This window comes from Gymnogyps californianus, chromosome 2, assembly GCF_018139145.2.
Source record: "Gymnogyps californianus isolate 813 chromosome 2, ASM1813914v2, whole genome shotgun sequence".
NCBI classification, from domain to species: domain Eukaryota; kingdom Metazoa; phylum Chordata; class Aves; order Accipitriformes; family Cathartidae; genus Gymnogyps; species Gymnogyps californianus.
The window spans coordinates 95,934,862-96,079,040 of NC_059472.1; the positions used below are offsets into that span (position 1 = coordinate 95,934,862).

Genomic DNA, 144,179 nt, shown 5'->3' on the forward strand with positions numbered 1-144,179 from the left:
GTATGTACAACTTTGAAGACTGTTAGTCATGCAGTATTTTACGATAAATACATTTTATGGGATTTTGTTTTTAAAGAGGATTTTGTAAAATAACCTAGCCCAATAAATGATTTACCAGCTGCAATAAAAGATCAAGGAAATTGCTCAGATTGCATCTTGGAGCATCTAAAACTCTGAAGTTTATAGAGATCTAAGCTGCCCCCAGATCTACAGTCCTATTAAAAATTTTTGTAGTAGCTAATTATCTTGCATTGCATTTTTTAAAAGGTAGCAATCCTAGCAGAGAGGAAGGTCTGGAAACAGACAAAGAGGAGTTGATGCCCTTTGATGGAGAAAGTAAGAGAGAAGGAAAGGAGAAGAGACAGACAGAAGTGAGTAACAACTGAAACATCATGCTGGTATGGTAACAAATGGAACTAATAACTCATAAGGTATCGGATACTCCTTCAATCACACAGGGAAACTGAATTAACTCAAAGTTTAAAAAAAAAAATATTACTAACAACACATTCTTTACACGGCATGCTAAGTGTAATATCTATATTACTTGACCAAGAGTGGAGTAATTTGTTTTCCTATTTTTTTCTTTCTGATAAAGATGACTTTTTACCATAAGCAAAGCAGAAAGCAAAGAAATGCTCTCTAAATTCTGTTTTGTTCTAACCTCATGGGACTTTCACACAATAAATAAGTAAACAAAGCAAGTGCTGGTCCTTATTTCAAACAGGATGACAGAGACAGTAAATAGAATAGCATATTGAAATAGTAAAATACTAGCCTCAGCTGTCTTCACAGAAGGCCAGACAGCACAGTCACCACGAAGTATGCCTTGTAGCCTTTGTTTCGTACCAGGAATATACAGTTCATGCCCTGTAACTTACTGTGCTCAGACATACCTCTGCCCTCCCCCGGGAACCCTAGCAAAACCAGTGTCCCTGCAGGCATGGGGCTCCAAAGTCAACTGGGCTTCCTAAGAAAGGACAAGGAAAAGCAAAAGGAAGAAAGAACCATCATTTTTTTCTTGGTCCCCAAATCGGACAGCAAGGTGCATTCCAACTTAGGCAAATGCCTGTTCCTTCTGCTCCTCTTGGCACCTCGTGTAATCGCAGAGGCCATGGGTTTCAAAGCCTGGGGCCAGGCTGCTGCAGGGACAGTGACCAGAAACCAGTACGTGCTCCAGGAGTGCTTCAGTGCTAAGGAAGGATGGACTTGGGCCCCTTTCCAACACTTTCAAGCTGAACAACTTTGAAAAGAATAAAGGATCAATGCTGCTGACTTTAAACGTTAATTGTATCACTGTAAGTCTGCAAGACATGGAAGAGAGACAGTGAAGTTCACCACCACAGAAAGCTAGCACCTTGAGATAGAAAGGGTTGATGATAATTTGGTTAATTTAATTTGAAAGTTGAGGTAGGTAAAATAAAACAGTGGGAGCCAGGAAGGATATTTGGATGAGCACTACTACTCTAAAAATCTATTCTTAAATTATAGCCGGGAGGGGGGAGTCCTTAATTGTCCAAAATAACCACGATTAATTCAGCAGAATTATGGCAGTCTAATTATATGATTGTGTGTTATTTTTCCACGTGATTGATGCCTCCTGCAATACCCAGGGCTGACCACCTCTAGGGTTGAGTTCAGATTTCTATAGTGAGAATGCACTTTGTGTCTGTAGGGTCTTTACCTAACTTTCTGCCAAACGTTAAAGGCACCGAGTGAATGTGGCAAGTGAGAGCAGGGAATGACAGGACTAGTGATGCTGAAGGCTGCTTGGCTTGCCTGATTAGATAATCCCGCTTTCAAATGTTTTGATAGGGAAGTCATTTAAAACTAAATTTTCACAGACATCCACCCTATTCTGATGCTACTTTTCTGGATGCTTTATGTGGAATTCTAGGGGCTGATTTGCAGAAGACCATAGGTGCCAGAGATGTACATAACAGCTGGGTTTTAAACATTCAAAACACAGTACAGAGCTATGTGAAAGACTACCAGATCATTTCATTTAGTGAAGGATTGGGTCTTCATTGTTTTCTACTAATTACAAATAACTGTCCAACTTTTGCAATTACCTAGAAGATGAAATCCCAGGAAAAATAATTATAAGTAAATGAAAAGATTTCATTTTGATGCAGTCTTTTTAATTTCGCTTTACTTTATCTTTTCATTTTAAGTCATTCCCCATATGTGTATTTTATAACAGAGAAAAGTAATAATATTTAAAGTAACATCCAAGAAAGGTAGTGTATTGCTCTGAAAATGCTGAAAAGATTTTGCTAGAAATCCTCTTTCATTTCTTCCCCTGACACAGCTTCTCAAAGCAATGCAGCAATGTCAAAATTGCATTCTCAGACAAAAAATGCTTCCAAATCTTTTCTAATCAACTTCAATCATAAATAATACTACGGAGTCAAAGAAAATCCAAGTATTTGGTTACTTATAAGTGCTAGAAATATCTTACCTCATATCCCTATCTGTGAAGGTCAAATAACACCTCTTCCTTACTTCACAATGATTTTGCAAAGAAAAAGTAACTCTTATTTGTAAAGTTCTATTGGGAAGGAAAGTACAAGGAAATCAGTAATTCTGAATTCCAGGCAGGTTCTGCATGTTGTAAGTAAGGCCAGGGGCCACAGTGGCCAAAAAGCAGAAAATAAAATCCTTAATATTTACACAAATAAATAGCACACACACAGAAAAATGAGCTCTGTGGAACAATAGCATATGATGTCATAATCATAACATGCATGCACAAAGGTGACAAACTGACATTGTTTAGGTAATTGTCAGCCTATGTGTTGGATTTTGCAGCCTAACAACATTCATCTGAATGTAGATACCTCTATAATACAAGAATAACAAGGCATATTTTTGGGTTGTGAAACTATCTGATGCTGAGATTACTTACCACACAGAAAAAGTATATTTCTCTAACTCCTCCAAGTAAAAATTGCTCTCTGCAGATGTTTTCCCTTCTTCTGGGCTTGCATTGTTCCCAGGACCAGATTTTTCTTGATAACATTGGTCAGGTGAGTTATTCCAGTTGATCTTTAAATGAAAAGAAAAAACAAGTTAGAATAGCAAGGCGGGCACAGCTAGCAAAGTAAGAGCTGCCAGTTTCACCCTGTTTTGAACTTCTAGCTCTGTTTTACTCCTCATTCTGTAACAAATCTGGAGAACAGCAGCGGCAAAGCTGGCTCAAAATGTTTACAAATAGAATAGACTATTTCTGTTGGAAGGGACCTACAATGATCATCTAGTCCAGCTGCCTGACCAATTCAGGGCTGACCAAGTTAAAGCATGTTGTTAAGGGCATTGTCCAAATGTCTTTTAAAAACTGACAGGCTTAGGGCATCGACCACCTCTCCAGGAAGCCTGTTCCAAGGTTTGACCACCCTCTCGGTAAAGAAACGCTTCCTAATGTCCAGTCTAAACCTTCCCTGGTGCAGCTTTGAACCATTCCCACGCATCCTGGGACTGGATCCCAGGGAGAAGAGCTCAGCACCTCCCTCTCCACTTCCCCTCCTCAGGAAGCTGTAGAGAGCAATGAGGTCACCCCTCAGCCTCCTTTTCTCTGGACTAGACAAGCCCAAAGTCCTGAGCTGCTCCTCATAGGACATGCCTTCCAGCCCTGTCACCAGCTTTGTTGCCCTCCTCTGGACACATTCAAGGACCTTCACATCCTCCTTAAATTGTGGGGCCCAGAACCGCACGCAGAGTATTGTTCAGTGAATTGATTTATGTTCCTAGAAGGCTGTGGTTTGACAAATCCTCTCAAGAAGATGTAAGCTCATGCTGACACCAGAAGCAGTCATCCAGCCTTCCTCTACCTGCTCACTTTTTCCTGTGTTGCACACCGCACTCCGTCAGCACAAAAATTTGGACATCCACATAGTAAAACATATGGAGGGAACTGATCTGGGAAGGGAAGTAATGCTGTTTGGCCTCTTTCTTTTCTTTTCCTTTTATTAACTGGGTTAGCTCTCAGCTGGACCCAGTCTGATCCAGGCCACCCTGCACTGGTGCCAGCACAAGGGAGGAGAGGGACAGTACTGCATCTTTCAGTGCTGGTGCCAGTTTATGCTGATTTAAACTACTCCTTGAGCTACAAAATACAGAATCCTAATCTGTGCTCATCTCTGCAATAACATTTTTGCACAGACGGGGCCTGATTTGGCACTGGCATCGCCTCTCTCTGGAGTGACCAGGAGGTTCCTCGCACGCTCGGCATTATCGCCCCTGGACAGAGCACCAAACGTCACTTCCACCAAGAGACACAATGAGGTCATAACTTACCAAACAGACATCCGCAGATGACTTCGTGGAACTACCTATTAATACCTGCCTAGGCACTATACCAAACTCTGTAAAGGGTTTGTTAACATTTAGTGAACAAGTCCAGAGAGAACAAAGGGACGGAAGTTAAAACCTGTTATGTTCAAACTAGAAACAGGACTCCATTTTTGTTCTTTCTTTTAGACAGGGAGATGGAAAGTATGCTGTTTAGAGGTAACCACAAAGGGAAATTTTGGTTCTCCATCCCTTGATGCTGATTTTATGGAGCAAGTGGTTGAAATTTTCTAGCCTATACTAGAAGCTAACCTAAATGATTTAAGGTCTTTTTTGACTTTGCATTTATGAAATCTGTAACAAACAAAACATCCAAGTTTACTCTATAGATCTCAAAAAAATCTCAGAGTTTCCAGGGAACACAGCATTGGCATTAGATGTAGTCACATCACTGTATACTTTGCTAATTATGGAAACTACAAAGATTTTTTTTTTTTTTAACTCTGTAAACCATTTTGCTCTAAAAGGCAAATTTGTATTCTGAAGCTTGGATTACATAGAACTCATTCACATTTTGAATTTTAATTTAAGGCTCATTGACATAACAGACAGAGGTTCATATCCATACCTACATAATGTTAAATATGGTTATCAGTAAACATGATACAATTATCATATTTTCAGCAGTCATTGGAAAAGCTGCCACAAGCAATGGAATATATTGTCAAAAAGCAATTCTATGTAAACACGAATAGTTAAGGCAGAGTAGAAGTGGGTAGTGTGCTCAAAGCTGTTTTCAAATACTAAGACCAGGCAGCTACAGATAGCATTGCATTTCACCTAGCCACGTGACTGTCCTACTTAATTCCCTAGAAAAAGTCAAGCTTTCAGAGTAGGTAGTGTGTGCAAAGTACCTTGTTTGCACTGACATTGTCTCCATGAAACTATCCCTGTGCAAAGTAGATATAAAAACTTTATTTAAGACATAAATCCCAAAGGTGTTAAAGAGTGTTATGAGTGAATTTCTCTGAGACTGTGTTTGATCTTGTCTGAAGTACGAAAGCAGAAGCTCGGTCATCTGCATGAGGATGGGATTATGGCCACAGGACATATTTTACTTCTTTCAGAAGTCACTGACCAGGAACATTGTGTCCTTCATAGCCATCATTCAATATCTTGAATACATGCAACTGTGTGCACACTCATTGCAACAAAAACTAAGTTGTCACTAATGCCCATCACTCAGAAGATACTCAGTGGGACACTATTTGCAACTCCTTAGCATAGATTAATTTGGGGGTGGGGGGCCAAAGCAATAACACCTTTGGTTTTGCTGATATATCCTATATTCCCCAAAAAGGTGAGGTCAGACCCAAAGATCTTTCTGTTTGCTTTTGTTACCAAAAAAAAAAAAAAAAAAAAAAATCTATTTACAAAAAGAAAAGGGACACCTGAGGAGAATAATCCACCACATGAACTGTGTTCTGCCTTAAGTCTGTTCTTTACATTAGTTTGTAATTGTTTCCAATATATGATTGTTGGGTAAAATTATTTTAGAAGATGGTTTCAGTTCCAGAGATACAAATAAGCCCAAATGACATAATTCAGACCAAGTGTCTAAATCTTGAACATGCTAAAACAAGGATCTCTCTGAACATTAGGGTTCACTCATCGCATTAAAAAAAGAGGGGCTCTTACAACCTTTGAAAGGAGATGTCATGTGCTCACATTTCTTTTGTGCAGAAGTATTCTCATAAGAGGCTCAGTTCAGAAATCTATTTAAACATGTCAATAACTGTAAGCTTGTGAGTCATTTCACTGAGTCCAAAGGGACTAGACAGTGCTGAATTACCCATGGGCTTATGCACCTTACTGAAACCAGGTCACTTTAATGTGGCTTTGAGAGCCACCCACAACTGACGTTCCTATAAGAGCGTGGCATTTTGTTCAAAGGCAATGTGCTATTATGGGATTGTAGGAAATGAATTTCACTCTGCCACTCCCATGGGTTGGGTTGCTTTGCCCATTACACCCACGCCATCAGTCCTTAAATCGGTCTTCCTACAGATATAAGGCTACACACACACGCACGCACCCATCAGTCTGCAGTTATGTTTATATATAACTCTGGTTTCTCCAAGTTATCCTTACTTCCCTAAAGAAATAAGTCACTTGAAAACTTAGTCATTTAAAATTGAGGGAATTTCCAGTTGGCCAGTCTCTTTTTGCTCATAGATATTTATATGTAGATCATCACACTACTAAAGTCAAAGTTGCGATAATAATTCCCAGCTATTGAAAATTTGTGCCACAGTACATGTACAGGTATAAACACATAGTACACAAGTTTGTGAGTACTCTGAGTACCGTGATGACTTTTTTCCATGGGCAATTAAAAGCATTAAAAATGTTTCAAAGTACATCTAGAACAGGGTGAGACAAATTGCCAGAACGATTAATTTGAATATTCATGTTTGTAGTTACAGTTCGCTGCAGCCATGCTGATCTAAGGAGGGAAATGGAGCAACACATACAGAGAAAAACTGCATCCTTCATTGAAAAATATCTGATTTAGAACAGATAATGCAGGTAGAAGCAATTCTGAGGAATACAGTCTTCTTTGTGTATTACTTCTCAGGATTTACATTAAATTGGAAAGTTCCAGTAGTATTTCACCCAGAAAGTGTTGTCATGATACAGATGTGATTTCATGTAACTTGCACTGATGACACAATATTTGTTCACAAATTAATTATGTCCTTGACCAAGATACTACAAATAAGGATACTAAAAGTATCTGATGGTAGGGGTCTTCCGCACAAGGACATGAGAGCTTGAAGGTTACAGATGCATAGGAAATCTTTCTTGTGTTTAAACATTACTGAAATAACATCATCCTGCAGCGCAGCCTTGATCAAGCTACTGTTGTCTGATTACTGGATGGTCTTGCCTGCTACTCCTTTGAAATTCCTTTGCTGGAGAGACTAGCTTCCTATAGATCTATGCAGGAGACAGCAATACTCCTGGCCATGTGAAGCCTTATGGTAGCTGTAACAAAATTCACAGTGATAGACTAAATAAACACAACAACAACAACAAGGAGCAAGCCCACAAGTCATTCCTAAATGGCACAGGTAGAAGCTCCAGTGGCTTCATTGTGTGCTTTAAGGGAGATAGTGACGTTCAGACCAAGGCCAGTACCTTGTGATGTCCTCCTTGGCCTTCCTTTGGCCAAAACGAGAGACAGTGCTCATCTGCACTGCTACGGCGAACCCGGTAAAAATCATCCTCTGTAAGAAGAAGGGAAAAAAAAAAAAGTATTTTTATATCAGTGCATAAGCTAAAGCTCTGGAAAACAGCGAGCTGGATTTTCTTCCCTCTCCCACCAAGATCTTGCTTAACTCCAGGCAGGTCATTTTTTGCCCTCCGTCCTAGTTATAAATAGGTGGTTAGTTCTCTCCTACCTTCCAGAAGTCTTAGGATGATAAATGCAGAGAAGACTTCAGATATTGTTGTGCTGGAAATAACAACTGTATAGATAGAAAGTGGAGGAAAAAATTAGAAATAAAGAAACAACAGACACAAGAAGAACAACAGTGAAGGGTATTTTAAACACCCCAGGATGTGTTCTTCGGAAAAGAGAAGGAAGTTCATTTTCTTGCATGGGCATGGTTGTGGATCGAGAATGAGGCACAGGGATCCAAAGTATTTGTGTTTTCTAAGCAATGTTTACTCAAGTAGTGTGTCCCTCAGACTCCTGAAAAGCAGTGGCTTGTGGAGTGAACAAAAATGTACTCCCTCATCATAGGAAGCAGTGGTGCGATGGAAATAAAGGTCTGTATTACGCTTCTTAATGTACGGCACCATGGAGGATAAGCCAAAAATACACTTAATGATTATTTCACCTTTTTTTTTTTTCCAGTTACTTCCACTTCCCCTCAGTAAAAGACAGTCAAGTGTACTTAAAATCACAGTACAGGCAGGATCTGCTATTAGGTGTTGTAGTTGTAGATATACAATATACTCATATACCATGTCACGGCGTTGAGCCTGTGTGTTTGTGTATATACGTATGGATATCTTCCTATTTTTTACTTTCTATATATACACACATATAGGTGTATATATATTCTGAGCATTCATAGTGGATAAGGTATTTACAGGTATTTATGTCATCTGGGGTGAAAGAAGAGGTCTACTGAAATCAGTGAAACTGCATAAAATACAGCTGCTGGGTATGTCACGTGTGCACACACGCAGTATAAACAGTTCAAATTGTCTCCACATATTGCATATATGTGATACATGTATGAACCCATAAACACATATTAAAATATAAACATACGTTTGTAAAGATGGTTACTGTGGTTGTCTTTGTTGTTCAATTTATTTTTAATTTTGGCTCACTGAAATGGGTTTCCAAATAGCTTTGCTGAAATAAGACTTTGACAATGTTTTTGGAGGCATATGACTAAAGCAGTAATTACCTTGGCCAAAAAAAATAACACAATAAAAAGAATAAAGAAAACAATACTATTCTACATTTAAGAAATGGGAGGGAGAAGAAACTCAAGTTTGTTATTTAATCATGACATGCTCTTTTTATATTTTATTTGTAAGGCTCTGAATGCTCTTTTCTTTCTATACCAGTGAGCTCATTACTTTAATTCTTCATAGATTTCTCTGAACAATTTTTGCTAAGTAAAAACACAATGTAATTCTTCAAGGGCTGTAATGCTAAGAAGCTGCTCAAATTAAAGATCAATAAAAAGTACAGAAAAAATCTCTATGAAAATAAATAAATAAAGGAGAAGATAGCAAATGCTTGCAATTAGACAGGATGAAAAATCTAAAAAGAAATTAAATTTAGTTGTAATACATTTCCCATTCTTTTCTTCATGAAAATTACTACTGAAGTGGGTTTTTTTCTGTAATTTAAATGTTAAGCTGCCAGATGTGTGTCTCATGCTTGAAGAGTTGAAGCTTTGCATTATTTAGCATATTAAGATTCACAGAATTTAAAAAAGGGCTCCTTTATTGCCTGGAGGTTCTAATTAAGTAAACCTTAGCCTGGTACATTTAAAACTTGCAATACAAGAGATTTTGCTTCCTTTTTTCCCTCTGCAGTCAAGTCTCATCAATATAATAAATATGGAAAATACTTAAGATGATATAATTTTCTTTGGCTTGAGGAATTAAACCTATCTATTATTTTAAGAAGTTTTTAATAGAGGCCAGCAATCAGAAAGACATTTAAAGACTCTGGTCTACTTTTTAATCATAGGAGTTGCTCTTAGTTAGCGGGGGGAAACCTGTCTTATAAAACTGAGCTATGTAGAAATTGTTTCTTCCACATGCACAAAACAAAGCAGTTCTGAGAAAGAAACAAGAATCACACAGTTCTTTATTATTAAATTGCATTTTACTTTTTTATAACTTGTTATAATTGACCACAGAAAAGTAATAAAGCATTAATTAGCTGCGCTATCAGCAATTTGTTCATCGAAGGAGTTGGGATGGCTGCATCAGAAACTGTAATAACATAGAAATTCCTTTGACATACAGCACCCATAAATCATACCTTAAATACAGTTATTTTTGCCATTTTAGAGTATGTCAAAGGTGTCAACTTTGTCCAGATATAGCACTTAGCGGTGACTATTTTAGTAAATTGACTCAAAATACATTTTGTTCCCTGACAGGGGAACATAATACCATTCATGATAAAAATGAACAATTTGAGGAGGAGAAAATAGCACCAAGTAAGAATGATCAAAGACAGGTATCATAGCTATGGTAAGGGTACAATGGCAGGTGTAAACTCTCTGTTAATAGGTTTATTTGGAAGTCAACAAACGTATGCATAAGAGCAGGAAAATGTGATTACACCAGGGCCTGGAAAAGACAATAAAATTCTTAATCCGATGCTATAAATCTGTGATCAGATATTAATAAGAAGTCCAGCCAAATAGTTTTAATGCTGTACATTTGTATAAGACAAATAGGAAAAAAATGAGTGGCATTTTTTCCCACCATTGTGGAATGGGTGTAACAACAGTAATGCCTGGATTTGGGAAAGTATGGTGAGATGAGGTTTGTTTCCAGACCTTGACAATGCTGAGAGCAGTCTTATTTCTTGGTGATATTAAGTCCCAACAAAACAGTTTAGATGCTACACAGCTCACACCTGATATGGGATACAAAGAAAGTGTCACCTGTACCAAGTCTCTGAGTTCAGCTGGGACCTACATTTTTAAAACAGGATGGAAAGAGGTTGGAAACTAAAATGTTAGTGCTACTCCGTTACCTTTCTCAGCATCAGCCTTCTTGGGGCAATAGCTGAGAGCAGTAGCATGACCTTTAATAATGGAGGGTGTCTTACAGTTTCTTAACCCTCGTAGAGTATAATGTAATCTTTTTTATCCTCTACATTCAGTCTGGAAGTTATCCTCTTTGGTTATGTCTTCTGTAACAAGTACTGTGGTGCAACAGGAGTGGATCTGTAGAATGAAACCAGCGATTCGGAGGACACCACTAAACACTGGGGACCCTGCTGTGTGTTGAAGAGTTTATGTCAGACTAGCTCTAGTCTAGTCCTGGGAACTGATGGCCCATTAATAGCCGATACACACACCTAAAGTGCATCCCATTGCTTAGCTTCACCCTAAAGGAGTCCAGTGCTTGTCCTCTGAGATCACTCTGCAATGCGAACCAGAGAACAGCAACTGGGGCAGGGCACGCACTTCAAAAGTGCCCTAAAAAACTAAACGCTAATGTAGATACACCCTTTGTGAACTAGGATTAGAGAGGGGTGCGAATCAGATGCTCCATGATGTGAAACTTTCAAAGGCTGCATATAGGGCTGATACTGTGAAATTTTGATGTATCAGGGGGGCAGGGGATAGGAAGAGAAATTTTAAAAGATTTTTTTAAAATATGGACAAAAAGAAACAACACAGCTAGGAAATTACTTTACATTGGTTTGGTGGAAAATATTTCTGACTTATATGGAGGCAAAGTAGAGAAGGATGAAGTGCACTCCCTTCTGACGGCTGCAACCTCTCTTTCAGTCAGGAGGAAAGGATTTTAGAGTGGTGCCATCCAGGAGTGGGGCAGCAGCCAAAGAAATCACCAGCTTGGTTAAATTACAGCAGGGAAACCGAAAATAACATGAAAACCCTATCTGGACTCCCTCCCTAGTAATACCCCAGCCTGTGGGAAATCAAACAGCATGGTAAGAGTCGGAAAAGGGAAGAGTTTGAATCACGTGGATTGCACAACTGTAAGCAGGAGTTGAATATGATCCTATCTGCAAGAATCAACCCAATACTTTACACAGTCCTGCTCAGAGGAGGAAAAGACCAGCAGAGAAAGAGAAGGTCTGAGGCTCTGCCTGTAGAAAAAATGAAGGGCAAGCAATCTTCATTTTAAAACATCACTTTGTTCTCTTTAAAGTGGCACCCATGAGGAACTACCAATAAGAATAGCTTTGGGTTTTTTGGTTTAGGTAATCATTTATGCATCTGCATATGACTTACGTAGAAGCAAACAGCATGTCAGAAGGAGAAGAACCTTGTTGCAGTATAATGAGAAATATTGCAAGGAAGGCTCACCGGTTTTCATGAAATTGTTTCAGAAGTGGCATAAATATAATCCTCTCAACAAAACCATTTCTCACCTACACAAGCATGTTTTAACAAATGAAAAACTTTCTCTCCAAAGGTAATGATAAAATTAGAATGAAGCTGTCTCTGTGTTTGGTATTTTGATATGGAGGGGACATCTTAATATGTTCTGAATCAATTGCTGAGTGTTATCTGCTAGTGTACTAACTCCTCGGTTAGCCTGATGCCATCTTTGCTTAGGTGTTATTCTGAAGCTTTGTTCAGACAAAAATGTTTTTGATGTCACGAAAGGACACAATTCACTTCCAAACATTTTTCCACAGATGTGGAGAGGGTTTTGAATTGAAGATCTTAAATATGATCAATATTTAATATCTAATTTTCAATATTCATTTTATTTTAGAAGACAGACATTGAGCAAAAGAATCCTTCTGAGCTGGAAGATTTGAAAATCAGGCTAAAAATTTGCCCTGGGTGTGCCATAGAAAGGTGATAGAGCACAGAGTTGAAGGAACAACAGAAGTGGTGTCAAACCCCCAAAATGGGCAGAATGCAAGCTGCTTGTAACAGGCTGACTAACAACATCTATGAGAAATATTTTACGTGTTTCCAGGGTTTTTACTGTGGTACATGCATAACTGGGGGCTTTGAAAAAAGAAATCAGGCTTCATATGAGAGGAAGGCTGGGGAACAGCTGCCTGCTGGGATGAGCGTTGGTGGGGAGGAAAATGCAGGCACTGTTGAAGCTCCAAATTAAACATCAGTTACAGTATAAATCCTAGTTTATAAGTGGTTCTGCAGAAATTATCTGGGGATTTCAAAATTAAACTTTTTTCCCTCCCTAGTTCTGAGTGCAGATATTGAGTTTAGTTGTTACATTACTGACAATGTTCCATCACAGAAAATCTGTGCTTTAGTGACGTGCCTTTTGAAACCAAAGTTTTGCATTAAATTAACATGTAATGGATTTAGCAGGTACCAGAAATTGAGCTCATCAAGAAAAACGTCTGTTGTCTTGTGAATAAAGATAAGTAAAAATATTTTTCACCTAATTCAAATCCACAGATGCTTTTGGAGATCTGCTTGTAGTTCAGGTAGACTCCCTATTATACAAGATCTGTTTTTAAAATCCTCAGTAGATTATAGTATTATCTCTTAGAGTATACTGAGTCAGATCCTCTGATGATGCAAAACAATGCCCTTTGAATCTTGCTTTGATAAAAGTTGTAGTAATTCAGTACCTTTCAAAATCAGGCCACTTCTATAACTGCGTTGTTTCAAGGTATTTGTAAGAGACCCTCTTGAATTGAAAATGTGGGCTCTAAAATGCTTTGTCTGGCATTGGATGTCTGCCAAATTCCACATAACTAATTTGAATAAAAATTCAACGTGGTAGTTTTAGACCTAGATAAGCATCAGTAATGGAGGTAAGAGGAAGAGGGGAGAAGGAATAGCTGTCTACCTGCACAACTAATAATTGGGTTTTAAGACATGCATTCTAAAGCTGGAAACATCCAAATGTTGGCAAGGAAAAGAAATCAGCAAAAAATTTAAAAAGCAGCCAAAAGCAAATATCAAATACCATTAAATGTTATTTAAAACAACTTTCATTCATGCAGGTTACTCATGTTTTAAATACTGTGAGTATTCTAAGCCGCTTTGCACAACTAATGTTGGGCAAATTAATTAAATGAACTTCAAAGTAGATTCCACTAACGTAAAAGTTGGAAAAAAATTTCTAAGCTAGGGCTGTGATTACATTCTTGGAAGGACCAACATCTAGAAAAGACATGTTAATGAAGTATTGGTCTTACGAGGAGGTGTATTGAGAACCCTTGAAAGACTGGAAATTTTTATTACTTTTTTCTATAATGTGCTTAACCTTTTGTCACCAACACTGTTCAACAAAAATTGACACCAGTTCTGTATTCTACTACTTACGCATCTATGATGGTCAACAACAATACTCAGCATTTATGAATCCTGACTAAGCAATGCCACACTAGCTCCTACCTCTATTTATGCCCGCTTAACATGAGATATTCAACAAATGTACCTATAGTAGCAGATGCATAGTCCTAGCCTTCTTGGGCAGTCAACAGAGAAGGACAGCTCCAAAGAAACGGTTTTTGAACTACATTTCATGGGTTGCTGTAAAAGGAAAGCTGGCATGTCAGTTGGCTTCAAATCAGCATCCAAAACTCCACTGCATAATTTTGGGGAGCCCACAGACTTGAAGACGATTACAAACTACTGTTTACACAGATAAGAGGTAGCTATCAGACCTCAGGTAGCTATCTCTTACCTAATATTTTTCAGTTCAATGTCTAAACATGACCTGTTATAGCCTCCTGGTACAGAGGGAGAGTCACTCTTTCCCTTCAAAAGGAGGGATTAATTTATTTTCACTTGCAATGGGTACAACTGAAGATCTCAGGTCGGCACCCGATACCCTCTCCGCTGCCTCAGCTACTCAATTTGCCTATTCATCCTAAAAGTCTGGACCGTGACCAGGAGGGCTGGCTGGCACCTGGGGCACGTGCACGGGTCTGAGCATGAACGGGAGCGCAGGCAGCAGTGGTTTCTGTGCCTGCACAGCCATTTTCCTATGGTGGGACAGAGAGCACAATTCACTGCCCAGGTTATGAAGTGGGGGTGGCTGTCTATAACCTTCAGATCCCTGTCCCATGGTAAATCTGCCTCTGGCCATCACGGTGGTATCTGAGTTTAGGACAGGACCTAGGGGTTGTGTTACCCAATTCTCAGACACCTGCATTTTACCTGGGATTTAAAAACAAACAAACAAACAAACAAAACCACCAAAACAAAACACTGCAACTTGCAAGGCTTTGCCTTCAAAAGAAACCCCACATCGCAGAAGCAAATGCTACCTGATGTTAATACAGACAGGCACTCTTACTTAATTTAGCTCAGCACAATTAACAAAGGATATTGCTATTAACATGTTGCAGGAAAAAAAATATTTCCCAAGCACCTAACAGCAACATGTTGTGATCCACAGATATAAATGACCAAATAAAATGAAGGGATGTAAAAATGTCACGGAAACACCAGCCGTAATCTCATGTTGTCAGTGCACTCCACACACACCTTGTAATTACTAACACATTTGGCCTACAAATACTTTTTAGACAGGGGAGCCCACCACTTCTGTACCTTTTCGCCTAAGCTGCTTTTGATCCCTCACAACAGATTTAAACTCTTCCATCGCTTCCTTTGCCTAGTGAAATAATGATGAGATGATATCGCAGGGCGAGGGGGAAGGGAGACAGGGGTATTTACACACATGCCAAGTAAATCTATTTGCAAACTTTCAGTAAATTAAATAATGCAATAAAAGTCCTAACCTGCTGGAAGCATTTTAAGTTCTTCTCTTTTCCTTCCAGTTTTTTCTGACACACACGCTTCTCCTCCTTTCGCAGCATTAAACTGCTTTTCCACTTCCTTTACAACAGTGGGAATACTTCCCTTATGGGTGTCAGGATCTTTCGGGGAGGTCAGAGGTTGCCCTGCAGAGGAAATGACAAGCTGTGAAATGTAAAAGAACAATTCCTTCCACATGTTTCCTTGCTCCAGGAGCAGTAAGGGGTTGTCGGCTAGCATCACGACGGGATGGGCCAGGCCTTTGCCTAGCAGTCCTGTCAAACCTAATTTACAATTAAAGACCTGCGCAACTGTTTAAAGCTTTACAACCCCGGCGAGTTTCAAGGACTGCCGAAGCCAAGTGGTACAAACCAACCTTATTTTTAACAGCCAGGCAGGCAGACAGAAGGAAGACAGACTGAAAAATGCTCTAAATTGTACAGTAACCAGATAAATTATATACCTGAAAATGATCCTTCTGTATAGTATTTACTTCTGTTATAAGCTCATAGCTTGGGAACTGAAAAAATTTCAGCTGCTCTAAATTTTTTTCTGGTTGATGCATGGGCCACATGAGCCACATATGTTGCTGTTAGACAGTAAACCTTGTAGGGGGAGGGAAAAATAAAGTTTAGGAAAAAAATGAGCTATTTGTTCATTTTAAGAAAATAAGTGCCCTTAAAGCCATACTCAGACAGCTGAGTTGCTTTTTCTTTACACTCCCAAAGTATAGTAGAGCAGGGGGCAATGAGGGACAAGCAAACTTTCTGGAAAGAAAATGTTACAGACGCAGAGAAAATCTGCATGTAGGTGTTTAGTCCAAAGACAGCTGAGGTAGTGGCAGTCTTTCTACGTGACAAATCTACCCAGCAAAGCAGTAGCAACAAACCTCTCTGCTAGCCCAGATACTGGGAGCAGTGTAGTCATATTAACACAACACTGTACCGAGGCTAATATAGCCTGTGTCACAGCTCTACTATGGCAAGATCATCCTGCTGTGGGACCAAATTAGCCCGGCTACCTTTGAACACTTTCCTTGAAAATCTTGGCTGATAACACCTCTCCTCCAACACGGCCAGGCTAAGCAAAACTCCCATCTTGATTTCACGCTGTAGTGTTTGGGCTAACTTCTGCTTAAAAAGATGTACAATTGGTCATGACTATTTAGGTACAGGTAGCAATTTCTGCTGTAATTTGACCAAAAACTGCACATAACTTGCACTAAAAAAAATTATTGTTTCAGTATCTTAATCCTCCTCAGCCACTCTTCCACCTTCTCCCTTGTAAGCACCCTTTTAGGTCTTGAGTGCACATCTTTACATGCTAGAACAGTGCTGACCATAACTTCAGGACTTCAAACTGGCCAATATTAAAGAGGTGTAAGTTACTGGAATGAAAAAGGTTTTCCTTTGGTTCTACAAACTAGAGAGGATAAAATCATCCCTGGTTTTCTACTTGCCTGTTGTATTTGATCACCATTTCTGATGGGCGCAAATAGGTGTTTGCATGTCAAGTCAGAGGAACATCACAGACAGAAAGAGCAAGCATTTGGAAGAATGTTCCCAACAAGTGCAGAGTAACACTTCCCAAATGAGCCTGAGTCTGACCTAAAAGTGTTTGAACTGGAGAACAAATATACGAGTGCTGTCCAGCTACTTTTCTGAGGATGAAGGAGCTGCCACTTTCAAAAAAGACTGAGTTACCCTGACATTTTGCACATGTGAGTCCCCTCTTCTATGGACGCTAAAGTCAAAGGGGATCTTGCTGTGGATTTCAGTGAGAAAGAGTGCTCTCTTGAAGAATTTGTATATTTAGTGTTTTATATGGAGATTCACATTTCTGAAGTTTTCATGCATTTAGAAGACTGGGTTACTTAGATCCCAGGCTATCAAGGCAATGTTTCTGGTAGTTGCATCAAATTTTCCTACCTATGCTACTTCTATTAGACTTGTTACTACCTTCCACACAACAATGGCTAATGAATTCCACGGAGAAATTGTCATTTATTTATTGACAGGGACTTTTGATCCTTTAATGGGGCAACAGATCAACAACAGAGGCTTTTCGTGAAAAAAGCAAAGGATGGCGGTCGTGAAAGGAGCTGTCTTCTTCCATGAACCTCTCATGGAATACCACTTCAAAAGAATGAAGAGAAGATATGGTTTGGACTAAGAGGCACACTAGATCTGATAATGTGCATCTGTGATCTACAAAGGAGGTAGAATGGGAGGTATTAGGTTGCATTCCCCTGCATTGTACTCTGGAAGAGAGATCCTGTGCAGCAGGGAAGAGCCATACCTAGCCCAACACAGAGCTGTGGTTTAAAAGAATAATGTAGCCTGGAGTTAATGGAAATAATATGAAGGTTCTGTCTTAAACTTCTAAAACCAAAACAAATTTGAAGTGAAGGTTAAAACACCATCTCCTAACCTGCTGTATTTTGCTTCTATGTTGCAGCACCACATATGGTATCGATATGTAAGATCACTCACTATTTAGACTACTGGAGTAGAGTGAGTTACAGAGCACCGGTCTTCATTTAGACTGTTCTTGCTTTCTCTGGTTTGTGTCTCAACCTTAATGTCACTTTAACAGAGGTTTTTTTTCTCCCTGCTTTTGGTGGTTTAACAGATATTATATAGTATTTATAGAGCATATCAATGTGCGACAGCTTGCCACAGATCATAAACACATTTTTCTGTTGGAAATGTTGAAGTCGTGATTTTCACCACGTGATCTCCAGTTCCCTAAGGTTTGCTCCTTTAATTGTAAATAGCCAGAAAGTCATCAAGCTAGCGTTTAATAAACTTTTAATTTGAAATGGATTACCACATGTTGTGTTTGTTTACCCATTATTAAATCTCTTAGCAACATATCACCAGCAGAAACAGCATACTGTAGCACTGCATAGATACATTAAAAAACAAACCCATGGGGGATATTAGCAGCTAATAATATCTTTAAAGAAGGCTCCAAGAAAAATAAATAAACAATATAAAAAATTACTCCTAGAAATTTTGTTAGTGCAAATCTGTTTGGCATGGAAGTTGCCAAATCTTCCATGATCAGCTTGTCAGCATATTTCAGAGGTCCGCACGCAAAATAGGACATACACTAACAATCTTTCTCAGTTCTTATAAATACATCTTTCTGGACTTCTCAAACTGAGTATCAGGAGTTTTTTCCGTGTGTTTCCAGAAGTGTGACCTATTTAGTTGCAGCCTCTATGTGTACGTGTGTGTCCGTGTGCACGTGAAGACTGATGGTAGGACCAAACAACGGTAAGGACAAGTTTGATTTATTAAGAGCTTGTCCATAACTCTTCATTGTTGAGAAAAATTGGCTGCAACTCCACCTTTTGGATCTGCTGTATCTAGAAGCACCTTAGCAGATATGTAGAAGATATATGGCAACAAAAAGGACCTTACTCCTCAGTACAATGTACGTTTACGCCTCTGTGCTTCTGGTATCAGGGTGGTTATATAAAAGCCTTTTGATCACAGTGCAGTTGCTGCTTAGCCTAAAAGCGTCACAGGGCAAACCTCATTTTCCTTATCTCCTAAACCATCACTCACTGTCTGAAAAATACTTCTACTGTCCTCTTTTCATGTTAAACTTCCAACCTGATCTGCCCATTTGCCGTGCTAAATGATTATTGCTTATCTGCTCTCTTTCTTTCCTTCCACTATCTTCCTCTTTCTCCTCCCATGTCTTCTACTGTGCATCACTGCTGCTGTTCTCAAATGCCCAAAGAACCTCTGTCCTGAAGAACTAAATATCTGTTTCAGATCTGCACATAATATTCACACAGACACTACAACCTGTAGATTGGCTGCATCCTTCAGTTCATTAAACAAGAGGGAATATAGGAATGTCTGTATGTCAAAAAAGAATTATTTTTGTCCGTGGCAGTCAGATACCACATGCTGAAAAAGAAAAACCAATGGCAGTGTCCTGCCATTCTTCTTATTCCTGGATTTCTAACAGAAGAGGAGCAATTTCTGAGTCCATTGCAACATGGTCAATTATGTCTTCAATGTAGCTATACCAGGAGACTCACAGAGGCCAGGGAGGATGCTCAGTCTAAAAGTAACATTCAGCTATTTTTTAAGAAAGCTTCTGGGGAGGTCTGCTGCACATAAGCAAATGATAATTTGTCTTTCCTATGGGTTACCACTTGGTTGAAGCTTAATGGAATTTCATAGGAGTAGCATAAGGTATGCTTCTGACGCCAGAACTATCTATCTCCCTGACAAATTTGAAGTCCCTGTTCTAGCCCAGGGAGGTGCTAGAGTTCTTCCAGAAAGAATTAGACAAAAAAGTGTCTTTTCTTTTTTATTTCTTCCTGTAAGCTTGGTGTCATAAGCAGCTGAACTGTTATTGCTGCGACTTTCCAAGCATTATTCAGCCTCAAGCAGAGGCCAGCACGGAAAGTTTCATCCTGGTTTAAATTGCTCACAACTGAAAACAAAATTAAGCAATATTAATAAAAAGAATCACAATATTCCTGCTATAACACACGTTCGACCAATATCTGAATGAGGAAAATCTAGCTTAACAGAACAATAATGACTAGCCAACATTGAGATGAAACTATGGGTTGCTCCAACGAAAGCCTGAATATAAACATGAAAGTTTGAATCCATCACCTTGTGGTCCAGACTGTTCAACCTTCTCTGAAACACCATTCCTTTCAGCAACACTTGAATACATGAGAAGTTCAGGTGGGAGATGAAAGTGCATATCACATTTATTTTGCTTATCTGAATCCTGTGGTAGTTTAATCACCTGTTAAGAAAAAAAAAAAAATACATGAACATAAGCAGTTCGGTATTCCACAAAGCCAGAACATACTTGTTTGTACACTATTTGTGAACTCTAGAAGTCCTAGATGCTGCTGTGAGGATTTTAGGAAGTTCTTGTTTCTCTGTACTCCATTTACTACAGTTTTCTCTCATGTCAGTTTCCCATGTACATCTTCCCCATGCTTACAGACTAAAGCAGACATCCCAATAAATGGGGGTGACTCACAATCCAAATTCAGAATAATCTGGGAAAATATAGATTCCCTGGATCATTAAATCATCCCAAGCTTATACACTGAGTTGAAAGACTAATTTTGCAGCTTTGGGTTCTTCCCCCGCCTATTTCAACCAATTTTGACTCTTCTGTTATTTTTTTTTACCATAGCTCTACTAATGTTGTTTCTGACATTCTCGTTCCTAGCATATGTTAGGTATATTTTTGGTATAAATTCTTATATCTCTACATGATTCTGAAGTTACTTTCACTTTCTTTTACTCTTGGTAGACTCCAAAAAAATTGCCTGAAAAACATCACTACAAGAAAATTAATAACTATACTTTCTATTAAGTAAACTCACATGTTAAAATTAAGATGCTTTCAGAATTCATCTCTTTTAGTAAGTGTTTTTTCCTGAGCCAGACATGACTATAAATGACGTATAAGTTTGAGGTCTTGTTAAGATTCTGAATGAGGGAACGTATCTCACTTACAGTAACACCCTTAATTTGCAAGTCCAGAAACAAAGCTTCCACTGAAGAGGAGTTCTTAATTCAGGCCCATTTTCACCAAAGACATACAAAAAATGCCACATCTGAATTGTGTCCAAAAACTATTCAAAAGTAAGGTTCCTACCACAACAGAGCCTTGCTTGCTAGCTGGGGATCCCAGACATACAAAGGCAACTATATCATAAACAACATTATTTTATCTTGTAGCCATGTGAAAGCAGCTCTGAGATTCACTAAAACTGTGGAGGAAATTAACATGTACTGGTGGTGGGCTCAAACTCAGAAATTCAACTTTTGATCCAATTACTCAGCACCCGAAACAATATTTTGATATTTGAAATAATCCTAAAATTTGGCTGTAAAAACCCCACTAATTTCACATAAAAGTTGGAGATGCATATGATTTTCATTTTCTTTATATGCCTACTGGGTAGGTTGATAAACTGCTATTTGGAAAGATGGTATTTATTTTAAGGCTGACAGAAGGAAAGTGGAATCTGTTCTGAGGAACAGTGACTAAATCAACAGGCCTAATTTTTTTAAATACAAACCTGAAAGTAGAGATTGCATAACCAATGATCCAAGTCTTGAGAAATAAAACTTTCAATTTTTTTGAATCGGTCAACTTTAGAGTCATAATGGCCTCTGAGGAAGGGACATTTAAATTTTCCCTCCAAAGCATTAAAATTGTTGTCACACAAGGGAAAAGCTCCCCATCCCACTTCTTGATCAATCCAAGTATGGGTCCCACGAAGAAGGAAGAGTTCAAAGAGGAGGACCATGCCTGGCTTCACAGCTTTTCTAGGTGGTAGAACCTAGCAAAGGAGGAAGAGAGAAGATTTATTAGTTATAAAAACATCACAAGGGAACGAGCTTTCTTTTATCATATAAAGCTCTACAAACTTCATACCTTTGAACCAATTTTGCACGCTAAAACAATTAACAACACCAAATCATATATTTGAACAATTTTCCACTCCGACAGAAAATGCTGTGCTTTTTTTTCATGCTAATTTTGTGATTTCTTTTTTTCCCCTTGGCTTTCTGAAAGTGTTCATTTTCTGTCTTTATTTACCAGTGGTGGAAAAACATTGCCATTAGAAAACTTTAAGACAGAGTAACAAACCAGCCTGGGAAGCTGAGGTGTCCCTGTGAAGGCTTACTGAGATTCACCACTGGGTTCTTCTTGCAGCAACTTTGGAGAGTTCATCCGAATACCCAATGAGAACATTTGCAGGCTTGCTCCTCACTGAGACATAAAGTCTTCTCCACCCAGTTCTGGGAATGGTATTGGTACACAATAGCCTTCCTCCTTCAAATTAAAGCAGGGAAATTCTTCTTGCAAAGTATGTGAACCTCAGGGTAGGGTCAAAAAGGATTTTGAGGTAGTAAACTCTCAGCATACCAAAGACTAGCAAATACTGTTTACACTTTTCATAAGACAGCTAGAGATATTCTTCTGAGCGGCTTGGAGCTGTGGAAGAGGGTTACCAATGCCTTAGGGCCCTGGAGCAATTGTGTTCCCATGGAAAAGACTTGAAAATCAGAGGTGAAGAAACACCCTGAAGTAATGAATTTATGTAAATCCCTCTGTAAGGTTTGCTGTGTGAAGCAACACAAGGTCATGGAGAAGAAGGTAGAGAAGGAAGCAGGGCAAAGACAAAGAAAAAGAAATCTGGTCCTATGCCACAATTTTAACTGTTTTCTTTAATTAATGTGGGGGTTGGTTGAACAGCGCTAATACATTCAAAAGGACAAATAAAACAAAAACCATACAAAAGCTAGAACATGGGTGGCTAACAGCTTTGAAGGGTAGTCACGTGGGGACAAGGGGAGCAAATACATCAGCTACACCTCTCACACAGCAAAACATCTGCTTCACCACTGCTCCTACACATTTTCCTGGATTACAGAGAACTGGGACTGCCTAATCTTGGATGCTTCTCTAATAGAGACATTGTTCTGTTATTTGAATGTTTTCCGCCTTTTATTGTTCCTACTTCAGTCCTCAAAGTTCATAACAGCAAATGCCTTGGTACATTTGCCTTGCAGAGACTCCTGCTCAACCTTACCTTGCCTTCCAGCCAAGCTAGAGAAAGAGGAGCCTTTTCGCCTTCTCTCCTCCCTGTGAATTGGCATGTACTTGTAGAAGGCCACAATATTCAAGCGTATCCTCTGACTCTGAGTGTCCTGTAGAATATACCCTCAGTACTTTTTGATACACAGAATAAGACCTCCAAATAGAAGACATCTATCCAAACTGATCACCCACTGTTAAAAGCCTAAAATGCCAAAGTCTTCTTAAATTAGCAGGGATTTCCTCAATCAGATGACATTCTGCAGCTGATAACCAGCCACAAATCTTTACTGCTTCAAATATTTCTGCACATAAGTACACACCTCAACGCAGCTCTTTCTTGACTGATATTTTTAAATACAAGCATCACTTTTTTATACTCCTGATTGAGCAGTAGGCAAGACAATAAGCACAACTCAGGTACAGCCAAGCTTTTTCTCTCTCTTTTTCTGAAGCAGCTAAGGGATTTACCCATGCCAATAACTGCTATGTTAGGAGATGATACATGTTCATAGTTGTGCTGCATTCTATAATTTTTCTGAAGAGGTGAATATAAATTATTATTTTAATAATATGCCTTCCTGTTTCAAGTTATATATTGTGATTAGATAATGGCAAGAGAGAGGAAGTCATTTACGGAAATCTTTTAAAACTATAAATATTGTCATTATTATGTAGGTGTACTTTATATTAATTATGTAAATATATTCTAAGACTTAGTGTAGGCTTAAAATGAAACAGAAGCATCTGTTGAAAAATGCCATAACCCTGTGGCAGCTGCTATTAAACCATTAACAGTATCAGGTTTCATTTAAACCAGATTTACCATTTTCTATAACAGCCCGTGGGAAAGCTAAAAACATTAGGCACAAATTACTGACAAAAGAGATCCTTAATCAAGCCATACATTTCATTTGGCTAGCTGGGTGCTAGATAGTAACCTCTGTGCTACAAATTAAAGGTGGTGGTTACAAGACTATGATCAAAGACAATTACCTGCATTACTGAACAATCCCAAAGCATAAGCAGCTGAAATCACTGCTGTATCACAACATCCCTTTTGGTTTCTCCCTTGTTTCCCAGACTTACTCTTTTCTTTAGAATAACTTCACAGTACACTCTCTTCTGCCAGCCTGCCTACAAACAGACAGTGGTCAAGCAGTTGGTGTAAGGGTAACTGAGACTATTAAAAATTCATTTCTTTGTTTCCTGCTCGCAGTTATTCTTCATTTGCTGTAACTTCCCATCCTGGACCTAGACTGCAAACTCACTTTTGGGGACTGGAAGCATCCCTTTGCTTACAGGTACAGGAGCTGGATGTTTAAGCCATGCCATGATCCAAACACATAACAACAAAAGACATAATAAAAAAAATAAGGATTTTGTCACACATCTGCATGCTACAAAGCCTGAGGCTGTAAGATTCATTCTGGGAGTCTCATGCATGAACGCTGGGTGTCTGACCAAGGTAGGACAGTGTCACACTTCTCAGCATACATGGTCGAATAAAACATACCTACCAAGTAAGAAATTTCTTTCTGTTTAATCCATACAAAAATCTTGGCCAAGTCTCTGTTACTCTATGCCGGTGTGCCAAGCATTCACGCATGCACCTGTGAGCTTTCGTTTCCATTCTGATGGCTGCTGGGAGTGTGATTTATACAGGGGAACTGCTGGTTAGGAAGGGACAGCCAGGCTGACGCAGCAGAGTTTCAAAAAGGAGGCGGGTCCCCTCAACAGCCCCACGCTAAGCCCGTTCCCATCGCCACAGTGAACGCGCATCTCCGTCACAGCCCGCTGTTGCACGGCCGCAGGGTCAGACAGCCCTGGGAGGAGCTCGGTGTTGTGCCACCTGCCCTTCATTAGCCTCCTCCTAGGCGGTGAGCCCAAGAGCAGGGATCTGGGGCACAGCCAGCATGACCTGTAGGCATAGATACACAAAGGCATTAAGGCACATAGCTCCGATTGAAATCCACAGTCCTTGAGTGCCTGTGTGCCTCTGTGGGTTTGGGCTGTCATGCTCAGGTACAGGGCAGGGAACAGCTCAGGTGGTTAGAGGAGGAGGAAGGGAATCAGTAATTGCTCTCTTTCATAAGAGACTCGGGGCAGTGCCTGGGATGGGGAAGGCACAGGCAGCTCAAACTGACTAGTTTGTTTTGATGGACTGGTTTTTTTCTGAAGAAAAAAAAAAATCAGCAGTTATATTTTCCCTGCTGGCGGCAACCTCTTTTAAGGCACTATTTGGTAAGTTAGTCCACAAGCCTGCACCAATACTGTTGATGTTCAAAGAGAGCATACTACCTAAATACAGCTTCCTGGGTTTTAATGGGTCTACTCTCTAACACCTTAGCTCACTCTTTCTCCTTGCTCAGGTAAAATTTCCATTGAGGTCTGTGAGGTATATAGCCTTTTACAGTGCTACAAAAACATCCAGCGCCCACCTTTTACTGGTGTAATTTCTTCTGCAAAGAGAGATGCAGCAGAGAATAAATAATGTTTGTGTGTGCCTGCACAGGCACAAGTAATTCTTCTTAGTCTGCAGTTAACAGTGTTGCATTTAATTGAATTAAATCATAGTGAACTAAAATTATCTCTTGCCACTATTTGTGAATTCAACTGTTTTATATCAGTTTTATTGTAATATATCTTACTTCCCCATATGCCACCATAATTTCAGCAAAGAAATCATTTACTCTAGAGAGAGAATGAATTCTATTTGAATATTTCAATAAACAGATCCAGTGTGAGGTTTTGGGGGTTTTTGTCTGATTTACTCTTGGGCTTTAACCTTGTCAGAGAAGAAATAAACCTTTGCTTCTCTCCTCTGCACCTTCAAATGCTTTCAATTTAGAAGAAAAAGGACAAAAGTTACATTACTTAATTCACATCACACAAAAATTTGACCACTAAACATGTACAACTCAAATGGATTAAAGTGAGTTAGAATATGCAAAAGCAATTCAATGTTTACTTATTATATAGAAGAATCCTGCAAAACACCACATAAATTAACAGCTCATCATTTCTGATAATGAAAACTGTGGCAAATGGACCTCACTGGTGTAAAACATGGGTAGAAAACCTTCTAAATAGGAAGCAGTTCCCATCAAACTATTTCATTAACAAATAAAAAATTACTTCACTATGTGAAATGAATAGTGCTGGAGACAAGGCTGTTATTGCCAAAATAAGGTGGAGCTTTCACAACCAGATTTCAAGCCCTCCCTGTTTATGTGCAAGGCCAGCATACAGGCAGAGGGAAGGGCATTCTTGACAAGTGTTTGTGTAACTGTGAAATTTATAAAAGGCCAGAGGGGAGGGAATAGAAACAGAGACAGAGGTAAAAATAAAATATCATGTTATTAGGGTTTTCCAAAAGTCCTATCTATCATCAGAATGTCCTGGAGTATCTGGAAACTTACTTCCCCGGCTTTCCATCGCTGCCTGTCTTTGAACAGGTATCTGAATACAAAATAACACGCATATCAAAGGAGGACCGTGCAGTGCACTATCATTCATTTCCCCGTATATATATATATATTTTTTTATTTTCTGAAAGAGAACAGACCTTTCAAGCCTGACATAGGTCAAACGACTCCCTGACTCCTCTCCCTGCAGCTTGCAGATCTCCTTAAACCTTTATGCAGTACCACCATCTTTCCTGTGATCCAGTATCCCAGCCTTCCTGATGGTGGGGGAGTATGGACCAGAAGTGGTTGCAGTACAGCATGCAAGCTCAGGATCACGGATGAGCCGCACAGAGCGCAGGGCAGCAGTATCTGTAAGCAGGCAATTTATTCGCTACTCTCAGTCCTGCAGCAGTGGCAGCAAGCAGGATTTCTCCTGACACACTGTGCCAAAGCACCCCGGCACCTTCCCAGAGCCACACCGAATGCCCTGATGGAAACACCTCCTGCCCTCTCCTATGCTACCAGAGCAGCGACAATTCCCCACTGCCTCTCTTTCCTCTAGGAGAGATAACTCAGGGTGTAGTTAACTCCAGCAGCATCATATGTGACATGACTACCTTACACCAGAGGACCAGAATCTGGCCTTTTATCTTCCCAAATACAGGGGAATAATGTTTGCATTCTGTGAGCTTTAGCCTCTGCATCTGTTGTTAATTGTCCTGGCACATCTGCTGCTAATTCTTTTCTGTTCTTTGACCAGCAGGGAGTAGTAATGTATGGTACAGCCAGCTCTAGCCTCCCCGAGTGTTTCTGGTGATGTACCACTGGCCTGGGTGGATTCTGACCTCATCTTGCAAGGGGAGAAGTAGTATTTGTAAGAGGAAGGCAGGAACCCCAGTTCCTTCTCCTGCCACTCCTGTCTCATTTATTCCTGAGATTGATTCCAGCACGGTCAGAGCATGAGTTTCCTGGGATAACGTAGGCCACCAACATGAAACAGCAGAGTGTATTTCTTTTGTGTCAAGAGGACACGTACTTTGCCCAGAAACTACTCGGAGCCAAGGAGTCTCACGAAGACGTGGCTCGTTCGGCATGCAGGGCTGTCACACAGCAGTGGCACTCTGCCGGCCCTGGGCTCTGGTGCAGGAGCAGGCAGCTTTCCTCTCTTTTTCGCTCCATCTGCTGCTCCATCTCAGGTCTCTTTCCTGATGCTGTTCTGGATTCCCCATCATGCCTCATGTAGCACAGTATACCCTTCCTCCATAAGCTTAGGTCCAGCCGGGGACGCAGCAACGCTGCCTTCACCAGGGAAGATGTGCCAATGCGGAGTTCACGCTCCTGCAGTATTTCCTGGATGGTCCAGACCTGGTCAGGCTCTGCTCTCTTTCCAGGGGCTCAGCTATCACCCATCCAGTGAAGAAATGGGAAGACCAGCTCCTGATAACAAACCCCCTTTTTCCTTGTGTGCTCTGCTTAAAAATGGCATGTTTAAACATGATCACTTTTTGTTCTTTTGTGGCATAAAGTACTCTTCCCATTTCTGTAGTACAGCTTTACAACTAACCTGCTCATCCTGAGTTCACAGATAACTATGTAAAATGTGAAATGCTTCAAAACCAGTTATTTTAAGAAAAAAAAAAAACCAGTGTCTTCTGAGGGTGTTTTGCTGGCTCCCACAACTTGCAAATACGGACCAAAACACAGCTTAAGCCCCTTTTCGCAGTTCCAGACTGTTAGCTCTGGTGAGTCATGGAATTGCTCCGTTTTTCCACTCACAGCATTTTTTGTTGCGGTGGGCATTTATTTTGTTCTTGGTGTCCTCTGTTGTTTGGAGTTTACTTGGAGCTAATGATACAGGCAGGGGCTGCTGCATTCTGCCTTCCCGCTGATCTGCCCCAGATAATATATAACTTTTGTACAACTATTGTGACCTATGGCTCTCTTACAGATATAATTTCCCACTAGGTAGGGAATAGGCCATGGAGTTGTCCAAAATAAAAGCCTGTCCCTAGATGCTCCTAATTTTTAACATATGTCTGCTAGATTTTCCAATGCAGACCACATACCTTACCTTCTAACCCTAGTTAGATATGATGCATTATAATGTAGACCACCTTTCTGAGGTCTTTGGGCAGTATGTGTCGGTCTAAGCTGAAGGAGCATGCACGGTACAGTCCAGTGGGTGTTTCCAAGAACTCCTCCACTGGAGCACAATAATTACACAACATGTGAAAAGTAACTCCAATTAATTATCGAAAACAAAACCTGGGATAAGTAGTAACCTTTTGCATAAGTAAATCAATTGCATAATGCTAAATAAGGTAGATGCAATAGATTCTAATATGCAATGGCTTTGTAATATCAGCACACTAGACTTAATGAATCCCTTCAAGTCTTCACACAGTGCTGGAAATTGAGATTTCCATGTTGGGAAAGTCCATCTATGGGCAGCAAAGGGGTCTCCAGAGAAACTACCTGGCTGCAGCTCGTGGATGGAACAGGATCTGTGCACAGCAGAGAACTGGGCCAAAGGAGGTCCCCATGACACTTTCTGCTGGGCCCACAGCAAGGAGAAAGACTCATGGACATTTGGGGACAAGAGCACTATTGAAGGGCTAGCAGACAGCCCGAGCAGCATGAGACCCTTGGCCCCGTGGTGTAAGCAGCGCCCAGTCCGAGGACTGCTCGCAGCACGCCGCAGAGGTCTGTCACCAGGATGGCACAGCGGCACAGGGGTGTGACACAGCCAGAACAGAATTGCTCTGAAAACAGGCGTTTTGAGGAGCTGTTGCAAAAAGACATTTAGCAAATAGCAATCAAAGACCAAAACCTCAGACAAACTCAGACAAACAAAATAGAAGCAGTAATAAGTATGTGTTCCTGCTGCGTGAAAAAAACATCAAACTTGCAGTCTTCAAATAAATACAGGCATCTGTCTAAGCTTAGTTCTTGCATTTATCAAAAGGTTCACGTAGCACCTTATCATCCCAACTACAAATAATTGCATCCAGGGAAAATTTAAGTGGCTGTCATTTTGAAAGTCCTCTGGCACTGCCAAGCATTATTACTTCCTATCTTTTTTCCCATAGTGTATCAAACTCTTATGTTATGTCCTATAAAGCGTCCTAGAGCTAAATGTTCTTCATCTGTGCCAGCGTTTCGCTCAAGAATAAAATGGGGGGGGGAGAAAAAAAGTTTGTGCTCTACTTTTCCTAATGATACCTTGTTTTGTAATTACTAAAAGCATCACAGTCCTTAGCTGCTGACATACAGAAAATAAGGTCCTTGAAACTGTTTGTTTCATCATATTTTAAAAATTAATACCTTAGGTGATGTTAATCAGTTTCTGATATATGTAGTTTTCAAACTGCACTTCAGGGAAGAAAATGCTGGAAATGACTAATAACAACAAAGGTATTAACTATATTCGTTATATACCTAACTCCAAATATGAACATTACCAAAGTACTTTGCCATCTTAAGTATTTAGGAAGCCTTAAATAAAAAATAAATCCACCTCATTCAGTGAAATAGAACATCCTCTTTTTCCAAGCAAAAGAGTTCAAATTTATTAATTTTGTAGCTATATTTTAAAATGAGTGTCAGCCCCTGCTAGATGACTGCATGATAAGTGTCCTGAAACTTCAGGAAAAGGCACTAAATTTTTCACAGCATTTGTGTTTCATTTTCAGTGTAATAAAAATATGGTGCCCTTTTAATAATGAATAATAGATCTCCTGGTATGATTTACATGCGTGGATTAAATGTCATGTTTGAAAAGTTGCTGTTTTATTCATATTGAATTTCCCTCAAGTAAAACAAAATGGTACCCAGCTACTGTTATAATATTGCTAGTACCTTGCCACACTGATACATAAATATTAACCAGTTGATATACTCTTTAAAAATCTACAGATCTGTGAACTGTTCTGTCAGCAATAGTGGCTTTATATGCATATGAACTGATTTAGTGCTATCCCGAGTTCCAAGTACGTTGGGGAAAATGTGTGGCACCAGCGCTCATGTACTTCTGGAGCTCATATTTTTTTTTGCTGAAGTGCCGATTTTGGAAGATTGGCACAGAAGAAGGACCAATGCCAAACAGGTGTAGCAGGATTGGGGTTAAAAAGCAGCTTGGGGAACCCAACAGTGACATGATTGTCCCTACTTCTCCTCAGCAGTGCTGGACTGACATCCCAGGTGACTGGACAACTTAAAGAATGTTTTTTAAATGTCACTTGCAGGCAGTCTCATTGGCTTATAGTGCTCTTCGCAACAGCTGAAAATTTCCTATCTGAACTTTCCTTTCTGAACAAAAACTTGCTTCCTAACAGGCAATATTTTTTCTGGAAAAGCATTCCAGAAATATTTATAATTTATTGCAAATACTGGAAATAGGAACATCTTCCTTAAAGGTTGCTTGTCTCAGTAGGTGAAACTTGCAATGTACAACAAAATATTTTGGTCCTGATAATTGAAATTATAGCTGAAAACATTTTTTTTTTGAAAGAAAAGAAGCATTTTTGCCACACTCCAATTTTTATTCCATTGAAGCCAATGAATATTTTGACTCTGAAAAGTGAGGATTTGTTCTTCTTGTTGTAATTGTTTCATACAACTATTTTAATGTTTACTGAACTAACTTAAGAAAAGCTGACCAAAAAAAACCCCACCACTTTTTCTTTTTCTGAGCAAAATTAAACTTTCGCATACCGCAACTCATTTGTGCTCTTCAAGTCATCATTAAGCTGAAAAATGTAATCTGGACTTGCTAACACTGGGACATGGATCCTATGGAGTAATAAGACACTGCTTTAAATACACGGTGAATGAAAAATGTTTACTGACTTTTTAGGTCTTATCTATAGTAGGACCTTAGCTACCATGAGACAGCAATAAAGAAATTATACTAGTAAAATCCTTAAGTCTAGTGTAAAGATGATGCAGTCACATCTGTGCAGGTGCTGCTGAGGACAATCTAATTGTGTAACTGCCTCACTAGATGCGCAGTAAACATCTCATCTCCTTTCCTATCCTGTCCTTACTCAACTTTCATTCCAGACCTGAGAAAAATCAGGCAGTGCAAGAGTATATTGAAAGTTTAAGAACAAAGCTTCTTTACTGCCAGAGTTAACCTACTGCATTTTTTGAATCTCAGCTTGAGTTCACGTTCAGTTTGTGTTATAATGTAGGTGAAGCTTCAAAATAGCTCTTGCTTCACCTAAAACAGACAACATTAACCCATGTAAGTCTAAAGTCCCCTTGCATAAAATATATGAAAACATCCTTGAAATGCTGGGTCTAAAACAAGTCCCCTTCAGATCATGCTGTTGTTTGCTATTCCTGATGTTGTAGAGTCATTTGAAACAGCAATTGCATTTTATTGCAATCCAAAGCATTCATACATGTTTTGTCCAGCATAAGGATTTTTTAAGGAAAAAAAGTGACTCGTGACTTTCTGACTTTACTGAAAGCCAAATAAAATTCAGCTGGAGCTATTGGGAGCCACTGTCTAATATGTAGTCAGAGGTTATTGGGGGAGGTAGGTTGACAAACTAAAAAGGAGGACAGTGAAGGAGGGGAAAGAAGGCAAGCTGGCAAGCCAGAGCAAAGAACATTGATTAATGAACAAAAAACATTTTTGAAAGGTCGGGTGCGCAAGTCAGACTAGCCCTGAGGCAGATCTAACTTACATGACCAGCACTTTCTGTACGCAGCAGGTAACCCATGCTGACACCAACTTTGCCAACATGACAGGGTTATTATTTTTGGAAGGATGTAGTGTTCTGGAACAATTTCTCTAATATATTAGTTAAAACTGAGCTTTCCCTCAATATCAAGCATGCATGTCTTCATTTTCACTGTGTTTACACTGAACTCCTATCATTATTCTGGCCAATGAAAACAAAAGCTTATTCTTCATTTGTGAGCACTTGTATTTTCCCCCCTGTAATATATCCCAGGGCAGCAGTGCTGTACATAAGGTTGTGTTCAAACCCAGATGCTCATCTGGAGCTCACCACTAAGACCCCATTACTTACACTAAGTTTTGCAGTGGATGCTAACCATCTGAAGCCTAAAATTTGCCTCATCTCAGCACAGATCCTAAGGGTTTCTTTTGAAACATACCTTAAGGTTATGGGCCAATACCAAGGTGGAAGAACAGAAAGGTAGAATCATTCAGGATACAACACCTACGTCTTCAAAATGAGCTGGTGGAGGAGGTTCTCTAAAATTATGACATTAAGCTTTTGCTGTCCATTATACAGTGATGAAGACAGGAAATCATCAGAAGGTCATTTAATCCAACTTCTCCTCCTGGTCCTGCATTTTAAGTGGACTTGCCCGAGACCTGCACCCTGGTTCACTAGACTAAAAATGAAGTTTGGTGAAGATGCTAATTAAATGTCCACTGCGAGACTCAGAGGACTTTAAAGCAAACTCTGGAAAAGTGGTAAAACTACCAAGCATTTCTCTCAGACCTTTGGATGAAGCATAATAGCCACTTCTAAGCAATTACTGCGGTGTCTGCACAACCCAGTAGAGACTAACAGAAAGACAAGTACGTGGACTTCGCACATACTCCTCACAAATCCATGTCAGGAGTTCCTTTGCATTGAGGAGCAGCTGGCAAAAGACGGGTCAATCTGAACTAGTTCTTATTTAGTACTGAGAACAGAGATATGCAGTTTTGAACAGGGAACATTCACCAGGTAGGAGCAAAAGCAACAGGCAAGACCCAGGAGAAACACGGTGCTGAAAGCAAGAGCCAGGGCATGCCAGAGTCGTTCAGTCGTACTGCCCATAGTCTTCTCCTTTCAACGAAGCCTGAGAAGACAGTACTTTGTCTTCAAGGCAGTAAGCAGTATGCATGTGTCCTGCCTAGGGAGGAATCCTAGCTCAGTGATTTCTCTGACAGATACATGTATTTGTTTTAACATCATCTGACAGTCATATTCACAATTTCCCTCTCTCTATACATGATTCTTTTCATACCAACAGCTGTATTTACACACACTGTTCATTATCCATTGCAGAAGATAAACAATTAAAAAGCAGAAAATGTGACTTAGCAGCACTTTGTATATCACAAACCTAATAGCTGAAATGACCTATCTGCAAGTAACTGAAAGCATCAGTGCCATACATAAAAGTTGCTATCTGAAAGCTCTTTGAGATAGGGACTGCCTGTCTGTTCTGTATCTACACAACACTTTGCACAATGGAAGGGGTGGAGGAGGAAATCTACCATTCAGGTCATACTGCAAAATAAATAATTGAAAACAGAAAAGACTCTCCTTTCATTCTACTAATGCCTCATAACACACAAAAAACGCACACAGAGAGATGGGGGTTGTTTTTCAAACCGTAAAGAAGCTTTCATGTGCCAGAGAGTTTATCTGAGACCAATGTTTCAACCAGCACTAGGCATTAGCTACAACAGTGAGCAACTGACACACAACAATCCTGCCATGCACAGCATGCTTAGGCAGGAAAATATGTGTGCCTCAGTCGCAAAAGACAGAATAGAGCCTCAAGTGTTTGGGCTCCTTCCAAAATAATCCAAATGCTGCTTTTTTGGCAAATGGGGGTCAATGGAGCTAAAAACTCACAGAAGGATTTGGGCATTCATGTGTTTATATACACCCACTCGTTCATTTATTATTCTAAAGCTACTTCACAGAAATCAAATTACATAGCTGACAAGCTGCATAGATAAGAGAGAATAAAAGTAAAATTTAAAATTAGCTGACAACACTATATGATGTAGTGTATATTTGGCACTTTTAGAGTGAGTGATGAGGGTTAACCTAGGGGGAAAAAAATTGCACCTTCCTAAATTGCACCTTAAATTATTAAATAAATTATGAACATGATGGAATGCATTAAATATATAAGCCTGAAGGAGAAAGAGCGGATGTGTTTTAACTCTCAAAGCAAAGATAGCATATTTAAGAAGTGTTGCTTACTGTCTGGATACTTTGTCCGAAGTAGATTTCAATGTTGTAGAAGTTTCCATCGTGACTAACAGGCAGTGTTGTCCTGGCCTGAGGCTGCTCCTTCAGTTTGGGCCACTGCAGCAAGCCACCACCTAAGCGGCTGAGAACAGAAACTTTGAGGGTGTAGTGGCCTTTAGGGACCTTATCTTTGACTCCCCTCAGGCATTTGATGTGAATTTCTATCAGCTGCGGTGTCTTGGAGCAGTCAACCTAGGGAGAAGGCTCCGAGTTACTGACCTGGGTTGAGCTGACTTTAACCATACAATTAGCAAGAACAAATTTCTTCAAGAAAATAGCTACCGAAAAGCAGACAACATGCTTCTTGTTCAACCTGCAATTACCTATTGCTAACTGAGGATCTGCAATTAGGGAGGTCAAAAGTCATAGAGATGACAGATAAAAAAATAATACAAATGCTACTAATAAAATGTTTGGCATCCTTGGGGGAAGGTGGAGCTGTTGAAGTATGACACCAGAAGCCATTAGTCTGCAATAATAAGGCAGAATTAACTGGAAAACAACACCTTCAAAAATACAGTGTGCTTTGCAAGACAGACACAATACTTGATGTGATGAACAGGCTGCAGGCACAGAGTGAAAGACAGGGCAGACCATGTTTTTATACTAATTATTAGCCTTGCCAAAGCTATTAGTGCTGTGTAATATGCAGACTATCCTTTCACCTTCTGATTATCATATAATCAGATTCTCTTAAAAATAGTAATCAAAGTGCAACACGTGTAGAGTTTAATAACAACTCCCTACAGGCACCTTTATTCCAAGTCCAGACAAAAGGAAACATCTGCTGCTTGCTGTTGACAAGATGTTGTCTGATTTACAGAATGTTTAGTATGGAATAAATGCTGTGCTGTGTATCAGAAATGCCTTTCTAGTGCTTTCCTTGTACGCTCAGCTTACAGCGCGGAAGTTGGCAGAGGGGAACAGACACAGCGGTACGATCCTTACAAACCTTGCCTGAGTAAAGGCATAGGGTCTGTCCCACCACACCAGCAGATACTTCAGTGCTGCCCAAATGCAATCTGCAGGGTCAGGCACATAACAGGGAGTCCCAGTTTGGCTCCAGTGTTGACTTCAATGGATAAAATTGCTTCTGCAATAACTAATTATTTAGTGTTTCAAATCAGCAATGATATTTTTTTTTCTCCAAGGAATCAATTTCTTCTATTATTTTGAGAAAACACTAGTGCTAGGTCTTCTTTTCATGTAATGTCATACAAGAACCCATGCCACAATTCAGAATCAAATGGCTACCTTGACTACTAGGTTTAGTAGTCTCACAGTTTAAGCCTACAGTAGCTAATAATCTCTTCTTTAATCCTGTCTTGGATTTATTTTGGAAAAGATAGCATATTTCCATATAGATAGAAAGCTTCTGGAATTAAATTAAGCAGTTAAATAAACAGTTGAATTTGTTAAACTTCTTTTGTTTCTCAACACAAACCATACTTAACAACTAATCTGAATGACAATTATTTTCAGCTTAATTAGAAAATCTTAATTAACAATGAAGATTTAACCTTAATATTTTTGGTTTCTGAATCATATATAAAAAAATTAACATTATGTGAATAAATAAGACAATCTTTTTAAACCTCAAGGCAGGATTACTGATGCAGGCAGACTTCGTTATTAAACACATTCTAAATTAAACGCCTCTATGAATTTTATACTGAAATATATTGTGATAGTTTTGCATGCCAAATGTGACATTTTGTATTTTAGATTCATCTTCTGTAGTAATTTTGGAAATGTCATACAAACAAAGATTTTGTCATTTACCAATGGAATTACTATGCATGGCCGGTTAGCCATCTCTTTTCTGGCTCTTCTGGTTGTTTCAAGTCAGCAAGCCATAAAAAATCTTTATCTCTCTGAAACACAGCAATTTGGAAGATAATCGAATAGTGACTGGGGGGCAGAAACGCCAGTCTGAGGAATTATACCACAATCTCTCTTGCATTTACAACCTTCCTCAAAGCGAGTGTCAGTCGAGTAGGAAAAGGAGATAGAAGATTCATCATATTTCAAGCCTGTCTCATTTGCATGGTGGCATAGCTGTCTCATCTCCTGCTGAAAGACTTTGCTTGGCCAGCGCTGACACACTGTTTTGAAGAACTCTTGCCATGCCCAAATGATTCATCATTAATAGCTTTAGACATTCTCTTTAAGCGTCTGGTTACTTCTGCTGGAAAGCATATTTTGAAACCTGCTAAATTCTATCCTCTTAAACTATGAAAAGAAAAAAAGAAGAAATAACAATGCAATGCAATTGATCTAGTCACTTAGCAGTTTGCATCAGGGAAGAGAGCACTCATGGAGAACCTCACCTTCCCACAAGGTCCTGCTGCTCCATTTAATCCAGTATTCACACCTGCAAAGTTACCAAAGCTGGCTACCATTTCTTCTTCACAGCCATTCTCCTCCGCTTTCAATGGCTGACTTCCCACTCTGCAGCCGTTAGAAAAAGAAGAGGGAAGAAGAACTGAAAAGAAACGAACTACAATGCAGACACAGAAAGCCCTTGCTGTTGGAAATACATCACAGTTTGATGTTTTCCTTGAATATATCATAAGCCTTGCAGGGCACCCAAGAGAAACAACAGTGTGCTAAAGCAGAGAAATGGCTAGGCTTCAAAAAGCAGCATATGAAAAATGCAGTCACAGCCCCAGTAACATGACCAATATTTGTCAGTCTGCGCCACAGGTCAACATAAGGAACCTAAAGTTTCACTGCCCGTGTATAATCAGCTCTGTCTAGCATTGGGGCTCAGGTTCTAGGTTAAGAATATTAAAGTAGGAAGCCATTGCGTCTGTCTACACTTTGAGGACCTATTGACAGCTTCAGTAAACTGGAACAGGTTTTTGGAAACCATTGGTTCCTTGGGGATTGGGTTCCTTTAAACCACTGAAAAAAAAATCTTATTATATATAAGTCTTACCACTTTTTTTTCCAAAAAATATTATAAATTTATATATAAATCTTATATAATTTATAAATCTTCTAAAAGATCTTATTATATCTATATTTAAAAACTATATATATATTATATAAGTCAAATATAGGTATATACACACACACACACAAATTTTCAGCTGTATGTGAACCATTAAACCTTCCTTAGCATTCATATGTTACCTTCTTGTGTAGTTAAAGTAATTTTGGAGGTAATTATATCAACTCAAAGGTTTTTTTATTTTTAAAGAGAGGTCCCTGTAGCAACATAGAACATCAGCAAATAGTGTAAGAACAGCCCTACACTGGATAATCCAATGCTGCCCTGCTTAGTGCACAGGCTACACAAGAGGCACTGTACCCTACGGAGAAAGCCTTGTTCCTAGAGCACAGCAGGAGCAAATGCAAAACTAAGTGATTTACAATAAGCACTATAATGCTGTATGCTTTGGCAATCCCATCCCATCTTTCAACAGACGCAGAACCATGAGCAATTCCTCTGTCCCTACTTGGCACCAGCATCTAAATAGAAATGGCCCTAAGTAAAAACATCTGTAGATGCTCTGCTGGCTTCAGAACGCTTCAGCTCTTGCTTCCAAAACCCACTTTAAAAGGCTGGGGAGGGTCGGTCAGCCACACCAGCACTGGTGATGCTCCAGCCACACTTGCAAGTGGAGCTGGGGCAGGCAGCAGAGCACAGAGAAAGGCACGGTGGCTTTCAGGAGCGAGCTGTTCATGGCTGAGGGCCAGCCGTGCGCCACCCTGGAGGTCGAGGGAGCTGCCTGCAGCGTACTGAGAGGAGAGTCATATGGAGCCAAGGAGAAATCACTGCATCAGGTACAGCTGCAATTCAGGATTAGCTTAGACATCTACAACACAGGCGATCAGAGGACAGGCTCTCTTAGGTTGCCAAGCCATGTATTCAGTTAAGTTTTTAGCCACAAAAGAAAATGCTAAAATTTGGTGTTCATTTAAAACAAAAACAAAACCAAAAAAAAACCCCAAGAAAAAAAAGAAGAATCAAGAATCAAAACCAACAACAATTCCCTGGACTGCACTTCTGAAGCATTCCTTCAGTATTTTCTGACTTGCTTTTGGAAAATTCAACTCCAGTGTCTTCATTCTTGTTTCCTCCTTTGCATGCTAGGTGATAATATGAGAAGCCTCCACATTTGTAAAATTAACATGGTTCTTTATCAAGAAAATTACAGGGACTCTGCAATCATGCTAAACATCCCAGACTCATGCACATGCCCTAGCTAGGTAACACAGTTCGAATTCCCCTCTTCTGAAACAGATGCTCCCATCTCCAAGTTCTTGGCACATTGCTACAAATCAGTTTCTACTCAGACCTTGCCTATGCCTTTTTTTTTTTTAGAAACATATATATACACATTTACATCAGTAAAATTACCACTGGTGCATAGCTAAACTGTTATCCAGATTCCTCTACCAGTAGAATTGTATCATGTAAAAGCCCAGGCAATAGCTGAATCAGTTGGAAGGTCTGTGTAGATGCTAATCCCAATGACGTACATGGGAATTTTGCCCAAGCCAGGACCGATGAGAACTAAAGACAAGATTCCAGTGCCAAGGACTGAATACAAGAAGCACAGGGTCAACCACCTTTGAATTTTTATCCTTGAGCTGCAGTCAAGTCAACTTGGGTCCAGCTGTCCTAAATGGAAGTAACAGAAGATGGTTCTTAAATGGCACTAGCTAATTCGTAGAGCTGAAACATCTGAGAAGTTAACTTCTCTCCTTGAGAAGAATGGTCTGTTTGGAACTTTGTACTTATTTAGTTTCTCATGATGGAAATTATTTCACTTAATTTGGTTAGAGCTGCATTGACACAGGGGTTCATTAGGACACCCATTTGCTTGCAATTCAATTTAAAATTAAATACACTTTGTTGTTGATTTTATTACTTTTAAACTACTGTATCTATTGCCTTTATTAGCTGCTAATACACAATTATGAAGGTAAACAGTTTTCATTACTGAACATCAAACATTTAAATAACCGCATTTGATCTCTTTTCGGGTTGCACCATTTTTCTCCTTTCCCTCCTTTTGCTGGGTATTGGATTCAAGAGAATAATTTATTCAGTGAAGTTAGGCCTCTTTTGTGCTCACCAGTGTGCTCATCAGCTGTCACAGCAGAACATAGCTTCCTTGGCTGTATCCACGAGAGTTATTTACTTCCTCCATTCATTTCTTTACAGGTAATTTGATGCATGTATTTATCTGAAGGTCACATATAGCTTGATCACAAGAACATTGTTCCAATTCATATTTCCCTCACTCTCTAAGGGTAATTCAGAGGCAGGGATGAAGGGTGCTGGGAGAAGCCATTTGGTCACCTTTTGAAGTGCACTGTGTGTAGCACTTAAAAATTACAGCCCAAGCTGGGTATCTGAAAATGGAGGTATCCAAAACAGAGACCTCTTTCAAAAGCACAGGCTTAATTTTTGTAGGCCTGAGGTCCTTTGTTTGGGAGAAGTTCCATTCATTAATATCTGTAAAGCACTGAAAGATCTTTGGAAGGAAAGCACATTAGATAGAAGTACAAAGTAGCCCTTATCTGACATACCTTTGAAAGAGTTCATGAATCCTGGCTCGCAACTTTTGTTTCTTGTGGTGAGAGACTTCCTTGTGGTGCTTTGAGTCCCACATGCCAAAAAGAAAAAAAAGAAAAAGAAAAAACTTACAGTTTGTTTCCAAATGTACAGAAAGAACATGGAAATAAAAGCCATAAATGTGCAATTTTCCAAGGTTTGCCTTAGGGTCTTCTGGTAGAAGGTTTTCAGAAGCAATTAGGAATTTCAGCCACCATTACTTTATTCCATTATTTTTTCCATAACTTTTTTCCATATATTTTTCCATGTTTACTCTATTATTTCCAAGGGAAGCTGAGCTCTAATCTTGTTTTAAAAGCTTGATCAGTACAATATATATTTGTGCATGGTAGTGCCCTACAGTCCTTATTTTTACAACATCTAACACAGTCATATATATGCATACATATGTATACACATGTATAAGTGTGTTTGTACACACACAACAAAATATAACACACAGAACAGTTAGGCGTAGACCACCAGAAAGCCCACAACTTGCCCTGCTGTAAATCTGCTCCAAATCTTGATGCCTTGTCCCACCACAACTGTTTTTAAATGTTCGGTAAGAGGGACTGGCGTTTTTGGAGGTTGCAACGCATAGGAGGCTAACTCACATGAGCAGTCATCTCCCCCCATGGTTCTGCAGCTCTCCAGCATGAAGCTGGAGGGCCTGAAGTTATTTTACTCTTGCACAGCAAGCTGAAAAAGTCATTCCATCGAGAAGTCAGCATCCACATCTTTTGGACTGTGTACTCTGTGCGAAACCTGAAAACAATAACCCTGCTGAAGGTTGTAGACTCAGGAAAACAAAATTCTTCTCCCTGACCTGCACTGTTCAGAGATCTTGCTGAATATTCAAGGGCATTTCTCATGCCTGGATCTTCTACTGGTGTCTCTGAGACCGACACAGAATGTGCATGCAACACTATTAATATACAAGAAGGCTTCCTACTGTACGCCCTATACTGTCGTCTAAGTGTAAAATTATGCTCCACTTCCACTCCACTGGGTCCACCCTCAAAGCCAAAAAACATTTTGGTAGGGAGACAATGTAATAGTCAATGGAGAAAAATTCCCTCTCAGAGTCTCTATATCTGGCTATTGAAGTCTCTCTTTTCTTCCAAATCTCTAAATTTTTTGACAAATGTCTGGCTGTTTTCAAGGAAGCTTAGGAATCTCTGTTGAAGACTAAGGCAAAACATCCTGCTTATTTCCAAAATGAATATTGTCAGAGTATAAAAACAGACTACAAAAACATATTACAAAAGCCTGTGCAAGTAGCTTTTAACATAACTTTTTTAACCCTATAGAATTAAAGCAGAGACAACACGGTTGCCTTAAAATACAGTACGATTTGTTGGTAGTCCCAGCAGAGAGCCTCAGATGGATGCAATAAATCCTCCAGGCCCTGGTCAAGCATCACACATACACAATTAAAAAGGCGACATGACCAAACTAGTTCAAAGTGAGACCTCCCAGCTCTCCACATGGTAGTTGTGTCATGGGCAACGCTCCCTTCACCACTGCTCCTCCGTTAGTGGGAACCAAGCCCTCCTGCTCCTAGACAGCTTTTGGCTGAAGTTCACTAGGAGTCCCTGGAGCAGGGACTAGGACCCATTTCTCTCTTGCCCCCACAAATGCTGGCACCGATTTTCTTTCCCCAGCCCGGTGAATCACCACCTATGCCGCTTCCCCAGGAAGGGCTGGGAGCTGGCTCCGGTCCCGACTCTGCTCCAGCAGAGCTGGTAGCTGTCTGGTTAGGGTGATCGGACCCCCCTTGTGCCACTTCCCACAGTCCAGTGGGGGCTGCAGCCACGGGGGAATGTGCCAAGAAAAAGGGCAGGTTGTTCCTCCCCAGCTGCCCCGCGAGGACGTGCTCTCACAGGCGCAGGGGACCCGTCCCAGCAGCAGCAAGGACCAAGCAGCGACATCCATCGCCCCTGCGAAGCGCAGGCACCAGGCTGCCATGGCTGGGGCATTTGGGAGGGTGCCCAGCAACAGAGCTCAAAGTCTCTGAGAAGGTTTAATGACAAAAAAACTACCGACCAAAAGAGGTCAGGTGTTTCCAGAGTTTTGTGGCAGATGGGAAGGTGTTTAAAGTTTTGGGCTGAGGCAGTTAAAGCTGAAGTTCAGAAAGCAGGAGGAGGGCTTGGTTCATAATTTGTCTCCTGGATGCAGCTCTTGGTGATGTCTGGGATAGCAATTTTTGAGGTGGGCACTTCGATTAAGAAGTAAGATGAAATAAAAAACTCATTTCATGTAAAATATCAAGTAGCCATAACATTACAACAACATTCAGACATTACCAGTCCAGGCTTACACTGAGCCAGAAGTAGAGAAGTTGTTGTTTTTTTTTTTTTTTAAATTGATTATATTACCAGACTCCCATAGCTGTCCAATCCCCTTGTTTATCTTCCTAATCTTAATTAAATAATGAATATTCAAAAGAAAATATGAATCGGGGTTCTCTGTATGAACTGCGCTGTTTTCCATCTCTCTGCCTCTGAAGTGGCAATGGGAATATGATTTTAAACTATTTCTTCTGGATCCTAGTAAAATATTTGTCACAATGTGTCATGATAATTTTTAAAAAGCTCTATCATCTACCTAATAAATTTGTTAAGTTTATTCAAATCTTATTGAACAGGAAAAGTGCAATGAGTCATGGTTAATATTTCTTTACCTACACTAAGAAATAAAACATATCAAAAATTCAATGTTTAGGGTCCTATTCAGAAAACCTCTATGAGTCTGTAATACATCTTTCTACATGATTTAAAAAAAAAACAGGAAACTTGCTTTAAAATGAATTATTCACCACCTTGAATAAATTTCCATCTTTCCTATTTGCAAAACCCCAAAGTCAGTTATGTAAATTTTAACCTACACTAATTACCTCAGGGGTGTGCAAGCTAAAGGAAAGTAGATGCAGTAGAAAAAAAATCCCAGACATTTCCATCACCAGGAAGCAATTTAATAGAGGAAAAAAAAATGTGTAAGTTTTCAAAAACAGAGCAGCCCATATAATTTTTTTTTTTAAATGTGGAATAATCATTGCTGCAATACCCCTTGAATCACAGATTTACTGGAATAAACCCAAGTGCTTTTTCTCCATGGCATATACCATCGTACACATAGCTAAGCGCTTGTTTCTCATGATGACACTGGCATTGTCTAGACTGTAAAAACGACCCATTGTTGAAAACGGGTGTTCCCAACAAGGAGGCATGAAATGTGGTTTAGCTTCAAGTTGATATAGACGTTGAGAAAAAAAGTTACTAAAATCTGGGAACCACTGGATAACCTCCATAGTTCGCCTGGGATGTACTGGAGAAAGCAGGGCATTGTTTGAAGGCAGAAGGGCTCAATCACAGCACCACTTTGTCCTATTCCCTGTTCCTGATACCAGGTGCTGCTTTTGCTGTGAGCCAGCTCCTTCACACATCTTTCTCAGTTTGTTCATTGGCTGTCTTGAAGTCTAATTACACAAATGGCCCATCCACTGATTTCAGAGAGCATGATCAAGACCAGTATTTGCAAAAGGTCTTTCCGTTTGGGCTCAGCCTAGAGACACACAATGGTAAATATTGTTTCTACTGCAGACAAAAACAAGAACCTGACTCAATACTATTAATCAGTGCTGACTGGCTATTTTCACTGTGAAACTACTTCACAAATAGTAGGACTTGATTCCTATAGCAATTTCAATTTGGAAAAAAAATTAAACAAAACCCCGCCCAAACACATCCTTTCCTCTCAGGAGAAAGCCCACAAAATTCAGCAAAGCTTTGAAGCAAAATGGAATTGGTTTTCTATCATTTAGCAAAAATGGAGCATTTCGGGAAAATATTTACCCTCCTCTTTTTGGTGAGTCCTAGCACTGGTATTACAACCTTCTGGTGAGGTACTCACCCCATTGCGATTTGAAACAGCCAGTCAAGCCCTAGCCCTGATGAAATTGTACTCCCTGCGAGGAGTGCTGTGAGAGTCCACCTTCCCACAAGTCCTCCTCACCAGGTCAGGGTGCAGCAGAGGCAGTGTGGAGACACCACCAGTTGGGTCTCCAGTAGTGTCCCACGCCCACAGGGATCCCACATGCAGAGGATCCCGGTGCTTCCCCTTTGTTCCACTCCTTGAGAAACCACATTGGTACATCACAGTGCAGGTAGTGCTGTCTTTCCAGCCTTAAACAAATGCCCAAATTTTGTTCTACCTAAGATTTCCATCTCTGCATCCCAAAAAGTTTTGCAGTGATGAAAATGCTGTCCACTCCATTTTTACAGATGGGAGAAGTGAGATACCAGTGGGAAGTGACTTGCCTGAGCTCACCGAGCAAAGTGTCAGCAGGACTAGAAACAAAACCCATGTCTCTTAGTCCCACTGCCACCTAGTCCTCCTCCTTCACAGTCTGGCTGCTGCATGGAGGTTCACTCCCAGTGACTTTCAACATCTAGTGTACTGTATACCACAAAACAAGTAAAAAAAGAAGAACCTTTTGACATGAAGAGAAAAAAATATTGCAAGAAAAGTTAACATTCCTTTCAGGCAAAGTGACATTTTGAGAGGCCTATCCTCTCCGTGTTAACTACAGAGAGATCACAGGGAAGTGAGGCATTGAGAGATAAGTGGGATGAGTGTCCTTCATTGAAAGCAAAGACTCTAGTAGCTGGATAAGCCCTGCTCTCAAAGTTGCACTGCCCGTTGCCTGTTGGAATTTGGGTGACCTTGTCTCGGAGATGGCCACAAACCAGGAGGTAAAGTTGTGTCAAAATCCTGGACACAAGGCAGTACTATTCACGGTGCACTCTGCCAAAAACGTGCCACAAACTCTCAGACACGTTTTTAAAAGGGAAAGAGAAAAAGCAACAAAGCAACCCCCCCCATGACTTACTTTCCAAATAGAAAATTAAACCAATTTACTGTTCATGAGCATAAAATTAAAAATTTAGACAATTGAGCCATTTGTAACAACTAGGAAAAAAACCCCAAACTACTCATACTCTCTTTTAAAATTGATACTGCAGAACACAAAGTGAGATTTACTTGCTACATGTCACGCTACAACCATATTACACTGAGCAATACAGATACATTTAGTGACAATATTATAGGCTGAGCATTTCGATAAATCTGTAAAGCATTGCATTGTCTCTAACAATGCAGTGAAGACCGAGCTACCAGTATCCTGCTACCGAGGTAGGTGCTTTTATAAGACATATATATTAAAGACACTAATTTTGAACAGTTATGGAAACTAGATCTAGCTGTAAAGTAGGTGTGATAAACAAGGACCTGAACTTCCCCAAAACTCAGAGATGTTTTCATTCAGGATTTTGATCCAAAATGATAGTACTAACAAATTAAAAGAACTTGAATCACTTTGCTTAAGATGCACTGAGGAAACTCCGGAGGGTTGTGTGTTACAGATCTACCCGGGTTCTGCAAAATAAAGATTTTGCCTCTCCAGCCTCAAAACAGAGGACTTTTTCTTCTCATTTCTGTCTTGCTGTTCACAGAGAGATCACCTGTGGTTTCTTCAGAACCACCAGGTGCTCCTTCAGATGCTTCTTATTTCACAGTTGAGAAGATGTAGCTTCAAGGTCATAAAGCTTTGATGTCCTCATCAAAATCTACGGAGTATTGTAAGTGTATGCAAGGCCATTCGTCAGAGTGTCTGACAACCATAGCCGAGCACTGAAAATATACAACACTGAAATGGCATTTACCATTGATAAAGAGACTTCAAGTAGAAATGTGCTAGCCTGTCAAAGCTCCACAAGTTCAGATGTCTCCAGATTAGCCTAGAAATCACCAGTTACTAAGAAGCTTCAGGTAATTTTAGCCTAAATAGTAAGATATAATGGCAGATGCTAACCACATTTTATTAGGGAACACAAGCAATGTTAGTGGAAACCAAGTGAACTATGCCAATCTATGGATCTAAAATGAATAGTTTACAGTAAAAGTGAAAAATAAAAAGTGTTCATAAGCTATGTAATGAACTTCAAGGTTTTACAATCTTTTCTACTTTCTGGATACTGACAGCAAATCACGGCATGAACAACTGAAGAGAAACTGAAAGGAAATACCAATCGGAAATACTGAGACTTTTTTTGTGGTTTTTCCCCATTCTTCCTCAATTTAAAAATGTTTGTTAATTTCAGCACAGAATGTTTTTATTATTTCTATAGCCTTTTCAAAGTCCCTCATGAAACTTTACTCCTTTAATCCTCTTACTCTTTCCCAAAGCAGGTATCTAATTTTAGGTCTGTTTTGCAGATAGGGAAAACAGAGTCATAACAACGAATTTGCTTGTTACAGCCCCAAAAAACTGATGTTTACGTCTGAGGTTACAGTCTATCCCATCTTTCTGAGTCCCCATTCTTTTTTCTGAGTGTCAATAAAGCATTGCCTCACAAATTTGTCTCCATAATTGTAATCTAAAAACACAGGCTTTAACTTTATCCAATAACTTCCATTTGTACTGGCTTTCACATCATCTTCTGTTTCAAGTGCACAGACATGCACTTGAACACTTTATAATTAAAAAAGACCTTCACTAACAATTATTATATGAAAATTACAGAGGGAAACCATGCTTTAAGTAAAGTTTACTATATGATTGTCTTAAATACAACAGTGGAAATGTTGCCTAATGATTTTTCTCTGTAGAGAACAGATCTCCTCCTGCAAGCCCACATCCTGCTCCATCTTTCTGCTGAAAGTTATAGGTGGAAATCTTTTCACATTTTCAGCTGAAATGTAAGCCCTCTTTCTCTGATTTGAATGCTGACATGAGCAATTGTATCATAACATCATACTCTGCTGACACATCTTTGGGTGAACATATGCACTTTAGTATATGTTCTCATTTTAACCACCTAGTCCTGAAAGCTGCATCTTGTCTAAGGGTCTAGTACAGTCGTGAGAGAAGCCAACTGTGCTAACAGATTGCCAGCAGGTTGAGCAACAGTGATGATTTCCCACCTTTGTACTAAGTAAGCATGTATGTAATGCAACTGGACTGTCTTTCCCAGTATTTCTACACCTCTCAACTTACAGAGGACCCGGTTATGTTTCACACTAGCAAACCGGTGTGAACAACTCCAAAGCCCTTAAAAACTCAGATTACACATGGAAAGCCTCAAAGTTAGCCCTGCGTTGAGCAGGAGGTTGGACTAGACAGCCTCCAGAGGTCCGGTCCTTCCCTGCCTGAATTAATCTGTTCTAAGAAGTAGAGGTCAAAAGTACCATCCAGCATAGGTTCCACTCGACATATTCAGCTCTGCTGTAAGACTGTAGAAGGAAAAAAGTTACAATATTTAGAGCAATTCATTTATCTGTAGCTTATAAAAATCTGTGTAGTCTATTAATGCTGCTAAGGAGTCTCCTGTCATAAAAGCTAACCAACAGCAGACTTAGCTACACTTGACCACAGTTTGGCTCCAAATGTATTAAAAATACAAATAAAACCTCCTTGGGAAAAAAAAAATAAAAGCAATTCTGGAGAATACACGAGCAACTAAAAATTTGTTTTCATTGTATTTATTTTTGCAGGTTCGTGCCTCTACACTTCAGTAATGCTCACTCTTTCCTTACAATCTGAGTTCTGCTCTTTTAACAGGTGGTCAGTACTTGATGAAGTCACTTAAACTTCAACAGGACTTGGCAATCACTGATTCTCTTTGAAGAATCTTCCAATTGCCTCTGTTTATTGAACCATAGAAATAGACTTCCTCACTGGAGTTTATATTAGGATAATGAGCCAGAGAGCTGACCAGTCACATTACCTTAAGCAGCAGCATATGCAGTATCATCATTTACAGTAGCTGTAGGACTCATTGTTCCAGCTCAATAGAATATCAAGAATTACTTTAGTTGTTTAATTGCCCCTCCGATCTTAAAGAAAGAACACAGTAAAAACTAAGTGAACTCCTTTTCAGTGAAAAACATAAGAAATATAGAAGATTTTCATTACTTCCATCTAAATATTTACTTAACTAAAAATCCACATAACTCCTGAACAAAGCGATCAAAAGAGAATTACAATTAAAAAGAGCAGCTATAGCAATATTATGGGTATTTTGACAGCACAGTGACAGGCCCTTTACAAACATATAAAACATTTTTTCCACAGTTCTGCTTATGTTGACATTCATTTCCATGCTCCTCCTTCCAACCTCCCCACTTCTTAAAAAACAAAACAAAACAAAAATGTGTATATCTGAGTGTCCAGAAGCAATGGGGGAGGAACTTTAGAAATTTGGAGGGTTCCCAGGCTTCGCACTGAGGAAGCAAGAGCAAGCCTGATTGATAGAATAAAGATACTTAGAAATCTCAGGTTGCCAGGCTACGGGGTAGAGAAGTCCCCTAGCTACATAGATCAGCATCTTGGTCAGGCTTTGGGTCCGCTGGGTGGGTGCTGACACACTTCTGAGGGCCACGGACACTCACTAGGCAGGACATCAGAAGTCTAAGCCCAATATCCCAAGCTTTAAGAAGTTCACCTTGTGTTTTTTCCCCCTCAAACATAGGTCTCAGTGAAGTGCTTTTTCACCAGTCCAAGAGCAGTCTACCTGGCAGGGCTATAAGGAATTCGATGAGCTTGGCCTAATGACAGATTTCAAAAGGAAATTAGGTGGTAAGCACTTCTGATGGGTGTAGATTTCAGTCTATCTGTGCCCTTGTTCTTTCTCTGTAAAATGGGGATACCCATAATTCCTACTATATCACATAAATGAAATGGAAACCATACTAACAGACTGTAGAGATGCTTTGACACTCAAATAATGAGTGTAGTATATAAGTAGCTTACCTAAAATGAAGTCACCCACTTTTAAGACATGGTGTAAATGAAACATTGCCAGCTTTTGTATTCTTGAGCTACGTTTCTCAGTAAAACAAAAAAATTACTCATTTGAACATGACAGTCATTTAAAATCTTGGCAAATGTCAAAAAGAAGTAGCCAGGTTTTGGCTGAGGAAAAGTCACCTTCAATTCTGCATTGCTCTTAGGTACACATATTCACACAAGTATATTCATGAAGAATGATCACAAAGGATTGTGTAATGCTTAGTAGGCTACGGCTTTGATGAGGGGAGGTCTGCAGGTACCATCAGGATATAAACGACAATATTATCCAACTGGGTAGAACATGCAAGCAAATGTGCATTAGTGTTTTATACGACCAAGGCCTGATCCCACTGATTAAATTCCTGATTGGAGGGTAGATTTGTCATCATCTTACATAGTACCGAATATTACCCACATACTATCCACCATTAACCAAAGCAAAACTCATCACTCCGTCATCATATAAATTGATCTCGCTGTGACTTGGCAAGGAGTCAGAGCAATGATGATATTGACCCTGTAAGAATATTAGGTCTAATGCCCAGCGACATTAACCTTTGTTTAACCAAAAGGTAAATCTCTTGATGAAAGGCAACATTTTATTACTATCCACCTGCAACAAATAGCTCATTTCTTACTGCTATAACTCAACTGCTGGTACTGAAGAGCAAAACTTGCACTTTACTTTCAGAGGCGCTTGAGTAATTCACATTGAGGTCATGGATCAAAACTGATTATATAGTTGTAATGATCAAGTCCTGCAAGGTGTTATACCCAGCACAGAGGGCTAAACGTAGCAGCTGAATCCTGTAGAGAGAAACAGAGGTTGTGAACAAATTGCCTTTAGTTAAGAATACTGACCAAGTTGCAGGAAGAGGATGGCCATGCAGGAATGATGTTCTTGACTTCTGGGGCTGTATGGATCCTTCCAATTGCCCCATTCTTAACTTTTGCTGAGAGAACCTACATAAAACTGAGTAGTCACTTTTATTGTCTCAGTTCAGAAACAGCTGAAAATCCTAGAGCTGGTATTTTTCCACAGCATTTGAATTAATGACTGGCAAGATTATGTCGCCAAACGCCCATCAAGCGCAACCTCATCCCAAACACCAGTGTTTGCTTCATCCTCGGCAGTCTCTTATGTTTTGAGAGCATCTTGCCTTTAATCAAAAATGTTAAGCCCACATTACGTCAGGTCTTTCCTTGCATATTTCTCTGCTCTGTAAGATCAAGTTCTGCCCATAAGTGTGTATCCCTACATTGTCTCATGGCAGATGGTTTTCTGCGGCATTCTGCATACCCAGCCTTGGTTGTACCTGCTCAGCTTCTACCACAACACAGTCCCAAAGTTATGATTTTCTCTCAATAGAGTTTGGTGGGGTTTTTTTATTAAAAGCAAATGTCATTGGGGCTTTTGAAATCTGTAGGCCTACATGGTAGGCTGCAGGAAACAGTACTGCTTTCCAAATTTAGTATTCTTTATTGTGTTTGTTAACAGAACATTGACATCTGCTTAATGCTTTCTTTACAAGAATCTATCAGATCTCCCCTTATGTATTTCTTGCCAATCTCAACTATCAGCTTTTGCATTTACAAAACAGAACACAAAGTAAGTAACAACGCAGCTTAAAGTTCCAGAGCTAAAATCTTGCATAAACCTTTTTTATTATTATTATTTTGGAAAGCGCATCTGCTCTTTCAAAAACTTTTAATCATGGTGATCTCATGCACTGAGCTGCTGTTTAAACAAAAGCCACCCATTTACTGTAAAGCTACAAAGCAGAGAAGAAAAACAATGAACTAAGGGATAGATAGTTAATACATAGCTGTCATCTTCGTGCCAACACTGCCAGCAAAACTCTAGTGCAAATCAGATGCCTCATTGGAGAGAATTTTTGGCAGCCTAAAAAGAAACAGCAGCAACTCAAGTGTGTTTCTGAACCTTGCTTGTAAAACCAGTCTCATGTACTGTAAACTTTCACTTGCTATTTTTAACCCTTGGGCTCCCGTGTTTTGTTTTCATTTTGTCAAAGCAAAGGAATGTGAGAAATGTCTATTAGACTCCTTTACTCAGCCTGAGGGTTAATTACTCAATTTGGTAGATATTTGAAAATATTATGTTACCTCTAACAGCAAAATTGATAGAAGCTTGTTTCAGGCTCACTTTATGTCATTATGGCAGATTAAATTAACTAATCATAAATTACACTGGCTAAAATACATCTGCTACTCACTAAACCTGCAGAAGGGAGGGAAGGGTTTTTTTCTGAATAAGAAGTAAATGCCACATGGCAAATTAAAGACTTTTTCAAACCAATAAACATACATTTAAGCAACAAAATCTGGAAGCATCCCAAAGATGGCAGCGACAGATTGTGAAGACCATGGCAGCAGTCTAACACCGAACCTGTAGCTGCTGCGGAAAGCTATCAACGCTACAGGGGTATATCCACAGATCAAAGAGTAAAGATGGTCTATTGAAGAATAAAGAAGGTCAATTAAAGAAGAATAAACATGCTCACATTATTGTTAGATGTCTTTGAATACCAATATGACATGAGGTGCGTGTTTGCAGCCTCTACTTCCAATGTCACCTTCCATTTTCTGTTCTAAGGTGCTGAATGCACCATTTCTATGTGCTTCCAAGAAAAGGATGGATGTATACATCACTGACCTAGAAGACAACATAGATTTTACAGTGATCTTCTTGTTATCCTCTGCATTGCAGGATGCAGATGTGACAGCTGATACAATGTCAGTATGACTGAATTCCTAAACAGGGCATGGACAACTGAAGTTAGAGATATGTGGGGGGAATGGACAGAAAACACAGGCATTCAAGACTTCTTCTGCACAGTATAAAATATTGAGTCCCTATCTGTAATCTCATGATAGACCAGATCAATCAATCACATTAAATGAGGATTTTCTTTCTTTTGGAAGAAAATAGAGAAGAAAAGCAGTATTATATTGTATTACACGTGGATTCACATATACGGCTGTCAGTTAAAAAGCAGAACATTGTTTTGGGATGACAAGAGAGCTTGCTCCTGTCTAGGAAACAAACTTTGCTGAACACCTCCAAAAAGAGTCCAAGTAAGATGATCAGCCTCCCAGTGACCATGTTTAGAGGGAGGGTAAACAAAGGATTGACAAATCTATTGTGTTCCTTCAGGTGTCACAGAGCTTCACGAAGATTTGTGGGCATCTGAATAGCCCAAACACTTTGAGTGTGAACTCTCAACATATTATAAAGTCTTCTGGAAAGGTGCAGCACTCTCCCTTCACCTGTTCCCAGGTTCCTACTCCATCAGTCCCTTGAGGCAGATGACACTTTTAGTACCATCTGCATCCTTTTCCCTCATGTTTCCCTCCCATTTCATGTTCTCTGAACAATACCCCCCAAACCACCTTCTATGTATGATGCATACAGCTACAAAAAAGTCAGAAGGAATGAAATACAGCTACACAAGGATTTAGAGGAAAGCAGCAAGGAAGGGAATTGTGTCCCTCAGCAACACGCAGAAGGCAACGATGAAGTTTAGTCCTGCAGTGAAAAAATTCTAAAAACTTCCTCTGAAAATAAAAGAAAGCTTAGATCACCATCAGTCACTGGATAACCTATTTTAAGCCCATCGGAGCCAGTGCACTGTTCTCATGTTGCTAATTAAAAATGATAGATTCATCAATTAATCTCTCTTCCTGTCCCCTAGTCTTGGTGTGAGATTTTTCAAAGGGACAAATGGTAGTTAAGTGCCCACAAGTATCACTTCAGCCCTGAAAACTTGTGCCTTTGTCAACATGAACCCGACCTTGTCTCTTTACTCTACGAAATGACAAAAAGAAAACCGTAGGAAGCTTTGCCATCCTGAAAAACACAACAGATCGATAATTTGGGAATAATCTTATCCTCTGTACAACGAATATTGCTACATAAATCCTTCCTGGGCTCCAATCCGAACTTGCTCATTGATAGATGAACAAGCCCCTGTTAAATTTGGCAGAGAGAGATGTCCTAAGCTTAGGCTCTTGATTGAAACTCAATTGCAATACTTACTATGGAGCAGTCAGAGATACTCCACTATTTAGGAAAGAAGCAATGAAGGTAATCTATTTTTATTTGCATTGAAATGGAGACAAAGATAAAGGTCCTGCTGTTAGCTTAGCAAAGTGCCAGTCACATAAAGCAAGCCAACGAAACGGGTTATCTTTTCCCCTTTCAATATATGTATCGCCAGGCAGTGAAATAGAATTGGGGTGTACAAGGTTAACAAGCCAGCATCATGTTATGAAGCAAGCGATAAAATTGTCTTATAGTTCTTAACTCTGACCTGTTCCAGTGAAAAGCTGCCAAGCAGAATTATGTCATCCTGAACATCTCTCTCAAACTGTTCGATATATGAAGGAATCTCTTCATCTTCAAGCTCCCTGTGAAGGTCACGTGCCTTACTGGAGCTGACAGGCATCACGGAGTCTGGAAAATCTTCACTGGCGACACAGGCTGCTTGAAACAAAAGTGGCAGATTATCTCTTAGCAAATGGGAGTTCATTCACTGGTTAGTACCTTCTCAGTTAACATGTTTGGCCCACCAACATTTTAAGACAACGATTCATGCCATAAAGTGAACAGTAATAAATAACATCAGTAGAACAACTGGCAGGTTCCAAGTGCCATTACCAGGAAAACTCTCCTCAGGAGCAGCATCTGCATACAGGTACAAATTTAGCACGTGCAGCTTGTTCCTTAAATAATTTTTAAAAGGGGTGCTCTGCATTTCCATGGTCACTTCACTCCCCTGCAAATCTTAAAGGAATTGGGATTTGGAACGACTTTGGTTTTCACTCCTGAGGAAGAGGAGGAATAACTGCAATTGAAAGGGAGTTTTAGGCGGAGCCACACCAAGCATTTCATCTTCCTCCCACTCACCCCAGAGGATCGGATTCCTCCCCTAGGTGTGTGCGCGCAGCTCCTACCTAATTAATTGGGTCTGGTTCTACTCTCACCCACATCATTCCCCTGATTTCACTGCAGTGACATATGCAGAACCAAAGGATACGTGCTGCACAAATAAAAATAAATCCCATTCATAGTGTCAACCTTAAAGAGAAGCTGTGTCCTTTTTTCAGTTTAATTCATCATGCTACATAAAAAAATAGATCTCATTGATATCTGCTACAGTACTGATACTAGTTTGGGTCATAAATAATAAAGACAACTATTTTTGTTCATGTCTCCATGTTAGGATCACTAAGAAATGACAGGTATCAGGTTATTCACATCTGACTATCTTTCTTGCCTCATATTTCTGTGTGTAAGTTTTTATAGTTCTCTGAGCCTTTCTCTGCAAGAAACTGCCATATCTAGTTATTTGCTTTTCTATTTGTCCATCCTAAGACATGAAAGCAGTTAAAAGATTTTTTTTTTTTTCCTCACTCCCCTTTGAAGTCTTTCATTCTCTAATGAAGACCAGAAAAGGAAAGATAAAACTAAGGCTGTTAACATTTTCAGGTTTGCTCACTACTCATTGTTTAATGACTTTAATTGTTGAGCCTCCCGAGTACTTAAATCACCTCGGTGCCACCAACACACAGGAAGTAGGGTGGGTTTTTTATTTAATTACGACAGGATACAATTCATAATCATGTTGGGGGAAGTGTACAGTAGATATAAACAACCCAAACCATTACCTTAGGGTACACAATCTCTTCATGTAGCATCTTACAAACCTAATGAAAAGTGATTTGACCTACAACTATTAACTGCAAAAACAAAACAGTATTTACATTTAAATTTACTGTAACATTAAGGGTTTGGCTAGGAGAGAGAAAATCCAGGAAGTGCTGGAAAAGGAAACAATGCCAACAGCAGAAGATGCAGCATCGCTTGTTCCCCTCGATGCTGTATTGTACACAACAGGCCATATGCTCAGCTGGTATAAATCAGCTGCTTTACTGCTTTCACAGGAACAGTGAAAGTTTACATCCTGGGAAGACTGTACATTCCTATCTCAGGATCCTCTGGGTGCAGAGAGATAGTCCTTATATATCAAAAAAGGAATAAAAACATTCGGTTCACAAAGACGACCATACAGTAATTCATCAAAATATCCTTTTTCTTTTTTGCATTTATTATTTTTGTGAGGAATTGTATCAAGTGAACTCATTTTTGGTGGAAGATACTGGGCTCATTAGCACACCTTTTGTGGAAAAACAGCAAAAGAAGAGAGAGAACATTTTCAAAAGCCTTTGAAGGAAGTAACTGCTAAAAATACAGAGATAAATTATGATTCAGATTTTAAAAATATTTGATGAAAAGATTCATATGCTTATTTAAGCACAGCTGGAAAAACTGTTCATTTGCCTGAGCTGGAGACAGGGAGAGAACAGGGTTGTTCAGCTGGTCTATTCCTTCCATGCTGGCTTTGCAAAGAAACCTCTGAAACTCGGTCACCATCAGGTTGCTCCTTGCCTGAACTGACCCACAGGTGAGAGGCTTGAGCTGCCACCCCAGAGCAACGCTTGACCAATACAAAACCTCCACCTCCTTGCTGTACAAAAGTAGCCGCGGTGTTAATGTTACTACTTTGTACACATAGGATGAAATGGCTGAAAATTTACAAGGAAATTCATTGATAGATTGGTAAAATAATTAAAAACTGGCTGCTTCAAGTAGTTAGCATCTGTGTCAAACTTTTCCTTGCCTCAGCTGTACTTAACACTGCGAGTCATACTTTCCACATAGTTTAAATCACTTCTTCTCCTTAGCACAGGCTGTATTTGCAGATGCTGTGCTGTAATTAAAGCAATCTCTGCTGTATTAGCTTGGCTGCTTTTAACTTCATTTACTCCTGCATTTGTCCATCAGATAGCAGTGGTTTATATACTGAGATGAGAATTTAAAGGGTAGGTTCGCCAGCAGGCTACACCTCAGCGTGGCTTTGAATGTATAAAGCAGCTATAAACTCCACATGGAAAATGTATTTTGGCTGCCTGGTTCTAGGATACTCTGTGTATAAATTGTAGCTAAAAAAGTACATCACCAAAGGCTCACGCATCAGTTTCAAACAACTAAAATGCTGCAAAACTTCGCACTTCAATTTTTCATTGTTGCCAAAGAATAATATAATAGAAAATATTTTTTATGGTATTCACCTAGCATCATTTTAGATGTGTATGGATCACGATCTTACATTGTTTGAGAGATTTTATCCCTAGGTAAAAAATACACAGTCTACATCTTTCCCTAAAAAAACCAAACAAACAATGTTGCCTTTTAAGTTGCCTTGTAATATGAACTAACACGTACCACAAGAGCAACCAACAGGTTACTCAGCGACAAAATGCTTTAAATATACAATTATATAAATTCTGAGCCATGTTCTTTCCTTTCCTTTGGGGACCATCTATTAATTAGGACTGTATGACTACGTGATTTTTCAGCTCAGTGGTCAAATGAAAAAAAGAAGCAGTTCTGTAAGAGTGGAACCAAATGAATCCTAGTTTTCTACGGATTTTCTGATGTCTAATAAGGGTCAAACTCCCATATTAGCTTTTCCCTCAGTGGAGATATTAATGATGCTTGTCTGCTCTGCTCAGCTGCCCACTTCCATAAAACTGGTAGGGAAGTCAGACCTGTGAGACTTGCTCTCTGTTAAAAAAAAGGATTTGGAAGTGAACAACAGGTTCAAAAATTGGGACTGAGAAACACAGACAGGCAGAAATAAATACAGTCTGATATATGCACACAGAGGTGGAGACTGCACAAGCCTCACTTCCTCAGGAAAATCTTGCTCTTTTCTGGATTTTATTCACCCAAGGCAAGAAAAATAAAAAATTCAGCTAGGACGGGGCACAACATTCACCCAACAGGACTAGCTCTGATACCCATTATGGCACTTTTAAGGAATAAAAGCGCTGAGGTACTGCTCGAGACACAAGACAGCAGCGTGCTGCGGTGTCTCCCCCACTCGCTGCCTTCTTGCCTACATGGGGGGCTCTGACATGCACCTGGAGTGCGAGACATGTGTTAATGCATTTGGCTTGCCCTTGAATTGAACCAGTGAGCAGGCAGCTCAGCAACCTCGGCAGCCTCAGCACGAGATGACTGTCCGCAGAGCACACCGCGTACGTTCAAATGGCTTTGGATGGATGAGAGATTTGAACCTGTCTCACACTCCACGTAGCCAAAGAGTAATAAGAGCATTTTGCCTCTCATGGTGGTTTGATAAGACTAGATGGAGAAAAAGACCTTTTTAGTTCAAACATATCCGGTGAGTTTAAGTTATAAACATTTGAGGAGATCAGTGAAACCTTATTTCTCTCTAAATATGCTATTTGCTATTATCCTCTGTAAAACATCTGTTCATCCTAACAATATCCATTAATGTTATTTGTAATATAATACAAAGTTTTAGGGCACCTATCTGAAGGAGAGAGTAACCACTGATGGATGTGGAAGGCTTCTCCTTCACTCGCTGGTTTCCTTGCTTAAAAGTGGACAAATACAGATGGTGCAATTCGGCTCACTTACCTTTAGCCATACAAATAGCAATGGTCAAGTCTAAGTCAGTTGTCCAAGACCCTTCTAGAGTCAAAAGAAAGAGAAGAACTGCTTCCAGGGCGCAATTTGTCTAATCAGCTAAGAGGTGTCTGCATCAGGTGGGCTGAACCACTGCCCAGAGATGCTTCTCTCTCTCTCTCTCTCTCCCTCCACTTTGGGTGAGCCCCAGAAGCTAACTTTCAGAAAACGAATGAAAAGGGTACTAGACCTCACCCTGGGGCAGCCTGTAAAATGACATCAGGACATTTTCCTTAATCATACAGGGTTATTTTGATGATAAAGCTATTGAAGAATATGAAATGTTATGAATATTGGTAGACAGGGATTACATAAGTACCACAGATAGACACCCTATGTCAATCTTTCCTATAGAAATAACGTTGACTTCACAGCCAAACGTGTTTTTATTTTAATCTATGTTGTTGCGGGATAAAAGCAACAATCAACCTGCAGCACTGCTATAATCTCTCTCAGCAATGTGGAGCTCTACATTAACATGCAACAATAGAGAGCTTACTAATAATTTGTTAAAGGTTTTTGCTTAAACTATCTGCATGAATTTAGCTGTGATGGTTGTACTTTCTTTTCCTTGCATTTGAACTGAGACAAAATGGGTTTCAAAGATGTTACTGATATGACCAGTGCCAGTTCAAGGGATTTTGCAACCCTAGGCAAATGAAAATATTTGCCTGTTCTAGAATAAAGTTGCTCACAAACTAAACAGTCATAAACCATGTTGCACCTCCTGGAGCTCCAGTGCCGTAGGCAACCGCTTGCTCTGTCTCTCCGACAGAGTAGGTCCTGTGTAGAACTGAAATATAACAGGAAACCTCATACTGATACAAAGAACAGAAAATACTTTTGCACAAAAGACCTCTGCTGAAAAAGGAGGGGGAGGATACCCAAAAATGCAAGGGCAGCCCTGAGCCGGGGCTTGTTCATATGACACTTTTCCTATGAAGAAACATAGGAGAGCAGCAGACATGCACCTTGTGTAAAGGCTGTGGTGGTAACGGTCTCATGAATCAAGTGGGTGTTAAATAATGCCTGTAAAAATAAGTGAAGCCAAAGTAAGGCTGTTGGCTTGAGGTGACGAAATCTCTTCTCCTACACTTCTTGTTTTTACTGTAGATGGAACATCAATTTGTATTTTCTAACAAAGCCACAGAAAACATTTTCTTACTCACCTGTTACTGTAAATCCTTACGTAGACAACCTCAAACACTGTGTGACATGAGCCGTGCATCTAACAAATGGCCCACCCATTTATGAGCTTAAATAAGGATTTAGATTTCTAGCTTTGAGCACATAAGCAGTATTTCCAGTCATCTTTCGTAAGGGTGGAATTCAACATGCAATGAAGCAGCCTAGAGAAAGCATGCCACTTAAGTTACATTTAAAACCACATAAACATGACTCAAAACGCAAAACATTTGGGGAAAAAGATCTTACAGGCTCACATTAAAATCAATGTCCCTTTTGCTTCTGCGTTCAAGGGGATGGATTACCCGCTCTCCTCCCTGCATCCAGACTCAAAAGAGTTTTATTTTTCTTTATGCAAATGATTTTGTTATTTACCTTGGAAGTCCAGTATCTTGTTTTCTTCATCTAGAAGCTTCATCAGTTTACCATACAGGATTTGCTCATCAAATTTCACAGGATCTTAAAAAAACAACAGTGAAACATCTATTGTTTCTTGCAGTAGTATTTGAGAAAACACTATTTTAAACTATAAAGATATAAAAATAAAAAAGTTAAGAAACCATTTGACACTTAAAAAGTTTTCACAGTACTAGTTTCATAGCAGAGGTGACTGTCATTTTCTTCTGAGTTATGAAAGACAGTTTAAAATAAAAAATATATAATCATATACTTTTAAATGGTGAGCAATATTGTATCTTGGTCTGGACTGAAACTGGTTTACTAATTCTGCTAATAGACTAGTTGAAATGATTATGTATATTCAAATTGCCAGATGAATTCTATTTGACTCTTAATAAAAATCTAAGTACCTAATTTATTTTCTAATGTGATTTTGGATCTTTATTAGAATTTTTACCTTGCTGTCCATAATACTAACACATTATCTAGTATGAGTAGCCATTACAGCACACTATGAATTTTGATTTTGTCGCTGGCCAGTCATTCAAATTCCCAGTAACATCTGCAGATTTTAAAAAGGACCAAGGGAGACACACACACGTACCTTTTTCCATGAGACCTAAAAAATCACTTCAAGTGTCTATATTCAAGGGAGAAATGACCAGTTGAGACTGTCTTCTTTCCAGATCTCCAAGACCCTGGCTTCTCTAAGTTGTCATTGAAGACAGGCAGGTAGAAGGCCAAAGAAATGCATACAAGGTAGGTGAATCGAAGTACAGCTACAAGCGACCTTGGGTGGCTTTTTTAAAGTGCCCAATAGAATCTCAAAGAATAAATTTTCTTTACCATGAAATTTCAGAGCCAAGTTTTTCAGTTACACTGAGCATTCAAAGAGGGAGGCTTCTGCAAACCTCTTCTGCAAGTACAGAATCTTTTACATTTCTTTTGGCGTGTAACATTGAAACGTTCCCTTGGCGAGGGGGGGAAGCAAATCCATAGTGGGGTGTTGTTTGTTCTCAGGGCATTATCAACTCAGATAAATTTCCAGAACAAATTTAATTTATCAAATATAGAAAAGATAATTGCCAATATCTTCATTTCCACAGAATAACCCATTAAAGAATCCCATATGATGAACACATTAAATGATATTTAACTTTGTATAATAGAGTTGGTGGCTGAAGATTTGCTTTTCACCAGCTATTCTCTTTGGGCATTGGGCCTGACTTGCTTAAGTCATAAGAAGAGTATAACTTTAAAGCATGCCCTGATTTCTTCATCTTGTTCTGCTTTTGTCTCTTGTTAGTGACAAGCTGCTAGCTGGAAAGAGGAGGTAAACGAATATGGTTTCCAATCAGGGGATGACCGTGCAGGACCAGACTTCAGTTCTTACAAATGTAGTTCCACTTATTTAACACTTCTGCAAGGAAAAGGAAAAATGAGCCTGGTTTGTGAGTATCTGACTGGTTGAGGTGGGAAGGGACCTCTGGAGGTCATCTGGTCCAGACCCCTGCTCAAACAGGGCCACCTAGAGTCAAGTTGCCCAGGACCATGTCCAGACGGCTTTTGAATGTCTCCAAGGTGGAAGACTTGCTCTTGGCAGAGGTGTTGGTAAATATAGTGTTAACACTGCTCTGCAGATGTCAACACAACGAACCTGAGGCCAGTACCATTGCTAACCGACCTTTAATAAACAAGTGTTACCCCAACCTTTGAGTGACATTTTTGCTGGGGAGAAAAAAGGAGGAACGCCAAAGGACAGTTGTTCACACATGGATCTCAGGTCTAGCCTGATATGCAAGTGCCTAAAACCACCCCCAGAACTGGATGGACTTTCTCAGAGCTTTCATCTGTTCCAAATAAAAAAAATTTAAAAAAAACCAAAAACAAAAAAACAAAAAACCACCACACATTTAAGGCATTTAAGGTTAAGTGCGTATCACTCAGCCTGTTCAACATAGGCAAGAGAACATTTTCTCCTGATGAATACTGTACTTCCATGTATCCCTTATGTCACCACTCTATCCGTACATGTTTTTAGGCACATATGTACAGTTACAGAAATCTAATCTGCTTTTCATTCTCTGGTTATGAAGCAGATCATGACTTATGAAGCCTATTCATAAGATGAACCAAGGTAGTACCAACAGAAAAAAAATCTTTCATTTAAAAACTCTGAGCCAGAAGCTGTCTTCCAAGGTATTACATTGCTGTCCTATACAATGAATGGGGAAATTATAAGGGTTAGATGTAATTCATCCTTGATAAACTTTGATTTTTTTTTTCACCAGTACACAGAAATTCAAGTTACTGACATGCATTAGAGCCTGTTTTTCTCAGTCACACAAGTTTTTGCCTCAAAAGTTTAAACCTCCATATCTACTCAAAGTAAAAGTTTCTCATGAATTTCAGAAGTGACCTAGTTCAAGACCCTTTATAGTAGACACATTTTTTTAGATCTGACTACAACTGTGTGTCTAGAGAGTCTCTGCAGTACAAATAAGCACAAGGTTTAAAAAAGCAAAGGGCTAGGAAGGTAACACAGGAGAACTGGGTCTTGCGTGCTATCGGGTTGTTAGTGCTTAACACCAGGAGCTGGGCCAAAGCATTCAGCTAAGCACTTCATTACCGTGATGATGTTCTTACTTAAGTCCATGCAAATTCAGGCAGGCCCGTTCCCACCCTCTCTTATCCAAAAGCCATGACAGAGAAGGAGAATTTCCTCTGCTAGACAATACTTCATGGTTAATCTCTCTCATACCTATGCATAACTTCTGTTCTCCCAGCTCTGCAGAGTCACACCCTCCCACTCCTCGCTATCGCCCACAGACAGCAAAGCTAAATATCTTGGCTAAACTGGCAAAAAGAAAACCAAAAAAGCCTCCTCATGTGCTGGGAACTTTTACAGACTCTGGGGTTTCCTTCTGTTAGGCAAACATACATTCAGCTTAGCAATAAAATTGCTCTCCAAGAAGGATTTTGGGAGCAGGGTTGCAAAAAAGCTACGGCTTAGTACTCAGTTCTGGTCTAACTTTGTTAATTAGAGAGAACATGGTATAGACAATGTTCTCAGAGTGTGCTTCATTTTGCTACGGTAGTGGAGTGAATACAGCACAGCCTCACTTTTACCCGTCTGTTAACTCACTGTCCTTGATCAAAGACTATGTGTACTGCCTATCGTGTTCAGAGCGGTTAAGGCTTATAATTTAAATTGTAAACCTCAATATTTAAATAGAACTGCATATGTGATCTTTGTCACCTCATTTTCATGAATGGAAAAGAATATTCTGACACCAAAATTACATACTTAATTCTGCCTCACCTTCTTCACTGACCTCCATCCCACACTGCCTTGGGTTTATTTCCTCATCCATCAACGGGTCAAAGTAATTTCTGCTGTATTCATTTCCTGTGGAAAGCACATGAAGTAAGGGTCAGCGATTATTAGAAGCACATGAACCAAAATGTTAATTTTGAAATCGACACCAGCAAGCAAAGGGGCATTTTTTGCTACTTTATAAGCTTAATTTTTTTAACAAGTCCTCTAAGCCTACTAGTACTGCAATTATCATCTTCTGAAAGGTCAGAAAAGGTAATTCTGGAAACAAGTGCACTTTATGTTACTTTTGCTCAGGAACTAATGAGAAAAATTCTCAAATTTAGATGATGGGAAGATAAGAAAAATTTTTAAAAAATCCAGCATCCCCAACATAAGCCAAAGTATTCTTGAAACACATTGTACAAGTGAATTACCCATGCTGCAGAGGAATTTGTGTTTCACAGCTGACCTCTCCAATTTCAACAGTTTTAAATTTCACCACTGAGGTTTCAACGTCTGGTGCATCTTTAATACTGTATTCAACCAGAGAAGTGTTTAATTACAGAGGAGATACTAGAATACTGCCTCATTAATCTGTACAGCAATTATATTCAGTTGGGCTAGGTAACTAATATGAGATTTTGATGGGATAAAACCACTCATTTTAGCACTTTCCATTTCAACAGCTAGTTTTATCTGCTCTTTAGAAACTAACCAAGTTTACAAAAAACGTCCTTTGTTAGACTTATCAAGGAATAATGCAGCATCTAGCTGCCTAGAGGAACTCCCAGTAAAAGCCAGAAGAATTTTCTTTATGCAAGGGGGGAGGGAGGGCTTTTTCGTCAAAATATGTCCTTCCTTCAGCAAAAGTGCTACACTCTATTAAAACCATCCTCACATTCATTGGGTTTGCAAACACAGTAAATTACTACTAAAAAGAGAAAAAGTAAAATAATTAAGTCCATAACAAATTTTAAAATTGCTTGAATAGACATAGACCTATATCCTAGAAAACACATAAGAGCTAAATGTATGAGAGGGTTAATTCATTCAAGATACTCTGTAGTAGTCTACAGTGTATTTGTTTTAGGATCAAAAATAATCCAAGCAGCAGCTCCTTTTCAGAGACTAAATGAAACTTTGATATGAAACTAGGTTTAATTTATATTTCTGGACTGGCACATTTTGACTGTCAGTCTCTGTTCCTTCAATGTAGTAAGTACAAGAACTGAAAATTTGCTTTACCTTGAGGTCTCAATAAAGAAAAAATAAATGAGTTTCATTTTTGTTACTTTATCTGTCAACAACTACTAGGCTGGTATGAATCTTGGCAGTATGTAATCAAAGTCTTATGTACTGCAATAACAGAGCCATTCTACCTTATTCACTGTAATTGTTTTCTCTAGCACAAAGCACCGTGATGTTATATGAACACCCCTTCACATGTTGGTAAAATAATTCACCCATGTGCTAAAAAAGAAAATGATGATGCATTTCTTTATTCAATTACTTCATAGCTGTAAATGTAAATTGCTGGAAAGTATGTTGCAACCATACAAGCAATACTCAGCTAGTGCATAGGCATTTTGCACAGTCTTAATATCACAACAGATTTTACTGATTTTTTTAATACCCCATGTTCTTTATCCTGTGGGTCTGGTGTGAAAATCTGAGGCGCAGACTTTTGGGCAACTCTTCTGGACAGAATAATTGGCATTTAGGAGGAAGTGTCATGTTATATTTGAGTCTGTGACGCATGGAAACCATTATTCAAAAAAGCGATACGTTGACAAATACCATTAAACAGCTTGCTCTTTGGTCCTTTTTAAAAAAAGAACAACCTCATCCCTTCTTTGAGGAGTATGAGATATTTCATCCAGGGCTTTGGGTCTGTCAGAACTGCACACAGATGGAGACAGATAATTATGCAAAAGTAAAAAGAAGAACCAGGTTTGACTTCTCCAAAACAACGTACACACTTTAAAACCTACATAGGTAAAATGAGTGGTAAATGTCAGAATCACCTCCTTATGGTGATTTTATAGATAACAAGCCATCTTAAACTGCAGAACTCCACAGAAGACCTTCAGTGAGGCTTTCTGAAGAGTTGAAATCACTGCAAACCTTAGATCACTGTTCTTGGGGGGTTTTTTGTAGGTGTTTTGGTCTCCCCCCCCCCCCTCAACATACACCTTGAGAACTGGTGTGACCAGGAGGTCTAAGCTCTGGGCAGGTCCTAAGATTTGTTGGGGGCAGGGGGAGTCACTTTAGTTTTAAAATACAAAATTATCAATTTTAGTCAACATAACATGCTGCCCAAGGCATTTTGCTAATAACATTTTGTGAGCATGTGAACAGATTACTAATCATTTCACATTTGCTTTTGGAAATATTTGAAAGTGTATAACATGTAAATTAACAGTCCACTAAGGAATTCACATCGCTCTGCTTCATGGTATAAACACAGTAAATGTTAACACAGAGCTTGCTTGCAGGTATTTTGAACAGCAGTATATAGCTTGGTGCTTTCAGAGAGCAAGCTACTTTGAATACCTGCTCCTACAAAGACTTGGTCAACTTTAGAAACTTAGGTCTTTGCTTTGATCCAGAGGTTCACTCAAACCCATTAACTCAATTTGAAACCCTATTCACCCCTCAAAATTGTGTTATTTCATGTGGAAAACACAATGGATAATTCAGGAAATCAGAATTGAAGTGCAAAAAACACAGATTATCTATAAATTCAAATAAAAATGGAAGGAAGGGTGTTGGCACAACAGTGACCAGGTGGGAATTTATACAGTTTAATTAAAGCAAGAGGAGTTGCTAATAAAATTAGCATAATCCTTGGATGCAGCCCATGGGACTGCACATGTATTACTAGGACTGGATGAAACTCTAAGATGGCTTTTAAGCTAAGATGTCTGTAGTCAATTATACAGTCTATGTCCTGAGAATACCACAGAAATGGCATGACTAAGCTGCATTTCTACAACATCTTTTACTCCACAAAGAGATCAGGTAGCCCGTATCAATATCACATCAAGGGTACAGCATGGATTTTGGATGACAGGCAATTATTCCATTCATATTGTACTATTGATCTAGGTTTTTAGTTTAATGAAAGACTAGACAAAACTCTGTTGGATTTGTTAAGTGCCTCCTGACCAATATAAAAATGAAGGAATTATTAATAGCCAGGTGACTGATTACTAAAAGCTTGAATAAGCATTTACTGGTACTTGTTTTCAGAGTGATGCTGAGTCTTAGGGATAAAAGCAAAAATTTTGGCATGAGCCAGCTTTCATTAGAAGACAGAATGCAGATTATGATCTGAGCAAACTTGCCCTGTTAAGTAACAGCTCTCCCTTTTCAGGCAGCAGTGTGGTCAACACGTGTCTCTACAAATGACTTGGTAGAACATTACTGGGCATTATTAAGACAACTCATAAAAGCCTTTTGCATAAGATAGAGGCATCTTGGAAAGATGAAATTCCAGTCTGAGACAGCATTTTCACCCAAACATAGTGATACAGCTGGGAATGGAAAAGAGTAGTCCTCCTTTCCACACAGTTGTCTTAAAGCATTGATTTCAGCAGCAATTCCTGTTAGTGAACATCATGGTAAATACTCACCATCTCCATTCAACAGAATTGAACTTGTTTCCCTAGGAACACTTTTCATTTTACTTTGCAGATATGGCCTTTTGGGTAGCTCAAACATAAGGTTCTGTGCTAGCATATTTCCTGGTTTCTTTATGAGAAGAGTATGTGACCACATGAGCCAAAGCAGCGTCCTGGGGTCAGACCTGAATCCCCTCTAAGAGAGGTGCCCACCTCAACTTGTCCAGTAAGAACTAAGACTTGGGATCAGGAGGAAGGGGAGAGAAGGGTCCCACCTCCTGCACTTCCAACTGCTTCACTGATCCACCCTTCCTCATGACATGATGGGTCTTGTGACTAGCACTCTCACTCACCCATTTTCATGATTCAGTACCTACATTGACAAAACTTGAAATCTGCAAGTTGCTTCTTTGTAGATACAGGCCTTTGCTTCTAATCTGCACTTTGGAAAAAATCTATAAAGAATTATTAAAAAAAAAAAAATCATTCAAAATAATTAAAGCATAAGAAAGGAGAAAGAGACCTGCCCCCTTAAAAAAAAAAAACTCACAGAATGCAGAAGTGAAGAAAAATAAAAACCACCAACCAAAATTGCATAAACAGTGAGAGTTCCTGGACAGTGAAAACCTGACTGGATTTCCAGTGAATTTATAGGTTTCTTAGTTGATCTAAACAATGATTTAAAACTGGAAAATAATTTAGGAAAGTTTGAAACTTGCACAAGAAAACATTTTGAGTTTTTATTCCAAAATTTTGTGTTGCTAGATTTACTCGCATCTAAATGTTATGAAGATGTTAAAAATAAAACTGGTTCTGAAGAACATAGTGAATCGATATGTAATCCACAAAACAATGTTAACTCTCTGTTCTCATTTTGACAAGAAAACAAATAGAGAATTATTATGAGTTAACCAGAAGTTATACTTCTAGTTTGGATTTTTAATTGTCATTACTGAACCATGATATCCGTTATGTTTACCTCAGCTCATGGCCATTACAAATGCCTTTAGTTAAATCTATTAGGCTGATCTAGGTTACCCATAGAAGCTGAATGCCTTAAGACATATTATTACTATTTTAGATTTACACCTAACTTTATCATCTATATTATAAGTATAGATAAATATTATCTCTATTATTTTAGATGTAGATCTAAAATAAGATTCCCGGGAAGCACAAAGTTATTCCAGATTATCATCAAATACATGGGGGGGGATAGAGTGCTTTACGTAGAGCTTCAAATTTTCATGAGTACCAGGCCGAATTCAATGAAAAATTACGCATTGATGGCACCCTCAAACTGAAGACCATTACGCAAGTGACTGGACAGTAGATTATATCTTGAAAACACAGCTTGTTAAATACTACCATCACTGGGCAACTTCTCAATTTTTAAAAAGTTTTAAACGTATGGTATGTGATTTTCCTTATCCTCAGCAGAGACCGTAGGTAATGAGTAAACCGCATAACTGTGTCATATTTATATTGCAAGCCTTGAATAAACTCACTTGTCAGCTTTGACAGGACGCTGGCAAAGGGGCTGTTCACGAGCCTGAGCAGCGCAGGTTGCACTTCGCCTTCCCCGACACTTGAAAAACGCTGTACCGCACTCACGGCACCCACTTTTTTCCCTCCCCCCACTCCACTCCCAGAAGACTTACCACATTTGTTGCTATTTAAGCAAAGGTACAGCATGGGAATTTTTTTTTTCTTTTTTTTTTTTTTTTCCTGCAGGCAACAGAGGGCACTGTGCCAAGGGATGCCAGTGTGAGACCTGCTGCTTTTCCTGGGGAAACACTGTTGGTTGAAGGCGTGAGAAAAAGATTTACTGATGATGACGGAGTTCATTTAGGAACACTATTAGATAACATGACACACGTCAATGGGGAAAATGGATACTGAGTGCTCCCAGGCTGGCAGGCTCGGCTGGTTCCACACTATTCCAGCAAGGGACCTTGCCGAATTTCGAGGGTCCGACAGCACTATTACGAAGCAAACAATTTCCAAGTGTAATAAGTTAGCCTTAAAAATATATATTCAGTCACCTTCTGAAAGAGTATTTCCCAATTACAAAATGCATCCATTCTTCACAATTCTTCTCCCCCTACCTTTCATAAATTCAATTTTAGCACGTTACTTAGATGAGTGGTACAGTATCCCTGTTGAAATTGCATGCAATGGATCACGTTTTGCACACTACATTACACCTTGTGCCCTTCTGCTGATTTCAATTGGATTACACATTGTGTAATTCAACGCAAAATTACTTCCAATGACAACCCTTTTATTCCTATGCATACATGGTGATCCATCATGTCCTGCATACCGGGTTTGGCATTTCCATTTCAAGTCCCTGTTGGAATCAGAAAGCATGGAACCACATACACAGAACTTGAATTATTAGATATAAACTTTGCCATTGTTTAAGAAAATAAGGATACGGTTTTGATTCATATTTCTGGTCCCATCCTTTATGCAAATCATTTTGTCTAACACAAATAGACAGTTTCGCAAGCTCCCATTTCCTTCATGTGCAGCACAAAGGTGAGTTTCCAGCAGATGCCTGTTTTTTCATCTGTGTTTACTGTCTTTCCAGTGGGTACCTACCATCTCTTCAGAATGAAATTAGACCCTGTTCAAAAAGCTTCAGCCTCCAGTTCTCTGTAAACAGACTGAATATGATGCACTTGCTGATATTTTTATCAAGTTGATATCCACACAGCTCCTTCACAAAGCCCTGTTTTGTCTGCGTATTCCAGGGTCAAGGTCCTCGGCCAGTTACACTCTTGAGCAAGAAAGGGCTTATATTGCCCTGCTACAGTTGAACTACCTTTGGCAGTAACTGTTCCTTAGCAAAGGCTTCTCTCTACTTTGGCTTTTGATAAGGAGCGGAACTGCTCTATTTTACAGTGGGATTTTCCCTGTAGGATGCACACAGCACCGTGTTAGATACATCCAACCTAGCTCTGCCGCTGAGAGGTGGTGCAGCAGCGCACCACACAGAGACACTAATTTGCTCCCAGAAGCAGTATAGCCATGTTAATGCCATGCTGTACCTGGGCTAATTAGAAGAATAGTTTCTGGTCTTCAATCGAAAAAGCTTTCTTTCGCTCTTTTTTTTTTTTTTTTCCCCCCCTCAAATGTTGTTAATCTCTGTGGGCAAATTTATTGGAGCATGATATGAGATGTTAACAGTGCCTGTTGCAGATAAAATGGTAGAATTAATTAGAGCTTTTGATTTTAGGAGATAATCTAGTTTTGAAAAAAGATTTGTGTATTGGGGATGATAGGGGAAAAAAAATGAATGCTTCTTGTCATCTGGAGACAATTTTACCTTGAATCATCAACATTTAGGGTCAGACTGCCTCTAGCCTTTGTACAAGTGCACAGGATACAGGAGAACACAATTAGCCTTTCTTTCATTTTCCATGCAAAAGCCACAGAGCATCACAGTCTCCGAAGTTGTCTATGTATGGAATGCTAAAATAGACTAACATTTGCTTTACAGGCCTATAACAAAATGCTAAATACAGTAGTCCTGTGTTAAGGGATTGCTTGTGACATACATCATCCATCTGAGGTTGAGCAACTGCCGTCGTATTCTACCATCAGCCAAAGATGACATATTCCTGGAGGTTTGGTGCTTCCGTCATGGCAGTTTGCTGGAAGACCTTTGCTGGGCAGAGACTTTACCAAGCCAGCCTGAACATTAGGGCACTCTACAAAGTGTTCTGGATTTGAACCCCTCTGGAGAAAAGAGAAAAACCGATATTGGCTCACCTCGAGATCAGGCACCTGGCAATTGAGAAACAGGTGGATATAGGTTCCTGTGACTCCAGGTTTGGGTGATCTAACTCCAAATATTTTTCTGAGGGAAATTTGTCTATTAGACCTCCCATTGGGATGGCCAACATGAAAATTTCTGGCAAATTCAATATTTGCTGAGGGGAAGAAAAGCAGAAGCGTTGGTCAGATTTAGTCAAGAGGAAACTCTGAGTACTTTCAGAAACAAATAAATTGCACAGTTTGGCAAAGATAAGGCCGCTACTAGACGACCTTAATTTCACAAGCAATGTGTGAAAGAAATGAAGGTGATAGGAGCAATCAACAAAGAGTCAGCATAGACTCAAGAAGAAAAAATAGGTTAGAAGCCACTGCAACCAATTAGCTGGCTGAAAATCAGGAGATTAATCTGAGTAAATAGTCAGCCAGTTCCCCTGGGTCACTATAACATTTAACAGCAGTACCAAGTCTTCACCATGTAAGAGTGATGATGGAAAGCATACAGCAGAAAGAGTTACTCAACGGCCCATTCCTGAACAATGGTCTACTGATAATGACAATAAAATTTGGAATTTTGTCCATCATAGGAAATACGACAGTGTGAGACACAGAATGGCCTAACAAACAGAGCAATGGACTAGGGATCAGAGGTTTTATATCTATTTCTATTACAGGCCTGCAGGGTGACGGCAGATAAGGCCTCATGCTCTGCCTCTTTTTCCCCACAAGCAAAGGATGCAGGAGTCTTGCACTTTGAGCGACAAGAATAGTCCCCACCAATCTGGTTTGAAAAGTGAAAAAGTCTCTGAAAAGAAATACTGGAAAGATTTAATCAGTTTCTTGAAAACAAGAATCAGTTCACAAACTCTCCTTTTCAGGACATGTTCTGTTATCTGAGGAAAGGGAATGGAAAAGTCAATATAGCACAAACATACCTGTGAATTAAGCTGTTTGGGAGCAGATGCAGGCAAGTTGCAGTACCATGGACCTCTGCACTGGCTATTTAATATCAAAGTGATGTGTGTTCTGCAGAGCAGCCTCCTGTGCAGACATAGCCAAATTCCAGGAACAGGTTTTAAGGCTGTCTTGAACACACAGCTGACTATTCACGCTCCTTCCCAGTAGCCTTAGCATGAAGGTGTGTGAGAAGGCATCTCAAAAGTAGGTGGAGGTTTTTCTAGTGAACACTTCCCTCCAGCAATTCCTGACAGAGGAACAGGCTGTGACACTGTTGCAAGATGGAGGAAATGATAGCAACCCCTGTAGCTATTATTTGTTGCCATTAATGACACAGGCAATGGGTGGAAAGATAATGGAAAGGCAATGCCATCTCCATGCCCTGCCTTCAAGTGCATAGCCTGAAAATCCAGCCTGATGTTTATATAGTGTTTTCAACCTGTAATCTGCTAAATGCTGCGATTAAATAATTGTGCTTAAGGTTATAACTGGTTTTAAATTGTACAGTTTAACACCGAGCATTAGAATTGACAAATGCCATTCCCCATTGAGTAAGTAACCGAACCTAAGCCTGGGGGCTGAGAGCTGGAAGAGCACCCGACAGTTGTGGAGGGGAGGAAACCCCAAAAGGAGGAGTATTTTATTGGCATCTGGGGAAGAAAAGGGGAGAAAAGTGAAAGGGAGCAGTGGAGTGGCCTAAAACTTGTTTATTTTACACAGGCTGTGCTGTTGTGCTTGGCAAGCATTTCCCTTAAGGTAAGGAAGGCTGGCACGAAGTGGTGAAAGGACTGTCATTTTACTGGCATAGTAAAGTTTGGGGCAACAAGCCATGCCGGTGTGTGTGGGCACCCCTTCCTAGAGAAATAGCTTCCAGTGTGGGGTGCAAGTCTTGCCTCCTGGGGGGGGGGGGGGGGGGGGGGGGGGAGACTTCTGTGCTAAAATCTCTCTTGTGAACTGCACAGTGGCTCCTGAGAGCTGAGGGGCAGGAGGGGAAGCCGTGGAAGAGTTTCCCCTATGCTAGAGGATGGTGGTAGTTTTCAACACCACGTGTGTTTTTGCTATGAGCTGAAATGACAGCAGCTATGCAAAGCGGCTATGAACATGGAGCAAAGCAATGGAAGGAAGGCTCGAGGAACTGATCCCTTGGGCGCTGGTGGTCCCAAACCACAACAGGTTGCCACATGAAGGGGTAAGCTACCTGTAGACCTAGTCTTCCGTGAGGACTGTGAAATATGACCATTTATACATTACTACGTTCATGTGAGGACTGTGAAATATGACCATTTACACATTACTACATTCATGCGATACTGCGTTTACCTCTGCAGTTAGCTTTTCCCTTTCCCTCTTTAATGAAGTATTGTTACACTTGGGAATGGGGAAAATTAGCTCATGAGGTACCAGAAGGTTTAGTTTAATTTTTTCCCAGGTTTCAGGACAGGCTTGAAGCTGTTGTTTTATTAGAAGCCCTTGATAAATTTGAACTGGCCCCTGTGACTGCTAAACAAGTCCTGACATAAGTTAGACTAAGAATAATTTAATGCAAGGTTGGACCAGATGATCTCTAGAGGTCTCTTCCAATCTAGACTTTTTTATGATGGTATAAATGGATGATTATTTTTTTTAATAGCTGCGTGACTTAGAGGCAGAGCTATGTGAATAACTGATCTTTTGGTTAACTGGATGAACAGAAGGTCAAGGAGGGAGACACAGTGTTGGCAAACAAAATTTTCCAACTCTCAGCAAGCTTTCCTCTCCCATTACAGAAACATTTAGCAGTGTATCAAGGCATTGCATTCCAGGCAAAATGTAACAATTTCTACTCCTTTCACAAAGATTATATTCAGTTAGGGTTTTTTGAACAAAATGCTACTTAGGATGAAAAATCAAAATGTTTAAAAACACATTTCAGGCTTTTAAAAAAATGTGTTGTTTTCTTGAGGGAACTATTCATGAATTTCTGAAGAGGCGACTGAAAGCATGGATAGTCTCCAGCGAGCCTGACTTCATTTTTTGCCAGATAGACTATTTCATTAAAAAACAATCAATCCCTTTGTCTGCTTAATCACTGTTCTGACAGGCTGCAAAGACGAAGAATTCCTGCTCCGTGCGGCGCTGCACAGAGTCACATGAAGGCTAAATGGAAAGCCAAACCTAATTTTGCAAGGGGCCATTAGGAGCCGTGGGCTCTCCAGTCCCACAAGGATAAAATCTTAACATAACAAGTAACAGTCCAGCATTTTAAAAGCAAATGCCTAAAGTTCTGCTCACCAGCCTGCAGTTACCCATTTAAATACCTGGGCTGGCATGCAAGGGTACTTAGCGAGCAGCATCGCCACTTGCGAGTTTAATGGGAAATGCTGTGTGATCAGGACTTTTCAAAGCCATACCAGTTACTTTGGTACCTTGGGAGGACTCGGGCCTTGGATGCATATTTGCATTTTCATGGATGCACACAGTCCACTTGAAGTTAATGAGACCACACAGTCCAATAAGGTAAATTTTTTTTTATGGGTATTTAGGGAAGATCTTGAGTCTGACTTCAGGCATTTTTGCTTTTACGTTAAATCTTGGCCCAAGGTTTTCCTCATATAGCTCACAAGATGCCTTTAAATTCTTTGCCTCCCTTCTTCCTCACTGGATTACTAAGTAAAAAAAACCATTTGTCGTAACATTCAGCAGTAATAATAATTCAAAATGGAGTAATTAAATAATAGGTTAAAAGATATCAAACCTCTGCAAAAGGAAAACTGACATCAGTGAAGATCCTTACAGTTTGTTTGAATAAACCTAAATAATAAACAGAAATTGCTTCCTGAGGCAGTGACTCTCTTGAGTGCTGCATCGAAGCTGAGCTTAAAAGCCAGGATCGCTCCCCCGGACAAGCTGAGCAAACAGGACTCTCTGCTCCAAGCATCTGAGCAACACTGGCTGAAAAAAATAACGAAAGACGAAGCAGAGGGAAGATGCTGATTGACTGAGGGCATATGGGAGACCTAAGGACAACAATCAATCATGGATCTGTAAGCTGTTTAAAACTACTCAATGCGAGGGAGCCAGCGAGGGAGCAGCATCTGTGTGCTCGGACCGGCTGCGGTGCTTCCAAAACCCAACCCAAGACAAATTACGGGGAAGTGCTGCCATGAGAGCCTGCTCCCTGTGCCCGTCCCCCCGCCCGGCAGGGAGCCCTGTGCAACCTGCGCCCCATTACAGGGAGTCACTTGAGCATGGACACAGAGCCCGGGTCTCTAAATATTTAGACAGCCGATGTTTTCAGCAGTATTTTGGGTTTCCCCATCCAGGGCTTGCAGGGGCACCTGTCTGGACACGTCGGGATGGGAATGCCTGGCGCAGGCCATGGAGAGCGCAGGCTGGATGGGGAACACAAGCACTGTCACTGCATTTGAGGCTAATCAAGTTTGATGTCTCACCTCTTGGTTCAGCATGGGCTTGCAACCCGAGTTTTTGTTGGTGAGCTGCAAGGGTGCTATCTGGCTTGTCATGTCTAATAACTTTCTCTTCTGAAGGCTGATACACTGAAAGATCTGTGCTGCTGATGTTAAAGGCTGGATTTTCAATGCCTTCTGTTGCTGCTCTCTCTTCTTTTACTATAGAAAACAAGGAGGTCAGAAGAGCATATTATAGCGAAGTGTATTTCAATGACAAGCAGAAAATTCCTTCTAGTAATTCCTTTGCTGAAAGACTCAAGTGTATCGTCCTCAAATGTCGCCAAAACAGAATTAGGTTAAAATTAACTCTAAAAAAAAAAAAAAAAAAAAAGAAGAAGAAGAATAAATGATTAAAATAATTACAAATTGCACCCTGACAAGCAAGAGCAAAATTTCGCCCACAGCCATTTGTCTGTAATTAGTTAATTAATCCTTACACAAATTATGAGCAATAACTCATCAAGCAAGGCTCACCCATCAGAAATTCAGCCGACTTGGATTTCTTCTGCTTAGTTTGCTTCAGAGCCTTCTGCTGGAACTTCTGGAGGGAAATTGTTAAATGAATAAATTAGCTAAAGAACGAAGATCATCCTTTATGATCCACAACTAACACAGTATTTTAAATATGGGATGGCATTGAAATGTCATTTAATTTACATCTCTGCTAAAGGGGTCAAACACTAATTGAACAACAGAAGTGGAAGAATTAAATAAAATAGGAGAAGAAAAGTTAAAACAAATGCCAAATGAAGGTCACATTAAAATACTTTGGTTTTTCCCAATTTTAATTAATGCAAAGAAACCTCAACAAATGAAGAACATTATAAGACTTGTCTTTACAGTATGCATTCAGCAGCAACTGCTTTATTTCACTTGCAGAACTGCAGCACTTCATTTAGAAAAGTTTGGTTATGCAGCATATTTATAGACAGACTTCCCTGACATCCCCCGTTCTCTTATTTTCCACTTACATAACCAATGTAATTGTTCATCACAGAGCAGCTAAAAATGAACGAGCTCTACCCTTTCATACAAGGCAATAAAATAAAAGTAACCCCAAAACAATTTACAACGAGATGTCACAAAAGAGAGATTGTGGTCCAGGGGAGAGGGGAAGCAGGACTCATTACAACAATGAAAAGTTCATTTAATATTAGAGAGATGCCAACAACTGTTACAGTGAAAACAAATAGCAAGAGATCTGGGAGGACCTAAACTCTGACAAGTTCCACATTAATTCCTGTGGGGAAGCAAGGCTCAAAAAATATACAGTCACGTTACTACCATCAGGAAGGCCCAAATGCTAAACACCGTCTTTGTATAATACCTCGTGTGGCGCTAGCAAGAGTTCATGCGTGGCTACAGACCCCTATAACAGACGCTAACAGTCAAAGCAGGCAAAGATCACCTAAAACAAAGCACATCTGGGAGTATTAATCAAAGCCAAAACCAAAGTAAGAAAACAGTTCAGACCCATTTATTTCCGAACATCACATGGTAGTTTCCGAAAACAGCATTATTTTTTCAAGCCAGTTGCTTAATTGTCCAGTGATAAAGACCACTCCTGGCAACATAGCTCCTGGAAACTGTCAATACAAAAGGATTAATTACAAGAATCATTGAAAAATTGCAATTTTTACAGCATCCATCTTTCCCTTTTGATTGTGGGTGTCAATTTCCAGTAAAAAACCAGCGCTTGCAGCAGACACAATCAATAAATCTGTCAAAAATAACCGAACCATACCACTGACAGATTAGTATAGATATTAATATCCTCATATGTACATATGCACACACGCATATATGTTATTCTGAAAACAGTGGACTTCCTCTAAATTAAGACTATTACCCTACTAAAAAGCAAATATGTGTAAAAATGACCAGACATATTCTGAAAGCTACAACAAATAAACACTGTAACAGAAATAATTCCTACAAGCCACATGCAGCACAACTGAAGTTAATGATAATTTTGACAGGAGTTCACCAGGTTCAGAAATTCACCCTACTGCTTCTGATTTTTTACCAACTGAAAAATCTTTCAAAAATACGTATTTTCTCAGTTAGTATCTTTAGACTTATATCTCTTTTGCAATATCAAAGCATTGCTGCATTCCTGCATACCATAAAATTTTGAGTCAATTTTAAAGATTCCAGCAGTATTTGTAACACTACTGTGCGATAATTATTCTTATTACGCTGTGTATAATCACCACACAAAACCTTAAACTTTATGCTAACAGCTAAAGAAAACAACATCTAGACAAAAATTCTGGGACAAATTTTCAACTGGTGTAAATCAGTATACTTGCATAACTGATGGAATTAAGATGATCTGCATTACATTCTATGTATTCCTTCCTCATGTCAGATTTCTCTAGCAAAACCAATTGCAAGCTGTATTGGCCATAGTCAACTTCCAATTGTTACAGCCTGTAAAATGCATAAGCTCCTTTCACAGCAAGAAGAAAAAGAAGTATTCTTCCTCCCCCTTATCTAATAAAGATGCATAGTGAGTTTTGATGTTTTGGAGTGGGTTTTGTGTGTGTATGTGTGTGTGTTGGGGGGGGGGGACGACGATGATGTTTGGGGGTTTTGTTTGTTTGTTTTTTAAGTAGTCAGTATAGTTAGCACCAAATTTCATTTTTTCAGGGACACAATAGGCTACATTCTTTGGCACTTCGCTCGCTCAAACACAAATTAGTATTACTAAGTAGTTGATGTTACAGGCTTGTGACTCCTACTTACTTAGAAAGAACTTCAAAAGAAATGATGCCCTTGTCCCTTAATGTGATCAGGTTTTGAAAAGGTGCTTTTCATGAGTTCATATTTTTAGAATGAAAGCAACGCCTGAGTTTCAACAGCAGAGAGGAATTCTTCCAGGGTTACTTCTCAACATAACTGAATAACGGAGTATTTCAGTGGTGGTCTTTGTGTAATCAACACATGTTCTTGTCACTTTGTGCTTCAGAGGAAATTAGAAGACATTTTCCTTTCATACCTATCTCCAGCCAATTTCCTCATCCTTCTCTCTTTTACACATGAGCACTTTTAAGTAGTGTAAATTACACTTCCCCCCCCTTCATTTTAAGTTTCCTTTCCCAGCCCCCCTATCCTTATGATACTTTGCCTTCTCATCAGAGAATAGGCAGGAAATTATCTGGTGGCATTTTATATTCATTTTACCATTAGTCACTACTAGTTAATTTATGTATTTATGCAAATTTATGTCTAAAGCAATTGTTCTTTAATCAGTTCACATGTACCTGCAAAACTTAGGTTTCCAATAGCAAATTAAATAAAACTCCTTCAGTGACCACTTGCCGTATTTGCAGTCAAAGTCCAGTTGGTTGAGCATACCTAGACGAATGCACATGAATGCACATCCGTATAGAAAGCCGCCATTTTAATTACAGAACATTATCCAACAATAAACACAAAAAAGCATTCCTACAAAAAAAGCAAAGTTACACAACTTGAGGCCAGAACCTCAAGTGATACAAAGGCTGTGCTGGTTTACACCTGCGCTGGAGGTGGTCCAATTTGCATCCACAAACAATACATCAGACCTGTCCATCCACAACCAGCACATAGAAAGGGGATGTCCTTTGCTTGCAAAGTCAAGTTTAAAGTGTGATGCTGCTGCTGATAGCAATGCATCCTATCTCAAAGCTCCACCACAGTTGGTGAAAAACAAGAAGTCTTGCCTTTTAACTTTTTTTTTTTTAAGTGCCTTTTCACCTTGAGTGTGCTGCATTACAGCAAAGGGGAGTTAGAAGTGTCTGAGCACAGAGCAGACTAATGACCATGTCATTCAAAAAGTGACCTAAACCTTTAAATGCCTTTTTGCATGCCGTCATCATTAAAATGCACCGCCTGCTTTCCGATACCAATTGAAACAAAGGAAAACCAGGAGTACCAGAACCCTCCATACTCGGGTCTGCAGGAGAGCAGCAAGCGCCGCAACAACAGCGGCAGCAGCAGCAACAGCAAGGGAAAAACCATTTATAACCAGTGACAACTAAAACCTATGAAGTTTTTAAAAGAATGTGATTGTTGTCAAAAGGAATTGGGTACAACAATGCTGCGTTCAGCTCTGGTTCCACTCAAAGCCGTGGCTGAGGGGCTCTGGGAAAGCTGCTGGAAGGCTGGTGGGCACAGACCAGCAAGAAAGTGAATTTTGCATACTGTACGGATCATCGCTCAGTTCAGGGCAGTCATATTGAATCTGTGATCAACCAATTGTGCTTCATGAAACCGTCAGCCCTCATTTATGTCTAGCTGTTTTCTTCTATCCTGCTGTAAACAAGCTCTGCTCTGAGCTGTCTCCCTACCCTTATCTGCTTACGAAGATCACACAGACAGACCTCATCAGCAGCCTTAGAGTTAAAGTTAAAGTTACTGCTTCCAGACAGCAGTCCTCATGCAAGCTGGAAGTCAAAAAGAAGAGCAACTTTGGAATGACAGAGTTTTAGTTCCTTTTAGGAAGTGCATACCTTAGATTCATACACATACTGGCATGTTATGTCTCTTTCATGAAATTAAATTAGGTGTTCCTAATATGAACAACTGTTCCTAACATCAGCAAACTAGCTCAGCAGATTCATCCATGGTTTTGTTTGTGGGTTGGTTGTTTTGGTTTTGGTGTTTTTTTCCTTTGGGGCCTTGTTTGAATACAGCCAAAAGAGAAGTAGCTGGAAATATTGTCAATCTGGTAGGGCTCCAAGAACCTAATAATGCCTGAAATGCTCTAAGGAATATAATGATGGTAAACAGGAACAGGTACGTTGGCTTCTGTTCTCATTCACTTCAGCGAGAGCATTAGCCTTTCAACATAAAGCAGAGCACAGTTTTCAAAGAATGATCCTCTCGCATAAAAAGGGATGGAGCCTTACTAAAAACATATTCCTCTGTGAACGCACACACACAAATGCGTTAGCTGGTGTTTACAGCATTTAATTCTTGCAGCCAGCTGCTAAGTCCCTGTTAAGGCTTTCCTTTATGCAGCTGTAGCTGGAACCTTTTCTCTTCTCCTAGCCTATTACTTTGTCTATTTAAGGGATGGCAGCCAAAGAGAAACAGCTTGTAATTTGCACCTGTCTGCTTTAAGCGCTCCATGTTAGATTTTGCAGAGAGCAAACTCTTCATTGCTAATGAGAATGACACTTAGTAGGGTCAAACATACATTTTAGCTGACTCCGCAGCAATTAAAAAATAAATAAATAAATACCGACTTCATTTAAGCCTGTTCTAGCTAGAGAATGAGGCTAAAGGAAAAGCCTTGTCGAAAAAGAGCATCTCAGTGTGTAGGTGGAAGATGTAACCCCATGTGTCTAGTCTAATATAACACTGGGCACAGCTAGGCACGATTGAACTTGCACACTGCCCATGCAGGAACACGCAGGAGAGTTTTTGTCTCTTCCCCTACAAAATTCAGAATTGTTTCAGAAAATGACCATGTGCAAAGAATCCTTCTGAATTTTTACGTACTGGGCTGCATTTTGAGGACTCACAGTATGCTTTGCTACCTACAGGGTCAGGCCTGTAAGAAAATTGTTCCCTGAGAATTAAAAAGAAATGCATGCTTTACTCCTGATCCAGAGGTGTGCAGGCATTGCCATGCAGAGACGCACTAGCTGGATTGTAAAGCATTGAAGGTGTACATCAAGCAAATAACCCACGTATGATCTTTCAGCCTTACGTAAACTACCTTAGCATGTTTGCTTCTTACTAGAAAACAAGCATGGCGCTTTCAGTCAACTGTAGTATCATTTGTAATTGCATTGAAAGAAACAACAATTTCACTGGCATATTAGTTTAGTTACTAAGAAGTAGTCTTTTTCTTGCTTGCTCTTAAAATAGAAAAGCCTTCAAAAAACTCAAGCTACAGACCTGATGACAAGAACAAAAATGCTGGGGAAAAAACAGAAGGGAAATAAAACAAAGTAAAACATACAATTTATTAAAGAAAACATTGGCGCTGCATTTTGATTTCATAAATTGTCCCCATTTGTACTTCCTGTTTAAACAATAACTAACATGATGATGGGTTAAATGAAGTTGAGATTGTCACAAACATGGCCTCACTAGTAATTAATGTAGTTTAATATGGTTGTTGGCACACATCTCACGTGACAGATAATGTTCCAACATGTCACTGATAGGACCTTTCAGCACAGCTTTAGGAGATCTACCAGGCATTGCCGAGGTTGGTTAGGTCAAAGGGTTGAACCATGTGTAATTCAGAACAGAGGAGGTCCCACGGTCACTCCACAAAAACAATTACACTACTTATTTCACTCCATCCCTTGCCCGAAATTCACAAGCCTCACAGTTTCAGCGCAGTCAATCTCACTCTGCCCTGGGGCTACGAGCCACATGAAAATATGTGGTGCTGTGTTTATAAATCTAATCAAAAATAGAAACAGTAGACAAGCACAATGAGGTCCTACTATGGATCATGGGAATTCTCTAAATTCTGAAGGCACTTTTGTTTAACTTCTGTGGGCCTTCTCCTACCATTACATTGTCTGGTACTCTCGTTAATCATCCCCTTGACTTGTCAATGATATAAAGGAGCCTACGTGTCTGCTGACTTCCCTCCCATCACACTACAAATAATATTATGAAATAGCAAGGCTAGAAATAGCCCCTTTAATTTTTCTGTTTTAAAGCATGGTTTTTCTTCACTTACCTCTTTCTCCATGCCAGCCTGCCCTTTCTCAGACCTGCAGCAGGAAACACTTCCTCCTGCAACAAAAGAGAGGGAGCGCATCTGAATTTTCTGTCTGCACACAGTCATTAATACCCTTAGGTTTAACACACAGACTTGCAGAGCACCAGCCTAGAAACCTGCCAGGATGGGATTTTTTCTTCCGGCTGCAGTCGCTGTTCCTGCCTTGCCAAAGAGCAAAGGGAAGATATAGTGCTGTTCCTTCACTTCATCTTTTTGAAAACAACTTTGCATCAGATCACATTAAAAAAATCGCATAACAAAGATAAACAAGAAAAACATAGTTTAAGCTCAGATGAAGTGACACCAACAAAGACGTGGTTTTGAGTGGAAGTAGCCCAGAAGTAGGCAATTCCTACCCCCAGACAGTAACTACTAAAATGACGCAGAGATTGCTGTGGAATACACCTAACCTGAAGACTACAATACCAAAGCTGCCAGACTCAGGAACGCTTCTGTGATCCGGCATTTAGGTGGGTCCCACTTGTGCCTCACTCCCTGTGCTGGGATTTCCATTAGAAGGGTGGAAATTATCCTCTGCTCTGAGGTTATGACCATTAAGCAAACATACAATAACTTTACAAGTTATATATCACATCAGAAAAAATGCCTCTATTTTATACCAGCTACTTTTGTCTCTGTGGGAAAAAAATATATTCATTCATAATATGGCTAGACAGGTTGCCCCTGCTCTCACTGAAATCAATGGCAAAATTCAGTCTGACTCCGCAGTTGCAGGACCTGAACCACAATGAATAGCAAGCTTCTTCCTTTGCCAGCTTTTCCCTTATGCATTTATACAAACACACATTCAGATTATTTTGCAGAGCCTGAAAACAAAACAAGACTTTGAACAATTAAAAATATCCCTTCAGAGTCCCTCAGAAGCTTTAATTGACCTTCTGGGTCAGAAGATGCCCCATACAAAGTACATGTTTGGCCCCAGTTGAGGAAACCCTCTCTCCTGAGGGCACCAGGCAAAGAAGCGCTTAATTCTAAGTACGCGCTTAAGTTTCATTGAAATCAATACAATGGACAGTGGACGGGGCCACAAATTCTCCACGGAAAAAGGCTGCATTGTCGCTCTGGTTGCTCAGTAATGAATGAAGGGCTGAGCTTTTGCCCAGGCTTTGCTGATGCTGAGAGTCTGCTGACCTTTGCCATCACGCCTCGATTTCGGTGCCCTCCTTAGGGTGCCAAGGCCATTGGAGCGATGCTGGGGGCTGTGATTCCGGCAACTCCCGCTCCTCCTGCGGCCAGCCCTGCCCAAACAGCCCCTGCGCCGTAGCCCACGGCTGTCACAGAAATGGTGCCCAAACTCCTCTGCTCCGTAGCGCTCTGCGATATTGAAAATAAAGCCCCATCGAGATCACGCAGGTAGTCTCAGGTCATGTATCTAGCCATTGTGTGTCTCAGAAAACAACCCGAGTCCCAATTCCAAAATCTGGGATGGATTTCAAGGCCAAGGTAGTATCTGCATCACTTTTGCAGCTGCTGCTCTAATCTGATTGCATGTCCACTGAACGCAACAGGTAACCAGTTCTGAGCTCGATGGCATGGCACATTCCTTGTTATGACTCGAACAGGAGCAGCAAAAAGAAGAACCTGTATGGAACAATAAAAGCTTGAAATGGCTCCTTTCCTTTTCAAGGTAGAATTGCCAGGAGCTGCCAGCAGAAAGAACTGATAAAAATGTAAGCTGTAAATTCAACATTTTTATCCATGATCAGCATCTGCTCATTGAAGAGGAGCCAAAGATGCAGCAATAAGGACTTTCAAAGCCACAACAGTCCCAGGAATCCAAACATTAATGGGAAGACTTGGAGTCTCTTCTTAAAGAATGTGAGTGAACAAATTAGGAAAGCAAAGGCAAAGATACATAAACAATGAGTTCAGAGGAGACATTAATAATATTAGTGCCTTAACAGTGATTTTCTTAGAGTTCAGGAACTTCCTTTTATATGGGTTTTCCAGGGAATTTGTTTGTTTCGGTGGGGGACACTTCGGTGTTTTTTTTAAATGAAGGTGCTAGACATCACTTTTCCTTTTTTCTTTTTAATATCTATCAGGCAACACATTAAACACTGCATTAACTGATGTTGACTGTGGCCTTACCTAACCTCATCAGCCTATTTTCTTTAGCTGGATAACAGCTGAATCATTAGCATTAAACTGGCTTACAGTCCTGAAAGAGTGTGGCAAAAAAAAAAAAAAAAAAAAAGTACATGATTTTTCCATCAATCAAAAAACAACATAAAACCTATTTCAGATCCCACCAGATATTTTATTTTATACCCAGCTAATGTAATGTTTTGCATGATTTAGAGGCAGACTTTAGTTATTTTTAAGTACATTTGTAGTAAAATGAGAAAGCAAAACAACCACTTAGAAGTTCTTAAACTGGATACTTTCACTTTCTCTTTTTTTTTTTCATTTTTCCCCCAATTATGCTTTTTTTTCCCCACAAGAGGGATAACTAAGGAAGCTACATTAAATATGCAAGATATCTGAATAGCTTTCTGTGATGAAAATAATCTATTTTTAATCCAAAAATGGAGGAATTATAGAGAGCGAGACGCAACAAAAATAACTCTTATAGCACCACAACTGTATTGATGGGCTCCTGTCACCAGTCACAGATCTGGGAGAGATCAAAACAACACACCTTTCCAGTGGAGCAGGCTGAGGTACCTCTTTCTCACACTAGTTGATATGTTATGCTGTATCAGCTACTGGAAATCTCTTGGGCTGCATGAAGAGCCGGTATACAATAAGGGTCCTGCAAACGTAGCCATAAGATGTACTGCTCTTGCCATGCTGGCATGCAGAAGAAAAACTGTCCTGTTTGTAGCCACGTACCCAGCATCTCCTTAAAGCACTCCCAAATGCACAGGCATGTTATCATGGGCCAAGGAGAGCAATGCTGGGCACAGCTAAGGTGCTGGTGATTGCTGGCGGAGAAATAGCGGGTTCATAGCAGGAGTAGCAAAGCAACAGTCTGTCATCACAGTGGCTGCCCTCACTCCTTTCTCACCTTCACCTGGTACACAATTTATCACATGCTAAGAAGAAGTGCTGTGGGATCTCTGTGCTACAATATCGGCAGAAACCACTGAGTAAATGATAACCCTAACAACCTACTTGTAATTCCCTTTGGACTCTCTCATAAATACCAGCTAGCCAGCATTGGTCTTTAAGAAGTATTTCTTCAGGGGAAAATTGCACCTCTGGTGAAGAGAATCCATCAGTCACTTAAATTCAGCAGGACTGACCTTTGAAGCCACAAGCGCTGTGCTTATCCTTCTTTAATCACCAATTTTGGGAGCAGGTCCTTCAAAGTAATCTTAGATCCTTTCTATTCTCTCTCTTTTTTTTTTTTTTTTAATTAAAAAGTAAGGAGTTTACTGCAAATATGCTTTTATAAAGATCATTAAGACACTTAAAATTAAGCTCACATTCAATTACTTTGCTTGAGAGGTTGTAATGTTTCTAGCCTTTTTCTATGTGTTTGAAAAAGTAGATAGATAAATGATTTTTCTATTGATAAACCTCAGTAGGCAGCTCAGCATCACTCACGCCGCCTCCAGTGAAATGGGGGAGAGAATCAGAAGGGTAAAAGTACAAAAACTGATGGGTTGAGATAAAGACGATTTAATAATTCTTTTAAAAAGAGGAAAAAAACAACAAACAGGAAAAAAAAAAAAAACAAGAAGAAAAACAAGAGATGCAAAAGAAAACAATTGCTCACCACCAGCCGCCCGATGCCCAGCCAGTCCCCAAAGCAATGGCAGCCCCGGCCAATCTTCACCCCCAAGTTTTATTGTTGAACATGACGTCATATGGTGTGGGATATCCCTTTGGTCAGTTGGCGTTAGCTGTCCCAACTTCGTCCTCCCCCAACCTCTTGTGCATCTCCAGCCTCCTCGCTGGTGGGGTGGTGTGAGAAACAGAAAAGGCCTTGACTCTGTGCAAGCACTGCTCAGCAATAGCTAAAACATCACCCTGTTATCAACGCTTCTACCACAAATCCAAGACATAGCCCCATACACGTTACTATGAAAAAATTTAACTCTATCTCAGCCAAAACCAGTACACTACATCATGCCAGCAATTCCTGTGGAACTGGCAAATACCAAATTTTAGTTTCTGTGCCACCATTCCAATATTCCCATTTCCCATCAAATGGGAAGCGCCATACACAAACATTTGTCACGCTGCTTCAGAGCCTAGCTTACGGACGATCACCTCCTGATGAAGTCGCAGGGCTCATGTTTGGGAGTGCTGAAATTTTTAGTGGTCATCACCTGACAGTCAGCACTGGGGGAAGAGCAAAGCCAGCCCCAGCCTGGATAAAAGGCTTTCCAGAACGGGATGACAAGCTCCCAGTTTTGCTTGCCAGGCTTTTCTTTGGCACGGCTGCCTGCCACAAGGCTTAGAAACAGCTCAGATCAAGATGGTAGCCAGCAGCAGGATCGGCGGACTGAGTACAGTAAGGAAATCACTTTCCTTATGGTCACGGTCAAGCCTAAATCTCTTTTTCCTCCAGTTTTCCACTTGTAAAACAGGCACAATAATACTCTGCATTACCTCTGTGACTCTATCAGCCATGGTGGATTTCTGCTGACCCCTCTGGATGCAACGTCATGGTCCCAGGAACCTCAGCACTGCCACTATCCTTACTTCTCCCTTCCCATGCATATTCTAGTCCTTATCCAGCAAAAAAAGGGTCTTTTCATTACAAAAAGCTTTTGTGACTTGTAATTCTTAAATAACACGGCCTCCACGTTACAGCAGCATGTCAGTTAGAAGTTCTGAGCTGTACATGAAATCCTAAAAAATGTATATGCTTTAGAGACAAAACCAGTGAATGATTTTGCTTGTGCAAAAAAAATACTGTAAAATCTAAGGGGACACCATATGCAAAGGTAAATAAAAATCTAGACAGGCAGAAAATACTTACCGTCAGTAAACATGTTAGCAAATATAATATATTATAACCATGCACAATTGTAGTGACAACAGCTCCAACTTCTTTCAAGAAGTGTGTCAGAGTTTCCTCCCTAATTTATTTTCAGGGAGTAAGTAGTTCATTTTGTGACTGTCTGTATTAGCCATAGGTTTTAGCACTTCCTCATTAACTTCTACTATTCATTCTCTGGTTTCCACTGCTACTACAAAGAAAAACCAAACAATCAGAAATTATTTTTATATACTCTGCAGTTCAGGGAGTCAGCCTATGGTTACTGGAGCATCACTTTCCAGGAAAGTTTCCCTGCAAACAGCACATGTGATCTGTGCTAGGAAAAAGTCAGTTTTGCTGTTTATCAGTTACAGATTAAAATTTCAAATATATGTATAAAAATGTAATGTTACAGGGTCTTCTCTCTGAATTAAGCAAGAATATAAGCAAGGATACACTGGAAAATACAAGAAAATGAATCCTGTAAAAGTAACACTTCTTACACATATACCACTTCAGATATCAATATGGTTGCTAATAGATCAGTAGAGTTTTCTTTCAGTCAAAGAGACAGAAATCATACTGTATGAGCAATCCCAGAAGGAATACCTCTAGTGGTTCAAAACATATTTCACTTGCCTCTGGCATGAGTTTCTGGATTAGTGTCATATACATGTCAACATGAAACAACATAGGCTATTTGTTTATACATTCACATTACTCCTCCTTATGTTGTTCTGTATGCCAGCTGACATTGACTATACATATACATCAATATATTCAACCCAGTGAGTTCATTCCTCTGTCAGGTACTTGTTAATGAGACATAAACCACCGAGTACAAATGAAGGGAAACTGAGGCAATGATGTCTATAACTGAGAAAGTGACACAAAATAGACAGGAACTTAACAGCGCTGTTTGCACACTACTAATTAGAAATGGCATTGTGTAAAGACATATTTTAACTAATAAACAAACAGAGCTGCAGTTTGGTTTTTAAGATCCAGTTAGATGATAAGACCCAGACACACACAACCTGAAGTCTGTAGTGGTTTCCATTGGTTTTCAACTAATAGCAGGAAAATCGTGCCTGGCATGTTTTAAACTGGGTGTCCTCGGCCAGCACAGCTATGTGCGAAGTTTCTTTGTCCCAGCCAGAAAATCAGCAATTGGAATTCTGACTCTGGGATTTGAATTCTTGAACCAAATCTCCCTCTGAAATAAATGCTAGCGATGTTTCATTTATTACACCTGAAAAACAGCCGCCTCGAGACCTTGATCAGGCAAAGAATAGTCAAACACGCGTTTAGTGCATGAATAGTCAAATTCCTGCATTTTAGGATAGGCGGCATGTCTAATAGGCCCGAAGCTGGTTTCTAACCAATGGACTAGCTGTAAAAATGAGACACCCTCTGCATGACACCCATATCATCTGATAGAGTAGAAGAGTCAGCAGCAATCCCATGACATGTTCTCCTTGGTGACGAAGCAGCTTAATAAGTTTCTGCTCTCTGCCCCTTTCCTCTCTCCAGCCATTCATTCTTGTCCCTGGGCTGCAGCTCACTGCAGTCTCATTGGGCTGATATTGCTGTAGATCTAAGCCGGTTAAAAATACCTGTCCCCAAAACACTTTCCTTTTTTATTATTTACCTTGAACCACTTTACTGGTCCTGCACATGGCTGTACCACCACAACCAGGGCACAAGGAACTCCAGCAAGGAAAAAGAAGATCCTTAAGCGAGCTTCCCCATCAGAGAAGGCATATCCTGAAAGCAGAGCCCATAATGACCTTAGAGTTGACTGCTAGCCCCATAAACTAAGGATCTGAAAATATTTATGTTCCTCCACCATCAGAACAAAGCAGAAAACTGCACTGATTGACGTCGTGAGAGCTAGAACGGAATCTACTAACACTTCCCTATTGCAATAGGTGGTGTTAATTTTAAAAAAAAAAACAAAAACAAAAAAAACCCAAAACCAATCCAAAAATGAAAGAAAAAAGAGTGGTGGGGAGGAAAGACTTGAGGATTTAGAACCAGGGAGGAGACACACTACCATGTCCAGCAGTTCAGCCCGCCTGTCTCCAGAGAGGATGCCTCCACATAGCACGTCTTCTCACTTGTCCACTGCCCAGGGGGGAAGAGCAGGGTAGCCCTGCTCCCTTCTCACCCACCCACTTGGGTGCCACTTGCTGCCCCACAGCTGGTTCAGTTTTGGACTGGGGCAGTCTGGAAGTAAAAAGGCAGGAAACTTGCCTTTCTGTAAAGGGTAAGCAAAAGGCTTAGAGATTGGTGAAGTCTTTTGAGGTTTTAATGGTGTACTGGCATTTTGATAGCCTCTCTCGAAAGAGCCAGTTTCACTTGAGAAGCAGGTAAGCTCAGCCAGAAGCTGCTGGTTTCCCAGCGTTGCTTGCTTTGTTGGAGAATAAGTGAGTTTTGGCTTTCTTGGCTTTTGCAAGCTTGGGTCACACGCATAGTTCAATCTAAAAATAGCTTTTAATACTGCATTTTTCACTACTACAGAAAAGGGGTTTGAAGAGCAACTCTACAAAGCATGTCATTTACTCATTTAAGATACTATAGTCTACAAGTTGATTGCCTATTTAGGATTTGGGTTGGATGATTATTACCATTGAAAAACATAACACATAATAAGTGGAAGAGAATAACTGAAAAGGAAGTCTGTAATTTATAAGTCTCAGTCCTGAAAAACACTTATGCACACACTTCTCTATGTTTGCATTAATTACTTCATTGAATACAGCAGACTAATGTATAAACCCACTCCCAGCTGAGAACATTTGTAGTGAGAGAACGTGTGAAAACTTCTACAGAACTAAAAAGGCATGATTACACTTCATTTTTTCTGATCCCTCATCCTTCCTTCCTCCCTCCCCCCAAACACCAAATCAAGGACTTAAGGAGTTCATTCTAACATCATTTTCAGCAGTTTGAGGTTGGTATAATTTCACTGACTTGAAAGAATTATTTCTCATTTGGTGAAGGTGAAAGCAGTTTCAGATACTTACTGCTGATCAGTCACACTAAAAACTAAAAGCATTAAAGTGGACATAAGATAGCTGAAATACTGAGCTCTCTTCCATCTGAAATTTCAACATGATTCTTTCCTACCCTAAAAAGCAGAGGGTTTCCTCATGCAAATGTAACAGCAGACTTAACACAGAGCTAAATATGGTGCTGCTGTAACACGAGATCATATAGCTTTCTTGTTACAATAATTCATTCATATTCATTTATTGACAAGGGGGTTAGCTATTTAACTGAATCCAAAAATTATAATTGATAGATTAAAAATTCTTACCAGTGGCCATTTGTTACTGCTTATCAACTGCTTACCTTGCTTATCAAGTGAAACCTATGCTGGCCTGGTTTACTACATACCCACAACAGGAGTCACAGATTGGTCCCTGTTAGTTACAACAACTCAGTAGAGCAGTAGTAACTTCCAGCTATTGATGAGCAGCAACTTTTTAGATCAGACTGATTTTGCCACTGCAGACCATCCCACTGCAGCCCATACATGGTACTGTGCAGAAGTCAAATAAGGCAAGGAGCACACCAGAATCGATGAGAAGGCTACCATGGGTTTTGAAAAATTTTAGAGCATACTGTCAATACTAGATAAGTTCTGTCCAAAATGTAAGGACAACTAGAAACCTCAGGAAATCCAGAGAAGCTGGTAGAAACAGCAGAAGTGACCTTTGTGAAGTACTAACACTCACACAGGGGTGTGTCTCAGGTTGGACAGGCGATTGACAAGCATCACTTATACAGCATGTTTATTTTAGGTGACATTCTCCTGTGGGTTTTTCTCACAATAGGTGAAAATATTAAAACACAATCATCTCTGTTTTACTTCCTTCTCTGTAAAGTGAATTCACCTCTGTCATGGTTTAACCCCAGCCAGCAACTAAGCACCACACAGCCACTCACTCACTCCCCCCCGGTGGGACGGGGAAGATAATCAGAAGGGTAAAAGTGAGAAAACTCATGGGTTGAGGTAAAGACAGTTTGATAAGTAAAGCAAAAGCCGCGCGCACAAGCAAAGCAAAACAAGGAATTCATTCGCTGCTTCCCATTGGCAGGCAGGTGTTCAGCCATCTCCAGGAAAGCAGGGCTCCATCACATGTAACAGTTACTTGGAAAGACAAACCATCACTCTGAAAGTTGTCGTCGTCCCGTCCCCCCCACCCCCTTCCTTGTTTTTCCCCCAGCTTTATATGCTGAGCATGATGTCATATGGTATGGAATATCCCTTTGATCAGTTAAAGCCAGCTATCCCAGCTGTGTCCCCTCCCAGCTTCTTGTGCACCCCCAGTCTCCTTGCTGGTGGGGTGGTGTGAGAAGCAGAAAAGGCCTTGACTCCGCGTAAGCACTGCTCAGCAATAACTAAAACATCCCTGTATTATCAACACTGTTTCCAGCACAAATCCAAAACATAGCCCATACTAGCTACTATGAAGAAAATCAACTCTATCCTAGCCAAAACCAGCACATTCTCCACCCCTTATTCCATACCATTTACGTCATGCTCAGGTCTCACAGTATCCAATATGTTCTCACTAACCTCCTAAACTGCTAACACCAAAACTAAACAAGAATTTGCATAAGATCATGTTAAACTCTTGTAGATTCAATCTCTCCCTCAGACTTCAGAAACTTGTTGAAAGGGTAAACACAGCCCTGATCCACATGCAAGCAAGGGGGTGAGTCTGCACAGTGCCACCATGCCTTGTCACATCAGGACTTGGAAGAAACCTCAGCAGGTCTTCAGTTCCATCTGACCCACCCCCATGTTTTTTCTCTGTACTTGAGCCCTCACAGAAAGGAGGTAGTAGTAAAATGCAAAACATATTGCTTACAATGCCCCTTCCAGGCCCTGGCTCACTGATGTGCTCTTCCTAGCTAAGACTTAGCATGTTGCAAGTGAAAACTGTATTGCAAGTAGCTGTTTGTCTCAGAATGGGTGGATTAATTCTTCTCCATTTTTCACTTCACTCTCATGAAACACAAAGGAATGATATTTCGGTTTGAAGTTACTGATATGCCCATAGGTTAAGTTTAAGCCTTTGGTTAGTTAGTTACTTTTAACACTTCACACTTCCCTGAAGGTGATTTTAAGGTGAAAAAGGGATCTGCTCTTTTCTTCTTTCTTAAGATCCATAAAGGATGCCTAAAAAATTTCCCTTTTGATTTTGGTTTTTGTTTGGTTTTTTTTTTTTTTAGCCTTTTTTTAAACGATCTGAATTAAGAATGTCAAATTTCAAGAGCTTTTAGAGATACTTCCAGAGCATTGGAGAGCTGGATTAGGAAATATCTTCATCTGTTGAATGAGTGAAGCTGATGGATCATTCACATATTTTCTTGCAACTGGTTGTTGGGCGTTTCAGTTAATTAAGACCAAAGAAAGCAAAACAAAACATGACCCATCACAGGAGTTTATGCTGCAGTGAGCTGTGTGTGGGCAAGCCACTCCTCAAGCAAAATCCAGCAGGACTCAGTTAGATCCCAAAGGTCCTCCGCAATGGCATGACTGCAGGACTATGGGCTGAGACTAACACGTAGCCTGTCCTCGAACCGCCTGGTCATAGACAGTTCCTTCAGCCACTTACTTGCGTCAGATGAACAGATTTTGGATGTTCAGCTTATGTGAATAAGAAGGAAGACTGGGCATTATCAAGCTTACCTTTAACTTGGACGGCTTTTTTCTTTCCTTTGTACTAAATCATGCCAATGTATCCAAGATGGCAATAAATATCATGTGAGTACTGGCCCTCAGTAGCATGCTATCAACTGCCTAGCACTTTATTCCTGCCCTAAATACATTGTTTAATGCCAATAAACCAGATCTATCTATGGTATTTGGCTAGAGATTCTGAAGTCCATACTTTTGGATGGACTGAAAGTATGCTGAGTCTTTAAGGTGGTGGTTTTATGATGCTTACAATGACGCTTCACTGTACTGACTCCTTTTTTCCATCAGCCATTTACAACGGTGCAGAAAAACAACAGGACAGATCAGAACCAAGAGTCTTCTTGATCATCCCATCTGCAAAAACAATAGGTATAATATTTTTCAAGAGAGTTGTTTTGTCCTCTTACAAGAGTTATAACCACTTTGTAGTCTTTAACATTGAGTTCAAAGATGGGTTCACCTTAACAAAAAAATGGATCCAGATTTACTACACCAGGTATCCCACAACAAATCATATACAGACATTCAGTGCATTAAAAGCACTAACTTTTCTTTTCTCCTTGGGGGGGGGGGGGGGAAGGGAGGGGAGGGAAAAAGGAAGGAGGTAGGTTTCAGGAACCAAGATATTCTACTTGGACCCAAAAAGCTTAGATTCAGTTCTTGGCTTTGCTTCAGGTTTGTGTAATCTTGGACAACTCTCCAAGCCAAACCATGAAGACTGGTAGACATCACGGGCACACAACTTGGGAAAGGCTGGGTCGAGCTGGCCAGACCAGGGGACCCATTTCAAACACTTAGAGTCCACCCCGCCTGGATCAGAGACTGGGTTTTGGAATAGCCACTGGGAAAGCATCCTTGCACCAAAGCCGTTCCCTGGAGGGGAAGCTGCTTTGGCAGTGCAGGAAAGGATGCAGCACTCTGTCCCGGCACAGTCAGCCTGGCACAGGAGCTGAGCTGTCCCATGCACGGCCATCACTGCACTTGGGCACAGTTACTGGGGTCACGGGTTTCCCATGCTGGGGGAAAGGCATTTTTAGAAATTAAATTTGGGGTGAGAAGGGAAATAACCTAAAGAGTTTCAGCAAGATGCAACCCTTGACTTATGTTTCAACCAAGAGCAAGCCTATATGGCATTCTTCAAAAAGAAGTCTCAACCTATATGCTGACATCTGGGTGCAAGCTGACCAGGAATACACAACCCCCCTTCTCCTGAAAACATGCAAGGTAATTGCATGAGTCTCAACGTGAAGTTTACACTTCATACCCTATTCATCAACTAAGAAACAGCTTCCTTTGGCACACAGACAACAGGAACAGGCTGGTTTCATATCAGGGTGTCAAAGAATTTGCTTCAGCTTGGACCATGAATGTTCAGCCTTAACGCTGACAAGATGCCTTGAGAGCAGCTTCCTTCACACCATCTGCAAATGGTGCTACTGAATACTTTCCAGTACTCAGCCCAGGGGCACAGTTTGTATCTTAACATGCCTGTGTGAGGAAAAATCTACTGCAGTGTCCTAAACCAATAGCACTACAGGTGCAGAAAGTTACTAGACACTAGCAGCTGCTTTATATAGCACAAGAATACTTGAAAGGGGCAGTGGAGGAAATTGAGAAATCAAGTGTGGGTGTGAAACAGGTTGCCATGATCACGGATACAGAAGGAGGCCACATGAAACTCAATCAGATAGGGCTTTGTATCAGCAGTAAATTTGCCTGTTCTTACATGAAGCAGTTGTAAGCAGGGAGAAAAAACAGTGGATGTTAACAGGGATCTTGTGACAGGTCTTCAGCCTCCATAAGCTGTTACCCACGCTTTTTGGTAGAGTTACATCATCCTATACCCACAGGGGATACATCTCTGATTTGTGGTGGAAACCTTTTGACTTTTTTTTAAATGCAGTTTCTCCCAGCAATTATTACCCAAGGAGAGAGTGTACTTCAAACCCTAAATATTGCAGGCTGCTGGTAGTGATAAGTCCCAGGTTCGAACCCAACAGCCAACACTGCATGTCGTGTTGAGCTAAATCTCTGTTTGCATTTCATAGAATGGTTTGGGTTGGAAGCGACCTTAAAGATCGCCTAATTCCAAGCCTCCTGCCACGGGCAGGGACACCTTCCACTAGATCAGGTTGCTCAAAGCTCCATCCAGCCTGGCCTTGAACACTTCCAGAGAGGGGGCATCCACAACCTCTTTGGGCAACCTGTTCCAGTACCTCACCACCCTCACAGTAAAGAGTTTCTTCCTAATATCTAATCTAAATCTACCCTCTTTCAGTTTAAAACCATTACCCCTTGTCCTATCACTACACTCCCTGATAAAGAGTCCCTCCCCATCTTTCCTGTAGGCCCCTTTTAGGTACCGGAAAGGCTGCTATAAGGTCTCCCCAGAGCCTTCTCTTCTCCAGACTGAACAACCCCAACTCTCTCAGCCTGTCTTCACACGGGAGGTGCGCCAGCCCTCTGATCATCTTTGTGGCCCTCCTCTGGACTCGTTCCAACAGGTCCATGTCCTTCTTATGTTGGGGGCCCCAAAGCTGAACGCAGTACTCCAGGTAGGGTCTCACAAGAGCAGAGTAGAGGGGGAGAATCACCTCCCTCGACCTCCTAGCCACACTTCTTTTGATGCAGCCCAGAATACGGTTGGCTTTCTGGGCTGCAAAAGCACATTGCTGGGTCATGTTAAGCTTCTCGTCAACTAATACCCCCAAGTCCTTCTCCTCCAGGCTGCTCTCAATCCACTCATCGCTCATCCTGTATTTGTGCTTGGGATGACCCTGACCCATGTGCAGGACCTTGCACTTGGCCTTGTTGAACTTCATGAGGTTTGCACGGGCCCACCTCTCAAGCCTGTCAAGGTCCCTATGGATGGCATCCCTTCCCTCCAGCGTGTAGATCACACCACACAGCTTGGTGTCTTCGGCAAACTTGCTGAGGGTGCACTCAATCCCACTGTCCATGTTGCCAAAGATGTTAAACAGTGCCGATCCCGATACCAACCCCTGAGGAATGCCACTCTTCATTTGCAGACATTGTGGAATTAAATGCTTTGCTTCTACTTATTCCTGTTCCCATGTAACAGTATCTTAACTCAGATACTAACAACACAGCATGATGTGTGCTTACACAGTTATATTTAAATATTTTTATATATAAAAGTTAAATAAAACCAAAGTAAAAATGACTGATAAAGATCTTCCTCTTTTCCTTTGTATTGCTGCCATTAATACTGTAAGTTGCTGCTTAAATACTAGCCAAACAATTCAGACTCATTTGGGAACTAGTCAAACTTGTGCTCCTGGCTTTCCACTAAAAATTGTCACAAGTTACAAGACTCAAATCTTCTCAGCTTGTCCTGCCACCTCTTGTCCATCATTATCCCAGATTAATGCCTGTGCCTCCTTTGTTCTGCACTAGCCTTTGCTGACAGTTCCGCAGAAAAGTATTTTGCTGTACCGCATGTTGAGAAATGCATGCCAGCAACCATCCTTCTCATTTAAATTACCATAGAGGAGTCACATCACACCGTTTTCTCTGGATCATTTGTGCAATGTCAGGTAAGGCAGGATGTGACTCAGCCATGACTTGGTTCAGAAGTAGGACTCTGTGAAATCTTCTGGTTTCAGTTCACATCGGGAATTCTTGGGACTGGCCGTCAAAGGAAAGTGAACCAAGAGAAATTTCATGATAGCTACTCTAAACCTTGGTCTTCTACCATGCCTCCAGGTATCACTTCCTCAGAAGACATTAATCCTCCAGTCCTCTGATGGGGAAAGGAGGATAGGGAAACTGGTTTTCCGCTCTGTTTCTATTCCCTTCTTTCCCCAGCTCCTCAGGAGAAATCTCTCTTTCCTCCAGCTCCAGGCTGTTTAGCATTAGGAAGCAGTTGGTCTGTCAGCAGCACCTAGAGCAATTCTTCCCAGACAGGAGATCATGTCTCCTCTTTCCCTTCTGGTGAGGGTGGCTTAGAAGACACCTTCTCATGAACCATGCCTTAGCTTCCACATTTGCTTTGCGACAAACTCTCATTATACTCTGCCTAAGGAAAGTCTGGATCTCCTCTGCTCTGAAAGATGGCTTGAGGCCTTACACTTTCAAAACAAACCCCTAAGACACCACAGAGAACCTTGCTTAGGAGTTCCTAGTCTCAGAGATACACACATGCACGTACTGAAGTCCTGACCAAGGCCCTGGAAGGCTACATCTCCAATACATCTGAAAGTTTAATATAAAACCATAAGATACATGTTTTCACATACCTTTAGATTGGAAAGTCACTTTTTCCTAGTAGTTGAATGAATTCACAGCCTCTTTTACACACTGTGGTGAAGGTGAATGAATTTCATAGCGCTAAGTTTCAAAGAATTAAACTGATTCTAGTATGACTTGCATATGGATGGGATGCCAGATACGGCCACGTTTTAATTCTCTGCTATTCATGGAAATAAAGGGCATATGCCTTTATCAATTCCATTAATCCAAACTAATCTTTGAATGGAATACTTGGCATTAAAAGACAATATTTTTATCCAAAATAAGCAAGGTGATCCATTTCTATTCCATATATTGTTTTAGCTCAGCGGGTCCCTCCCACTAGTTTTCTTTAGACTGACATGACTCACAAATAGCTTTGCAAATACAGTTCTCCCAGACAGACCTACATGCACAGGCGGACCCCTTAGAAGATATAACAGATCCAAAGAGGGGACAGAATGATCAGAGAGGAGAGAAATACTTGAAAAGCTGGAAGAAGATGATAACCTTTCAGGACAGTTCCCACAATTTTGGCAGCTAAATGTGTCTGATATGAGCACTTCACAGTCATGCACAGATAGATGACACATTTGTGTGTGGGCAGAGGATGAAATTGGGTGTGGACTGCGTGCCTCTGCAATGGGTACAACCATAGGTCTAACTCAGCACCAGCAGCAATGAGTCATCTGTTCAGAGCTTAGAGTTCCTCATCATTCCCTTTATGACATGGAAAAATCCTGGCTGGATTGCCTGCAAATTTATCCTTGCTGACTGGGGCCCGATCTGAGAGAAAGGTCAACAGCACAGCAGGGTTTCCACGCACTCAGAAATCCCCCCAGAGTCCACTGGTTCATGCAAAAAGGGATTGTATACCCTCACTACAACACTGAGAACTCAGAACAGTTATTTTGTCTCGTTCATTCCTCTTATAGAATGAATGTAGGTGAAAATAAACAGGCTTTGTAAGTATCTTAAGGGTCACTTGAAAGATTGAACTCAGAGGCAATTGGAAAAACTCAAGAATCTAACCTAGTGTATGGAAGCGTGTAGAAAAAAAGCAGTATCTTATTTTAGGCAATGATCACTATGATCAACAAAGATGCTTACAGTGAGTAAACAGCTCTATATTTTGAAATCATGCCCAGCATCAGTTTCACATTGTCTTTCACCTATTTTTTCAACACAAATTGGTAAATTGTCTACATGCCAACAAACACGAAGGCATGATTTCAGACAGGTACTCCCTTATCCTCAAAACAAAAACACAACTGTGGCCAATCTTAACAGCCTGAGCCAAAGAAAACCTCAGGAAATCTTATGAAGAAGTGACAATATTGCAGAATAACACTATAAGGAAGATAGCTGAAGTTGCTTTACTGCTTGTACCATCTGGTAGACTATGGCATAAACCTGGTACAAATAAATATTCCTGCTGTAGTGAGGAAGAAAAAAAAAATGTTGTTACTGCATAATTTCCAGATGCAGGTCTTGACCACTTCACACAGGCAGTCAAGTGTGAAGCATTATAGGAGAGGAATTATACATAGCAGAGGAATTATATGACCGGCACCACTAATAAACAACAGGGGGGAAAAAGGCGGCGCTTGTTAGAGTAGGTGTTGTTTCCCATTCTCCCCCCAGCAGATAAAGCACGTATGTTCTGTGGCAAGAGCAGATTGTAGGGGGTGAGCAACCAGAGCAGTGGCTAAGGAGCTCCTCTAGTCAAGGAGCAACTGATTGAATGTGCCAAGAGCAGGGCTCTAGGCTGGACATCAAGCACATCTTTCTGTCCACTCCTCCTGCTTCTGCTGTCCCTCAGAAGTGGCTTCTGCATTAGTAAAATCTTTCAGATCAGATCCCCTACATAACGTTGGTATCCGACTCCTCTCTTGACATCTGGCTTTGTAATAATCTCAATTGGTAACCAAGTTGTCAGAGAATGGTTTGTCTGTTGAAGAAAGCATCAAGAAAGCATGCAAAACGCTGGATAACCCAAAGCTACACATCAATAAGATCTGTGTTTGCTTGTCTTGTACTTCAAGAAGCAGGTGGCATTCAACAAAGTGGAAGGGGACAAGTCAGAAGTTAAGAATAAATACTTTCAGGGAGAAGGTAAAGTTGAAAACCACGTGCCAAAGGATGTTATGAAAACAAAAAAATTAACAGGATTCCAAAAAGGACAGGATAATTGCATGGCTAGGAATGTTCTCATGTGTTACATTAATTAAAATGTTTTTTAAAATTATTAAAGAAATACTGAAACAAAGTTTCTATTAGAGCTTAGAGAGAATGACAGATTATCTCCTTCCTGCCTAATGCAGGATTTCTTTTCTCTGAAACAGCTGGAGACCACCACCACGGGAGACAAGGAACTGAACTGGATGAACTCTGAATCTAATGTAATCACAGTTTCTATTCTCCCTAAAAAGCATGATCAAATGATTAATGAAGAGAGTGTGCCATAACTGAGACATAGGCTGATCCCAGAAAGTGAGTCAAACCTGAAAGTTCATCAGCACAGATTTTCATATCGATACCAAAGATCAATTTGGTCAGAAGGTTCCTGAAACAGAAGTCAAGGTGAATGACTAAAATCTGGGTAGACAAGATCCTGCAGCAGTCGTCAGATAAAATCAGTTAAAAATGCAGTTTGTTACGGAAGTCAGCCAGCTAGCTGCATGTCCCGACAATGGTACCCCCAAAAACACAAACCCCAGCTGCATGTAAATAGAGAATTCGGTTCTTCACATACACTCTGGTTGCTTCTTTTGTTAGCATCAAGCATACACTTATCATCGTGGTTTGTAGAGGCCTGACAACAGCAGCCCAAGCAATGTTATCTCAGGGTTTCCTTGTAACCCCCCAGGCGCTCTCAGTGTCCTCTGCTGTCTTTACACAGCAGTTGGACCGTAAGCTTACTGCAAAGGGAGTTGCCTTTTGTTCTGTGTTTGCAGAAAACGTGTGAGTGACGACAGCAGTAGGAATAATAAATACAAATGGTATTACGCACACATGCAAACTTCCCCTCAGAAAATTCAGCCATAGGGTAAATATCAAAATTTTACTTGTCACTTATTTATAAAATCAAAGAGACCTAAAAATAGCAAAAAAACACTTATCCTTGCCAAAACCCTCTCCCAGAGTGGACAGCCCCAGGGGCTGCGATCTGAGCTCTGCTCCAAACAGCAGTGGTACCTCCCCAGCGGGGAATTCCCAAAACGGGAAAGATACCCTAGAGCTGACACAAAGCCAATAGATTTGGCTCCCATGCCAGACTTCCTCCAGCTGTCAAGGCAAGAAGTGTGTCATGGTTAAAAAAAACCTGCTGTTGCTCTGGCTACTCACTGCTGGAGCTGCAGCGGGCTGGGCAGAGACAAGAGGAACTCGAGGGCTCTGCTGAGCATCCCTGGCCCGAGATCAGAAACGTACATCCAGCCCCGTCTGCTCCGGTGGCATCTGGTGCTGCACAGCATTGCAGACAAGGTCTTTTATCAGTCTCTATAAGCCTTCTACCATCCTTTCTGCAGTAATGCTTACATGGTGTTACTCATTAATAGTTCATCTGTTGCTTTGCTGGATGGACTCTTAGCCACCACTCCCCTCCCCTCAGAGCCATACTCATGAAGTTATCATTTGCTTTCAAGGTACAAGAAACATCCTTTTGGGGTCAGCACCTTGCTGGGGATTATAAGCGCACAAACTGAAGCTTTAAACAAGTCCATACATCACTGAGGTTGTACCTGCAAGTGATGGGGTAAGCCATCAGGAGGGGCAGTTTTACCTGTTGATAGAAGAGTGGGCAGAGAGAGATTATTTGCAAGCTGTTCTGGATCAGTATAAACCCAGGCTTTAGAAGTCCCGTGTGGTTAAACAATGACTCATGGCTGATCCCTATCTTGCTTGTCACCACTCACCATTGCTTTACATCCCTATCATTGCTAAAGCACAGCAGAAGACCATGAAAAGGGGCAGAAATGAACAATGCTAATTTACAACGCATCGCAGCTCACCCAGCTTCTGTGCAAAACAGATAAAATCTTGACGTAGTGAATATTTTATGACTTCTTAAAATAAAATTTAAAGAGAACTCAAGTCTTGTTTTATGCCACCTGTAAAAGAAAAATTAGTTGGAGGAGTGCAAGCAGAACACTAGCAAGGTCTTTTAAAAACCTCCATTGGGTTCTTTTTCATCCAAGTCTATTCAAAACAGTTCATGTAAATATACATGTATGTAGGTATATTTATATGCACATATCTACACATGTGTATAAATATACAGCAGAGCAACCCTCTACTATGTCACCCTTTCAAATATAGCGTCATTTTTAAATCCTTCATGAGAGTTGAGAGACAGACCCAGCCTTACCTTTCTAATTCCCAGCTTCTCTTCACCTTTTGAAACCGAATCCTCATTGCTGTCTCTATGGTGACAGTGACGTCCAGGTCCCCCTCGATGAGACGGCTGCTGGCACACGCGTCAGGTGCCAGAGCAAATCCATCAGCACCAGAAACCTCTTCAGTCTCCAGCTCCTCCATGGGACACGATGCTTTTCTCCAGAACTGGGTCTGACAAACAACCCGGTAAAGAAAACAGTGTTAAACCACCATCTCATGCCTAAAAGAGGGGGAAACTAGGTCTAAAAGCTCTTTTATTTTTCTCTTCAATAATAATTACGGCTACTTGAGAAATAAATGTGATAGCACTGCTATCAAAGAGCGTATCTGGATAACCTACACAGAATGAACTAATTACAGGTAATTTCTCCCAGAGGGTTTGACAGTGAGAAGATATTAGCGTCATGAAGTAGAAGTAGCTGATAAGCAGCATGATGAAAACCTCCTGCAATGTCCATCCACCTGACACATGGAATCAGCAGTGAGAGAAGGATGTTTCTTGGCTCCTGGTTAGTGGAGAGAGGAGCAAGAGGGGAGATTTTTATTGAGTCCTAAGTGAGAAGCAGCTGGTGGGACCTGCAAAGGTGTGCCTTTCAGGCAGCCACAGGAGGTGGCTCCAGCGACTCACTCTCCTTCGGAAAGACACAGTGAGTCACTGGGGTTACAAAACGCCAGCTATTATATATAGTCCTGGTTATATCTTACGACGTATATACCTAGTTGAACGATGCTGAAACACACCTCCATTGTAACATGCCTTCTTGTAGCAGCTCATAGGCTCAGTGAAGGGTGTTCAGTCCCCACTAGCGCTTTCCCTCTCGGTTCCCAAATGGGGGGAGATGTGCCGGGGAAACAACTTTGACTTTCTGCCACAGTCCGCTGTGCACCTGCTGATACTGTGCACCCTGTAGATGCTCTAGATTGTCTTTATATTTCACTGACCTTTTGTAAATTTGCAGCTGAAGGTGTCTGGCACTGCTCTGTGTCACTGCAAACTTGCTCCCCACTGCAGGGGAGGAGGTGAAGTCCAGTGGTGTTTGTGGCAGCAGGTCTTGCCCAGAGGATTTAACTGTGTGTGATACACTGCTGCAATCAGCTCACTTGCGATTCCTCTCTGATAAAGTCACCCACTCAAAATTTAAGGGTCTTATTCGATCCAGATAAATATTTGGAAAATGAAATAAAGACACAGATTAGTCCTGTATTTCCCTAAGTTTCCCCGCCCTTTTTCACCAGTGGGCCAAAAAAATATATAGCCCATCATCTTAAAGACCAAGATTTTAATAGCCCAGCGGGCATTAAGTACAATCCAGAAAAGACATAATAGCAGTAGTATATTACTAAAACTTGCATTGCTGTAATGAATGTTAAAAATCTAGTTCCAGGCTGGGTTACTGATGTGTCATACTTACTGCGTGGGGATTTTTTCCCCGTGTTCTTTTCTTGATCCTTAGTCATGTATCACCTCTTTTCTAATGCTTAGACTAAACGCTTGGGATTAGGGAATGGTTGTTGCTCTGTGTACTGCCCTTCTCATGCTAGGTTGCTGGCCCCTGCCTGAGGCTTTAGGTGCTACAATAATATAAAAACAAAGCAGTTTGAGAGGAAACACAAGAAAGTCCAAAAGGAGACAGTAGTACAGAACTTAGTCATGTATATAACCCGAGAAGCGAGGATTGCACTCAAATGATGCAATGCCTCAGTCTGCATAGCTGGTAAGCACAGAGATCGTCTTTTCATCCAGAGTGATGCAGTTTTCTCCATATTTTCCTCCTCACAGGAGCACCAGCTATAGGTGCACTGCGGAAGCCAATAGAAGCAAACCTTTAAACAACCGCAACAGGAGCGCAGCTAAAGAGCTGTCTCTCCTAGTTCATACAGAATTAATTTCTATTTCATGGCAAAGAGATACAAAAAGCAACTCTCAGTCAAACCACAAGATGCAGAGGTCACCGGACTAAGAAAGGTTGTACGTCCTGACATCAGCAGAGTTGCACAGGTGCCTGCAAGTCCCTTCCCATCAGGGACCTACAGCCAGCCCCAGCAATGCAATGGGGAGAAGCAGACCAGCAAAGGTGATGTTGGCAAGCCTATCAGCCAAGGAGCACCGGGAAGACCCAGGAAACCAAGGTATAATTTAAAGTGTTCCTTCTCCAGTCTCCACAGATGTCTAACAGCAAAAGGTGACCACAGGGCGCAGCAGCATCAAGGTGACAACACAGAGTAACTCCACAATAAGTGTGGGTTACACTGAAGGTCAGAGTATCACAGAGCACCACAGAACAGAGATCAGTCTCCAAGGTCTAACCTGTAGCTCACATGAGAGTTTAACAGGAAAAGCACCACCAGAAGAGGAGCAGGCTTTAAAGTAACTAACAGGAAAGATAAATAGAACTTTTCCTCAGAGCGTCCGAAACAAAACCTTTGATTACAATCATTTTGGATCAGAAAACAACAGCTGATACCTGTGCATGCACACCATAAAAAGAAAAGGAAATTTCAAGGGGTCTTATATCTAGACTTATTGAGGCTACAAAATGATCTCTCAAAGAGACTTTTTTCTTCCCACCCCACACCGTGCAGAACAGCATATACTCCCTTCTTAATCTATATCCATCTATTATATTTCACATGTATTTAACCTTATGCTAGCTAGACTTCATACATCCAAGGAACATACATCTCGTTGTCGTGGTTTAACCCCCGCCGGCAGCTAAGCACCACGCAGCCGCTCGCTCACTGCCCCCCCAACCCTGGGATGGGGGAGAGAATCAGGAAAAAAAACCTCGTGAGCTGAGATAAAGACAGTTTAATAGGACAGAAAGGAATGAAAAACAATGATAATGGTAATAATAATATCACAATAGTAATACTAAAAGAATTAAACTATACAAAGCAAGTGGTGCACAATGCAATTGCTCACCACTCATTGACCAATGCCCAGTTACTTCCTGAGCCACGATCCGCCCCTTCCAGCCAGCTCCCCCAGTTTATATACTGGGCATGATGTCATATGGTATGGAATAGCTCTTTGGCCAGTTTGGGTCAGCTGTCCTGGCGGTGTCCCCTCCCAGCTTCTTGTGCCCCTCCAGCCTTCTTGCTGGCTGGGCACGAGAAGCTGAAAAATCCTTGACTTAGTATAAACGCTACTTAGCAACAACTAAAAACATCAGTGTGTTATCAACATTATTTTCCTACTAAATCCAAAACACAGCACTATACCAGCTACTAGGAAGAAAATTAACTCTCTCCTAGCCAAAACCAGGACACTCGTAACACCAATAATGCACATGGCTAGGCATCACACGTTTCATACTACAACCAGTTACAGCTTCAAGAGTTACTTTTTTTATTCTGTGGCCTTATCTGTTGTGCCAAAGAGTGCAACTTGTAGGATTTTCTCATCTAGGAAAAAAAAAAAGCCACCAACCCCCTTCCCCTCCACCCCCCTTCCAAAAAAAAAAAAAAAAGGTGGGGGAGGGGGAAGGAAGTAGGAATCCCTGTTGCTACTGAGCCAAATCAGGATGAGTTTTTTACAGAACAAATTCTCTGGTATTTTGCTGTTTTCAAGCTTTTAAACTTCTAATGGCAACTGTTTAACACATTTCTAATTCGAAATGCACAATAATAATTAAAATAGGTTTTTTTAATATAAAAGGGCTATAATTATGTCTTTTGCTTTGTTTGACAAAACTATGATTTCTACCAAAACACATGACCAGCCCTCGGGTGGTCTATTCACAGCAAACAATGTATTGTCCTGGGCACACAAGAAGACAGACAAGATGTTGTTTAATTGAGCCCCAGACTTCATTTACTTAACTTTTATGGAAACTACCAGTAATAACTCGTAGAGGGCACACCATTATTTCTTCTTTCATCAACTCTACATGATCAAATGCTGCCATTATCGGCTGCTTCTTTCTCACACACTCAGTGTCCTGGTTTCAGCTAGTGTAGAGTTAATTTTCTTAGTAGCTGGTACAGGGCTGTGTTTTGGATTTAGTGTGAGAATAATGTTGATAACACTCTGATGTTTTAGTTGTTGCTAAGTAGTGCTTATCCCCAGTTAAGGACTTTTCAGTTTCCCATGCTCTGCCAGCAAGCGGGTGTGCAAGAAGCTGGGAGGGAGCACAGCCAGGGCAGCTGACCCCAACTAGCCAAAGGGATATTCCATACCATAGAACATCATGCTCAGTATATAAACTGGAGGGAGTTGGCCAGGAGGGGCAGATCGCTGCTTGGGCATCAGTCAGCGGGTGGTGAGCAATGGCATTATGCATCACTTGTCTTTTCTTGGGTTTTATTTCTCTTTTTGTTATATTCCTTTTCATTACAATTATTATTATTATATTTTATTTTAGTTATTAAACTGCTCTTATCTCAACCCACGAGTTTTACCTTTTTCCCCGATTCTCCTCCCCATCCCATTGGGAGCAGGGAGCAGTGAGTGAGCAGCTGTGTGGTGCTTAGTTGCTGGCTGAGGTTAAACCACGACAGTAAGTTACATTCACCATTGGGATACTACCATCCTCTTTGTATAAGGGTTAAAAAGCCAGAGGGAGGAAGTTGTTTCCTTACTACATCAGACATACAGAAATACCCAAAATCCATTACCAAGTTTAAGAGATTTCTTTCTTGAAGTCTACTTTTATTTCTTAAGCCACAGATAGCTTGGTTGCTCTGCTCCTTAGATCATGAACCCAGATAAGTCACCAAAAGACGGCCAACTCCTTTCCTAAGACCAGGTAAAAAATGCCATCTCTACAATCAGAAAACAGTACTTCATCATTTCTGGATAGCTTTGATATCAGACATAATGTTGTGAAGCTAATGAATGACTTTCACCTTATTCTGCAACTGTTGTGTTACCTACCTGGACAGAACAATTGCACGTCATGTCTCCCTTGAGCAGAAGACGAGTTGGCTGTGTCCATCTCGTCCAACAGCCATGCTCTCCTCAGTTAGAGTCTGCAGAGCCAGGACACCCAAGACAGCCTGTGTTTATCCTACCTGCAGCAGCACAAGTTCACTTTGAAGTGCTCTCTTCAGCAATGCCTGTGTGTTCCTGCCGGGAAAATAAGTTTGCTCACTCTATACAGGAGCCAGCACGAAAACCAGCATGTAACCAATATGGACATTCAGAGACTTTGAGACTCAAGCCTTAGCTCAAATTCTGAGTCAATATGACAGCACGGATAGTCCACAGCTTCCAGCATCATGAACACGGTAGTTGTTCACCAGCGGTTTGATACCTGCCAAGTGTGCCTGTATTTCACAGAACAAGCTCAGAACAAGCACATGTAGCCACACAATTACGCCTGCCCATAAGGACTCAGATGTAACACATTTTCCCATTTACATTTTCCCATTCCACTAACGTTATTGAAGAAACATTTCATTTTCAGTTGTGTTTTCAGAAGGCTAACAAGGGGCTCATGAATACATCAAAGCAAAGTCATATTATTCATTTACACAAATGTTTCTGATTACTTTTCCTCCAACCACTCAGACAACATTTTATTAAAAAGCTAGAAGAAAAAAATGGAGTGTTTTTCAGGACCACCTCTCATAACCCTAGGTCCTGATCTATTCCCACATTTGCAGAACATCCACAGGACATGAAACGAAGCACAGGTACCAGCTATCTGCAAACCTGGGGTCTACCAGAAAACCATCTTCCAGCTGAGAGGGAGCCATCTCCAGCAAATACAATCAGCTATGAAAACAGTGGGAAGTACACTGTTCTACACGCATTGAAAATATGTTCCCTTAAGGGTCTTGCACAAACTACACCTTTGGTTGACTTCTGAATGGAGTCTCCAGGTGGTTAAAGTGCTGATATTGCATTATTTATGGTGATTGAAATGCATCTAAGCAGTGCTTAGCAATAGAATTTACACAAAGTCACTTGATGGAAAAAATACAGGGTGGGGGGAGGAGGTTGTTTACAAAACAAGTTACAGTAATAAAGCTGCTAGGCTGAGCCAAGAGACCTCTTAGTAAATCATTTATTCTGCAGTTTGACAATATTTACAAAGGTTTTTACATGAATTATTTACTCAAGCTTTTATAACTTGTAACGTACTGTACACAAAACAGCAAAAACACATTAGAGCTACAAACCTGGGAACACACAGTTATGCAATGACAGATGGTGGAAAGGGCTCTGACAAAGGGAAGTTTACAACTAACACAAGCAACAGCCTTTTCTATCTGTCATCAATAAAGGGATGAGGACTAGCAGGAAAATGTGATTCAAGGAAACAAGACAATTTTTCAAAAGCTACATTCTTTGTGATTGCTGGATTTGGTTATTTAAAAACAAGTCTTTTGTTTTGAGTGTCTAATTCTAAGAATTGCCATTTCAGTGAGTTACCACCCACCAATGAAAGGCTGTATGGCATAAAAGCCAGAGTTTACACGAAGGAAACCCTGAAATTCTGCTGCTTACCCTATTAGCTTTAGGTCAACTCAAGTGTTATTGTATGTGTATCTAACAAGCCTGCCCAGAGATGCCATGCGTGTTAGTGCCTATGCCAGGAAGTTTTGTCCATGACACTCTGGAAGAGAGATTCATTGCCCAAAATATTTCTAACGGAACTAAAAGAAGGGGGGGTGGGGGTGAAAGTTTCCTGACCCCATACTGCAGATGGAGAACAGAGACAAGCACAATACCTGAGGCACAGCAAAGACCCTTCAGTGCAGGTTTATGGAGCTCTATACATAGAACTGGCTCTTCCATCCCGATCTCTTAACTGCCCAGCATCAGTGAACAAAACAACGGCTGTCAGCATCAGTCACTTTTCACACTGTGAAAAGGTATCCCACGTGACTTCAGCCTGCTCTCCTACTGCCAAAAAATGAAAAGCAAGGGAACCCCCCTCAGTAAGTAAGGCACAGGATTCGCTGGTACCATCACAGCACATTCAGTCTTTCTTCCACCACCTTCATGCTACTCCCTGATGGAAGTCAAAGGGAATCCCCACACTTGGTCTTACAGCACAGGAAGAGGTAGAGCTATAAATGAAGAACTGTCCCTAGAGAAGACTTTGAAGCCTGTAGGGACAGAAACACCACACATCCGCTTCCCATCTGTCATTCAGGTTGGGATGTGGCATACAAGGGATCTTTTCCTTCTTGGTGACTTGAGAGCTAGCAGGTATTTAAGACAACAGGCAGGCCATGAGAATGAGCTCTGTACAGCTGGGATTGCTGAGAGCCTGGCTTGAAGCCTAAAAGCCAGGACTCGAACAAGACCCAAAGGAAGCCTTCTCCCATGCAGACAGTATAGCTGAAGCTACAGCTATTAACAGTAAGAAACCAGGGAGCTGTCTGTGCCCAGAATCCTGGAAATACCTGAAAGTGGCATTCAGAAGGACGAAGTAGGAGTCCCACGCGTCCAGGGCCCTGATATCCCATACAGAACTCAGCAAGGTCCTTCTCCCTGCTTCTGCATGGGGCAAAGGCCTGAACACATCACCACAGGGGACTGAGCCCATCAGTTACCATGTACCAGCTCTAAGCCCTCTTACAGAAGCTCTGAGCCCTCTATTTTTAAACGAGGTAGAAAAAGAATACAATCATCTACATTCAACTGGTGAGGAAAACTCTCTAAAAGTTTTTCTTGAAGCTGCTTGATTTTTCATCTCAAAACAACTTTTAAGATCTTTTTCTCTCCCTTTGGAGAAAGAAAAGGACAAAAAATTATTGATGTTAGCTCACTTTTAGAAAAGTCTTTTCCCAAAAGGATAGCAGCTTAGGACTTTTTGTTTGGTTGGGTTTTGTTTGTTTGGGGGTTTTTTTTGACCAAATTACCACCCTCAAAATTTTGGTCTGAAATAACAAGCTAAGGTTTCAAAGAATAAAAAGGAATTCACCAGGACCATCCAACCTCAAGCAAATCCAACAGATCCAGGTGAAAATTTAAGATGATAGAAAACATCAAACCAGTTACAACTGTAGTAGAAATGCAAAGGACTCTGTCTAGATGAATTACAAAACCAGGCTGGACATAGCACAGATGAGTCACTGTGCCATAAACTGTATAGGTAGTGATTAGACAGTCTAATAAGCTATTGCCAATGACTACAGAGACAATAGCCACTGTCTCGCTCTGCAATGTCAAATCAACCTTTGATGCATGGCTAGAAGAGCAAACATGAGCACAGATACAGGAACAATAAAACTAGAAAAGGTACATAAGAAGGCAAGAAAGAAGATCAAAGATATTGAATGGTTTCTCTCTAAGAAACAATTAAATAGTCTGGAATTCTTTGCCTGCAAAACAGATCTGAAGAGACACCTGACAGATCTATAAAACAGCAAGTGGCATGGAGAAAACAGCATTGTTCACTGTTTCTTCTAATGCAAGAACTACCAGTTATCCTCTGAAATTAACAGGTAATAGGTCTGAAATAGATGAGTACTTCCTGCACGTTGCATAGTTAAGTACTCTCTGTCACAAGATGATGTGGATTATACAAGTTTACATGGGCTTAAAAATGGGCAGAATCCTTCCTGGAAGAGAAGTCCAGCAAAGCCTTTGAACACGCAGATATCACTGCTTGCTCTGGAGTCCTTAAGACTGGGAAAACACAGTGAGGAAAAACTTTGGAGACGTCAGTAACTCTTAGCACTTTTGCATATGAGAAAGCAATGAGCTGTGCTGAGCATGGAGCTAATTTGATCTTCTTGAATGTTCACCTCAGTCTTTAGTACTTTTTAAAGTGAAGATGGAATGAGTAGGAGGAGCTGGGTGGTACAAGCGAGTCCAGATCAAAGAAGGGGAGGAGAGCATACTTCTCCGAGTTGGCTACCTAAATCAGGAAAATTAAGAGGATTTCTAGAAACATGCCTGGGTTTGAAGAAAGACTATAAAGCCATTCAAAAACACTGTAACTAGAGCAGGTAAGAAAAGGAATGAGGAATAGCCCAAGAAAACACCTGCTATTTCCCCATTTTTGTTACAAGATGAGCTTCATTGAGAGACTGTCAGATAAATGACAGAAAGCTTCAGTCACTAGCTAAAGTTCACAAGCTTTACTTAGTTTTCCTTCAAGTCTTAGCACGCTTGTAGGTCTAATAGCAATGGATTTTTTTATTTTCTTTTTTTTTTTTCCTCCTTTTTTGACACTTCCAATTAGGTTTTCCTCCTGTTGGTTTCTGAGGATCATTCCCTGGAGGCAGATGCGTATCCTTGCTCTTGTTAACTGCTTTTGAAATATCGCTGCTATTGTCAGGAGCTATGCTATTGACCAAACTGCTCCAGAGTCCATTCATGACATCTGGTGGACATGTGCCCCTCAGAGAAGTTACTATTCCTGCTCATCTACGTGATGGAGAGAGATATTACTATGATTTGTATCTAGTCAAAGCGTGCAAAGCATCCACATCATGAGTCAGCGCAAGAACTTTAAATTACTTCAGTGGAAGCTGCAGATGGTCTCCACTGACTTCTTCTAAGTGAGGTAGGACAGATAGTCACATACGTTCACACATCACATGGCAACGAGTTACACAACATCAGAGAGCTCTCCGAATGCTGCTTCAGCCTGAAGGTGTCAAGACAAACCTCAGATCACTGCTTTTTAGTTCGTAAGTGCCTCAGAAAACTGAGGATATCTGTGGAATGAGGGTATTTTCGGGTTAAGTTTTAAAACTAACTGGTGTCAAAAATCTTCTCGTCTGAAACTCAGTTTGCACCAAATGAAATTCTTACCCAGTGACTGTGCCACAGACTGTAAACACAGCCAGACACCCAACAAGAAATGCATTTGTTTTTTCCTATAAGTAAACACCTATTCATGTATGCATTTCAGATAATGCCCTTAGTGCTCCTGGTAGTACAACCTAACAGTCCCACAAGATCGGTTACAAGGACATCCTTCATGACAGGCACTATCTTTTACTATTATAAAAGTGGAGAGGCCAATGTCTCTGTTTTGGCAGGAGTACTCAAGTACTTCTATATTCATATAATTAGTTATTACAAAGACAGGTCCTAAGACAACGTAGAATCAAATCAAATAATAATAGTTTGCAGTAGCAGACTATCCTAAATTAACCTAGGGTAGGAGTTGGTAAACTGCATTTTTGATTGTTGACATTTTAGAGATAATTCATTTAAAGAAACCAGAGTTAAGTGTTACACCTCACATAAAGCCCTTTTTCATCCCAAGTTGGACTACAAGCGTGTGTTAATCTCAGTGCAGTTGGAAGGAAAGGAATTTGCCAAGAGATTTTAATCCTGTAAATAATGGTTTCATTAAGAACCATACACGACTCCACAGGGAACTCTAAATATTAAGATTGGTAATAAAATCATTAGTTGTTCCAAGTTATTCAGCATATCATGGAGCCCTAAAAAGTTAATGACAGTTAGTTAAGAGCCAGCTACAGATAGACCAAACGTTAGCCAGTTCATTTAAAATTGGGTTGGAAATAGTACCTCACACTGTGGAGGAACAATCCTCAACAACAGGGCAATGAGCTCAAATACTTAAAAAGAGTCTTTTTGATCACTAATTTCTAGTCACAGTCATAAAATTTTTTTGTGAGGTCTAAGAGTTAAGTTTTTTTGAATGCATAACAATGACTCATAAAAGCCTTATGAGAGCACTGTAATGATCAAAAATAAAACAAATGGTTTGGCCTCCAGATTTCAAACCCTCCAAATTTCCTAGAACACGGTCCAGATAACTTGAAAGTTTAAAGCTATCACTTTTTTCTCCTGGCGAGTCTGAGACAAGATTTTACGTATATGTGTTGTGCACACACACACACATATATATATATGTGTGTGCATACATATATGTAGGTACTTCAAAATCGTCTGGATCCCAGAACTTCCAGATACCTTGACTACTGTCCGAAGTGTCATCTCAGCACATGTTCAGATGCACACAGGTGTCTAAAATCACCCACGAAACTCAGCCCTTAACAGCAAAACCATCCCGGTCCTGGCGCCCAGCCGCAGAGGTCCGCGCGCCCCGCAGCCCTGCCATCAGGCACAGGTAGCCATTCGGTACCAGGCAGGGGAGGGATCCTCTTCCCAGCCCGACCCCGTACCCAGGGGGGGACCGGGCGCTGCGCCAGCAGGCTGGGGTCACAGCAGCCACCCCGTGCCGAGCCTCGGGTGTCGCAGGGGCGGGTGGGCAGCCAGCCAGCGCAGCTGCCGCCATGCATCTTGCTGCCCCTGGGCACCGCGGGCCCCCCCTCACACCTGCCACCCACCGCCGCCATGCGCCCTGCTGCCGGCGAGGGAGCCAGCAGGTCGCCCTAGGTTGTCAGAGCCCCATGGGGCTCGGTGGATGACAGCGAGGAGTGCGGGTGGGATCCTGCGCGCAGCAGAGCAGCTAGGGCTAGCTGGAACTGTTGTAGCAATGCAGGTTCACCAAGGGAGGAAGAGATGTCGTGGCTGGAAGATGAGGGAGGGGAAGAAGGTCACCTGGCAGGCTTTCCTCACCTGGTCGGAAGGGTTCTGCAATTAAAAAGAAAAAAAAAAAAAACCTACACAGAAAAAAACCCACCAACCAAAAAACCCAAACCACTGCTCCTACCAGGGAGCTGAATTGCAGCTCATGGACAAGAGCATCCCCTTCCAAAAAACCGCAAGAAGGGCTTTTTCCCATTGCTGTGCAGAACAAAACCATGTCCAGGCCCTGATGGCTGGAGTGGCTCCTCTGCCCCTCTAAGAAACACTTTGCTGAAGTATTAACACAGCCAGTACAAGCTGCAGTACCCCCGCTATGGTATTCTTTCAAATACCATAAGAAACCAATGAGGTAGTATTAGTCCCATAGCAAAAACACACTATCAATGTTTTACGCTACTGGAGTTTTCCAGGGTTTTGAATAGTTTTGACAGTTTAATAAGTAAATAGCACATTTGGTCCGCAGACGTTTTTCACATTTTTATGAAGAACTTCTTTGGTAGGAGCAGACTGGGTGTCTCAATGCATAGGAGAGAAAGCAGGACTCCTTTACTTCTACACCTGCTTTCTTCATCAACTTTTCTGAATTTTCCTCATCAAAAATCAAAATTTTTTAATCTGGTCTTCACAAGGCAAAATACTGATACCACTTCTACTTAAATGAATGGGGAAAAAAAAATCCCAGTGACATAATTTGTATTTTGGACGCTAGTCTTAGACACTAATATTTGATCATATTTAACAAAAAATGCCCATTAAAACTCCAGTCCCAACATTATACAAGAGGTTTACGTCACTTCTGCCAAAATGCATTCATCTAAGAACCCTGTTCCAAACAAAGAGATAACATTTCCATTTCTACTTTTGTATGCATCCATGTATTAATGTATCCATTCTAACAATTAGTCTATTAAAAAAAAAAAATCTTCCACACTATTGTGTTAACAAGCTTCTTAAGTGCAGTGACAGTGTTGCTAAATTAAGTATACTTTGGGCTAATTTTATGTTTTTATCACAATACTGGAGAAGTATTAGGAAGCTATTATTTTGTCAGCTTTCTCATTTAGCAAAGCAGCTTCAATTTATTAACAGTGTGGAGTGTGAATGAATCAATATGTTTCATTGGGCAATGTGTCATTTGTTAATCGGATATTGATGAGATTATTGACGCGCAGCTAATTAATCTCAAACCCTGCGCTAGCCTTCATATGTTTCCTTAATTATGTTCTTCATCTTAGTCTTCCAACTTTGGCATGCAGACACCGGCTTGTAGACAGTGAGTGAAGTAAGCTGTCAGAGGGTCTTTTCACACATTTACAATCCCTTGGCAGCAAAATTATTTTCCTACTTGTAAATAGGTATCAAACAAATATTTAATAATATTTGCCAGAAGATTGATATTGATTTGGCAGGGAGTCACTCCAAATTAGCTTAGCAAGAGATCTTGCATCAGAAAAAGCGTACTTAAATAGATATATCTAATGAGCATTAAATAATTATGGAACTATAAACCTGTAATCATTGGGAAGTACTAAAATTGCTTCTCTGCAGTCATTATCATTGGACTCCTGGCTAAAGAGACCTACTGTAACAGGGTTTAGTTTTTCCCTCCTGCTGCAAAAAGACAAATATTTTTGCATTATTATTTTCTTTTACCAGCCGGCCAAGTTTAGCAGAAGGAAAACTGCCTTTTTAATGAGATATAAAAGACAGGAATAATTTCACAGGGTGTGACAGGGGTCACACACCCTAATTTCATAGGGTGCGGGTGAGGTCTGGGCAAGGAGGGGGCAGGGTGGGTTAGTTCATTTTTGAGCATCCCCTTCTGGCTGAGGGCACAGCCCTGCAGCGGGATGTGAAGACCTGCCAAGAGCTGTTTTGCCCGTTTCAGCTGGAGTCAGCTGAGGACACCAGCATCCCAGGCGCCACGGACAAAAGAAGCTGCAACAGCACAGCTCAGTGGGGTGGCACCCGGCTGGAAACCCTTTGTGCTACCTACTCGGGCACAATAGTTATGATGGATATACAATTTGCATCGGGCTTATTATTTTTTTATTTTTTAACCCACAGAAACACATTCAATGGGGCTAAGAAGTAAAGTAAATCCTGGTAAGGCCTCTGCTAAGTAAAACACAACAAATCTGCTCTACCCAGGCAAGGGTCCCCTCTGAAGGGCAGGAAGGTAGATGCTGAATACATTTTTTATTTATGAAAAATATCATTTAAAGTGTCTATTTCACCTCTACAATATCTGCCTTAAGCTCCATAACAATTTTTTTTTTTTTTTTTTTTTTTAAATAAGGAATCTGGAGCACTTTAGAGTAAAACTATCAGTTGTCAGCTACAAACAAATGAGAGGGCAAAGACAGTTTTTATTCCCCCTCCTCTTTCCTGCCTAGGTTGATTTCCGAGGAGGAAGAAAAGAGATTTCACAGCTGGAGACAAGGTGGACTGGTGCTCCTAATGCTATTAAAATCTCCAGGGCGACTGCCTGCTATGTCCTGCTTACACAGGACTAACCTTATCACCAACTTTAGAGTCAGCTAAGAAATTCCCTCAGCTCCATTTGATGATGATGACTGGTGGGGTATTTTTTGTCCCTGCTTACAACCACCAGGATAACCTACTTTAGAAAATCCCCTGCTATTGCAGGGACCTAGGACACTGATGAGAAGCCTTCCATAATAGTGCATCTTACCAGTCTTTATAGCTTTCAAGATGGGTATGGCACAGCAACTCAGTACTCCATACTTATAGGCACTTAGAAAAGGCATTTTTCTCTTGATTAGTCATGTGCTGTCTGTGATTACCAAGGTCTCATTTGATAACTCAGACAGCCCTTTCCAGTCCCCTTCCAGGTAACCCTAAGCTTTAGGCTTCCTACTGGCTATTTGTATGACAGCCTTGAGGCAGTTAAGAGAGGGCAGCACATCTGGTACCCTGGGCCATGAGCTCTACTAAATATATGAAACAGGATTTGGGGTAGAAGGAGAAGGTCAGGTTAACTAACAGACAATGGAGAGAGGGTGGGTTGTTTTCAAAGCCAGTTCAGAATCGGGCCTTCCAGACAGGAAAGGTAATCAGAAATAAATTGCAGCATGAAAATGGTCTGTAAAGAACCACGGAGGCATTTTGGTCCATCTCCAAAAATTCAGGCAACGGAACTATAAATGGTCCTTAGCTTTCAAAACCAAATCATTCCAGTAGCAAGTCATGCTGCTGGGGGAATCCATGTTACCTGTGCATTATGTGTGGGAACAAGACTACCATGTTTCAGCTAGCAATGTTTCAACTCATTTTAGAAAAGCAGCCTTTAAACATGCTATCACAGAGCTCCTGTTTTGTATATATTGAAAGAAAGCCAGGAATACACACACAACAACTGCACAGCTCACTACGTCTTGCAAGCTAAATCAAATACACTTGAATATATCTCTTATCTTAAAGTGCAAGTGTTCCCCCCAAAAAAGGAAATCAATGCTAATTTTATTCCATATTTATAGAGATCCTTCTAAAGGGAATCAATGGGCTTCTAAATCTTAGATAATCAGCACTGACTTTGTCAGTAACCTTCAGCATCATACCAGTATTCACAGCTGTTAATTTTTTTCAAAATGTTGACCAACAGGTTTATGTTGTGATGTATTCCAGAGAAAGCAAGAATGATAAAAACTTCGTTTGATATGACACTACAGCAGTAATTGTCCTAATTGGCCTTTGTTTCTCTTTGTCATCTATAATTATTCTCTGCATAAATTATCACGTTTGACTACAGCATTTATGATCAGTGAGTTCCTTAATACGCCATTATCAAAATCTTTACAGCAATACATTTACTCAGTAAGTTGGAAATCCAGCCTGAAAGTAACACAAAAGTATATTTTCTTAAAAGCTTCTAGAACTGATGAAAAGAATAAAAAACTATGTTATTCCTGAGCATCATATCTTGGCCAATTATGATCTGTACAAAATTCTATTCACAAGAGAATTCACAGCATCCCCAAACAAAACAACCATTCCATGCCAAATTAACCAGCCCATATCAAATCTGGTCAGCCCCTGCTCCCTCACCTCAAAATGAAGAAAAAAGAAATTCAAAATCACAATGTGAAAGTAAAACAAAAATTTTGCCAATAAAGTTTTTAAATTGTTTTGATGTTTTTCAAAACACAGGTTCTGTTATTGATATTTACTTCTCAGCCAAACCAAAACCATAGCATTATTTGCATTGCTATATGGGAAAACACTTTTCTCTAAATAGAGGTGGGTTATTGATGGTGGTGGTGGTGTTCCCTGTGGACATACCAGCCCTGGGAGAGAGACATCCCACCCAACTGCCCTTCCCAGCTAATTGAGCTGTGTCAAAAACAACATGACTTTTTCAGTGTATTGTCTACTCTGCTCCATCAGAAGTCTGACATGGGGTTTTATTCTATTTATAAGCCTTAAGATATTTCTGCCATCTCTGAATGTTGTTACACTTCAAAAAGCTGCTTGTGATTTTACACAAATGTCTCGCACAGATGCTACTTCAGAAGTCTAGTCTCAGTTTTCCACATATTTCCCCCCAAATACTAGTGCTTGCCTGAATCTGACTGTGTATTTGTAGAGTGCTTTAAGACAGCTGAGAGCAATTACTTTATTTCTAAAACACTATATATACATGACAATTCTGTATTGTGTCTAAGGAGTCATTCCATTCCTAATTCCCCATTAATGGCAAACTTATTTCAGGTTTACATCAGGGAGAAAAAGAGGCTCTGCATTTGGACAGTGTGATTTAACACTGAAATAGGAAGGCAAGCATACACATTGCCTTCTAAATAAATATCATTTTACATTTGATCAGAGGATTTAAAAATCAGAGTCAGAACTCAAGGCCAGGCTGTGTTTTTATTTTTACACCTGCATCAGTGCATTGTTTATTTTGCAACAGAGCTACTCCAAAAGCAGGGGTAAGCGACAGAAGAATCATGCCCCATCGGCACAGTTTTTCTACAAACAAAGCTCTTTAATACCCATTCTCTGAATTTCCCTACATGCTGCAGATTCTACCCAGTAAACCCTACATTTTCAAAGTCTATTCTACATTTTCTTAATTCTAATTAAACAAATCTTAATCTTGACTTTAATGGCTGCAATTATGATACTTCATTATGTTAAATGTTAGTTGCAACATAAGAATAAATTGTATAAACAGTTTAGCTGCAATTGCATGGAGTCTAACTGTACATTACTCATTAACAAGATGTGGGTAGCAGCAATTATAACATTTCCTCCTAATGTCCCTATTTATTGAGTCTCAGCAGCAAGCCCCCTTTTCACAACACACACTGATTGACGATAGCAGCTTTTGTACTTGTGAAGAACAGGCACAGTAACCTGCTGTGTGCCTGTAACTCAGATCGATGGAAGTACGCATTAGCTCTTAGCCTCACAGGCCGGAGTTCCTGAAGGTCAAAATAGCCATCAGCATCACTGTAGGGTACAGAAATCATTTCACAAATTGTGAACAAAAACAACACAACTTGCTTTGCAGTTTGATTATTGTTTATAGATACAGCAAGCCAAGAATTAAAGCATAGCCTTGAGGCAGCGTAATTATTTACAGCTGAAGACTCATATCATTATTAGCATGCTCCTAATTGCTTGAAGTTATATCAATGTTAGCTGATTTAACACATTTTTGATAAGAGGCATGGAAATTGTTTTCTCTGCATATGGAATGTTGGATCGTTTCTTTATTTTTTAAGGTCTTCCCTCCTCCCCTTTCTTTCACATTGTCCCTTGTTTGCCATTGAAAAAAGCCCCACACCCATAAATTCTCCTTTATTCTGGATGTCTGTAACTATCACTGCAGTGCTTTGTTGTGTTTCTGTGGAACCATATATTTGAATTTAGCTGGACTAAAACCATGCCAGGTTTTGGCTTTCACTAACAATGGACTTGATAATTTCACATCAATATCAACTAACTAGAGAATAAATCATACTTTGCTTTGGGTGGCACATCCTAATCTTTCACTTTTCCCTACAGTACTTGAGCCAAAAGCCAGCTGAAGCAAAGCTGTGCTAGTCTCCTCACAAAAGGCAATAGGGAAAACCTCACGGACTGAAGTAGCATCTGCATCAGGCCTCACATACATCTTTTTGAAGACAGACAAGAGTTATCTACTGTAACATCACTGTATCCAGTTCCGCTGATCTACAGAAAAGACAAAATAGGTTTGCTATTAATAAACCAGAGCAACAAATTATTTGGGAACTTTTCATTTCACCCGACCTGTAATTTGTCACTCAATTTGTTCCTCTCATTCAAACCAGCAGAGCAGTCAAGCACTGACACAGGCAAAGCCTTGAGTCGCTGCTGGCCAAACACCAGGAGAGGCGAGTTAATGCTGGTGAGGACAGGAAGCAGGGACTCTCTGGGAGGCAGGCTGGGGACGCTGCTAATAAAAATCACAGCGTATGGGGAAAGCTCCCCTCACCAGCACTGAGTGAAGGGTGCATGGGTAACTATAAATTTAACATTTCTGAAGTCGGGCACAGCTGGGCTTTGCAATCTTAAAAATGTTATTTCAACAGTGTACATAATGCAGTACAGACTTCTCAAGGCAAATCAAATACAAATAAGATCTTATTTTCCTTCTACAACTTTCTTCCTATCCTCTAATTAGACTACTTAAGTTTTAATCTCTACATCAGGTATTTCTACTTCTTGAGTCACACTGGCTGGCAGCAGAAAGAGGCTGTTATTTTACGATGGGAGCCAGGGAAAAGTGGTGGGTATTGCCCATGGACCTACACTGGTCATCTCACTCTGCACAGCAGTGTGGAGACCTTGCCTGAAAGACCACCTTCCCCAGCAGGGCAAGCTCAACCCAGAATGGAGAAGCAGCAGATGACAGCAAGAGGACTGATAGTTTTGCTTTCCTTAGGGCTGACAGTGACAGGACTGGCGTCAGGGGTGAGCAGAATGGTAGGAAATAGGGTCACTCTATTTCTACCCGTGTTACTTACAGACCTTAGTCAGCTCACAGAAGTGACCCTGTGATGTGACTGGCAGGGATGCTGAGGATCTCAAGCATTTCTCCACTTCTCACCTAAGCACAGGCTTATTTTTATGTGCAGAGTTCAAATAGTTAATCACATCCTTTGCTGAATTTTGGCTCAGCTACCTAAAGATTCATTTAATTGGGCTAATTCTTTTATAGAACTGTAACAAAGAACAGGTCAAATAATTACAGACTGGGCTATTTTAAAATAATGGTCCAACTGCTGGAAGTTGCAGCATCTGGCTACTGAGAGGGGTGATGCCAGCTGAATTATGTATTACAATTTCCAGCGAGGAAAATCTTCCATTTTTGTCTGTGAATGGGGAAATAAAAAACTGCAATAGCATGTGAAACTGTCATAACAGCTTTTCACAGTTGAGACACATTAAATTACCAGCAATCAATATCCTGAGAAAAAAACTTAAAAGAAATAGATTTGCTAGGAAGGAATAAAGAAGTGCACCCAGTTTTAACTTGGAGCTTTAGTTCGCCCAGTGCTAAAGAAGTCGTAACAGCTGCATAGATTGAAGCCGAGAGAAACAGGAAAAAAGCCCATACCTACCGACTTCACAGGGGTCTTTGCCTGGGAACAAAAGGATACAGCTTTTAGGAATTAACTTTTGTATACACGGCATGGCATTCAGAGAAGCAAAAACTGAGGGAGAAGCTTATGCAGGCCAAGTAAGAGCATGTCTTGAGGCTGCAAAAGACCAACTCTTTGCTATTCCTCTCCCATATGATTAAAAACTAAATGACTGCCTGTTTTTCCTCACTAGGTGCTTGGTACTCTTGGCATCTTATAAATGGATCTTCTGCAACCCGGCCTGATTTCCTGAGCTGACAAATCATGGATCCTGCGATGACACATGGGTTTTCTGCTGCGTGACTCGTGTGCCTAGTACTTCTTAACAGTTTTTGTTTTCTGAGTCTAGCTGGAGTCGCATGGCACTAACAGTCAAAGAGAGCTAATACAGTAAATGGAAACTGCTGTCAGTATGAACCAGATTAGTCAATCCCTGTAGCACAAGTGAATTTCAGATAGCAGCTCAAGCATGACCACTATGATCACAGCCTAGTGTTTATGTATACACAGAAACAATGAAGTGGCCTGGCAATTACTGGAAATACATTCCTCAAGCTTTCAGGCTATGCCAAGCTTAAAATTGTGGTCAGCTCATGTGGGAGAAACTAGATCAACTTGGATTGCATTGCAGCAGTTGTAATTGAATTGTATATTTTGCCTTTCTATAAAACTTTCAGTGCTAAGTGCACAGCAGCTTAAATGACCGTGACATATAGCGCTTTCTGTGCCTTCAAATCTCGCAGGTATACAGCCATGCCGCCTCTTCCCATCTCACGCACGCCCCACCAGCACAGCCAAACACCACGCACCACCCTGCCTCTCCAAAGCTGCAAGAGAGCCAGACCCAAGCCCGCAGCAGTCAGTGGTGGAGCCCCTGGGATTTGCTGTGACTAGTGATGGAAAAAACACAGGTTTGGAGCAGAGTCTGGCCCTGCCTCAGTCAACAGAAGCTCTGCCATTTCCTTCAGCTGGGCTAGGGTCACAGCCTGCAAGTTCGCACAAGCAGCTGAGAGTTTGGTGCTTATAACATCTACCAACTACAGTGAAGTTTGCAAAATAAGGCAAGAAATGCCAGCTTTTTTCCTTTTTTTTTTCCCCCTCCCCTAACTAGCCTGACTACTTTTTCATTAATTTTTTTTTAGTGGAAGTTCTGGCCGTTACAGCTCCCTTTCTCTTTGTTTTAGTATTTCAAGTAATTCAGCCAAATTTTAAATATATATATATATGTATGTATTTTTATATAAGATTTTATACATACATAAAATCACGTCCTTGTCTCATGTATTGTACCGATCCATGGTCACTCTGGCTGCTGGCAAAGCTTGGCCACTCCCCATCCTGTCCTCAGTGCCTGGTTGGGGCCCCAAAACACTGCACTCTGCTTGCCATGCCACTCACTCACCCCAGCCTTCCTCAAGACACTCCACTACAGCCTGGCAGACAATGATCTCATGTCCACCTTCATAATATTTTTAAATTATCGACTTCTGCTGAAAATACTGACTTTTCCTTAATTTTCCTCCTTATTTGATATGTAAAAAGACTTCTGCAGAAGGTAATTTGGCTAAAGTTCAGTTCAAAAACAAGTTTTCTGTATAAAGCAGTTTTGAACCGAATTTTTAACTCGGCGCCAGTTTAGTTGGTTAAAACACATATCTCTGCAGCTTCCCCGCCTGCTATACTGAAGGAAGGAAAAAACAGAACCAAAGAGTTCCTCACCTCTCCCTGACAGAGTCAAGACAAAATGCACGCACGAATGCTCTGGGGGTGCTTGCAGTACAGGAATGAGCAGATGATACTATTTTTTAAATAGAACTCTATAAGTCTGGACTTATGTTTCTGTGACAGATGAAAAGAACTCCTACCTCTTCCATTCCTGTTTCCCAAAATTTCTAAGCTGTAGTATCTATTATGTCTAGCAGTTTACCCAGTTTCACCTATCAAAGCGGTCTACCTTGTTTTTCTTATTTAGAATTCAGTTTTTCTTCCCAGTATTCAAGCAGCAGCATCAGACAGCAATAGCTGGGCTGGAAAAACCAAAGGGGAAGCTATAATTTAAACAAAAACCTGCATCAATTTAAATCTTCTACTGTATAAAACCAGTGTTCCACTTAATACTTGGCTAGGCTTCTTAAATACTGAAATTCATGTTGGAGAGAAGGAGGGGAACAATATACTTGCTCAAGAGAACAGGGCAATATTTACCCAGACATTTTAGGACATTCCAGTATGCTTTAGCTGGAGTAAAGCTTTCAGTTAAATAGTTCTCTTCTCTGAAAAGACATCAATATTTCTAATTACAAAGCTATGCAGGGAAGAACATTTATGTTATATACCAAAGTTGAGGTGACTTTTATTGGGTGAAGGGAAATGATATTTCAGAAGTTGACTTTTCTTGTACTCTATCATTTGGCCCCCAGATCAGAACAAATAAAACATTTTCACTGAAGCTGCTTCCTCCAGCCACTTTTTCTTGCAGAAATTTGTTCCAAGGCATTTTCTGTCAGTGCTTCCCATCGTTCTCCAAAGTTTGCATTTTTTTAATATATATAAATTTTACTGTCCATGGCAATAAATATCATTTCTGTCATCTGCAGTTATCAATATGTCGCAGAGACTGCTTTTCCATCTCATGTGGTTGTGATGAGCTTTCAAATTTGGCTCCCAGCATTCATCCCTTCTTGGCTCAAGAGCAGAGTAAATCTGCAATAGCCATTAACTATTGCTTTAACTAGATCTGAGGCTCCAAGTACCCTACTGCAGCCTTTTAGCTCACTATTGCTCAAAGAACTGCAAATGCCAAAACAATGATAACATCAAATAAAAATGATATTTCCCGAAAGGTCCAGGTGTAATTGTCAAAAACCTTTCCGTGGCACTGAACATTAATCTCACAGGTATAAGAATGATGCTGAAGTTATAGAAAGCAACCCAGAGATGGAACCGTGTATAACACTATGGCACATGTCCGATGGGACACAGACGCATTTCCCAGCCCCCTGTTGTAGGGAGATGCCCAGCTGCACCCAGGACCCACAGCAGGACGGGACTCTGGGCAGTCAGAAGACAGGCGTACACCCAAGATGGAAAGCCACATGTATAGAGCAGAAATGCAGGCAGAGCGTAGCACATATCTTGAGTTGGGCATCGGGGTGGAGGGGCACGTGATTTCTATGAAACTCTTACCACTAAATAGTAACAAAAACTTTGCTATGTAGACTTTATTATAGTTACTCATTTAGGAGAAATCTTGGGTTTACATGATTAAGCAAGTGAAAGCCAGAGGAAAAATACCCCACAGTTTAAACTCTCTCCTCTTGCACGTATCCAGTAAGGTTTTATAAATCTATATAATATAGACCTCTTATATTATTCAGCCAATAGTCTGTAATTAAAGATCAAAAAGCATTCCCACAGCTCAAGATACACAGAGACACCGTATTCTGTGTGTTGCTATGACCAAAAAGATCAGTTTCTCAGCCATATTGCAGCAGAAAAACAGTGCACATTTGCTAGAAATATACTATAACCAGTCCAAAGTTTCTAACTAGAAAACTAGCTCTTCTTTACCCTGTCTAAAGTAAAATTAGCTTTTATACCTATGACACACCTTAACTCCAGTTTCGCTCTGAGTTCTGGTAGAGAAGCCAGCTAGTCAAAAGAATGTGCCCCTCTGGTGACATCTATGGCTTAAGACAGCAGGTTTGAAACAGAATCAAAAATTTCCTTTCTTCTTCCTGACCAAATTTTTAACTTCCCTCATATTTTCACGCTGGCTTCACTTTGAAAAAGTATACGACAACGGTATTTGTCATGGGATACAGCTTTCTCATTTCCAGAATACAATTTGTAGGAGGACACCTAGGTAGAGTCTAGCCTGCCTGCTTGCACTGCCCAGCCTGCTGTAGCAGCTGCTCTGCTTAACAGCTGAAAACTGCATTTTCAGCCACTAGTCCTTGCAACTTCTCAGAGCTCTTGCGTCAGCTACTACAGCCCTTGGAAACTAGTTCCTGGGAAATCTGTGCAACGGCTGAGAAATGGAAAGGGAAAACTATAAGCAACCATGTAAGACAGAGATCTGGGGCCACAGTTTGTCATTATGAACAAGGATGTGTCCCAAAATGGGCTCAGCCTCTGCCTCCATCAGCTCGAGGACCATAGGTAACCTCTCCAAGGAACTTATTCCAACCAGATGCTTGAATAGAAGGTAGGTAGAGACAAATGTCAGCGTCACTTAAGCAATGCCCAAACATGTGTTTATTCACACTGCAGACGTCTCGCTGCTGCAGCACTGTGCCTGTCCCCGACGCTTCAAAGAGGCCCTCAGAAGCCAGCGCTTTGTGTGGTGTGGTGGAGGCAGCATTGTTCTCATTACCACTCACAGAACTCATATCCAACCATTAAATTATATAGCTTTCATCTGTTTCTTAAGGAGACAAGGCTAATGCGATCATGCTGAGTGCATGCATGTGTGTGTCCATCCATATATCTCCCAGCAACTTTTGAGCATCTGCCTGACTTTGATCACAGCTGGCAGAAGGTCAGAGACCTTGACAACACCAAGTTCCTGCAAGTCATCAGGAAAATGGGCACCTGGTCTGAGGGGAGGGAGGGAGACCTAATTACGGTCCCCAAGCAGAAAAAGCTTCCCGGCTCACCCTTGGACTCCAAAGGATCCAGCATGAGTCATAACACCAAAAGAAACCAGGCTCTGCCAGTCCTGCAGCTTATTGAACCATCACAGCACAGCAGCGAGAGCCACCGCCAGCTACGGCCTCCCACAAAGTGCCCCGCTCCCCCAGGTCCCTCAGCTCTGCTTTCAGGAAAGGGCTTAAACAGCCCTTGGTCAATGCAGTTGCCTCGCACAGCTTCATAAAAGAGCAATTGTTCCAGACAGAGAGCAACACCACATTTCCCACCTGTATCATCTCTGCAAGGTAGGACTTCTCTGCCAACTTCAACATGCAAGCCGAAGCACTGAGGGTTCATGCCATACCTCTCACGGACCATAAGGAAACCCTGACCTTACAGAAGTCAACAGGAACTTCCATTTCAGAAGAAAACAGAGCTGTAAAAGGCATACATGTTGGGGAGGAACTAATACAAAAAAATGAGGGGAAAAAATTGTAGCAGGATACTTTCTTGCAGACATCACTTAAAGACAGGAAAAGGAATACCTTTCCTTGAAATCAGCTACAAAGATAACTTAAAAAAAACAACATTGCAGCTCCTCTGGATTCCAGCTTCTAATTCACACTGTAAGTAGATTTAAATTGGGTTTTTTATCCTATTCTCTGACTGGATACATGGTGAGCTGGGATGTCATCCCATACACACACCATGATCCCACAAATACTGCAGAGTCTCTTCAAGTCCTCTTCCTGTCTTAGAGTTGCATCCTGCTTCTATATGAATCAAGAGCATAATAACCAGCAGAAGACCAACAGGCGTGGAAGTTGTTTTCCTTCAAATATTTTCTTGTTATTCAGCTTCAGGGGACCTATTCATCAGCATTAACCTTATTGAATAAAATATCACTCTGGAAATGCGTTTTTTATAAACATAAATGTATGTACGTGTATACGCATAAGTGTACCTACAGACACTACACTGTCCCAACGCAACAAAAATGGCCAGTTGTTACACCTTTGTATGCTATGTGTAGTGGCATTCTCTCAGTTGCCAGAAGAGTACCCTTTTGATCTACAAATTATAGAGGTAGACTTCAGCTATTTTTAATAAAATACAGTGAATGCTGCTTCTGGCAAGTGCACTACAAAAGCTAATATTTAAACAACAGTAGCAATAAAAGGTATTAGTTCTATGCTGTGGAAAAGATTTACATTAAGATAAAGAAAGTTCTTTTTTCTTTTCTTTTTTTTTTTTTTTTTCTTCAGGAAAAGCTGTGGTTTAAGGCAACCACTCACACCAGTAGTGGCTATGTTCTGTTTGGTGGTCTGCATAGCTGCTGCTTGGGAACATGAGTCTAAGTCCTAGCACAAATCAGAAGATTTTAATCCCCCCAGGCTGCCCTAGCTCTTGCACTTCTTTTTTTTTTTTAATCATGTTATTAATGCACCATAAAAACAAGTGAAGTATCATGGCACCCCATCCCTCCATCACTTCCGCTATAAGCTCTGTTTTATTCAGGCATTGAACTGAAAATTTTCTTGACTGGTTTAAAAGCTAATTTTAAAATCATTTTACCTACACATTTCTTTTTTTTTTTTTAACTTTATACATAAAATATTTTAAATTATTTAATTTGTTCAATGAAATACTAGAAGTTAAAAAAATATTTTTGCTCGCTGTAAGTCCTCACAAAACTGTTTCAAAGAAAATTGCACAGAAGGATGTTTAAGTCCCAGCAAAATCCATCCATAACTTCGGTTCTTGACAAGCCAGGGCAACCTAGAGAACAGTTCCCAGCTAGTCCCCAAATCCAGATGCCAGCCACACTCCCTGCTAGTGTACTGTTGGGGTGCTAGTATTTCCATGCGCAACTAGTGCATCTTTCTACGTAATTTTAGCATCTCAAGGCCTAATCCAAGGTATTTCAAGCCAATGGTGTTCATTCCACTGGTTCCAAGCTGTTCAAATCTTTAGTGCAGGTCAAGGCATATCTCAAATACCACACATACACCAAAGAACATCACTTTTGAAACTACCTCCATAGTATATCCCAGATACATCAGCAAGCTTAAGTCCTTTAGGATAAACTTATTTGTGAATAACATTTTGAAATGCTTTGCAAAGGGCCAGGCTTGAATTTTAATTTTATTATTCAATATTATTTTTTATAATTACCCTTTCTTTAAAAGCACTCATCAGCAACCTCTTTAGGTTGCCTCTACGCAACTTATATAGGAAATTATTAATGCTCCTGAAATACCGTGCAGTAACTAACAACTGAAAGGTCCTTGCCAAGCACAGGTATGATGACAGGGCAGCACTGATGTGGACTCTGTGTGAGAGCAAAATGGATAAAGATCCATTCCTTGCTCTGCACCCAGCGACAGCATATGCAGGACACAGGTCTCATAGTCCACCTGGCACAATGCTTTCCTCAACACACATCATGTGCAGCTATGCAATATTTGGCATGGGCTTGTGCGTTGTCCAGACCCTGCCCTGGTTTTCCCTGTTTGGTTTCCCATATTTGATTATCAGGTTACCATGATCATGGTCTTATTCAGATTAAGTGCTGTGCTACCATTAAAAACAAGAGAACAGTCATTAAAAAAGTTTACTTCTTTGGAGCTGGTCACATGTGAGAATAAATGGAGGGAAATTATCCATCTGGCTTAAAATGAAGAAAAATAAAGGTGAAGGGCATCAGATAGGTTTCAATGGGCATTTTAAGTCAGAAATATCTATTCAATATTATACCAGCAAAAGCAGTACTTTTTTGGATTTTTTTTTCTCTGCTTTTATTTGTAAGTTGCTAAACAGTAGGAAGCGCCTATCTGTGTGCATGTAGTTTTATCCATCAATGTGATGTGCCACAAACTGAGGAGAATAAAATCTTCACTTCCCTTCTGCTCAGTGAAACCACGGTATACAAGTTGTAGCCAACATGCCTGACCTCCCAGGTAAAATTATATTGACTGAAGGCAGACTGAAATTCCCTTGTCACACTATTATCTCTCTCTATTTAAGTTCATATGAAGACCCGTAATTAAAAACAGCTTTTGAATTCCAGTGAAAAGCAAAAGGGTTTAGATTGTCTGGTAGAAGTGAAATAACAAACAAACAAAAAGAGCAAGTAATTCTTGGAAGATGCAAGGATTAAAGTGCTCTTTAAAAAAAAAAAAAAAGTGGCAAGTTATGCCAAGACAAACCAGACTGGCTGCTGCTAACATCAGAAGGCTTCCAGTGATACAGGCTACAGAGCAAGTGAGGCAGATGAAGACAAACATGACAGCTTGCAGAGATACCAGAATACTTTCAACTTTGCGGAACAGTCTATTTTAAGAGATCCAAAGTTGCTATCTCTTAACTTAACTGACTCTTGTGGGAAAGCCTGTAGAAGGAGAAAGCTGCCCAGGCTGCTATATTCAGGCGAGGGGTGGGCATGCCTACCCTACCTACACCAGAAATGGTCCCACATGACTCGGGAAGGCAAGGTGTTCTCACTTCACTCATAGCTGAGAATACAAGTCCTTCACATCACAACCCCACCCGAAAGCCTAATTCACACCAAGCACGGGTGAACAGCAAGGGTGAATTCGTCTTCTGGATTCTATTTTATTGTCTTATTCCTCTGTGTCCAAGCAGAGCCAAAGCAGCTACACCGACACATGACTTCTATTATGTTCAGGGGATTGCTGTCACAGCTACGTTAACCATGGGGTAAGAGAAAATGGCGTATTTCCCTTCTGGTGAATAATGTTAAGCTGAAAATAATGGAAGATCTGGCCAAAAATAAGAGATACATCCTTGAAGCTACTAGGACTACTGGATTTTCTCCTCCACGTTTGCTTGGTGGCTTTGAACTAAATCAAATCGGAGGGCTGAGAACAAGCGCTCTCCCAAAATAGCGCAGTTCAGTCTTGTTGCAGGGAAATCGCGGGTCTCCAATTTCTGCTGTGGACACGGCCTCTAACTTAGGGGTGCCAGGCTGAAGTCTTCCAGCACAATTTTGTCAAAACCTCTTCAAGTCAAGACAAAAGTAGAGCCATGAATGCTCCTTATTGCATGCATCTCTGCTGAATAGCTTGGTATTGCCCTATTCCCTATGACAATGGAGTTAAGGGAATGAAACATGTTGTTTGGAAACAGTAAAAAGCTGTCAGCAGTAACCACTGTCAATACTCATGCTGGGCTAAGCTTGGTACTCCTGCTTGTCATTTATTTATTTACTTATAAAAAAAAAACCTGTTTGATATAGAGCGCTTCTGTATGCAAGCAACAATGCCAAACTAATAAGCCAGTGATTAATTTTGTTCTTGTCCTAGGTTTGTTTTCTTCTTAATAATGTACATAAATACATTAGAGAAAACATTCATTTGCCTAGACTTTATGTGGTATGAAGCAAACCCAGAAGCATTTTGCAAAGGCAGCTAGTTGTCACAGAAGAACTGGGCGGATGAGCAAAAAAGAAAGACATGAAAACATATTTAGAGAGCTGCATGCAAGCTGTAGAAAGGCACAAGAGACATTACATTAAAAAAAAACAAACCCACACACACAAAAAAAACAAAACAAAGAAGTTGCTCAGCACTTTTAAAGATGCTGCCAATCTAAGAAAAGGTCTTGCAGACTTCAGTCACAATTACCATAGATTGCAAGAAACAGCCAGATGAGGAAAAGTAAAAAGAAAACCCAGTAATAATTTTAGAGAGAAGAATAAATAAAAAGGTTTTAATGGAGGTCTTCACTGGTCACTTTGTGTAGACAGTGGTATTTAAGTTTGTAAGTACATTATTAACTGTATGTTTTTCCTTTAACAGCCAGCAAAAGGCCTAACTTGTATAGAGAAATCTGATACTTGTCACAGAGACTTTGTTTTTATTTCTGTGCCTGGACTGTAGCAGAACAGTGCTGGTAGCAGGTTTTCTCAGATTGTTTTTGGTGCCACCAACTGCCTTGTTCCAAAACAGTAAAGGGCACACTCCTTCCCAAGAGCACGGAGGAAAGCCATTCACAGAGTACGAGAGGGCTGTTAAAGCTGTACAACTAGTCAGATCACTCCAGATCTCAGAATATTCTGCATATGTCTCATGGTAACTGTTTTACAGACAAAGGAGAAGAGAACTCACCTTGCCAAATTAAATCCCCCCGTCATAAAAATTCTTCAAACTACAGCAAAGCTTGAGAAACAGAGAACAACATCACGTTCTATCTCCCTTCGGGGCAGTAGCAGCAGAGAACCCGCTCCTGCTTTCTTTGCATGCCCTCGGTTATTGCCAACTCCAGTGGCAGTTTGGTTCATGCAAAGAATACAGAAATAGAAAGAGAAAACAGTCACGTTCCCCATGCTGGATCGTGGGAGATAAACAGTCCCCTAGCAAGAGTTAGGAGCGATAGCATTGCTTGCAAGAGGTGCAAACCCAATGTGTTAGGAGGTCATCTAAAAAAAAAAAAAAATGCCTATAAAACATTTATATTCTATTATACTTGTGTGTATTCTATTGTACAATAGAAAAAATATTTTGTATTTCATTTCTTGCCACATAGTATTGAAAAACTATTTTAAAAATGCTTTGAAGAACACTCCAAAATGTTGCTGGTATTGTTTTCGTAATTCCAACTTAGCAGGCTACAGAGAAGAAAACGTTAATGAATAAATTAGAGAAACTTCTAAAAAAAAAAAAATGCCCTACAAGTAATTTTTCTGAAAGTTATGTAAACAATGTCAGCCCATCCACCCAGATATTTGTATGGCTACCTAGGCCACACTATGGAAAAACCTTCCCATTTAAGCATAGATCCACAAAAGCAAGGCATCTTAAATCTTTCTAGCCTTTAAGAAAAATACCATGGTTAGTGATGAGCAAACTTATTTATTCTATTTTACACTGTGCTGTCAAGAAAGAGAGCAAAATTCAAAGCCAAGACCTTTGCATTTGGTTCTAGATAAGGCACGGGGATATCCTATCCTTCAAGAAAGCTGGTTTAATAGCCCAGCACCATCTCCTGCCCTAGGAATCTCTCTTTACTGCTTCACAGTTTCTGGTTCCAGTGAAGCATAACCAGCTGTCGTGGTTTAACCCCACACAGCCGCTTGCTCACTCCCCCCCACCCAGTGGGATGAGGGAGAGAATCCGGGGGGGGGGGGGGGGAGACAGACGCATAGGTTGAAATAAAGACAGTTTAATAGGACAGAAAGGAAGAAAATAATAATAATAAAAAATGACAATAATAATAATAAAAGAATTAGAATATACAAAACAAGTGATGCACAATGCAATTGCTCACCACTTGCTGACCAATGCCCAGTTAGTTCCCAAGCAGCGATCCGCCCCTCCCGGCCAGCTCCCCCCAGTTTATATAGTGGGCATGACACCATATGGTACAGAATATTCCTTTGGTCAGTTTGGGTCAGCTGTCCTGGCTGTGTCCCCTCCAACTTCTTGTGCCCCTCCAGCCTTCTTGCTGGCTGGGCATGAGAAGCTGAGAAATCCTTCACTTAGTATAAACACTACGTAGCAACAACTAAAAAGACAGTGTGTTATCAACATTATTCCCATACTAAATCCAAAACATAACACTATACCAGCTACTAGGAAGAAAATCAACTCTATCCCAGACGAAACCAGGACACCAGCGCTGGTAGGAAGTTGCTGCCAAGGTTATCTCTGGTAACTAAATCCAGTGTTTACGTGGTTTTAACAGACAATTTGAGATGGAGACAGACAAATTCTTCAAAGGAGAGCCAAATAGCTGACTTCCAGGGTGATGTAATCCTGGAAAGTCATTGCAAAGTAAATGCATAACTGCCACAGTCTTTATTGTTGGGTTTTTTTTTTTATTCCTCCCTCTAGAACATGGGAAATAGGAGTGGAAGTCTTCAAGCACACAGAGACCAAAGTGAAGCCTCATACCTCCAGGTATACTGATACCCAAAACAAACAACAGAGGAAAGCTAAGAGTCTTCCCTTCCAAATAACATGACATTTCCAGCTCTCACTCATCACTGACACAGCGATGACTCCTACTATCACAGTCCTGATTCATCACCCTAAAGACCATGTAATTTGGACAAGGGAATTCCAGATACGGAGAAAAGGACCTGCCATCTCTTTGTCGCAGTTTGGTTTTTTAAGATCCTCTTTTAAGAGCCCTAGAAACTGATTGACAAGCAGAATTCAAGTGAGTTGGTCCAATGTAGATTATAAATGCAAATTATTACTGGGATAAGTACACTATGTGCATGTCTGTCCCTTGGGATGACTAATATTTTCAACTTCTCCGCAACTTTGAGCAAATGTCATGTTGTTGGGAGCTAAAGGGACAAAGCTTCTCGGGAAACTCTCAAAGAAGCAGGACTCCTCATTAAATTTAAACACAAGAGGCAAGCCTGGTAGTTACACTCACTCTCTTTAACCTGAGTGAAGGGTCCTTTAACTACCTAGAAACAGCAGCCTGCAAAAATGCAGGGTCAGTTTGCTGAGCAGCTTCAGCTTTGAGTTTGTGGTGCCGGTGGCACATGTAGCAGAAAAAGCACGAGAAGGGTCTCAGCTCAGGCCACCAGTGGCCATCCTGGTTTCCCAGAGCAGGTCAGATGTGCAAAGAGCCCACCCTGGCACTCAGTGCAATCGCAAACAAAGGAAGCCCTTGGGGCTGGTCTGCATGGGAACCACCACCAGCTACGTTTGCCCTCACCCCAGTTCCCAGTGTGGGGCAGCAGTCCAAAAGAGGGTGATGGGAAGTCACCCTGCAGGGGCACTAGTCCAAGTGCTTTGAGATGCCCCAACTCATCCACAGTCGAGCATGAAGAGCCGCACTGTAGAAATACAGATGAAGTGGGGTTTTCAAGCCAGAATGGCAAACGGGGTGCCAATGCCCGCTCTTTCCACGGGCTTATATCAGGAGTGTTTCTGCTGTAATTTGGGTAAACAAACAAATCCAATATACACCTTAGCAATTAAAGGAGTTCTATGAATTAATGTTATTTGAATTTTCACCAGTTCCCTTGAAACCTTCAAAAAGGTTTCTCTATAAACTCTATAAAAAAAAAAATGTTAAATCTTTCCTTGGCTTTCTTTTTTCCCATTTTAACTTATCTTTACAGTCTGTACTAAATAATCAATATTAGTTAAAAATCTTCAATTCCCTCTAGAGGACAGTGCCCTCCAGGTTTTATAATAAAATATCATGATGTTCAACCAGTCTTGTATATCATATATATATATAGTAAAATAAACATCTGAGGGCAGCCATGATTGAATCTCAACTCCATAGAGCCAAGAATTTTCCACTGCTTTTTTGAAAGCAGACAATATTTATTCCTTCCTAAATTTTGTGCCCTGTGAATAACATTCCTTTCACGCATCCTTCCCAGGATTACACTGCATTCTTTGCTAGCCCTCCATGCTTCCTTATCTCAGTTTGCATGAAATGCAATCATTCAAAATAGCAAACTTAACTTAATTGCCATAGACAAGTGTTAATAGATTTTAATAATGTCTTATTAGAATTTATGCAAATTGGACTGCACTGAAAATCTGAATAAAAGTCTAGCTTTAGCAGCCATTTTTCCGCCTATGTTGTCTCTAAACACAGAGCAGGAAGAGGAAGCTTTAATTAGTAATTTCTGATGGAATCTGCTGATGAAAATGCTCTTCTTATGAATAGAAATAGGTGTCAAAGATTATCTTTAAAACTGTGAGTTTCATGATTCATTAATTAGCACTGAGGGCTTTTCCCAGGGGGTGATTTAATACCAATACCAGCCAACAGATTTTTTTTTACATTAGGACTTTTATCTCAATAAAAGTGTAGGTGATGTTGCAGAACAGTATTATGGTGATTCCACTTTAGAGTACTCAGTTGACCCACATTTTAGTACATAAATAGCTAAAATCACACAATTAGAGAGAAGGAGAAAAGTAATGTACGAGTGGGGATTTTTGAATAACTAATATGGAAATAATCCAAAATAATCTATTCTAGTAAGTAAATCAGAGTTCAAATTATAATACAAAAGCTATTCAAGACTAATAGCTGTTGCTTTATTCTTTGTTTCCTTTTGTTGTTGCTTTTCATTCAGGACAGAACCTTACAACATATGGAAGGTTTCCCTCTGCAGGGTAACTTCTTGATGTCAGTGGGAGAGGCACACAAATCAAAAACCGCAAATGACCTATATTTTTTTTTTTAAACTCACGAAAGAATATTTACTATAACTAGATAATAGAAAAGAGCGCAATGATGGAACTATTTTTAGGTTTTTGCCATTATTAATTAATACCAGTGGGCAAATATTTCAAAACAATTCTTCCGTTTATGCCCACTCATCTTCGTAGCTGCTGTAATTCGCACACCAAGGAGTGTATAAATGCACCATAGTTAGGGAATCCTGACAGGGTAGAGTTCCTTTGGAAACATTGCTTCTTCATGTTACTGACAAAGCTGTCCTATTTATTTCCTCCTAAATCTATAAAGAAACACAAGAAAACCCTAATGCCATAATGAACTAAAGTGATATACTATTACTTCAGGTCTCAGAAAGAGCCAACCAAAATATTTTCTGTTGACAAGCTCCACTGAACAGCACAGGAGCCAAGCATTGCATCACATATGCCAGATAACACTTCCTCTTGTACTATACCGGTTAGGAAGATCTGCCAGCAGAGTATTAATAGTTGCCCCATTTAAAGATAAGGAGATCACATTACCAAAATCTTACAGTGATTTACTCAAAAGGAGAGAGAGCCTGGCCATGTTTAAGTGGGTGGCAAAACTTCAACAGAAGTAGGATTCTACCTACATATTTACTAAACCAGCTCAAATCCTTCCTCTTCCAGTCCTTATTGCTCACCATAAAGCAATTACTAGGCATAAACCCAGCCTTTCCCTACAAACACAGTACAAATCAATAGAACTTTAAAATTCACGTACAAGATAAACAAAGATTATTTGTAGCAGATATACAGTGCTGTGACATGCAGCAGCTGTAATTCAGAATGTAAGAGAGTATTTAAATTAAAAACAAACAGAAACCCATCCTACCACAAGTGAAGCTGAAGAGCAAGCCTGGAGTTTGATTTTAAATTAAAACAGAGCGAGCCCATTTTTTGAGAGAACACTAATTTTAATCATTTTAAAGGAGGTATGAAAGAGCACAAGGAGTATGAGTTTTACCACTGAAACTATGCAGATACCTAGCATTTCTCTCTGCTTTTGAAAGCCTCCACCCACATACCTCACCTAAGATTTACAGGCTCTTTCTGAGCCATCTGAAGTAGTCCTGCCACTGCAGCCAGACTGTCTGTAGGGTGTGAGCGAGGCGCACAGCTTGGAAGGAGAGATGATCTCTTTTATTAGTGCAAACTGATAGGCTGTCACTGAAGTTAAGTTCCATAGACCCAGGGACACCGGGGGTCTGGGACAAGGGGAGGCTGCTGTCTGGGAGCTGGTGAAGTTGTACCAGTGACACATGCGATTCAGTTGCTTTGAGGGTTCTTTAATTGCATATAAGCTGACAACACATAAAGCTAAAAATAAAAAATATAGGTTTTTCAAATGGAAATGATGACTAACCCTTAATGATAATTAATACCAGACATTCTCAAAGACCTTTTTTCACCTACAAATGAAACTAATTACTAGGATTTCTAGCTCATAGTTTGCTGTGTTGCAGAACAGCAGCAGCTGGGCTGTCTTCTTTTATTTACTTCTTGAAGGGCTTTCAATAAATCTGTTTCAAATTTTGTTAACTCTACTCAACCTCCATACCCTCCCCTTTCTACTCCCCCCACCCCCAATACTCATTCATGAGTTACAGCTGAGTAGAGTGATTTATAATAGTGCAATGAAGTGCAAAACATGCTCTGGCAAAGGAGCGAATTCCTCCGCCTTTCCTCAGATACCATCAGGTGTAACTGCAAATCCTGCCATACTCTTAGTGCTGAGGGAGGAGATAAGCAAGACTGTGACTTTTCCTCCACAAACTTGCCTGCTGGAGTAGGACGCGATGGAATTACACCCTCCTCCCCCAGTACTAGCCCTGTCATGCCCAGCCGTAACGCATAAAGGGAGGAGGTCAGCTAATCCCTGGGCTTCTTTGAAATCCTCTTGGATACAGGCAAAGGGGTAGGGAGAAAGCCTTCTACCCTAAGTTCAGGTTACATTTTGCAACTAGGAAATGCCCAGTAGGAAGTGGTCCATAGGGTTCTCTAAACCTGTGTGCATACAAAGTAGGAGCGGTAGCTTCAAACTACCTGACATAGATGCATCTGGTTTATTGTCTAAAGCTTCCCCCCGCCCCCTGCAATATTATCATGCAGTAACTATCTGGACTGAAATAAAGTAATCACACAGGACTACAAACACAGCTCTGCAGGGTGTATGATTTTATTGCACGTCTGATATTTCATTTTATTTTGTGTCTTGACTCCTGAAGCTAGGTCAAATTCCCAGCTTTCCTCAAATGGAAATAAGCTTTGAATTCAAGTAGTTTTGAAAAACATTTTGTAAATGGGAACCACAAATACAAAAAAAATGACAACTAATCACTGTTAACCTCTATCACAGCAGTACTGAAATATACAGCTGTTCCCACAGTGGACAGCACAGTTTGACTATTTTAGCCACACAAAGTCTTAAAGGAAGTATTAGATTGTAAAGGAAATTGATCAGCCTTTCTAGTTGGAAATGAATAAGTCAGAGACAATGTTGGCATAGTTAGTGTTATGTTACACACGAGCGGGCTGTGTTAAGATCGTATGGGTTTACTGTTGGAAATAATTTGTTTTTCTTTTTGTTTGCCTTTTTATACAGGGCCACAAGTCTCATTTTCTGTTAGGTGTCTGTGGGGTGGTGAAGGGCAGTTTTGAAGGTAAGTTTTGAAAAGCGGTTTGAAGGTAAGCAGTGGCAGCAATTCGGAAATTCTCCTTAAGAAGGATCCAGAGCATAGACAGGTTGCACCAGACCTAAAGATGTCAGCCCTAGCTTTTATCAACATTAAAAAAAATGTGGAGTTTGCCTACTATGGGCAACAACGGAAGAGGCAGAAACTGCTTCCATCAGCACATCTGAACACAAATTGTCATGTTCACTTGAAATGAAGCTGAACACATTTTTCTTTTAACTGGGTGGTCAGTCATTTGTGTATTTTATTTTATTTATCATTAACTTGTTAAATAAAAGGGAATTGAGAAAACCTTGCCTTGGTTCTTGATGAGGCATTTCATCAACTCATAGCAAAATAGAGGAAAGTTTTCCAGAAGTGTTCAGTAAAAAAATCAGGATACTCAGGTGACTGGAAAATGGGGGGGGAAGGGAATCTTCTAAAGTGACACAGAAAAAGATAGGACTTTTTTAATCTTGCAGACCTTTTCTAGACCCTTTTTGATGACCTTTTCTAGAGGTATTTGCTGTTCAAAAAGTCATTTTTCAGTCATCAGTGTCTCCCTTATGGTAACTTCAATCAAAACCAAGAAAAACAATACACAACCAGGGCTGCCTGAGCCATTATCATGAGTTTTCACTTCTATTTTTGTAGTACCTGCTGTCACGGCATATTTGCAGTAGAGCTCAGCAACGGCCCTTCGAGGACAACAGAGCTCCGCTGAAAACTCTAGCATTCTGCACGCGCCCATTCCTGCAGAGCAAGCTTTAGCCCTTGCATATTTTAAATTCTCTTACATCTTGATCAGCTCAGTAAAACACACCAAGAGAAAAAGTCATTGTAAAGCAGATCTTTCAACATGTTCCTGAAATGCCACCCATGTTCTCACTATTAGGATGAGATTTTTACAGCATGGTCTTCAGCCAAGATGATGCTAGAGCCCTTCATAAATTCAAGCCCTGACCTAACAAATGGCTCCAAAGGACCTAGGCTCTGCTTGGAGACAGAAGCACTTGGGGCTCCAACACATGCAGAAGAGCCTGTGTCCACGTGCAGCAGTCTGAGTCAGGCCTGCACCTATCAAGAGTGGTACAAAGAGTTCACCTCTGCATCACCCAAACACACAGCAACATAGTTCAGCAGCATCTCAGTAAAACCCAGGTACCACATTTGCACTGAGATTAAACAGGTAGGTTTTTTTGCTAGAAAGTAACTCCATTTAAAAAAAAAAAAAAAAAAAAAGACTACTGCATATGTCTTTGTGGCTCAGGCATTACAGCTTTTCCTTCACCTCTGCAGAGCCAGCACAAGAGGGGACAAGCTGGAGTGCCACCCAGTTGTGCACTGCCAACACAAGCTCTTCCTGACTTGCAGCCCCCTGCCCCCCTGCAAGCACACTTAAGGATAGGGTGACAGCAGCACCACCAGGAAAAACGGAGGCTTTATGAAAAGCAAAGCTATGAAAGATGGTGTGAAACTTGCCTGACACTTGGAAGTACAGCTCTGTTTCCGTAGTAGGAAACGGCAGCTCAGCTTCTCTGCCCACTCACAAGAGGTGCAAAGCAGTTGTTCTATTAATGTGAGTGATGTTCCTCATGATTTTCACTGGCTTAGCGGAGAGGCACTCAGATCGAAGGTCTCTTCATTAAAAAACATGAGCACGAGCTGCAAATGAGGCACACTCAGTAACCAGGAGTGTTTATCATTCTTACCTTAAGGTTTACGAAAGTCTAGGTGAAAAATGCCTAGAAGATATCAGTCACTCAGCATGAATGGCCAGTCAGAAGTAAGCTCTTCTGTTTTTTTTTTTTCTCCTTTGCATCTGAGCAAAGCACTGGTGTACTGACACATGACCAACATGTACATCCCTTTAAGACAAACTATAAAATGCTCTGTGATCCATAACAAGTACTGAGGCTCTTGCCCCATCTCCCTCCCTGCAACATATACCTACACAAACTAAAACAATAGGACCCCCAGAGATAAAGCAAAGTTTTTCAGCTATGTAAATGAGCGAGAAGTTTGCTGCCGCATTCAAAGAGCTAGTTGCAACCACCGGCCTGAATCCTTTCCCCGCTTGTTTATGAAGTGATGTCTTACTCAAGTAGATGCAGAATTCCTTATGAAAAAGAATTTAAATACCACACCCTGAAATGCAGTTTGAGTGTTTTATCCTGTCTTTATCTGTGAGCAAAGGAGAAACTGCAAGGAAACACTTATTTCCCTTCCAACCACCACGTCTACGTTGTTGTCAAACAACAACCCCCAACTGACAACCTCAGGACCAAATATGTTTCCTGTACCAAGACTTTGATCTCCAATTGCAACTAACCTAGAAGGGTAATAGTTACATTTGAGGTCACTAGGAGGTCTCGACCTCAGTTATATCACCCTTCTCCAAAGAAACTTCCACTTTAATCATCAACTTCCGGGTAATCTATTAGTAACTGGCATAAATCATACATTAAAATGGGTTGAAGCGTTGTCACAAGAGCTAGAAAATGATCCATTAAGCTCTTCCTCCCCTCCCCAAACAAACATTGGATTCTAACTTTCAAAAAATAAAAACAATCAAAAGATTTAATCAAGGATGTGTCTTATAATTCCAATTCCTGTTACTTATTCATTCTTCTTGAAAATAGGCAGAAGACAGGAAGGAGGGGAAGAGTAACCAAAGACGGCACTGTCCTGTGATGTTATGAATGCCGTTCAGTGTGATAAGTTAACATGTCAAAAAGCACATTTGTGCCCTCTTTCCCCCATGCTTTCTCCTGACCGCCATCCCAGAGATGCACAAAACTGAAGACTGAAATAGTTCAGAAAAAAAATGGTGAGACTTGGCACATGTAAATTTTGCTGCCTGACTTCACCATCACTGATTACAGCTGACGGAGAGTTAATAAAAGAGCAAAGCTGGCTGTCAGAGCAGATTAGTGTGTGCAAAGGACAAGACAAAAGAATAATGCCGTCATTATTATTTATGGTCATTAACTGGGTTGAGTTCACTTCTACAGTACCCTACCTGAGCAGTAAAAATGATCATCTAAACATGAAATACTACATTTAGAGTTAAAACACTATAATTTTGTCTCCGTGTTGGCTTGATCTCTTTTATAAGAGGTATTTGATCCTGGAATTAGCCAGAGTGGGTAACACAGATTTAGCTAATGCGAGTAAGAGACCCATCTGATTTTTGACCTTACAAAGAGCAGTGCTTTTCTAATGAGGGCGCAGATAAAAGCTCACTGCCTCCTTGTTGAGAACTATTAGAAGACAGGCACTGTGGGAAGGACAGAGAAAGCTGTGGTGGAGTGCGATGGAGGTAGAAAAATCTAATGCAAGAGAGGAAAGAGCATCCAAGGGGCAGTAAAAATGGGAGCGAGATTTTTTGGTGAGAGAATCCAGTGGCAGGGACCTGAGAAAGGATGAGACGATGGAGACAACTCAGGCAACTGCTTTGAGCAACAGATGAACTCCAAGTGCAGAACAGAGATGGTGGAGGTCGCAGTCTGGCTGGAAGAGAGGACAAGGGAGACTAGGGGACAGGAGGAAGATCAGAGGAGCAGAAGCATAAAGCCTGGAGGAGAGCACAGTAGCAGATGTCACAGAAAGCACCGTTGAAAGGCATTATGAGAAAACATACACTTCTGGAGCCTGTGTCCAGAGGAAAGTGAGACCGTTAAATGCTACTAGCTTAGCAGCTGTTCTGTGTACATACAGTCAGAGTAACTGTGGGAAGTCCTAACTGCAGGTCAGAAAGCACAGCTTTCCTGGCCTGGCACTGCAGGAGCACTCAAAATCCCTGAGAGGGCTGAAAACCGCATCAGCCCTTGCTGTCTGTCCTGCTGCCTCTCCTAATCTCTTTTGTTCCTTTCTATTTCTTTCAAATAAGGTCCCAGGGCTTTTCTTCTACAACACCTGAGCTGAAAACACCAACAAACTCTTTTTTTGTCCTTGTCTGACGGGGTGATTCATTTGGCCATGGCTTACTGTCAGCAAGAATGTCCATGAGACATAAGCAGACTATGGACCATGGGATAGGACATCCTCTTGTGCACACCTTGAAAACCCCTTCTCATCACAGGGCAGACTGGTGTCCATCACGTAACTGCAGTCGCTGTTACCTGATTTTAGTCATGTGAGAGATACTTCATGGGACAGGGATGGGTCAGCATAAAACTCATCCACTAGTGAACCCTAATTTTTAGTCTACATTTAATTATAGTTATTAAAAAAAGGCCCAGAACAATGGTTCAGAGGGAGAAAAGTTCTTTAAGGGGTCCTGATGTGCAGTCTATCCTTATTATACATACCACTACACCCTAATTCAGAGACTGCTTACTTTCTATTATCCTTGAAGTTATTTTTGTCTGTTTTTTTTTAACTAGAGAAAACATGTTTTTTAACACTCATTGCAATGTTGCAGTTTGTTATACCTGAACTACAGGTTTAAACAGAGCAATTGAAGTTGCTGATAAATGCAGTAGCACCTCAACAGGAGTTCTCAATGCCAGACCCCTGTGTTGGTCTGCTCATTTATTCATTTCCAACAGAATGAATTGTTGGTTTAGACCTAGAAAGACTACATGGCTCTGCCTGTGTGAAACTGTCTTTACCCTGTGCAGCTACGGTTGCTGAGGGAGAGCAGTCAGATTCACACTACACTCTCCTCAATACCACAGAAGAAAATGCCATCTTATCTTCAGCTATAGGCTCTAGATTTTGAGATTGCATCCTTCTAAGTGGATTCTGAGTAGAAGAATGAAGAGATAACTTCATTTTTCATGTAAGCAGACTTATTCACTGCCCTTTTCTTATACCCTTGGCCTTTGGGATAAAGAAATTATTTGCTTCAGCAGATTTAGTTTGGATGATATTTCTGTGCTGGTGTCTAAGCAGGTTATAATCATAACATTTTACATTCTTAGCTATTTTCTTTCTGCATACTTCTAAATAACACCACCACCATGAATTAACATCCCTCATACTACAGTCTGAAACATGATGCAGTTACAGAAGCTTAGCCTGTGACAGAGAAAGCTCAGCAGTGGCATTCATCACCACACCAGGAGCAGCACAGGGAGACACCAAGACACTAAAATACCAATATCTACAAATACTCATTCCCACAGACTGCCTCCTCCCTGAAGAGCTAAGATGACAAGACAGCTGTGGAGCACCATATGTGCTTCACAAAGGATGGGGCAATTTCATTCTTTGTGGCAAAAGCACCTCAGAAGAATAGAATAGGTGGCTCTGAGTAGTGCAGAGATATTCTTATGAAAGATGCTCAAACTAAAACCTGGTTTCTTATATTTTTCCCTACTTGTTTTCATAAGGTTAGGACAAACGTAAGCATCTTTACCTACTTTGGCAGTTTTGATGCAGAATAACATCTAAAACCTGAAGAGCAATCCATCTTACCTAAAATTCAATTTTTTTAGATCCAAAAGTGTTGCAAGAGCAAGCCTTAGTATACTGCTGATATCAAGTACCAAACCTAACTCTGGTCCAGTCCTATATTCCCATACAGCATTGGTCATACTTCCTGCGCTGAGCCCCAGAGGTCACCACAAGGTTTCCTTGGGTCACCTAAGGATGATGCCAATGAAGAAAATATTCAGATATATCTTCAGATACATTGGACAATCTGCCTAAACAATTTATTCCTGCCCCTGGAAACTGAGGGAAGTTGTTTTGCAGTTTCATGTATCTAAATAGCTTTGCAAATGTGACGATAGATGATGACGGCACACGCGCATTCCTGTGAGCGGGAATTGCACATTTTCTTAATGTCTTACAACTGTAATTTAGCAAGCCAAACAAAAGACTGAATGTATTAAGAATCCGTTTTTCATAATCTTACTGCAACTTTTGCTGAGTTTTTTGGTGAAATTTGCCAGTTTCCAATGCATATTTACTGCCACGGAAACAAACTGGAAGGGCCAAGAGACAATCCTTTTTATAGATAAAACGTGTCCTTGTAAAGCGTGACTGTACCTTATAAAAAAAAGCTCAGCAACACATTATTCAAAGGCAGTTAAAGGCCATTGAACACGATTTGGGCAGACTGGTGATGGCATTCAGATCTTTCTGAAAGAAACTATATGCCCAGGGGACTTAAACATACGTATGGCCAAGCACATGTTATAAGACACCTTTGCAGAAACGGTATGCTACAAAGTGTGAATTCAGTGCTCGTATTATGTAGGCACAGTTCAATACACACAGGCACTAAACCCTCATAGATCCTATGAGTAAAAGCAAATCCAGCATCCTTTCGTCCTATGGCAATAACACATTGCTGTCTTTTCAAAGGAAAACTTTCATAACCCAATAGCTACCAGACTGAATGGACATCAGCTGAATCACCATGGCATTCCTCTCTTGGTCACTTACATTCTTCAGCCGTATTTTGCAAAGTACTTCAAACCACTTTTTTTAAAAACTATGACAGAGGGAAATGTAATCAACTCATACTTTTACAAACAGATCTCAAGGCTTTTCAGTAAAATTTGGCTTCTGTGCAAGCTTGCAGAACAATGACTAGATGGAGTTCTTCTTTTGAAGTTTTGTTTAAGAAAATTCTCCCAGGCTAAGACCCAGTAAGTTACAGTTTAGCCTGGAGCAAATTTTTACAACCAAGTTATAAACCCCTGAAATAGGAGTTCATAATGGAAACAGCTGCTCAACCCTAACTATAGCGGGTGCAAGTATAATAAAAACTGCAGGAGTTCACATTAACAATGGCGTCCCCTTACACTCTTTCCTGTTACCCATCCATTAAACGAGCAACACTACTTAATAGAAGCAAAGGCAACAGGCTTTTCTCTTTTCCCTACGCCCCTGCTTCTTCCCCTCAATAACAAGCTAAGCAATTTATAGGTGGTAAAGAGCACACTCCCCAACATCCAGATCTCTTTCAGCAGGGCACACTCAGGGTAGGCTCTCCAACACCAGTGTTACACACCAGTGAGACACCAACTGTGGTTCGTTCCAGATAAGTACTTCATATTATATGATGCACAAATATTGCACAACGCACATCTGACGGCCTGATACTTGTGCTAGGGAATTCTCACTGAATCTCACCACCAGCACAGCTCTTCGGTTTTCCCCCCCCCTCTCTGGGTGATACTTGCAGCATTTTTGCATGTTGCTTAAGGGAATCAAAAATGCCAAAGAAATGCAGTGCAGACTATATCTATAGGCATGTAATGTGAGCTCTGCTCTATCATCAGGTTGCTTCCTTTCCCTAAGCTGGCCCTTGATTTTCCATATGCTGCTTTCTCTACCCTGGTAATTCCCTGCCTCTTATTTTCAGCAGGTTATGAAAGGACTTACTCTCAAGTTCATGTACTCTTAAGGGACACTGGTTACCCGAGCTGCAGGTTCTGGGTGTGAAATATGGTAATAGTTGGGGGCCAGCCCCTGCCCCCCCTAGCTAGGGTAGCATGAGGCTACATGGTTACACAATGTCCTGGTTTCATATTGGCTACTTAAGAAACAAGTCCAGCTTCAATGTCAAATGAATGTAGGAAAGACATATTATGGAAAGTGGTTTTGGTATTATGTACTCTCGCAACAAGGGCCTGTAACACTGCCTTAAACACAACCAGGGGAAGATCACTTAGGAAGAAATTCTCAGATTTATGAAGCTAAATGATTCACCTCTCTAAATAGTAGCAAGCCACAGTGTTTATGATGATCTAAATTACAGTGGAGCCAGGAGTCTCCAGCAGAGACCAGAGCAGCTCTTGCCCTGAAGAGTTAACAACCCCAGCCAGCAACTCTCCTTCCCATTGCATAACGCAACAATTTTGTTTCTCATACTAGACTTCGTCAGTACTGTCAACATATTATACAATCTAATAATACATCAGATGCCAGCAGATAATACTGTTATTATATGCTAAGTACTAACACTGCTGGTTTTGGTAACCCACGTTGGCGGTACAGCTCGCTGCGACACACCCACTTGTTTCCTCCTAATGACCCCAAGCACGCATATCTGGGCACCATCTTCAAAATTAAGGTGAAACAAAGACCATATTGTTCATAGGGGAACGCAGCCTGCCCTCCCCAGCAGAAACATGGTGGCGGGATCTGCTTTGACTGCCCCCAGGGCAGGCAAGGTCAGGTTGTGGTCCTGATGCTCTGCCCTGGGCTTGCGGGTCCCTCCTGCTTCAGGAGGGCACTGAAGCAGGGAGGACTTGCCTGCACTGCTGGGAGCATGGATCTTCCCTAGCTTTTCATGAACATCAAGATTATTTATCCTGTTTCTCCATTTTGATCAGCCTGGCTTTCTCCTCCGTATAAGTGGTGGCACATACTAGTAGGAAAACGCAAGACTTCGCACAGCTCTTAAGTCAGTCTCACAACAGGGAAAATGCTGCCTTTTCCAAGCTAACAGAAAACGGTGGCTTTTTATAGATGGTTGATGGGTCTCTGCGTAAATTACACTGAAATCTACC

The 144,179-nt window shown here is 40.6% G+C and overlaps 1 protein-coding gene across 1 annotated transcript; it reads right to left on the reverse strand.

The window, feature by feature from the left end:
• Window positions 1-6,745: 6,745 nt before the first annotated feature.
• Window positions 6,746-80,805, reverse strand: LOC127012659 (uncharacterized). The gene is made up of 11 exons (XM_050890892.1): window positions 80,755-80,805; window positions 74,535-74,601; window positions 74,043-74,219; window positions 62,252-62,338; window positions 58,906-58,989; window positions 53,099-53,268; window positions 34,291-34,530; window positions 21,556-21,648; window positions 19,949-20,087; window positions 7,492-7,580; window positions 6,746-6,796 (listed from the first exon to the last, which is right to left on the reverse strand). Exons 1-11 carry the CDS (start codon window positions 80,764-80,766, stop codon window positions 6,746-6,748), a joined length of 1,209 nt encoding a protein of 402 aa, XP_050746849.1. The 5' UTR covers window positions 80,767-80,805.
• Window positions 80,806-144,179: the final 63,374 nt, after the last annotated feature.

Bases quoted from the DNA above. Each gene is read 5' to 3' on its own strand.
- LOC127012659 (XM_050890892.1), bottom strand. The intron at 62,339-74,042 runs GTGAGACATCAA...TGCTTTCCACAG, and splicing joins AGCCCATGCTGAACCAAGAG to GAAATGAATACAGCAGAAAT. The intron at 7,581-19,948 runs GTGATGGATTCA...TTCTTCTTACAG, and splicing joins TGAACAGTCTGGACCACAAG to AGGATGATTTTTACCGGGTT.